Here is a 139,744-nt window from a genome sequence, read left to right as displayed (position 1 = left end):
TGCTTCGGGTCTTTTCCTTTGTTCTTTGGGGTCAGCTTCTCAATTGCCTTATAATAAGTTCTGTGAAAAATCCAGCTGGGATTGTGGTTGGAGTTGCACTCAGTCTATTATGCCCATTGGAGACAACGGACTCCTTTGCCGTTATTCGTGTTATTTGTGAATGCCTGAAGCCCCTCCGTTCAGCTCGTCTGTACTCTCTCATTGAAGTTTTAGTATTTTCCCCCCAAAAGATCTTGTTTTTGTTGTTGTTAGGTATGTTACTAGGTTCCTGGTGTTTATTTTTATTCTTTCTTTTTTTTTTTTTTTTTTTAGTTTTTTCCCTTGTATTTTTCTTAAGTTTTATTTATTGTGAGAGAGAGAGAGAGAGAGAAAGAATGAGTTGGGGGGGGACGGGAGCAGAGAGAGCGAGAGAGATGCAGAGAACAATGCAGGGCTCGAACCCATGAACTGTGAGATTGTGACCTGAGCTGAAATCAAGAGTCAGATGCTTAACCGACTGAGCCACCCAGGGGCACCTCTTTCGTTGTATTTTTTTTAAATCATTATTACCAGCGGTGCCTTTTGTTAACATGCTTCTTCTGTCTGTTGCCGATGTATGCTAGGGGCTGCGGGGCAGGAAACACTCCTCTCCAGGCACTTTATCTCTCGCAGGGGCTCAGTTATGTGACATCCCTCTCTGCCCCCAGGCATCCCCTCCAGGGGGCCCACCAGGGACATATCTTGTCATTGGAGAGTTTGGGAGTAGGGTTGGACAACTACAGTCCTTATCTGTCCGTCCTCCTCCCCTGGGGCAGCTGGTCACCCACAGGGGACAGGTTCCTTCACTGCGGTCAGGTAGGGGACTTCCTGTCCTAGAGTCAGTACTAGGAACCCCTCTTGTGCACGATAATCCTCAGCTATCATTATGTAATAAAAACAGTTTACCCTCACCTGACTTCCTCTTTTGTTTTATTTTCTCTGTTAAGATCCACGACAGGGAAGAAAAATAGTAGTTGATAGGCTCCCTTAAAACCCTTTTGAGGGGCACCTGGGTGGCTCAGTTGGTTAAGCGTCTGACTTGGGCTCAGGTCATGATCTCGCGGTCCGTGAGTTCGAGCCCCACGTCGGGCTCTGTGCTGACAGCTCAGAGCCTGGAGCCTGTTTCAGATTCTGTGTCTCCCTCTCTCTCTGACCCTCCCCCATTCATGCTCTGTCTCTCTCTGTCTCAAAAATAAATAAACGTTAAAAAAATTAAAAAAAAAAACCCTTTTGGAAAGCGTACAAAAATACAGTTGTATTTCATTTACTGATATTTCCACCTAAAAACCTTGCTCACATTCTCATTAATGCTAATAACATTGCTAATAATTGTCTGATGATTCTCAGATCTCCTGAAAAGATAATCCTATCATCTATGAGTAATAAGAATGTTTTGTCTCCTTTCAAATCTTTACGGCTAATTTTTCTCTTGTCTTATTGTGCTGGCTGAAATAAAAGTGGCGATAGCAGGTATCCTTGGTTCATGATTTTAAAGAGAATGCTTATTAACTTTTCACATTGAGTCTAACGTTTGTTAAAGGTTTTGTTTATCAGTACCCTTTATGAAGTTAAAGAAGTTTCCCGTATTTCCAATTGATGAGATATTTCTAACAAGGAAAGATGTTGAATTTTTATAGAATGCTATTCTGGTGTCTGTTGAGATGATTATGTGATTTTTCCTCCTTTAACCTGCTAATACGGCAAATTATGTGATTTTCTATTGTTGGATCAATCGTGATCTGAGAATAAACCTAACTTAGTCGTGAACCTTTATATACATTGCTGGATTCTGGATTTAGTATGCTAGTTGTTTAGGATTTTTGAATCTTTGTTCATGAGTGAAACTGGCCTATGTAATTTTACTTTTTCAGACTGTCTGGTTTTGATATAAGCTATGACGTATTCCCTCCGTTTTTATTTTCTCAGAGCGTTTGTGTAATATTGGAATTATCCGTTCCTTGAATGTTGAGTAGAGAATACCAGTGAGGCCATCTGGGCCTCAAGTGGTCTTTGTGGGGGGAGATTTTTGTCTACTGACTGAAGTTCTTTAATAGGGATAGGACTATTCAGGTTTTCTATCACTTTTTAGTCAGTTTTAGCAAATTCTAGTTTTTCTAAGAAATTTGTCCACCTCCCCAGAGTTTCCAAATGACTTGGAATAACATTCATAAAACCATCTTCTAATCTCTGCTGTGTTTATAATTCTGTTCTTTTTCCATTCTTCATGTCGGTTATCAGTGCTTTCTCCTTTTTTTCTTGATAGATGTAACGGTTTAATAGTCTCTTCAAAGAACCAACTTTTGGCTGTCTGTATTCTATCTTTGTTTTCTCTTTTATTAATTTATGCTCTTGTATTGTTGCCTGTCTTCTACTTTTTATTTATTTTATTTTTAATGTTTATCTATTTTGAGAGAGAGTGTGTGCACGAGTGGGGGAGGGTCAGAGAGAGAGAGAGAATCCTAAGCAGGCTCCACACTGTCAGCACAGAGCCCGATGCAGGGCTCAATCTCACAAACTGTGAGATCGTGACCTGAGCCAAAATCAAGAGCCAGACTCAACTGGCTGGGCCACCCAGGCATCCCTGTCTTCTAGTTTTTAAAGGGGTTTTGTTGTGGATGTCATTTCTTTTCCAGCATCTTGCCCTGACCCTTAATTTTCAACCCGTCTTCTCTTTTTTAATATAAATATACAAGGTCATAAAATTCCCTCTAAGTACCATTGTAGATGCAACTCACATATTTTGATAAATTATATTTTCGTTAGCATTGGGTTCCAAATATCTTCTAATTTTCATTGTGATTTCTCCTTAGAGTCTTGAATTATTTAGAAAACATAGATTTTTTTTTTTTATGTTTATTTTCGAGAGAGAGACAGACAGACAGAGTGTGAGTGGAGGAGGGGTAGAGAGAGAGAGGGAGACACAGAATCCGAAGCAGGCTCCAGGCTCTGAGCTGTCAGTCAGCACAGAGCCCAACGTGGAGCCCAAACCCACAAACTGTGAGATCATGATCTGAGCCAAAGTCGATCGCTTAACCTACTGAGTCCCCCAGGCGCCCCAGATATTTTTAAATTTTAGTAGGTATGGGGAGTTTGGGGGGGTATATGTTATTGATTTCTAACTTAATGTTATAGTTACAAAATCAGTGTTTAAAAGATTAGTATTTTAAAATTGACTAAAGTTTTCTTTATGGTCTAGAAAGTGTTCATTTTTCCTTATTGCTCTGGGTGGCTTAAAAAACTTGTGTTTTCCTTGTCTTTAGATTCTACATGTCCATTTGATCAGGTTTGTTAATAGTGTATTCGAATCCTATGACCTTGAGTCAGCTAGATTTATCAGTTATAGAAACAGGTATGTTGAAATACTCCACTGAGAAGTTGGGAGTTATTTCTTCTGGAGTTTTGCTGTATTATTTTAAAGCTAAGTTATTAGATTAAAAATGTAGAATTAGTTTTTCTTTCTGGCCAATATAACTTGGCACAGTGGTCTTTTTTTTTTTTATTTCTGTGAATATTTCTCTTTTTAAATTCTATTTCGATGGGGCACCTGGGTGGCTCAGTTGGTTAAGCTTCCAACTTCGGCTCAGGTCATGATGTCACAGTTTGTGAGTTCGAGCCCCATGTCGGGCTCTATGCTGACAGCTCAGAGTCTGGAGCCTGCTTCAGTTTCTACATCTCCCTCTCTCTCTCTGACCCTCCCCTGCTTGTGCTCTGTCTCTGTGTCTCTCTCTCAAAAATAAATAAACATTTAAAAAAAGTAAAAAAAAAAAAAAATTCTATTTTGGGACGTCTGGGTGGCTCGGTCGGTTAAGCCTCTGACTTTGGTGCAGGTCATGATCTCGTGGTTTGTGAGTTCAAGCGCCACGTCGGGCTCTGTGCTGACAGCTCAGAGCCTGGAGCCTGCTTTGGATTCTGTGTCTCCTTCTCTCTCTGCCCTCCCCTTCTTGTTCTGTCTGTCTCTCTCTCTCTCTTAAAAATAAACATTGAAAAAAAACTTTATTTTATTTCATCAGATATGGGATAACTGCATCTTTTTAAAAATTTTCTTTATTCTGGCTTTGATTCTTTTACACTGCTTTTGCAGCCTTCAGTTGTAGGCGTGTCTTTTGCAAACAGCATATAGTTAGGTTTCTTGTTCATTTTTAGTCCGATCATCTTTACCTTTTAAATGTCCAGCATGGTGAGCACTAGCCACATGTGGCTGTTGGTGACTTAAAAAGTACTATAAAGATGAGATACATAAATGCTGAACATTTTGGATATATTGGGTTAAGTGAAATATATTGTTAAAATTAATTCCACCTGTTTCTTTTTATTTTACTATTTTTTTAACATTTGTTTATTTTATTTTTGAGAGAGAGAGAGAGAGAGAGAGAGAGAGAGAAAGCATGAACTGGGGAGGCGCAGAGAGGGAAAGAGAGGTAGAATCCCAGGCAGGCTCCACACCACCAGCACAGAGCCTGACGCGGGGCTTGAACCCAGAAACCGTGAGATCATGACCTGAGCTGAAGTCAGACACCCAACCGACTGAGCCACCCAGGCGCCCCTCCTGTAATCAGTTTTGATACTCTCATCAGATGCTCCCCTTTTTATTTTTCCGAATATATTAAGGTCCATATTCTGTATATGGTAATTCCAGTATCCTAACATCTCTGCAGGGCAGATCCTACAGTGTGTGGTCTGCTGACCCACTGAGGCAGCTGCTTTTCTGGTTAAGGTGGTGATTTGTAGTTGTGAGCTCAGTAATGTCTGAGAACTGTGTTTATTTTTTTTTGTCATGTTTAATTTTATTTATTTATTTTGAGAGAGACGGAGAGTGAGCTCGCACGCGTGGGCACAAGCCAGGGAGGAGCAGAGAGAGAGGGAGAGAGAGAGGATCCCAAGCAGGCTCCGCGCTGTCAGCACAGAGCCCAACGGGGGCTCGATCTCAGAAACCGTGAGATCATGACCTGAGCTGAAACCAAGAGTCAGACGCTTAACTGACTGAGCCACCCAGGCATCCCCTGAAAGATTTAAGATGTTTAAGATGCTGTCATCCTGAGACCCTCTGTCCACCTCTGCTGGTCCTTGGGGCCACCAAGACCTTGGCCTGGAGGTTTCCGGGCCACTCCGTGGTGTGACCTGGCACCAGTGACCCTCGGGCACAGGCTGTGCTGTGTCAACTCCCACGCTGATACTTTAGACACCATATCCTTCAGCTTCTTTTTTTCCGTAGTTCTTGGGAGTGAGTTCGGCCATGACTCTCGTGTTGTTTGGCCACTCTCCTGGTTTGTAAGTTTATTTTCATAGGACCTCCTGTGGCCTGAGTTTATTTTCATAGGACCTCCTGTGGCCTGAGTTGTGGGGGGGTGTCCCCATGGGCAGGTTTGCATTGCCTGTGCTGGGCGGGGGGGCCGCCTGGGCGCCGTGGTGGTCAGCCAGCGTTTCTGTGAATTTCTCAGCTTAGGGTCTCTGCACCACGTGGGTAGTATGAATTCGGTGTGGACATGGGGAAATTCCCGTTTCTTAGGGTGGCTGTCCCACCCGTGGCTCTAGACAGGTGGTGGCTTCCCTGTAGTGCCCTCAGGTGGATGGAGTTATTTCCAGCTCCCAGCTCACCGAAGGGACAGAGCTTCCTGGCTCCTGGCTTCACGCAGGCAGCTCAGCACTGTCTCGCCACACCTAGACATCAAAGCCCAGCCTCCAAGGCCTGTGTCCTGTTCCAACAACTCCCTGGGTCACCTGGCCTCTGTTCCAACTCTTGATTTGACTTTGCATTTGCTCTTTGATTCTTACATCTGGAATCTTTGTTTTATGCTCACTCATATACATGTGCGGGGGGGGGGGGGGGGCGGAGGGGTAAGGTTTGGGGGGATACTCGGGCTTACATTTTATGTAACATTTCTGTGTTAAGAGTGAGGGCAGGACCTCCCCAGAGCAGCGTGGCCTTCCCCAGGGACCAAAGATCCAGCCCTAAGAACTCACAGTCATATTCCTCACCCCTTCCCACCCTCCCCTATGCTCACTACCGTGTGACTTCACGCTTTGCCCAGAAGGCCCCGCTGCCCCTGCTTGCTCTGGCCTTCCGTTCCCACCAGGCTCTTTTACCATCTGAGCCTTGTAAGCGCCCGTGTCCATTTCCTTGGCTGGATGTGTGTCCCCCACCGGGGCCGAGGGGCCCTGATGCTGTGTGTTCATGCACTTTCCCTTTCTCAGGCTCGGGGCCCCCGGTTCCTGCCCCTGACCTCTTAATGCAGATCAAGCAGGAGGGTGAGCTCCAGCTCCAGGAGCAGCAGGCTCTGGGGGTAGAGGCCTGGGCAGCCGGACAGCCGGATATCGGGGAGGAGCCATGGGGCCTCAGCCAGCTGGACTCCGGAGCAGGAGACGTCTCTACAGATGCCGCCTCTGGTGAGTGGCCGCGGCTAAAGCAGACACAGGGACAAGTGTGGGGGCTGATGGCAGGGTGTGGGAAAGGACCTGGAAGCACTGTGGAGCTGTGGCCTCCCAGATCTCGGACATCTGGCCTGACCCACTGGGGAGTTTTCCCCCCTGAAGGGAGGGGGCTGTGCCTAATGATACCTTGTGCCCTGCCCCCCCCCCCCCCCCCGGGTTTGGTGGTGCTTACGTCTCAGAGCCTCTCTGCGTGACCTCGGTCCACTGCACTCCTGTTCGCCTTGCCCTCGCCCCGGGGCAAATTGCCAGCTGCCACGCATTACAGAGGCCTGCACGAAATAAGCAGTGATGTCGAGCTTCCTGGTGCCTCAGAGAAGGGGGCCACAGAAAACCGGGTGCGGGAGAGGAGAGGTGGTTACGCTCCCGCAAAAAAGGCCCAGGTGGGATCTTAGGGTCTCACCTGCCCTTCCTTCCCCTAACCCCCAGGCTCTGATCTGTCCTCACTGCAGGCGTCCACTCCAACTTTTCCACCACGATCCCACCCACTTCCTGGCAGGCGGACCTCCCTCCCCACCACCCTTCTTCAGCATGCTCGGATGGGACACTGAAGCTCAACACAGCAGCCTCCACGGAAGGTATGGTGCGGCTGAGAGGGGGCGGGAAAGGCTCGCGTCTGCCTGCAAGGCTGCCTCGGCCCAGGGCCCTCGTTTTTACTGCCGAACTGCCCTGACCTCTCAGCCAACAGGCCTTTAGGTGTCTGTGGCGTTAGGACTCTATAGTCTGTCCTTGATCTCCTTCCAAACTCTTAAGCTCGAACAGCCTTTCTCGAGAGTGTATGTGTTTCCGACTGTCCCTTTCACATATGGTCCTAACCAGTCAACCCTGTTAAAGCTGATCCCTTGAGAAGGATGTATCGCCTGCCCAGGCTCAGCCATCCTGGCTCTCTGCTGGCGTGGGAAAAACCAAACCAGACCGGAGCCGCTTGTGAACTATCAACACTACCAAAGACAGGCGTCCGAAGGCCAGGATCAGGAAGAACAACTACCAAACTTATGGATTAGTTTTCCATTTACTTCTGTTTTGAAGGCCAGTTATCTGTTACTTTCCTCATTCCTGTCATATTTGTGCTAAAAGCCCAGGTCCCTGATATAAAACTTCAGGATGTGAGAATCAAGTACATTTATATAAAATCAAACACAGTTTTACTGTTTGGCTAATATTTTTCTCACTAGCCGGCTGGCCACATAGAATGCTTGCTGCATTCCAAACGTGCCCACCAGTGGTCAGCCTTAGGATGAACTCAGGAGTAGCCTTAATAACCAAAGAGAAAATGAAAATGGACCCGGGTGAGCAAATGCCATGGTTGCTTTACCTGTGAAGGTCCTCGCCCAGGGTTTGGCCCGCATGACTGCGTGGGGGGAGGGGGGGTGCTCTGCCCAACGGGATCCTGAGGCTTGGGAGAGTAGGGCTCACGGCCATGGTGGAGCGGAGTAGCTGCCGAACAGCCAGATGGAAGGATCTGAACAGCCAGATGGAAGGATCGGCTCCTCCCTTAAGCAGGTACGGGGACGCGACGATACCGGGTCCTTCTGCCTTTCTCAGCAGATGTCAAAATTGTGATAAAAACAGAAGTCCAGGAAGAGGAGGTGGTGGCCACGCCAGTGCATCCTACCGACCTGGAGGCTCACGGGACCCTGTTTGGACCAGGCCAAGCCACAAGGTTTTTCCCTAGTCCCGTCCAGGAAGGAGCCTGGGAGAACCAGGGCGGCTCCTTCCCCAGCCAGGACCCTGTGCTGGGGCTGAGAGAGCCCGCCCGGCCTGAGCGGGACATGGGCGAGCTCAGCCCCGCGGTGGCCCAGGAGGAGACCCCGCCGGGGGACTGGCTCTTTGGGGGGGTCCGGTGGGGCTGGAATTTCCGGTGTAAGCCCCCCGTGGGCCTGAACCCGAGGACTGGGCCCGAGGGGGTGCCCTACACCTCCCCCGACAGCGGGGAGGCCGTGCTGGACCCCAGCCAGGCCCCGAGACCCTTCGGCGACCCCTGTAAATACCCCGGCCGGACCAAGGGCTTCGGCCACAAGCCGGGCCTGAAGAAGCACCCCGCCGCCCCGCCGGGAGGGCGGCCCTTCACCTGCGCCACGTGCGGGAAGAGCTTCCAGCTGCAGGTGAGCCTGAGCGCGCACCAGCGCAGCTGCGGGCCGCCCGAGGGGGCGCCGGGGGCGGCGGGCGGCGGCGCGCGGGACGGCAGCGCGCTGCGGTGCGGGGAGTGCGGCCGCTGCTTCACGCGCCCCGCGCACCTCATCCGCCACCGCATGCTGCACACGGGCGAGCGGCCGTTCCCCTGCACCGAGTGCGAGAAGCGCTTCACCGAGCGCTCCAAGCTCATCGACCACTACCGAACGCACACGGGCGTGCGGCCCTTCACCTGCACGGTCTGCGGCAAGAGCTTCATCCGCAAGGACCACCTGCGCAAGCACCAGCGCAACCACGCGGCGGGGGCCAAGGGCCCGGCCCGCGGCCAGCCCCTCCCGCCCCTCCCGGCCGGGCCCCCGGACCCCTTCAAGAGCCCGGCCTCCAAAGGACCCTTGGCCTCCACAGACCTAGTGACCGACTGGACTTGTGGCCTGAGCGTCCTGGGACCCAGCGACGGCGCGGACCTGTGACGCCCCCCGCCCTCCCCCGCCCGAGCTGGCGAGGGTGGGGGGGGCGCCCCGGTGTCCTGGCCCGGCTGCAGGCCGCGCGCCTAAGGAGAGCCGCACTCGGAGGCGGCAGGGCGGTGGTGGGAACGGAGCCCGGGGAAGCCGGTTTCCCAGCCGCTGAACTGATCGCTGGAGGGAGAGAAACTATCAAACGATCCGGCCTCCACCTCTAAACAAAGTAGAATTCTCTGATTGTGAAACTGAGCAGCATAGAATTTTAAGTAATTTAATTATGGAAACTTTTTTTTTTTTTTTTTTTTTTTTTTTTAATTCTTGACGAAAACGCTGGAAAATAGTCGTAGCACCAGTTTAAACTTTATAGTGTACTTTCGGTTTCCGGAGCGTGCGTTTGTGTGGGCTGTGACCGTACCAAGTCCGACAGTGAGTTGGCCGGCTGGGGACGCAGGTGAGGAGGGTCCCGGACCTGCCCTGGCCCCGCTGACTCCTAGGGAGGGGCCGGTGGGGGGTGCCGGCGCGGCAGAGTTGAGAAACCCCCGCCCCACCTGGCCACCAAGCTGGCCTGGGGATGGGGCAGGTCTGGGCCTGGGGCTCCAAGCTCCTCCCATCACCCCTCCCCTCCAGGGTGTGGAACCCCCACCACGGGTCAGAGTCAGCAGGGAGAAGGACGCTCCCACCGGCAGCCAGTCCCGTTCCCCAGCTTGCCCCTCCATCTGAAAAGTCCCCCCACCCAAAGTGCTGGCCCATTATGGGCCATCTGCCGCCCCTAATGGCAAGGGATCTGGGTGGTGTCACCCTGTTATGGGACTCAGGGCCTCATAAAGGAGAGCCACCTGAAAACACAGTGTTAGGGCTGCGCAGGAGAGGAGGCAGAGGTGGGCAGGCCCAACCTTTCACCCTCAGTTACCGGCGGAGCCAGGAACAAAGCCTGGCCTGCCGAACCCCACGAACCCCATGTGGGGCCGCTTTCCTCTCCAGCCAAATGCTTCTCTTTCCTTTGCTCTGTGTAGTGAGTGTTTCTTCGTTGTCAGAACGCTTTCACATCGCGTCTCATTTGATTACTGTGACCTTGTAAAGCACGCGGGACGAGTGTTGTTAGAGATGAGGAAGTAAACTCCTCCAAGGGCACCCCTCCCAGCCTCACGCGGGAGTGCGCGGCCTCATGCCAGCAGTCGAGGAAGGCCACGGATTAGACAGGCTGGTCGTCCCGGAACACCACCGGCTTGGGGGAGGGAAGGTACTCGCGGCTGCCCTCTTAAGATTTGTACCACCGCTGGCTGAGCAAAATCATCAGGCGTCAAGGTTCTGCTGGCCTGTCTGGAGTGTGCACCCATTCTCCCCACCGGGCGGGTGGGGGGGGGTGCTGGGTGGCAGGTCTGAGGCTGCCTGAGGGGCAAGTGCTTGTTCATTCCCCCTCTGACATCTTAGAGGTAGAATTAGAAACGGCCCAGGTTTCTTGATTCTGCCGCAATGCTGTCCCTACCACACAAGTGTCCATTCCTGTTTCGTTGGCACAGCCACTGGTCCCCTTGCCCCCAACGGGTAACCTGTTCCCCCCTGAGGAACCAGAGACCGTGGCTTCCTTTCAGTCCGCTTCCTCATGCGTCCTTTTATTAGGCAATAGTCTAGTTCGGAAAATTGTTTCTATGTACTGTATATTTTGTACCCGTTTACACTTCTAATATTGATATAACTGATATTTTGAAAAACGGATGAAGAGGAAACATCCTGTTAAAATAAAACCTAACCAGCACCAAGACGGCTTGGCGGGTTCCATTCTTAGACCTGTGTCTTGGGCACTGATGCCTCTAGACCTTCCTCCCACGGGAGCCGTGTGGCCAGCTTCCTGGGCGCCCTCCTCCTACACGTGGTCACCTCGGACCCAGGGAGGCCTCCGGCCCTCAGAGCCAGGAGTGGAAGAACCCAGAGAAGTCTGACTCCATGGAGGGAAAACCATAACGCGCCCAGTCACTTTGCTTCAGAGTAGAGTCCTGCTTTGTGTCGTCCGGCTTGATGTAATGCGATGCGAGGTGCGTGAGACCGGGTCTGGGAGAACTGCAGAGCATCCGAGAAAAGCGGATGCCGGCTGTTCTCTCCTCGGCTCATGCCTCTGCTGGGCCCGCGGTTGCTGTGTTCCTGGTCCGGGGGTGGAGGCCGCCCGACAACCAGAGCCAACGGTTGTGAATGTTTTATCTCGTGTGTTCGGTCTTTTTCATCTTGATCTTTGTCTTTTTAAGAAAATGAAAACGTACAATAAAATCTGCGGAAACTTGCCACGAGGGCCTGGGAGTGGGACGGGGCGAAAGTGAGAGTGGGTGTCCCGTGGCATCGAGGTGACGGTAGCAGCGCGCTCCTCACCGGCAGCCCTGCCCTCCCCTGCTGAGTGTGGCCCCAAGCAGGGACGCTTCCGGTGACTGCCATGCTCACCGTGCCACCGCCCCGCCGCCGCACGGGGACATCCCCACCCTCTTGCCACACGCCCTGTGCGCACAAATCCCGAGGACCCTGCCAAAGTCCCCAACCATTTAGTGGTTCAGGGCCAACTCCTGAGGCTCTCCGGGCAGAGCGTGGGGGGAGGGGGGTGAAGGTCAGTATCCAAAGGGGCGCCCTCATCAGTAGTTAGGGAGACCAGGCCAGCCCCGTGGGCGGAGGGCCCCACCACTGCTCGGAAGCATCAGCCTTAGGCCAGAGCACTGTGGTCCCTGTTCGCTGAGTGTCCTTTTGCTGCTGTAACAAATGAGCACAAACTTTGTGGCTTCAACCAGTACAGACCTATTTTATGCCTCTGGAGGTCAGAAGTCCAGAACGAGCCTTAGGGAGCTAAACTCGGTGTCAGCAGAGCTGCGTTCCTTCTGGAGTCCAGGGGAGAACCCACTGCCTCGCCTTTTCCAACTTCTAGAAGCCCCCTGCCTTTCTTGGTTCGTGGCCCCTTCCTTCATCTTCAGTGGGGGTCACTCCAACCTCTGCTTCTATCATCCCGTCTTTTTCTGGCTTTGACTCTCTTGCCTCCCTCTCAGAATCTTTTCTCTCTCTCTCTTTTTTTTTTTTTTTAAGTTTATCCATTTATTTTGAGAGAGAGAAAGAGCACAGGCCGGGGAGGAGCAGAGAGAGAGAATCCCAAGCAGGCTCTGTGCTGTCAGCGCAGAGCCCCACGCAGGGCTCGAACCCACAAACCAAATCGTGAGATGGCGACCTGAGGTGAAACCAAGAGTCTGACACGCTACTGACGGAGCCACCCAGGCGCCCGCCCCTCCCTCTCAGAATCTTGCAATTCCATCAGGCCCACCCAGCTAATCCAGAATAATCCCTTCGTCTGAAGATCCTGATTTAATCATGCCCGCAAAAGTCCCTTCTGCCACGTAAGGTAACATATCCACAGGTTCTAGGGATTAGGATGTGGACATCTTGGCGAGGGGAGCATTTTTGGCTTTACTACACTTGCCAAATCCCAGGGCAGTTCTCATCTCCTACCTGAGGTCAGGCCACATCCTCCACGGATGGTCCCGTGTTCTGGCACCGAAATAACGTGCTTCAGTGACATTTGAGGCTCGTTGTGCCCAGCCACCCCTTCATCTCAGCCACCCACTGTTGCCCACAGAAGGGTACCCGTCTGCTGCCTGCCTCCTCCCGGCATCTTTCTTTACCCTCATCTTTCTACAACTTTGTTCTATTCCTGATGTGTCCAAAGATGGCCCCCATCCCTTCCGACTTCCCGTTGTTAAGTAGCAGTGCCACGTCTCTGTCGTGTTCCCGGGCAGACTGAAGTCAAGAAGGGTCAACTGTGCCTTAACCGGTCCAGCAGCATCAAGATCTTTGAAGATCGTGCTGGGCCCTGTAGCTGTTCTTTTATGCCTCCATTCTTGGGAAGATACCCACGCTCCTCCGAGGTTCCTGTCTCCTTCTCTCTTTCCTTTTCTCTGTCGTTTATCCGACTTCATTCCACACCATTGAAGGCTTGGCAGAGCCCCGGGCTCCCGGGGTGTAACTCCCACCCCATCCCGCCCCGCTCCATCCCTCATTCTGGCCCAGGGTGACCTTTCTAACTAGGAAATCTGAGCATCCTCGCTCCCTGACTTAAAGGCCTCCTATGACTCCTATCACCTACTGCTGAAAATCCACATTGCAGCCCCACATGGCTGACCCTCCCCCCGCCCCCCAGGAGGCGGCTCCTCCCCGTCCTCATCTCCTGTAACTGCTCTTGTGTCATCCTGCAGATGAACTGAACTGCCCGTCTTCCCTGGGCACCACGCTGTCCCCACCGCATGCAATGTCCTCTTCTCCTTGCCCCTGCCCCCCCAACACCTGGTACACTCCTTACCCCTCAGGTCATGGCTCAGCATCACCCAGCTGTCCCCGGTCTCTGCAGGTGGCACCGATGCCTCCCCTGTTTCCCACAGATGCTTGCTCAGTCTCCTTCTTTCCTCTTCTTAGACTGTCCCCTACTTCATACATAATGTGTGGCTGGAAATGTGTATAAGAGTGTATGTATAAAGATAAGGCGGTGCACTCACAAGTCATAAAGAAGGCTTTATTCCCTGACAGCTATAAGGAAAGTTCCTGATCTGACATAATTGTCAAGTTCCTTTTAGCCCCGAGTATTGTACAATTTACACATGATTATTTAAAAACGTTAAAAGCACATGGGGCGCCTGGGTGGCTCAGTCAGTTAAGCGTCCGACTTCGGCTCAGGTTGTGATCTTGCGGTTTGTGAGTTCGAGCCCCGCGTCGGGCTCTGTGCTGACAGCTCAGAGCCCAGATCCTGCTTCCGATTCTGGGTCTCCCTCTCTCTCTGCCCCTCCCCTGTTCACGCTCTGTCTCTCAATAATAAATAAACGTTAAAAGCATTTTTTAAAAAAGAAAACGTTAAAAACACAATTTGGACACTAAATATATACACTGAAATAATTGGGCAAAAATTATTTTAACAATTGGGCAAAAAAGTAACAAATGCAAATATTTGGGGTTGTGTTACCTGGTATAAGGGGGCACCTGGGTGGCTCAGTTGGTTAAGCGTCCCAACTCTTGATTGCAGCTCAGGTCATGATCTCACGGTTCGTGAGTTCGAGCCCCATGTTGGGCTCTGCACTGACAACACGGAGCCTGCTTGGGTTTCTCTCTCTCTCTGCCCCTCCCCTGCTCGTGCTCGCTCTCTTGCAAAATAAATAAACATTTTTTTAAAAACCTGATATAAACATCTGGAAACTCCAGATGGGATATAATAAACATAATTTTAAATACAGAGCCTTGAAAGGAATAAAGGGAAATCCTAGTGTACCAGAAATGAAGACAAAACAACCCCGGCATTGTAAGCATGTGAATAGATGCTGCACCGAACAGGTGGGGGCAAGAAGGGTGTACGGGCCTTGGGCCCAGGAAGGTCACGGTTGGAACCGACACCTCCTCCAGAGAAAGTCCCTTAAAGGCCCCATCTTCAGAAAATACATGGTTCAGAAAAAATGCAACCCAGCGCTAAAAGATGATATGTTAGGTGGGTCCTCGGGAAGTAGATGTTGAGACACAGTTTGAAGTGCAGGAGGTTTACTGGGGAATAGTGCCTATAAAAGGTAAAGGCAGGAGGGAGCAGGATTTTGCAGGCAAAGTCTCAGACCAGGACACAGACCCAACATCCATGAAAGGAAAGAGACGGGCAAGCAGGTTTGAGCAGCAGGAGCAGAACATACTGTGGTTCTGACAGAGTTTCAGCCAAGCAGTCAAAGGCTTCTAGAGCAGATAGATCCTGTTAGAGGAGGCCTGCGTTGAGCAGAAATGCCCAGGCCCTAAGACCCCCACCTGCTCACTCATTGGCTGGGGCTGCCCAAGGACGGTGTGGCCCTAGCTTGAAAGCCTGAAGGTGCTAATAACTGGAGGTGACAGCTAACTGCACTTCTTGTAGCCGATGGTAAATTCTTAAAGATCCGAGTGGCATAATTCCACGGCTGCCGCAGTGACAAAAAACTTAGGCTGGGCTCTGGAAGATGGTAGTGGATGGGGTGATATCTTCCTTGAGAATCCAAAACGACAGCCAGTACCTCATGGAGGTTGGGATTCAATTTTACATTACCCATACAGCTGATCAATTGACATAAACGCCGGACCTAGGCCAATGATAGCGCTTGACAGTTTTGGCTGAAGGAAACCCCAAAAGAGGAGGAACTAGCTCACAATCCAGACCACAAGCCTGGCTCAATATAAGCTCACAATCGAAAATTGCAAACCCAGAAGGAAGAAGTCCACCATTAGTGAGACTGTAACAAGCAGCAGGATCAAAGTCCAAGAGCTTGAATTCATGTAAAGATCATCCAAAATAGAATGTCATAGCAATAGTTTTATAAGGCATAAAACTAACAGAGGGAAGAAAGTGGAAGAAGCAGCCTGGGGAAAGCATGATAAATGGGGGGGGGAAGAACCATAAGAAAAATCAAGATACTATTAAAAGGAAAGTGACATTTGAAAAACAACAAAATGTCTGGAAGTAAAATAGCCACTGAAATTTTAAAAACTCAGTGGACAGGTTAAACAGCAGATCTAGATACAGCTGGAAAGAATTAGTGAAATGAAATATAGATGAGAAAAATACTCAGAATGAAGGACAGAGAGAGAAAATGATGCACGGAAATAATATGTTTAAGAGCATAGACTAGAAACACCTACCATAATCTATCTAATCAGATATTCTCATCTACAAAGAGATAATTAAGAAATTAGGAGGAAGGACTCCTGGGTGGCTCAGTCGGTTGAGTGTTGGACTCTTGGCTTCAACTCAGGTCATGATCCCAAGGTCATGGGATTGAGCCCAGCATCAGGCTCTGCACTGAGTATGGAGCCTGCTTGGGATCGTCTCTCTCTCCCTCTCTGTCACTCTCTCTCTCCCTCCCTCCCTCCCTCCATCCTCCCCCTCTCCCTCTCTTTCTGTCCCTCTCCCCAACTCTCACTTTCTCATTCTCAAATTAAAAAAAAAAAAACACAAAAATAATGAAATTAAGAGGAAATAAATATTTTAAAAGAATGACAATCTTCAAGAATTGATGAAAGACAAATCCTCAAATTCAAGAGGCCCAAAGGTAAATCCACACATAGAAATATTGTGGTGAAACTAGAATCACCAAAACCAAAGGGAAAATCCTAAAAGCAGCCAGAGAAAAAGACAGATTGGCATCAAAGGAAAAGGGTGTTCAACTAACCATAGACTCTTCTATGATAAAAATAGAGATCAGAAGACAATGAGTGAACACCTGCAATGTGGTGACAGGAAATAACCGCCAACCTAGATTTTTGTACCCTGCTCAATTATCACACACCAGCAATGCCAAATAAAGACTTTTTCAGAAAATAAAAACCCTCACTTAAAAACTGCTGAAGACTGCTGTCCTTTGGGAAGAAGAAACTCGAACACAGGATGGAGGAGAAGGACATAAGGGGAATAATGAGAAAAAAAAAACTAGTAAATATGGGTAAATAGTAACATGTGGACTTTATAAAACAATAATAAAGATAAATTTGGGAGATACAAAACAAAGTGGGATTAAAATACTAGACAGCGTGTAGAAGGGTGGAGTATGACGTCAGTGAAAGCATCCTGTGGTCCTTGTGATTTCAAGAGAAGGGCAATTACATTTAGACTTTGTAAGTCAATCATACACATTTAAATGTTCATCATAGCCCCTAAAAGAATAGAAGTAGAGTGGATCCTAGCAGAGGGAGGAAGAGTGTATTAGGAAAACTCGATTCATCTATTAGAAGGTAGGAAAAGGGGGAAAGAAGCAAAGCTATGGTAAACCGAGATCACAAAATAAGATGCTAGAAAAAAACCAAATATATCTATATTCACTGTGAATAGAAAACAAGCTCTTCAGTCTAAAGACACATTGTCAGATTGTACAACTATACAGAAATCCAGCTCTATGCTTTGAAGTTTTAGTGAGCAACATTCCTTGGGGCATGCACTTTCCTTCCTCCAACTATGGCCCCATAGTGGTGTTATGTCAGCCCTTCTCTTCCTGGCTGTTCGGTACCATAATGACCTCTGCCAAAATTCCAAAATGTTTCATCACTTTCCATCATCAGAAAGGTCTCATTCCAGCCTCAGTCTGAACCATATTTGAACTTGAGTGGCAAACGTGGTCTGAGTGTCCCCTCCACTCTGGTTTGGGCTGGATCTGTCTGGGGCACCGGGAGTTTGCGTGGAGAGAGCACAGAGTCTCTTCCTCAAATCCTTCCTCCTTTCTCTCTCCGATCCTCCCAGACTCCAGCTTAGGCCTTCGCAAAGCCTCACTTTGGCCAAAGCATGGAGTGAAAGATGTGGAGGAGGATGTGCTCATGTGAGTTGCCTTAGAAACTTCGTTCAGCTTGTTTTAACCTGGGACTGTAGGGCTTTACTGGTATGGTGGTTTCCAGGCGGGTGGGATGTGAGGTTGTCTTGGGGTGGTACTCAGCTTTACCCTGACTTCCTCTGACATGGAGAAGAATTCCTTGAGGGGTGGCAAGAAATATCTGCCCCTCTTTCCAGGCGTAACCACCCATTATGTGGCCTGTGGAAATGTGGGTGCATCACAGGTCCCCCCCCAAAATGCTGTGCTCCTTTACAAGAAGGCCAGGAAGCAGCTTGGGTCTTAGATCGCACCCTTGGGGTGCGAAGGGAACTGGAACAAGGTGGGAGTAGCCCCACCTTTCCCTTGTGATGTCTTTAAGCCTCCAGAAATCTCTGCATTAAAAGCCATCTGCTGCCATGTTCCCTGTGCTCACAAACTTCAGGGGACACGTATCATGTACACTCCTCTTCTTCCCTGTGGTGGAAGAGGGAGGCTGGAAAGGGCAGCGAGCACAGTGCTGGGCTCCACAGAGACACTTTGAGCTCTCTCACAGGGAGAGGGAAGGATGGCCGAGAACTCCCTTCTCTCTAGGCCTCTTTTCATGTGTGTGTGGTGGGGGGTAGGCTCTGAGCTGGGGGTTCCCAGCAAGGCTCCGTAGGTGAGTGATTGTCCCACTGGCCACACAAAAGTAAATGGTGGGGTAGCTTATGCCTTTTGTCCTTGGCTCTGGGCCTTCGCCTCGATCCCCAGACAAGGACAAAATGACACTTGACATCTTGTCACATGATGTTTACAAAAGACGTACCTAAAAGTTAACAGCACAACACAGCGCAAAGTAAAGAATTGGGGGCAGAAAATATATACTGGCAAACACTCACTGAAAGAAAATGGACCAGGAATACCTTTAGACGAAACAGATTTTAATGCCAAAAGCATTTCTAGGTAAAAAGGGTCACACATTATGAACAAAATAAAGTACAATGTACCTAATGGCATGGACTCAAAAATATAAAGCAAAAAGTGGCAGAATTCTGAGGACAAATTTGAAAAGAATCACAATGGGAGATTTCTATATAGCTCTCCATATTTGGTAAAACAAACAAAAATTAGTGAGAATATAGAATAGTTGAAAAGCATATTTAACTAATTCTATCAAACAATTAGAGGTTTTATGTGCTTTTCAAGAACATGAAGTATTTACAAAAACTGGCTACAAAACAAATTGCAACAAATTCCAAATAACCAATTTTATTCAGACTCCTTTTTATAATCACAGTGTAATAAATTGGAAATAATAAAATGACATACAAAACATTTGTAAAAGAACTAAGAAAAAAAATAGCTTTGCTCACATTTTACGATCTTTAAAATTTTTTTTAATGTTTACCTATTTTTGAGAGTGGGGAGGGGCAGAGAGAGGGGGAGACACGGAATCCGAGGCAGGCTCCAGGCTCTCAGCTGTCAGCACAGAGCCCCACGTGGGGCTTGAACTTACAGTGAGATCATGACCTGAGCTGAAGTAGGGCACTTAACCAACTGAGCCACCCAAGCACCCCTTTAAGATTTTTTTTTTAATTTTTTAAATGTTTATTTATTTTTGGGAAAGAGAGAGAGAGAGAGACAGAGCACGACTGGGGGAGGGGTAGAGAGAGAGGGACAGACAGAATCAGAAGCAGGATCCAAGCTGTCAGCACAGAGCCCGACACGGGGCTCGAACTCACAAACAGTGAGATCATGACCTGAGCCGAAGTCGGGCGCTTAACCGACTGAGCCACCCAGGCACCCCTTAAGAGTTTATTTTTAATGACATGGGGCTCAAACTCACAACTGCAAGATCAAGAGTTGCACACTCTACTGACTGAGCCAGCCAGATGCCCCGTCTCACATTTTAAAACTGTTTTACATGTTTGTTTTTTCGAACAATTCCTATTGTAAAAAGTTTATAACAAAAAATCGCAGCTGATTACAGAATATTTATTTAATATTAATGTATCAAATATACAACTAGTAATCTTGAGGAGGAAAATATACCAAGACTGGGTACAGTTGTAAAAGTAGATTCATATAAAACATGTCAAATGGAAAGTATATTTTTATTTTTCCACTTTTCATATACACTGGAAGACAAAGAAAAATCCAATCAGTTAACTATTTGGGTGGCTGAAGTCTTTTATTTTGGTAACAAGAAAATCCAAATTTAATGCTTAATATCTCATCTTTCAGTCATCTGAAAAAGAAAGATAATACATTCATTAATCTAGGTGTTTCTTAGTGGGATATTAGCTGACTAGTTGACCTCTTGGCCCCATCAAAATTCTAGCTGGCTTAGTTGCAGAAATTCACAAGCTGATCTTAAAATTCAAATGGAGGGGTGCCTGAGTGGCTCCGTCGGTTGAGGGTCCGACTTCCGCTCAGGTCATGATCTCTCAGTTTGTGAGTTCAAGCCCCGCGTCGGGCTCTGTGCTGACAGCTCGGAGCCTGGAGCCTGCTTCGGATTCAGTGTCTCCTTCTCTCTCTGCCCCTCCCCCACTTGTGCAATGTCTTTCTCTACCTATCAAAAATAAATAAAATATAAAATAAATAAATAAATAAAATAAAATTCAAATGGAAGTTCAAGGCATCCCAAATGGCCCAAAACCATCTTGAAAAAGAAGAGCAAAGTGAGAGGGACTCATACTTCCTGATTATAACATGTGGAAACATAAAAAGTATGCTAACAATAGCACAAAGGATGCACAGGTAACCTGTTGTAAGATTAACGAACCATAATAAAGGGGTATAACTCATGTGAAGTGAGTTGTTAAAAATTAAAAGTGTATATTTTATTTTTTTATTTTGAGAGAGAGAGAGCGCGCATGAGCAAACGGGGGAGGGGCAGAGAGAGAGGGAGAGAGAGAATCCCAAGCAGATTTTGCCCTGTCAGTGCGAAGCCGGACTTGGGGCTTGATCTCTCAAACCGTGAGATCATGACCTGAGCCAAAATCAAGGGCTGGCCGCTTAACCAACTGAGACACCCAGGCGCCCCAATGCTGTAGATTTTAAAACTTAGGGCAACCTTTAAAAATGAGGTATAAATAACAAGTGTACAGTGAAAAATAGAATTACTTAAAAAATACTCTATCCAAAAGCAGGCAAAGAAAGAAAGAAAGAAAGAAAGAAAGAAAGAAAGAAAGAAAGAAAGAGGGAGAGAAAGTATTGAAAACCTGGAACACAAAGAAAACAACTAGCAAGGTGGTAGATTAAAATGCAGTCCTATCCGTCCGACTCTTGATCTCAGCTCAGGTCCCGATCTCACTGTTCGTGAGTCCAGCATCGGGCTCAATATTGACAGTGCAGGGCCTGCTTGGATTCCCTTTCTCTCTCTCTCTCTCTCTGCCCCTCCCCTGGTCAGTCTCTCCCTCAAAATAAATAAATAAACTTAAAAAAAAAAAACAAAAAACCTCAAACCCAGACATTTAAAAAAAACCAAAAACTGTAAAAAATTGCAATCCTATCAGTAAGCACATTAAGTTCTGGTGACAAAGTTTATAGCCACAATATGTGTTCTAAAAACACCTATAAACCAATAAGAAAAAGACTTCGCAACAGAAACACTGGCAAAGGACAGGAAGAGGAAATTTGAAGTGCAAGAAACCAAATGTCTAGATGTTCAACCCTCTTAATAACCAGGGAAATGCAAACATCAATACAAGGTAAAATAATGACTACTAGTTTCAAACTCATCCTGCTGACGAAGTTCAAGGTCCATTATCAGTAAGTGTCGGCAAGGCTCTGAAAACAGGACCCCGTGCACTGCTGGTGGCAGTGTCGCTGGGCACCATCTCACTGGGAGCAATGTGGTGAACTTAGGGAAGAGGAAGGGCTCCTGTCACCCACTCTTCAGTGTCCCGGGGTCTCTCCGAGAGAAACTCCGACGGACACAGCAAGAGGTGAGAGCAGATGTTCCCAGCAGCAAGTTTGTTTTCATTGCTCGCGGGGGGAGGGAAAGTACACTGGAGTGTATTTATTCAATGAAATACTATATAGTGGTTAAAAGGAATGGACCAGATATTCTCGTTTCAACACAACTATATCTCAAAAACAATGATGCACTAAAAAAAAAAAAAAAAAAGCAAGTTGCAACCTGATATGGACTGAATTACATTCACATACACATTTAAAATACCAAAAAGCAGGGGTATGCGCTGTTTGCTGATGCATGGTAGGAAATGCATCAAGACATGTAGGTGGGAGGTCCAACCTCTGGGAAGGGAAGGAAATAGATTCCGACAGAGGCACTGGCCTCCTCCACATCCATAACTTTCCATTTTTACAGAGACATAGGAGCGGACAGCGCACTGAGTCCTGATCCTGTCGCCTTCCAAGGCAGCTCCACCCCTTGGCCTCCCAGGGATCCCATTAGGTGAACAAAGATATTCTACTTTTCTTCCCCGCTTAAGTTCCAGTTGGGTTTTCGTCACTTGTAACCAGGAGGCCTATACTTTCTTGCTTTCTCCCCACCCCCCCACCCCCAGTTCTTGCCACCTGGTAGGTATTCCATAAATATGCGTATAAGTGAACCTGTCCAGCAAAGGGAGCCGCCAACTCGCAGCTCTACCATTTCTTTTGGGGGAGCCCTGAAGGTTAAGAAAGAGCATTCCGACAAGGGGCTGGCACAGCAACTTAGGGTAAACAAGTCCCTTCCCGCTCGGCCTCAGTTTCCTCCCAAACGACGGGTCCGGCCCCTTCCAGCCCCAGCACTCTATGATTCTCGGAATTGTGTCCTTTCATGTCGAAAACAACACTCGGGCATTTCACAAAAGCACCCAGCCCCCTTGTTACCCTTGGAACCACGCAGCCCGCTTCCCTGGAACCCGGGCTGCACAGAGCCGGTCACATGAACTCGGGCTTTCTTTGCCGTGCCGGGTTTCTTAGATCCCTTTGTGAGCGCAGGTTTTGAAAGGGAACGACCCGGGTTCTGGGTTTGAGAGGAGCAGGGGGATCCGGCGGGAGGAAGGCTGTCGGAGCCAATCAAGCCGCCTCCAGACCCCAGCACGTCGCCTTGGCTGCGCGCGGCTGTTTGTGCTCGGCTCTCCCGCCTCCGGGTCTCGCCCCAGGCTGCCCGGGGAGGCGAGGACCCCAGGTGAGAGGCCAGGGAGGGGGGGACCCCGGGGGGGAGGCCGAGCGGTTCGGCCCGGGCTCCACGACGGGCTGGCCCGGGGCTCAGGGCGTGTCCGTCGCCGCCTGGCTGCTCGCTCGACACTGTTCGCTCCTACCGGCTGTAGATGGAGCTGTCTGGGTTCCTGCAGCCTCCGACGAGCCTCGGAGTGTTTCTCTTTAAACGGCCTGAGAGGGACATGCCTCCCAGGATGCAGTTTGTATCAACATGGCAGCTGCTGTGCAGCTCCCCTGCTGAAGAGGCGCCGGGACGGCAGCGCAGCTCGCAGCCGGGGCCGGGGCCGGAGCCGGGGTCGCAGCCGCGGCCGCAGAGGGGCCGCGCGCGGGCCGGGGGCCGGTGCTGAGGGCCGGGGCCCAGCTCGCGGCCGGGGCGCAGCCCGCCCGGCCGCCCGCACCGCCGCGCGCCCCGCTCCGACGCCGCCGCCCGGCTCGGCCGCTCCGTCCCCGCCCGCCCTGAGCAGGCCGGGCCCGACGGCCGCGCGAGCCCGGGCGGGGAAGGCAGGGCCGGGCGGGCGCCGCCTGCGGAGAGGCCGGGAGGGGGGGCGGCCTGCGTGGGGCCGCGCGGCGGCGGCGGCGGCGGCGACTCCGGCCCGGGCCGGACAGCGCAGGGCCATGGCCGAGGCGGCCCCGGCTCCGGTGAGGGCGGCCCGCGCGCGCACGGACGCGCGGACTCGGGGCCCGGGGGACGGCCTGCGCGTCCCCGGCTCGGCGGCCCGGCCTGGGGTCTCGGTAAGGGACACAAACGCCGCGACGTGGGGGGCGGGGGGTGGGGGGGCCGGAGGGCTCGCGCGCCCCTTAACGGGAGTGGGGGTGGGGGGGGGGAGGGCTGCGGGATGGCAGCGGGGCCGAGGAGCCGGCCGCCGTCCGGGCGAGGCTGCGGGGACGCCGGGGCCTGGCCCGCTCGCGGGCCCGGAGGTGGGCGCCCCGGGCGGCGCGCCTCGCTCCCTGCGGAGCCGGCGCTGCGTCCGTCGGGGTTGCCGCCGCACGTTTTCCGCAGAGCTCGCCCCCGCCGAGCCTCCCGCGGCCGGAGCGCGGCGCTGACGCGGCTCTCCCCATTTCGCAGAGCGGAGACACTGAGGCACAGACACCTGGCGGCGACCCGGCCGGCCTGCCCCAAGGTCACGTAGCGAGTCATCCGTGGCCCGCTGCCCGCGTCCCCAGAAATGCCAGCCTCCCGGGCGGCGGGCCTGGACGGGGAGGGGGGCGGCTCTGGCGGCGGCCTGCCCTGGATTAGGGGCCTGGCCCGGCTCGCGGTGGACGCGGCCCGTCGGGGGGGAGGTGACGGCAGGGTGAGAGGCCGGGCAGCGCCCGGCCGAGCGGTTGCGTGGTGGGGAGCAGGTGGCCCTCGGGCTCCGGCGCCTGGGCCTCCAGCCCCTGCCTCCGGAGGGCCCCCTGCCAAATTCTGGGTGTCCAGACGGATGGGGTCGGGGGAGCGAGCTCCTAGGGGTTTGGTGGCTGATGTTCCTCTTTAATGGGCCATTCTCAAAAATCGGTCCCCAAATCTCCCCTCAGACCTGCTCTTTGAGATGCGGTGGCTGTGCCTGGGAGCAGGATTGCTGCATGAGGGTCAGTGCCTCTGAGCCTCAGTTTACTGGTGTGTACAGGAAGGGGTCGGGATAAACGCTTCCTAAAGAGCCTCCCGGTTCAATACAACTCCTCATCATCTCTTGGAAAAACAAAATACAGTGGAGATTTCAAAATGCCCACCTCTGGGTTGAGGTCTCCAGGGCCCTTGAATGGTATATAATTCTGAGTGAACCACACCGGGTCATACAAGAAACTGGCACAGCTTTCTTTTTCTCTTTTCTTTTCTTTTCTTTTCTTTTCTTTTCTTTTCTTTTCTTTTCTTTATAAATTGATAGGAATGGTTCTGTATTATTCTGCTAAGATAAATGAAGCCTGGAGACCCCCATCCACTCGGGATACAGGAGGCAGGGAGAGTCGGTTAAACCTGTGATAAAGGTCCAGAATCCTCTCTGCCCCCCCCCACCCCCCATGGTTTGAGAATGCAAGCTTGTTCATCTTAGATATTATATTTACAGCTCCATCCCTCTCCTTGGCCATTTCTTTATGCTTAGGGTAAAATCAAGCCACAGGTTTATTGGTACTGACGACATTATAGCAAGGGGCTTTAATTTGGGGGTAGAGGAGGGGGTGTGCTCCTGTGGCCCCCTCATCCCTCAGCAGTCCTCCAAATCTGGAAATGGGAAGAGCCAGGCTAATAATAGAGAGCAAAGAAATGGTAGTTTCCTTGAGCTCTGATGAGACTGGTTGGGAAAGATATCTTAGCCTGCTGGCTCTCTGTACTGTACTGGATGGGGCTTTTTGTCATGGTTTTAGTTAAACCCCTGTATCACTCAGGGATACTAACTTGGCCCCTGGGGATTTTCCCTTCTTCCTAGTAGTTGTAGACAAATACCCTAATCTCCCTCCCAGCACAGGGCCCTGATGGGCTTATTGTGTTGCATTATGCTAGTCACTTGCCCTGTGTCTGAGGCTCCCGTCCCACAGGCCTGGCCTCTGTCTGCCTTCACCGGTGAGGAGCTGAGAGGTGGCTTACTTGTTGGTGAATCTTCAGGTCTAGGGGTCTGCAAAGCCCTTGAAAGCGTTTGCGGACTTTTGTGTGGGGGCCGGTGTGTGTTTTTTCGGGGGGGGGGGTGGAGCATCCATAACTTTCATTAGGGTTTCAAAGGCGTCCCTGACCCCTGGCTTTCAGCGGCTCTGTCTTTATGGGCAGGGCCTTCCCTAACATAGAACCTACCCCCAGGTCTTTGGGAAGTCTCCATGCCTCTGGATGTTAGAGGTGGAGAGGATTCAGAACACTTACCGACCAGCTGCCCGGAGGCCCAGGTTCTGCGGCCAGCCCGCTGTGTGACCTTGGCCGAGTGAGTTGGCCTCTCCACGCCTCAGCGTCTTCATATGCTAAATGTGGGGAATGGTTCTCAGAGTCCCTATTTCATAGGGTTTCCTGGGGATTAAATGAGATAACCCTTTAACATGCTTAACACCGTTCATGGCACACAGCAAGTGCTGAGTAATTGTTAGCTGTTATCTGACTAATAGGCTCTCACATCTGGCTAGCTGCAGAGCTCTCGGATCGTACTTACCTCGGAAAACATTCTGCCTGAACAGGCCTTACGTTTTCAGTTCTTGGCTTGAGAGTGTGGTGCTGTCTCAGCTAAGGCTCTCGTGAGTGAATGAATGAGCAAATAAAGGAAAGAGAGCGGGAGGAAACGTAAATAGGTTTAGGCTCTGACAGGTGACCGAAGGAGCGTCATTTTTGTTTTTGTTGTGACCCAATCACGTATACCCAATAAATGTCCAGCAGACATTTATTGAGCACGTACTACATGTCAGACTGGACACCAGGGATATACTCCTTTTCAAACAAAGGGAAGGGGCATTTCAGTTGTATTAAAGATCGCTTGTGTGTGGCACAGTGACAGGCCATTCAGCAGATTCTCTGAAGGAAGATTATGAGGAAATGGACAAACATGTTATAGAAGGAATTCTGTTCAGCTCCAATAAAGCTATTGATTGTCTGGATAAGTAAATACAGAGCTAGTCATTCAGAAGACCTTGGCTTCACCTCCCCGGTGACACAAGAATTCTCTCAATGTGAATGTAGCAAGGTGGGTAACAGGAAGAGAGTGAATAAAGAAAGTCTCAAAGGAATCGATCTTTCTTTTGGTTCTAGTCCCCACCAGCCTTGAGGCGAGTCACAGAACTGAATGACTTCGGCTCTGTTTCCAGTCTGTCCAGGCCTTCGCTCCTCAGTTCCCATCTCATAAACCACAGGGAGGAACCCAGACCAGCAGGAGTGCACCTGCCTCAGTGGACCATCTGTCCCGGGGACTTTGCCTCCCGTACAAGTGGCTGAATTGCCATATCCCTGGCCTGGCTGAGGGTCTCTCTTCTCTCTTTGCTTATAGCCTGGACTGCCCAGAAGCCCACTCAGCCTCTCCAGGAGGGGCTGGGTCCATATAACATGTCTCAAAGTCAAACCTATACCATATAAATCCTTTGAAAAATGCTATTGCTAAGTCAGTAAGCTTTTTTCAAAGAGCCTGGGAAACAAGGTAATTGTGTGTCCTCACTACTAGAGTAAGTGAGGGAAAGAATTAAGAGGGCTGGGACTACCTGACCATTCACGTAAGAAGCATTGGGGCCAGATGGCACGTTCATCTTCCAGGTAAGTCCTCGAACAGCACTGGCCCCACCGCTGTCTCCTCCCACCTTGCTGGGAGTCTTGGGGTAGTAACAGTGCCCGGCACTGATAAAACTCTGCTCTGTCATTTTACCAAGTTTTATTTCATTTAATGTTCAGTGCTCAAACTCAGCGAGGTGGTCTTTGTTTCACGTGTGAGGACACTGCGAACAGGTCGAGTAACCGGGCAGCGGTCCGTGTGGACAGGACCGAAAGCCAAGGCCAGCGTCCGTCTCATACGCTGCTGGTCATGGGTGATCCTGTGAGGTGTCTGTTGTGAAGAAAGAGACGCCTCCATCAAAGCAGAAGGTGGCATGGCCGCCCTTTCTTGGTTGTTAGTTGTGCTTTTGTAACTGATCTCTGAATCAGCGCGAGGTTCTCAAGAAGAGAGTCGTGTCCGTGGAACAGATCTTGATTGCCAATAAACCGGAAACCCTTTTTTATGTGGGTGCCTAACTTTGGCGTTTATTTTGCCAGCTGGAGACTGTGGCCTTCAATCCTGCCCTTTCTTTCCTTGACCACAGGTCCAGCAGCTGGACATGGAGACCCAACGCTCCTCACCTCTGTCCTTCCCCAGTGTTCTGCAAGAAGAGACCCCACGTCAGGCCCCTGCTGGACCCCCCCGAGAAACTCTGTTCCAATCGCGTGTTCTTCCCCCCAAAGAAATTCCTTCTTCGTCTCCCCCCATTCCCCGACAAGCCTCCCTGCCCCAAACTCCCAAGCTAGAGACCTCTGGCCGAATGCCACACGTTCTCCAGAAGGGACCCTCACTCCTGTATCCTGCCGCTTCTGAGCAAGAGACTCGTCTCCAGGGTCGCCCGGCTTCTCAAGAAGAGACCCAGTATCCGCCCCCAGCTGCTGCTGAACAAGAAATATCACTTCTGTCCCACTCCACCCCCCACCAAGAAGGCCTCCTCCACTCGCCTGAAGTTCCTGAGAAAGACCCCCTGACCCTGTCCCCCACAGTTCCCGAGACCGACATGGACCCCCTGCTTCAGAGCCCAGTTTCCCAAAAAGACACCCCCTTCCAGATCTCTTCGGCAGCCCAGAAGGACACACCGCTCCCGACAGCGGAGATCACCCGCTTGGCCGTGTGGGCTGCCGTCCAGGCCGTGGAGAGGAAACTGGAGGCCCAGGCCATGCGGCTCCTGACCCTGGAGGGGCGGACGGGGACGGCCGAGAAGAAGCTGGCGGACTGCGAGAAGACGGCCGTGGAGTTTGCGAACCATCTGGAGAGCAAGTGGGTCGTGCTGGGGACCCTGCTGCAGGAGTACGGGCTGCTGCAGAGGCGGCTGGAGAACATGGAGAACCTGCTGAAAAACCGAAATTTCTGGATCCTGCGGCTGCCACCAGGCAGCAACGGAGAAGTTCCCAAGGTAAGAGCTATCCCAACTGGGGCTTCCCAAGGAGCGATCTGAACTGGGACGTGTTCTAGGAATTTCATATAAAAGAAGGGAAAAGAGATGTTTAAGAAGGAAACAAATACTGGGGGCGTCTGGGTGGCTCAGTTGGTTAAGCGCCAGACTTCAGCTCAAGGCATGACCTCACGGTTTGTGGGTTCGAGCCCCGCATCAGGCTCTGTGCTGACAGCTAGAGCCTGGAGCCTGCTTCAGATTCTGTGTCTCCTTCTCTCTCTCTGCCCCTTCTTGGCTCACACACACTCTCTCTCTCTCTCTCTCTCTCTCAAAAAATAAATAAACATTAAAAAAAATTTTAAAAAAAAAGGAAACAAATACAATGATACCTAGTTGCAAACATTGCTGCACTAAACCCAAGATGGCCCAAATTCAGATGATTTGTCCCGTTAATAAAACCCTACGTGAATAGAAGAGAACGTCCGACGACATCCTAGTGACCAGGGACCGTCGATTTGGAAGGGTGTTCAATTCACAACAGGTGTGAACCCGTGGTTCACTGTTGAGGTGGACGGAGAACTTGGTGAAATGTTCCAGGGCTCTGTCGGGCCCGACGTTTTTATCAGTTGGCTTATAAATCATGTCGATGCCAGTAAAAAAATGTGATTTCAAGAGGTATCCTAAAAGGCTAGGGAGTGGTTGGGTTTTAATATTATGTCCCAGAAGATCCTGATAGAACTTGAACGTGGACTGGTTTTCTTCCTGTTCTTTTGTGTGTTGTCCCTGTTCACAGCCTTACGTAGGGAAGAGACTTGGACAACATTCTGTAGGCCAGCGCTTCTCAGATGTTCTTGTGTACTTGAATCCCCTGGGGACCTTACTAAACGCAGAATCCGATTTAGTGGGCCTACAGCGGGCCTGAGGGGCTGCATTTCTAGCAGGTTCCCTGGTACCATGGTGCTGGTCTGCAGACCATGCTTTTAGAGCCGCAAGGATTATCCTAGACAGAAAACGGACCAGATAAAATGAGGCCCTTACTCTGTGGGGCCAGGACAGTGGCTAAAGTCAGGCCAGGTTTCTAGAGAGATCTGTGGTGAATACCTACAGCTGTGCCTTTGGGCCTAGCCCACTCCAGTCCTAAGAAGAGGTGTTTGAGCCAGGGCAGTGGGAGGGGAGGTGGAGGGGGGAAAGGTGGAGCCTTTCACCGCCTTGTGATTTGGCAGCTGAGGGCCTGTGACTGCCTTCCGGTCGGTCCAAGCTGAGCTTGTGTGGTTTCAGGTCCCTGTCACCTTCGATGATGTCGCCGTCCATTTCTCAGAGCAGGAGTGGGGGAACCTGTCGGAGTGGCAGAAGGAGCTCTACAAGAACGTGATGAGGGGCAACTATGAGTCTCTGGTTTCTATGGGTAAGGAGAAGGTTCGCTTATGGGGGGCTTCCTCAACACCGGCCTGGGGTTTGGAAACTCCTAGGGTTGGGAGTTCTGTGCTCCAATGCTCCCCATAGTCAAAAACAAGGGGCACTGGGGCAAGGAGGGGGAAGACAGACATCAGGGTCTCACCTTTATATGAGTTTCCCCATGGTGTGTGTGTGTAATGAATTTGTCCAGCAAACTATTATTAAAAAGAGTGCGAGGTGCTTCACTGAGAAGCACATTACTTAATCCCCCGACTCTCCCCTGAGGGAGACAGGACAGGTGTTAGTGCTCCCGTTGGACCATCCAGCTGACTGAACATTGTCCCTGATGGAGGGCATATGTCCCCCGGGTTCTGGTCTCCACTGTGCATAGAGAAGGCTGTGACCCAGGAATTTAATACTCATGCTAGATCCCTACCAAAAAGTCACAATTTCACTGAGAACTCTAATACCCCAAAGTTTGTGGATTCTTGCTGTTTTCATTTTAATAAGGGTATTTAAGGAGGCAAACCTGGGAAAATATACTTTAGTTTTATAGGTATCCTTTTCTCTGTGATGGGAAACTCTTTGGACACACACAAAAAGTTAGAAAAACATTATATATGCTGTTGCATAGAAACTTTGATTCTTGTCAGAACCGTTAATTTTCTGCACACATACCTCCCCGATAGGACTTTTTTCTTTTTCATTTTTTTCTTTTCTTTTGAAAGTATATACATAATTGTGAAAATTCAGCAATCTAGATTTATATAGTAAGGAGCAATCCCTGCCCTCCCCCCAGTACTTCTCCCCAGAGGAAACCACCACAGACCCTTTGGCAGGTATTAATACACACACACACACACACACACACACACACACACACACGAGGCAGGTACTCGTGCATATGCAGTCTGTGGTGTGCACGAATGGGATTGTTCACCTATTTTACCGACCAGTAGGCCGTAGACAGCTTTCCATGTCAGCTCAGAAAGACGGGGCAGCATTCCAGGTGAACCTCTGGGCATTTGACCTTTCTGCTGTCGGCGAGCGGCAGGCCGATTGCGTCTTCTCGCTGCCACCAAACGTAATCAACATCTCTGTGTATTTATGTGTGCTTCCGTGAGTATGTCCATGGGACACATTCCAAGGAGGAGGTTTGCCGAGTAAGGAGAGTGCAGGTTTACAATACCATGGCCACCTGCCTCCAGGTGTAAACTCTGTGTTTACACCACAGAGTGTGACAATGTCGTCTCACCGTGCCCTGGCCCGAACCGATGTCCTTCTATTTTAAATACTTGTCTTTTCTGTCAGGTGGAAAATAATTATTTTCTTTATTTACTTCATTAGTTACTTTATTTATTTTTTATATTTATATTTATATTTATATATTTATATTTATTATTTATTTACTATATGTATTAAAGTATATTATATATATTAAATATAAAAAATATATATATTTATATTTATTATTTATTTACTATATGTATTAAAATATACATATTACTTTATTTACTTCATTATTTAAGTATGTCTGTCTTTGATGACTGGTGAACTGGTGTATCTTTTCCTGCGTGTGCTGGCCACTTGCATTTCCTCTGTGAATTACGTACTTAAATTTCCTTTTTTATTTTTCACTTATTGTAGAGGCTCTTTATATATAATGATGGACGTTAACTATTTAGTATAGAAGCCTCACCTATGACAAATACGTGCACATGTATTTCCTCCAGGTTTATCTCATAACTCTGTCTCCAAAGAGCTTTAAACTTTTTTTAATGTGAGGCACACTATTACTATCTAGTTTGATGGCTTCTAGGTTTCATCAGGATTAGTTTTTCACTCTAGGAGATTTCAAATCTCTTGGGTCTTTGTCATGAAAACCTGAGCAGGCATTGGCGGCAACGGGAGCCACAGACGACAGAGGGCCAGTTTCCACCGGTGGAAGGCGGTGCCTGCTGCGGCTCCCTCTTGGGAGGCCCTGGTTAACGCACACGCGTGCAGGCCCACATGCACATATGCACGCACACGCGTGCAGGCCCACACACACCAGGGCCCCTAAGGAGAAGGGCTGGGAAGTTGGCCCGTTTCTCTTCCGACACGGCCCCTGGTAGGGTGGCTGCTCCTAGGGTCCCGGTCACCCAGGTGACACCTCACCACACAGGATGCCTTCTTTCCTTCCTTCTGCCCAGACTATGCAATTTCCAAACCAGACCTCATGTCGCAGATGGAGCGTGGGGAGAGGCCGACCATGCAGGAACAAGAGGACTCCGAGGAAGGCGAGACGCCCGCGGATCCCAGTGCTGGTGAGTGGCTACTGGGTGGCTCGGAGCTCTGCCTTCTAGATCTTTCAGCACTCAGGGGGCCCAGCATGGAGCGTTGCAATCCACGGTAGACCCCGGAGGGATGGTTCAGCAAGTTGTGTGCGGGAAGGAGGCCTGCAGGTACTGGGGCCTGCTGGAGGCCTCCTCAATCCCCAGTGGCCCAAGTGGCCAACAAATAAAAATGCCACTGGGTTCATCGTCTTAGGGAGTGTTCCGCCCTTGTCTCACTCTTGCAGGAAACAAAACCAGAACCGAAAGAAAAGTGGTCACTTGGCGGGATGCTAGTGATCATGCATTCTGGAGCCCCCCAGAGAAGGGCCACACCCTGGGTCCTACAGCCGGTCAGTGGAAGGATAGGGACAGGCAGACTTGACCGGGAATGTTGTGCAACATGCAGGACAATGTCTAGGTGGGACAGTTTGAGGGGCACCCAGGTGGCTCGGTCGGTTGAGTGTCCAGCTTCGGCTCAGGTTACTATCTCGCGGTTTGTGAGTTCGAGCCCCGCGTCAGGCTCCGTGCTGACAGCTCAGAGCCTGAAGCCTGCTCGGATTCGGTGTCTCCCTGTCTCTCTTCTGCTCTCTCTCTCTCTCAAAAGTAAATAAAGATTAAAAAAAATTTCTTAGATGCGATGGTTTGATGGAGGCAGCAGAAAGGTGCCAAGCAGGACTGGCCATATTCTCAAGCACAGACTCCAGTGTCAGGTGCCTGCCCTAGAATCCCAGCTTCTCTGCTCACTCGTGGTTTGATGTTAGTTACTCAGCCTTTTTGGAAACTTGTTTTCGCCATCTACAAAATAGGACTGGGAATAATACCTAGGGCCTGATGGGGTGACTGGCGTGTACCAGTGGCCCGGTAAACACCAGCTGTTCTCATTCTGCGTGGGGTCTTGTCCCTCCCCAGCCGCCCTATCCGTGGCCCACATGCTTGCCCTGCGGGTTCTTTCGTGGTGCACAGTCTGTTTTTGGAGTTCCTGCTCTGGAATCGCCTTTGGGCTTGTATCATCTACCTTGAAGGTCTGCAGCGAAGCTGATGCTTGTCCTTCGCAGCCAGACATCATTGGTGATCATATCTTTTGAAAAAGGATGACAGTCTCGCGGGAGAACTCATTGGAGCCTACAGCCAGGTCTTGTTATGAAGTAATGTCGCCGATTCCGGGACCTGTCAGCCGGCTTCCGGCAGGAGGCCCAGAGATACCGAGCAACGTCAACCCCGTGGACCGAAAGCAACGGCAACTGACAGAAGAGACAGAAGCCTGTGGAAAATGGGTGCTGGCATCCTTCAGAGAAAGCCAGTGGCCTTACTTCCTAGAGACTCACACTGAGAGTAGAGGCTCCTCTGAATTCATTCTGGCAGACAAAAAAGACGATTTAAAAGTAGGCGAGAACGGGGGCTTGGGGACAAAGTATAGTATCTGGCAGAGGGTCCTTTGGTTTGGAAGAAAATAAGCGTATCCAAAAGGCTCGTGTGGCCACAGCCAAAAACGAAGGTCAGGTGAGAAGAAGAAACATATCTGAAGCAGAAGAAATGAGAAAGAAGGCCTCGGAGGCTGAGAATGAGAAGACGGGAGAGCGGTTTATGGTAAATACGCTAAGGTCCGGTCTGACGTCCCAGGAGGATTTTGTGGTCCACGCACTGCTTCTCTAGCATCTTCTTAGAAGCACTGGGATGACAGCATCGATCCCTGAACCCCGTCGATGTGTTCACACCCTCATCACAGATGGGCCTCCCACAGGGGAGGGCCAGAATTGAAAGCAAATCACCTCAACCCACTCTGCCTCAGGCTGGGTTTGTTCTGGCACACGCACATCTGTGGCCCGAGCTTCCGTGGGAAGCGGCCGCCTCACAGAGGCTGCCTTGTGTGGCTGGAATGTGCCATTTGTTCCACTGACCATCTCTGGCGTCTCAGAGCCTGGACTGGAGGGAGGACAGGGGAGGACGTGGGAACCAACGTCACACAGGGCTGGCTGTGAACTCGCACCCCGGTGCGAGACCAGAGGCCCTGGCCTCTGGGCAGTGGGATTGTTCTGTGAATCTGCGGTTATCTGAGCCCCAGACGTGCTAGTGGTAACCTGCCTGTTCTTGTGTCTTCTCCCTGAGAAGGGTGGCTGCAAAACCAGCTCTGGTGTGACACCTGTGAGGAAAAGCCTAGAACGTTGAGAACTTTCACAGTTCCAAATGCATTGAACATGACAATTTTATGAACTGGCTAAGGAAAATTTATTCAGTAAACTGTTATTTATGGTTTGGATCCCTGAGGGCAAGGAGATCCAAAAATGATTCAGATATCGACTCTGCTCTCCAAATACTCAGAGCCCGGGCTCCCATTCGCGGCCCTATGAGGGGGCAATAGAGGCCCGGCGAAGCCAGGTGCCGTTTTCACCTAACAGATGAGCAGAGAGTAAAACAGACCAGAAGGCATGGCTGAAATCCAAGGTCTCAGGCTTTTTAAAAAGCAATTTGATATTTTTTTAGTCTGTAAATACGTTTTAAATATTTCAAGTGTTCATATACTTGACCTAATAATTTCCTTCCCTTTCTGAGAGTCTATAGCACGGAAGAGAATCCAAACGACGGATTAAGACGTACAAATGTTTTGTTGCATGACAATAGTCTCTTAGCCACTAAAATTATAAGTGAAGTTTGTATACCATATGTTTCATTTGTATGTTTATTACTTAGTTCATCAATTTGCATATGTCAAGAGGCTTATAGTAATAACCAGCCCCCCTCTACCCCCCGCATATAAAATTACAGTAAGGAACGGTGGGAGAGCTGTGGAGGCAAGCATCCAAGCCCAATCGACTCTGCTGAGATAGGAGAGCAGAAAAGGCCTCTTTGGCAAGTGGAATGTCTAGTGGGAACTTAAAGAGCAAGTAGGAGTTCCACTTGCCCCAGGGAGAACTTACTGGAAGGAAGTCTGGAAGCTAGGAGACCAGGCGGAGACTTTTTGTAGTCCCAAGCAGGCGACCGTGGCGTAGCCCAGGAGAGAAGCGGGTATTTCCGAGATCTGTTTTGGCAGTAGAGACTTCGAGACAACCTGCAGTTGGCGGGTGTTGACCGAGGGAGATTGTCCCCCCGCCCCGCCCCCCCCCCCCCCCCCGGCCTGTGACTGCAGTAGGACACTAGATGGAGGACAATAGGAGGTGCAGACCTAGACATACGACAAGAACATGTCAGGTTTGAGATCCCTGCAGGGGTTCCAGGAGAGAGTGTTGGTGTTGAGAAAGCAGCTGAATAAAGGGTTAAAAACAGAAATGTGAGCTAGAGACAGACATCTGGGCATTGGTAGCATAGGCCCAGTCTGGAGAGGGAGAGGAGAAAGAGCAGAGGCCATGCCCTTGGGAGCCCTGGATTTTAGAGTAAATTTGGCGATTTGGAATATATCAGTCTGGGTGGGGCCTAGGCGTTAATATTCTTTAAAAGGCTTCCAAGATGATTCTCATGCACAGCCAGGATTTGAAAAAGGAAGGATGAAGCAGAGGAACCGAAGGAAACGGAAGGAGTGGTCAGAAAGGTAGCAAAAAATTAGGATAGTTGGGGCCCAGCAGGCGGCTGGCTCAGTCGGTAGAGGATGCAAAATTCGGATAGCGCATCGTGGGGTATTTCAAGAGGAGGGCGCTTCCAGAAGCAGGGAGCGTGGTCAACCGTGTTGGATCCTGCCGTGCAGCTTAGTGAGGCAGAAACTGCCGTGTCCACCAGTGACCTCGGCAGGAGGAGCGTTGGCGGTGTGATGGAGTGGATGGAGGGGAGAATGGGGGGGGGAGGGAGGCAGCGCCCACCATCAGTGAGTGGGGAGTGGAAATAAGGGGGCAGTGGCTGGGGGAACGGACCCTGTCTACTTAAGATGGGGATCGCTAACGCCGATGAGGGATACTGATGGCAGTGATCCAGTTGATAGGGGAAGTTAATGATGCAGAAGTGGAAAATGTAAATGTAACACGAAGTCCATGATGTAAACAAAGGATAGGAAAAAAAATTCAATGAAGAAATGCGATTTCATTATGTTTCCACTTGACTTTTTTTCCTATTTTCTGTATGCTTTGTAGAATGTTCTGAAGTAAGTATACATTACTTCTTATTCAGTAAAAATAATTTTTGACAAAAACAATGCATGAAGAAAGACTTCGAGTTAAAGATGGCAGGTTGAACATGTGTTTACTCCTACCTCCCAGAATCCTTCTAAAGCAAGAGCGAAGGGACTTTTAAAAGGAATGGACAAGGAGACAACAGCAACCAAATCTTGGAAGTCTGAAAGCAGATGGCTGGGTGATTACTGATTTAGAAAGCTAAATCCAAAATTGGTATTGGGGAAAGCAGAAAAGAAACTCGATTTGCACTCCACCCCCCATCCCTACTCAAGACTTGGGAATCAGCAGTACCAGAGACTCTAGGTATCTTTGGAAATGGGGGCAAAAGTGGTGTTAAAAACAGAAGATTGGTCAAACATCTTTTTTTTTTTTTTAATATTTATTTTTGAGAGAGAGAGCACGAATGAGGAAGGGGCAGAGATGGGGGTGGGCAGAGAATCCGAAGCAGGCTCCCACTGATATCCTGATTCGGGTCCAAACTCACGAATCATGAGATCATGACCTGAATTGAAGTCAGATGCTCAGCCAACTGAGCCACCCAGGCGCCCCAAAGTCAGAGATCTTTTAAAGAGGCATTTAAACACTACCATATCCCCTCTGCTGCCCCCTTCAATCCCTACAACTGGCATCTGCCTCTGCCAACCCTGGTGGACAACCAAGGCTTACTCCCTGGAGAAGATGAACACGAGGATGTCTGAACGTGGACGCCAGGCACAATGGAGGGTGGGCACCATGCTGAAAACAAGGGAATCACTGAAACTTGACCTGCAGATGTTGAGATCTCCAGCCTTCCTCCCTAACCGGACTCCAAAATGATGCTGACATCCAGGACGAGACCTCAGGGCAGTGTATTCGAAGAGTCTTGTCCGGAGACTTTTGGGACCAGCCCAAGGTATTTCCCAGTGAAATGACTCCGTGAAGTCATCCTGTTGGGAAACCCATCACTAGCAAGCCCTACCTAAATACACCAAACTTTAAATCTCTTTTGAGTATTCTACTTATAAATAGAAAACCAAGAACCACAGACATTTGGGGAAAGCCTCTAATATACAGAGGCCAAAGGAAAAGAAAGCAGAAAAAATAGATTCCAAAGAAACATGGACCATGCAGAGAAATTTAAAAAACTATGTTTTGGGGCACCTGGGTGGCTCAGTCGGTTGAGCGTCCGGCTTTGGCTCAGGTCATGATCTCGCGGTTTATGAGTTCAAGCCCCGCGTCAGGCTCTGTGCTGACAGCTCAGAGCCTGGAGCCTGCTTCAGATTCTGTGTCTCCCTCTCTCTCTGCTCCTCCCCTGCTCACACTCTGTCTCTCTCTCAAAAATAAATAGACATTTTTTTTAAAACTGGAAAATATTTTCCAACGATTCTAGGGTTTTATATCAGCCAGACCCTTCTAATTAATGTGAGAAATGAAATCGAGACGTTTTCAAGGTCTCCTGTGCGCACCCTCTCTCAAAGTGGGGGAGGCGCTTTGCTGAAATGAGGACGTAAGCCAAGCAAGAGGTGTTAGGAGCTCCAACATGAGCGAGGCGAGGCAAATCCCTGGGGTGCTGCCGAAGGGGGATCCCAAGAAGACAGCTGTGCACCTGGAGGCAACCAGTCCAGACTGGAGCACATCAGAAGGTTCTAGAAAATTTTTCTTCAAGTAGATGAAAGTAAGAAATGCCCATTATATCTGAATGTTTTGAAGAGACCGTTACAGAGGAGGTTGGGGAGTTTAGAGCCCACTTCATGAAAACAGTAAGCTAAGCCAAGGGAAAAAAAATGATCAACTCCAGGGAAAGCAAAAACGTTCGCAGACAAGTAACTGTGGTATATACTACACATTCGATTTTACGTAACATTTATGTCGTCTAGTCATGTGAACACCTGAAATTAATCCAGCCAGAGTTGCAACCTAAATTGGAAGGATGAGGGATTTGGAAAAGATTTGCCTGGATGCGGAGGGATGGTCTTCATGTTCAGCTCTTGGAAGTCAATAGGTGATGTTTAAATTGAAAACTCAAGGAGTATCAATAGAAGTCTGTTCCTTAGAGTTAGGAAGGAGAATGACAAAGGAATCAGTTGGAGTTGCCTCTGGGGAACAGGAAATAGTGGTTGGGAGTGGGGGAGAGCTCTTTAAAAACACATTTTGAAAAACTAACCCTTGGCCTGGGTACATATATAAATTTTTTTTTTTAATTTTTTTTTTAACCTTTTATTTATCTTAGAGAGAGAGCGCACTAGCAAAGGAGGGGCAGAGAGAGAGGGAGACACAGAATCCGAAGCAGCTCCAGGTTCCAAGCTGTCAGCACAGAGCCGGACATGGGGCTTGAACCCACGAAGTGTGAGATCATGAACTGAGCCAAAGTCAGACGCTCAACTGACTGAGCCACCGAGGCGCCCCTAAGATTTTAAAAATTAATATGCCAAAAACTTTTAAAGTCTAACAGAAAGTGCAGCCTTAAGAAGGTTGGAAAGCTAGTGTTAACCATCATTGCTTTGCTTTGAGCTGATAGGGAAGGTTAACGTGGCAACACTCGTTTTTACTTTCCAGTAAAACTCTGAAGTTTCATCAGCACAATTCAAAAAACGAATGCAGAGAAAGCGAAAGTCCCACGCAGTTCTCTCTCGCAAGACAACAGTTTATTCCTTCTAATTTATGTGCACATAACACACACACAACTTTAACTATATAAGACATAAATACCTTCTCATTGTAAAAAAATATGTATATATAGCAGTACGTACATTGGGAACTCGCTTTTTTCAATTGCGTCTCTTTGACTTCTTTGCATGTAAGAACGTACAAATCTTTTTTTTAGTAGCAGACTATAGTATTCTATGTATTGATCTCATAACTTATTTAAATGAACTCCCACTGATGTACATTTAGAGTGTTTACAAGTTTCAGTGCTTCACTAAAGATCCTTTGCAAGTAAATCTTATGCACTTGTCAGAAAGTTGTTTAGAAGTAGACTTTGTGGATAGAAGGGTAGACCCATTAAAAAATTTGATACACACCGGGGCGCCTGGGTGGCTCAGTCGGTTGAGCATCTGACTTCAGCTCAGGTCATGATCTCAGAGTCTGTGAGTTTGAGCCCCGCATCGGGCTCTGTGCTGACAGCTCGGAGCTCTGTCTCTGTCTCAAAAATAAATAAAAACATTAAAAAAAATAAATTAAAAAAAATTGATACATACTTTAAAAATGTCCCTTAAAACTGGGGTGCCTGTGTGGCCCCGTCAGTTGAGCGTCCAACTTCAGCTCAGGTCATGATCTCACAGTTTGGGGGTTCAAGCCCCGCATCTGGCTCTGTGCTGACAGCTCGGAGCCTGGAGCCTGCTTTGGATTCTGTGTCTCCCTCTCTCTCTGCCCCTTCCCCACTCGCACTCTGTCTCTTGTGCACGCGCTCTCAAAAATAAATATTAAAAAAAAAAAAAGTTCCTCAAAACAATTGTGCCAATTTATACACCTTCGGTTTTAATTTTTTTTTTTTAAACGTTTTTATTTATTTTTGAGACAGAGAGAGACAGAGCATGAACGGGGGAGGGTCACAGAGAGAGGGAGACACAGAATCGGAAGCAGGCTCCAGGCTCTGAGCTGTCAGCACAGAGCCTGACGCGGGGCTCGAACTCACGGACTGTGAGATCATGACCTGAGCCGAAGTCAGACACTCAACCGACCAAGCCACCCAGGCGCCCCCACCTTCGGTTTTATACACAACCATGTGACTACCTGTTTTCCCCACACTGAAGCCGATATTAGGTATTATTTATCTTTTTATTATTTGCCCAAAGTGATGGCTAGAAAAGACAATATTTTGGTGCTTTCATTTGACTTCTGTAAGAGCAATGTTGAGCCTATTTTCGTACCTTTATTGATCACCAGGATGTCTTGTCTTATGAATTATCTTCTGCTTATTGTCCTTTGGGATTATTCATCTTTTTATTGATTTGTGAAAGCTTTTTAAATGTTAAGGGTATTAGGTCTTATTATGTATATAAATATATGGTTTACCTTTGTATATAGTATTTGTGTGGGGGTGGGTATGGCTGTTTTAAATTGTTGTGTGTTCAAATTTATCATTTTTTTTAATGTTTATTTATTTTTGAGACAGAGAGAGACAGAGCATGAATGGGGGAGGGTCACAGAGAGAGGGAGACACAGAATCTGAAACAGGCTCCAGGCTCTGAGCTGTCGGCACAGAGCCTGACGCGGGGCTCGAACCCACGGACCGTGAGATCATGACCTGAGCCGAAGTCGGGCGCTTAACCGACCGAGCCACCCAGGCGCCCCCAAATTTATCAGTTTTAAGTTTCTGCGTATTCAGATTTACCCATTATTTTCTTTATGGTGACTGGGTTTCACATTATGTGTAGAAATACTTACTCAGCCCCTTTTATTTAGTAAACATGATCACAGGTCTTGGGCCTGTGAGCTTTCAAAAGCCTCTAAAACTATTTGAAATCTGAAATAAACTATATTTTTTTGCTCCAGAAAACAAAAAATCGCAGAATATACATAATGACACATTTTAACTAAGTGTCTGCAAATATAACATTATTTCAGCTTCACTAACTATTAAATGTGGTGCTCACAGACCCACCATACATTTGGAAACCATTTGTAGGATAGTATTTTTTTTCCCATCTTGCAGGGGTTCTTAGGAAGAATTGTACTTACAGAGATCACAAACCAAGCACAAATTAAAGAAGTCCCTCATCACCAAACAATGTCCAGGCAAAACTAGAGAAATTCTTTCCAAAACAAGTTACAGCTAAAAATGAGAGTGCGTATGTGTTGGGCACATTTCACGTTTGGTGTGGCTGGCCAGACGGCCTCCAGAAGGAGTATCTGAAGTCCCAGAGGGCGTGGGGTAGAGCCTCTTCCGCACCTCACACTTGTATAAAGAAAGAAAAAAGGAAAGGGAAGAAGCTGTGCTTTCTTCTTCTAATACTAGTGTGATTTCATTGTGTCTAAAGTCTTGTTTCATCAGTGATTTATTTTGATGTCGAGGTGCTTGTCTTGTTGGGAAGCCAGTTGTCTGCACTCCATTCATTCATTCATTCATTCATTCATTTGTTCCCACTCCATTTATTTAAAACTTTTCCTTACTGTTCTGCCATTGGTCATAAACTATAGTCCTACAAGGGATGTGTCTTTATTTATTTTTTTTAATGGGAGAACAAATTACTGCCTATAATGTATATTTATTTTTGAGAGAGACAGAGTGCGAGTGAGGGACGGGCAGAGAGAGAGGGAGACGCAGAATCCGAAGCAGGCTCCAGGCTCTGAGCTGTCAGCACAGAGCCCGACGCGGCACTTGAACTCACGAACCGCGAGATCATGACCTGAGCCGAAGTCGGATGCTTAACCTACTGAGCCACCCAGGCACCCCACAAATTACTTCTTATAAATGCAATTTGGTTGTCAATACTGTTTCAAAAGTTGTTTGGGGTGGGGAAGTCTTTTTGATGGGAGACAGCTGGCTTCCCTACTGTCTAACAAATGGAAGGGAAGCATGAAAATGTATAAACATGGCACATTTTGAGGGAAAAAGAAAGAAACGCCATAGAGAGGAGTACAGTTACATTCAGCTGAGAGCATGGTAGGAGGCTTGGCAGAGTGAGGTCTCAAATCCCACAAACCGCCCCCCCATCCCCATCTTAGGAGGGAGCATTTCTCTGAGGTATAAAAAGCCCTGTGGGTCACAGAGACAATCCAGAACGCAAGGATACATGGCCGCAAGTGCATCGCGTCGGGACCCATATGGCAAATTCTTTCGCAAGTTAGATCGTTTGCAATACTTTGCTTTCAACAAAATTGAAAGAGAACCTAATTAAGTTGTCAGCTAATAGGTCATTAGAAACAGTTTTTGATGGTATGTTAACCATGTGTGCTTTCATAGCATTATAATTCAGACAAATTCAAAGAATCAAGTGATGATTCCGTAACAAAGCTCCCGCCAGCCCATCCATGTATCTTTGTAAATGAGCTTTCCCAATGCTTGTATTTATGAAAATGAAAATTAGGAATATATTTGATTCTGAACTGTGTCTCAATCAAGCAATAAGAATATTCATTCTCAGGGGGCACCTGGGTGGCTCAGTTGGTTAAGTGACCGACTTCGGCTCAGGTCATGATCTCGCAGTTTGTGGGTTCGAGCCCCGCATCGGGCTCTGTGCTGACATCTCGGAGCCTGGAGCCTACTTCAGATTCTGTCTCCCCCTCTCTCTACCCCTCCCCTGCTCACACTCTGTGTCTCTCTGTCTCTCAATAATAAATAAATGTTTAAAAAAATTATATAAAAAAAAGAATATTCATTCTCAGATAAGCAAACTAATAAAAAATTCCTCCCATCCTTCTAAGAGACATTTCTAATACATTTTTTGTTTTCTGTCTTGAATAACCACTGTGTATCATTCTATAGTAATAATAACTAAGGATAACTTAAGCCAGGAAGACAACAAGTAGAGAGCCCTGTGGTTAGTAGAAATGAAAGCAAGATTAATCTTTCAATTTACATACACATTTCTGTGGCAGAATGGTAGACGAGGAGACCCGTGAAAGTCTTCTAAGCATAAAAATATATTCTATGAGGATAAAATTCTGTGGGTAAAGTGGGAATGGAAATAGAAGTTCAGGGTGCAAAGGGATGATACAAAAATTGCAAGTATCGAAGAAGAACTTGTTTGTGTATTTTTTAAGTGAATAATAGCGGGTTTAAAATTGTTGCGGTCCTTAGATGCCACTGGTGACATTAAAAAGTGATAGAAAAGTTTATTTTAAAACATCAATATTTACAGTACTCCAGAAATGACATCTTTTGCAGTTATTGAAGCATTTGATATGTTTATTCAAAAAAAAGTGCAAAGGGGTACCTAGTTTTTAAAGACTACTTTAAGGGGGCGCCTGGGTGGCTCAGTCGTCTAGGTGTGTGACTTCTGCTCAGGTCATGATCTCGCGGTTTGTGAGTTCGAGCCCCGTGTCGGGCTCTGTGCTGACAGCTCGGAGCCTGGAGCCCGCTTTGGATTCTGGGTCTCCCTCTCTCTCTGCCCCTCCCCCGCCCGCACTCTGTGTGTGTGTGTGTGTCTCTCTCTCTCTCTCAAAAATAAATAAACATTAAAAAAAAATTTTTTTAAAGACTACTTTAGGGAGGAGGCAAGCAAAATGTTTTCAGGTGTTTGTGAAGTCAGGGAAGATCTTCTCCTGGTGCCAGAGTCACGGTCGTGCCTGTGACCCTAGCACAGAGACCAGGATTGCAGAGAGAAGCAGGCCCTGCTGGTGGAGCGCGGTGGCCAATGGCCCCGTGAACACTGGAAACTGGCAGGGTTAAGGGAAAGAGCAGAGGGGCCACTGTCCCCCCCCCCCGCCCCCAGTGGGAGAGGAAAGGGGAGGAAGCAGGATGACTGAGCTAGAGCAGGAGCAAGGCACCGACGTGAGCGTGTGTGACTCCATCTTCTTTGTGAGACAGAGAATGGGATGAAAGTGTTCTGGAGACTTGGTTGTTGGGGGGGGAGGTAGGCACGTCCGTGTTTAAGGCTGCGGACAGGGCGTCGGGGACCATCAGAGCTGCCTTATATTGCCGCTACTCCCCACGGCTGGCAGGAGACAGATTGGCTGCGTGGAAGAGGATTAAAGGGTTGCCGGGCATCGGGAAGAACGCAGCTTTGGGTCCCGTGGCATCAGCTGCTAGTAAGTGCACTTGGTGGCTCTGCTTTCTCGGCTTTGAGCTTGGGGATCACCAGTGCCCACGGTCAACAGCCAGGAGGCTTCACAGGGGCAGGGACTGTTGGCTTTGTTTACGAGTTTCCTGGTTTCTTTTCTCTTCCCACAACACTTATCACCCTCTAGCATACCATATAATTTATTAATTATGTTTATTGCCTGAGGTGAGATGTGTGAGGGAGGGGAGAAGCTCTGCTATGCTCACTGATGTGTCCCAAGCCATTCGAACACCCCATCGCCCATAGTTGATGCTCAGTAAATATGCACTGAATGAATGAATGAATGAATGAATGAATATGTTTAGGCATTATACATTTATAAGTTCCTTAGTTAACAAAATGATTTTCAACCGTGAGGGCGTTGATGCCGGCACAGCTCTCTCCATATGGAAGAAAGTAAGACTGAATCCCTACCTCACACTCTACACAAAATAAATTTCAGATGGAGCAAAGACCTAAATGTAAACAATAAAACCATAAAAACCTTGAGATAAAATCCAGGAGACCAGATGAACCATCCAGGGGCGGAGGAGACCCTCTTAACTAAGACAGAAAACCCAGAAGCCATGAAAGAAAGAGGGACATGGGTGACCACGTGAAAACGTGAAGAAAGCAGTCTGATAAGAGGTGGCACAGAGTCAACAGACAAACGTTAGATTTGGGAGTGTCTGAAATGCTGCTAAGGGAAGACGGGTTATCTTTAGCACAGGAACCAAAGGACCCTTACCGATCGACAAAAACAGAACACGGTTCATGCAGAATCAACTAGAAAAGGCCAATAAGTAAAAGAAATACTCAGATCACCCGAGTCAGGAAAGTATCAGTAAATTGTCAATTTACCCCCATCTGAGTGAGGAAAATTTTAGGTGTCTGTCACTGGCAGGGGTGTGGGGAAGAGGATGTTCTCATGCAGGTAGAAATATGAATTGTCACAGCCTGGCTCAAAAGGAGCCTGATGACTTCTACCAGATTAAAAATAACGACACCTTTGACTCCGCGGCCCCCGCTCCCGGGGCTCTCACGGAAATAATATCCCTATTTGATAGGCGGCCATGTAAATCAACATGTGATTGCAGCACAGTTGATCACGCAAAAAGACCAGAAACAAAAAAGTGAATGTTCCTGCGGGAAGGGAGTGGTTGGACACACACGCAGCACTTAGGAGCAGTGCATTAGCTGTGCAGAAATTGCCGCGCAGGAATTTCTACAGGATACCTGAGAGGGAAGAGGAGGTATATGGCAATTTTCTTTTTTTTTTTTAAACCAATAATGGCCAGAAAATAAAAACAGATACGCATCAACTTGTTGCAATAAATAACCACAGAAGCATAGAGAAAAATACTAGGTTAACTACAGGAGTTGCCGGGGAGGCCATAAGCGGCGACAGGGGAATTGAGGGAAAGGGAAGGGCAAATCAAAAGAGAAAAATCTGTGTGCTAAAAGAGTATGTGCGAGATCCCACTTATGCAACATGATGGCCGTGTGTGTGTGTGTGTGTGTGTGTGTGTGTGTGTGTGTGTGTGTGTGTTGACGTTTGAAATCACCTGCAGGCCTACCGGCAAGTTGAAAAAAAGGGCAGTGTGTGTAATCAGATGCTGTTTAACTAAAAACAAACCCAAGAGCTCCGAGTGTACGTGTGCTCATGCTTGTTAACTGTGGGCCGGGGTGGTGGGGGGACTCGGGGGGCTCTGGTCTGTCCGTGCCGGACCCCTGGGGCATGGGCTGGAAGGGTGTGCAGGGTGAGATGGTTGGCCTTTTCGTTATTCAACTTGACTGTAAGGGAGAGAAACTGTCGACTTTGGCTGGCCTGACCCGGGAAAGGGAATTAAGATCTCTTTTTAAACCCCGGCAATACTATTTTAAAAACTGTAGGGGTTGTGGAACACAAACTCTGCATCTATTTAACTTTACTCCAGTTCGTACAAAATGTCCAGAAAATTCTGTCTACTCACTCAACATTGTATTTCCTCACGGTCTCTAAAATCAGAATTCTTGAAATGTAAAATCTAGGCTGCAGAAACCTTGGCCGTGCAATGACCATGTTCTGGGTTCTTTTGTTTCCCTCCCCCACCCCCACCCCCTACCCCTCCCTGCCCTCCCAGCACACGACGGGATCGTGATTAAGATCGAGGTGCAGACCAACGACGAGGGCTCAGAAAGTTTGGAGACGCCGGAGCCCCTGATGGGACAGGTGGAGGAGCATGGCTTTCAGGACTCCGAGCTGGGCGACCCGTGTGCGGAGCAGCCAGATTTGGACATGCAAGAACAGGACAACACGCTGGAAGAGTCCACCGAAGGCTCCAGCGAGTTCAGCGAGCTCAAACAGATGCTGGTGCAGCAGAGAAACTGCGCAGGTCAGTTGGAGAGGGTCCAGGCGTGGGGAGCTGCTGCCATCAGGCCCACGGGCAGGCCCCTGCCTCGTGGGAAAGTTGGAGTTTCTCTCTGAACGGTCATGTGGCAGTGATCAGTGGATAGGTGTGACGTCCCCCGGCGTGGTCTCAGGTGCTGGTGTCCTGCCTCAGGATTTTTAAGAATCGGTCTCTGGCCTGGGCAGAAGGTATTAACAGCCAAAGACTAGGTCAGATGAGGACCCAGAGGGACCTCAGAGATTATCTCTCTCCAGCTCCCCTCCTTCTACAGGCAGAGAAGGTCAGATCAATTGCCCAAGGTCACGACATTGGGGCCAAGCTAGAATTTCTGTCTCCCGGTGTGTCCTTGATGGTTCTTAGGTCACTCTGGAAGCCTCAGTGACCCGGAGATCTCAACCCCCACAATGCATGCTTTTTAAAATACCGGACTGTACGGTCCCTTCCCAGTAGAATCGAGCCATCACTTGTGTTTGATCGTGAAACCTCTGGGTCACCCTTCTGCACACTTGGGAGTTCTTGATCCTCAGGAGTTCAAGAACAGTGAGGAAGTGTCGCCCTCAGCAGCCTGAGCTCAGGACATCTTTTGTGGCTGATTGATGCTGAACGGTCCGGGCAGTCCTGAGAAAATCCCCATCTTGTCATCATGGTGTATTTCTAAAATGCACCATTAGGCTTAGTTAGCTACTGTTTTGTTCAGGAGTTCTCGGCTCTATTCATAAAGCAAATCAGCCTGAACCTTTCTTCAGCCACCCTCATCTAGTTTGGGAAATAAAATGATCTTCTACTTACCAACTGAGCTGGGAAGCTTCTGCTCTTTTTTCCCACATTCTGTATCTACTGTGGGAGGTAGGAATTAAGTGAGTTCTACCAAATTTTTAAGGAATACACTTAGGTTCTGGTTTTTGTTTAGATGTTTTGTTTACGTGCAAAAGAGTCATTAACTATCCTATCAGTTTATATGCTGTTTGTACTGAGAAATGTGTCCACATCCATTTTTTATTTAATAGGTTTTTTTAAAGTATTATGCTGATGCTTTAAAAAAAATTGTTCACTTTGTAGATGATTCCTTTGCAGTTTGCCTTTTTTGCACGTCATAAAATAGCACGGACATCTTTCTTAGGCAAAAGATGTGGATCTAACTCCTTGCTTTTATTTATTTATTTTTTTTTTTAAATTTTTTTTTTTTAACATTTATTTATTTTTGAGACAGAGAGAGACAGAGCATGAATGGGGGAGGGTCAGAGAAAGAGAGAGACACAGAATCCGAAACAGGCTCCAGGCTCTGAGCGGTCAGCACAGAGCCTGACGCGGGGCTTGAACTCAAGGACGGGACCGTGAGATCATGACCTGAGCTGAAGTCGGACACTCAACCGACTGAGCCACCCAGGCGCCCCAACTCCTTGCTTTTAAAGAACTGCATGATATTCCAGAAATCCTTCTAATATACCATATGCTGTCTCTGGAAAACAGTGAAAGACACAGGGCAACCTCTGAGGATGTGCCACAGCAAAGCCTCACAATAGAAAGGCCAGAGTCCCCTCTGGGCACTCCCGTTAATTCTACTGGGAATCTTAGGAAATTACTGAATGGCACTTGGTGGGATTTGGAGTCCTGGGTTTTAGGGCTACCTGTTTCACTCTCATTTCACTGAAAAAAACAAAAACAAAAACTTTGATGCTCAAGGAGAGTTGTTTTTTTTTTCTTTAACGTTTATTCATTGTTGAGAGAGAGACAGAGCACAAGCAGGGGAGGGGCACAGAGAGAGAGGGAGACACAGAATCCGAAGCAGGCTCCAGGCCCTGAGCTGTCACCACAGAGCCCGAGGTGGGGCTCGAACCCACAAACCGTGAGATCATGACCTGAGCCGAAGTCAGACGCTTAACCGACTGAGCCACCCAGGGGCCCCTCAAGGAGAGCTTAAATGTCCCAAGGCCCATAGTTCCCCTGGGTCTTTCAGAAACAACCCTCATTTTCAGGATAAGCACAGAGACAGCTAATTACCAACCTCTGAAGCTGCCTCCTCCTTCCTGATCTTTGAAGCATCCTGTTCCAAGGATGTTCTGGGTCCCTTGCTACTGAGAATCTGTTGTCCGGCCTGAGCGGGGACTGGCACGCTTATGTCCTGCCATGTCCTGGGTTCAGAGGAGTAGAACGGGCCGTGGCCCGGCGGTCACTAACGAATTTGTGGCCAAGACCTTGGCCAGCTCGCGCACGCTGCCGGCTCGTTTCCCCGTCAGCTGAGGAGACAGACTAGGTGGTCCCTAAGTTGCAAGCTCTGAAAAGGTCTGACTTCATTTACTTTATTTGGAACTGTCACTTGGTATCTCTGGGGTGGATGCCCCACGTCTGTGTTGCTCGACTTACCCTCTAAGAGATAGTGAATAAAAAGACACCAGTTGTCAGGCGAGAACTTGAAAAAGTTCTCGTTTGTTTGCTTTTAAGAATTCTGCAAATGCCAACTATTGCCGCGTCCGCCTCACAGGTGGGCCTAGAAAGGTGAGTGCCTTTCTCATGTCACACAGTGTGTGACACCAATTATCAGTGTTTAGGGGGTTGCCAAGTAAGTACTAGGCATCTGAGAAAATGCAAACAGGAGTCAGAGGCCACTCCTTTCCTCTAGGACTTAGGTGCTCGGGGAACACTATAGAACACCACGCAGAACAGCTGACAAGTTGGGCCCTAAAGGGCCAGCCTAGAGGGTGGAGGGCGGGGTGGAGGAGCACATCGTCCAGTCCGGGAGTTCGCAGAACACCCCCCACGGCAGAGCGTGGGGGAGAGGCAGAGGAGACCCCCCCCCCCCCCGACCCCAGCTTCAGGGTCGGTAGAGCCACCGCAGGTGAGTCCCCCACCTGTGCGTGCATGGTGCCACGTGAGGAGCCTGAGGTCCCCAAGTCCTGGGGAGGCGCACCAGCTTGTGCTGTGCGCTCAGGGGCGCTTGAGGGCTGCAGCTTGGGCAGGTCGAGGAAGGTTTTAGGGCAAAGACAGGATTGGAGGTGGGTGTTGTGTGACCCGGGTGATTTGGAGGCATGGAGAGGAGGGAGCAGTTGCTGGAGGAAGGCGAGTAAAGGCGCTTGAGGGAGGCCCAGAGGTGCGCTCACGAAAGGAGGAGACCTGGGAGACCTGGGAGCCAGAAAACAGTGACAGCCTGATGAGTCAGGGCCCTTTTCATACAGATGGTAGAAACCCACCTCCCCAAGCAGCCTAAGTGAAAACCGGAAGGCGTGCTTATTGGCCCACGATAGGAATCCATAGGTCCACCAGCATGCCAGCTTCAGGCACCCTGGACCCTAGTGGTTCCCCGGGGGGCTCCGCATGCTGGGTTCCTTCGTTCCTGCTGAGTACTGCCCGCTAGCAGCTTGGGGAGATGGGCGCCGGGCCGCCCCTTTCCTGCTCCCTCTGCATAGAATTCCCAGAGAGGGCTCCCACGGGCCACTGGGGGCCTGGGCTCCTTCCTGACCCAACCCCGAGGCCCGCCTGGGTCAGACACCCAACCCCGTGGAGGTGGGGGCCGCGGGGCGGCAGGGAGTGGAAAGGAGCGTTTTCCCCAAAGAAGGCACCGGGGCCGGTGAGACACAGGCAGTGTGTGTGGGCGAGGGTGAAGCCACCTCACCCGCCGGCGCCCAGGGCGGAGGCCCCGGGCGACAGCTGACCTCTCTCCGTCTCTCTCCCTGTCCCTGGAGCAGAGGGGATCGTGATCAAAACCGAGGAGCAGGAGGAGGAGGAGGAAGAGGAGGAGGAGGACGAGCTGCCGCAGCACCTGCAGGCTCTCGGGCAGCTGTCGGGGCGCTACGAGGCCGGCATGTACCAGACCCCGCTGCCCGGGGAGCTGTCCCCCGAGGGCGAGGAGAGCCCCCCGCCGCTGCAGCTGGGCAAGCCGGCCGTGAAGAGGCTGGCGCCGCCGACGCACGGGGAGCGGCACCCGGGCGACAGCCGCGGCTCCTCGAGCCAGCAGCAGCGGAACCGGCGCGGCGAGCGGCCCTTCACCTGCATGGAGTGCGGCAAGAGCTTCCGGCTGAAGATCAACCTCATCATCCACCAGCGCAACCACATCAAGGAGGGGCCGTACGAGTGCGCCGAGTGCGAGATCAGCTTCCGCCACAAGCAGCAGCTCACGCTGCACCAGCGCATCCACCGCGTCCGCGGCGGCTACGCGTCCCCCGAGCGCGGGCCCGGCTTCGCCCCCAAGCACACGCTCAAGCCGCGCCCCAAGTCGCCCAGCTCGGGCAGCGGCGGCGGCGGCCCCAAGCCCTACAAGTGCCCCGAGTGCGACAGCAGCTTCAGCCACAAGTCGAGCCTGACCAAGCACCAGATCACGCACACGGGCGAGCGGCCCTACACGTGCCCCGAGTGCAAGAAGAGCTTCCGCCTGCACATCAGCCTGGTGATCCACCAGCGCGTGCACGCGGGCAAGCACGAGGTCTCCTTCATCTGCAGCCTGTGCGGCAAGAGCTTCAGCCGCCCGTCGCACCTGCTGCGCCACCAGCGGACTCACACGGGCGAGCGGCCCTTCAAGTGCCCCGAGTGCGAGAAGAGCTTCAGCGAGAAGTCCAAGCTCACCAACCACTGCCGCGTGCACTCGCGCGAGCGCCCGCACGCCTGCCCCGAGTGCGGCAAGAGCTTCATCCGCAAGCACCACCTGCTCGAGCACCGGCGCATCCACACGGGCGAGCGGCCCTACCACTGCGCCGAGTGCGGCAAGCGCTTCACGCAGAAGCACCACCTGCTGGAGCACCAGCGCGCGCACACGGGCGAGCGGCCCTACCCCTGCACGCACTGCGCCAAGTGCTTCCGCTACAAGCAGTCGCTCAAGTACCACCTGCGGACCCACACGGGCGAGTGAGCGCGCCCGCCGCCGCGCCGCCCGGCCAGGTGCGCCGCCAGCTGCGCGGCCCGGCCCGCCGCGGACACCTGCCCGGCCGCCGCCGCCGCTGCCGCGAGGCCCGAGCCGGGCGGGCGGGGGCGGGGCGCCCCCAGCCCCCTTGCCGTGAGCCCCCCTCCCTCCCTTCGTCCCTCCTCCCAAGGACACGGGGGTAGTGAGACCAGGTCGCTTGCTGCCGTGTTTACCGTGTTTACCGGGGGCCCCGGGGGGGCGGGTGGGGAGTGCGGGGACCTGGGGAACCCCCTTCGGGCTGTTAATTTCCTTGACAATAAAATGGATGAAACCAATCAGCACGGGGGGAGTGATTTGGCCGCCGGCCACTCGGAGGGACGGTGTAGGGCCACTTAGTTGGGGAATAGAACTTTATAATTACCTTTTGGATACTGTGGTTCTATTTGATAATAATAGAGTAATTTTTAAAAGACGAGCGTTTCCTGTTTGCCGTTTTTGTTTGGTTTTGAAGGGGAGGGTTGAGAAGGTGGCCGAGGGGCGTGTGCCTAGCGTCAGTTGACAGGTTCTCTGGAGCCCCTCTTCTGTGCCCACTCCCTGTGTTGGGTGGTGGAGGGGGCGCGGAGCCCGCGGATTAGAACATGGAAAAGGAGGCGAGCTTGTAGTGAATCCCTGGATGGCAGGGCAGACGCTCCTGGCTGCGGACCCTGGCGCGCGCCGTGGTGTGGGGAGGACAGTGGGAGCCGAGGGAGCGGTAGGGCCCGGTTGACCAGAATGGTCAGGGAGGGTAACAGGTTTGGAATGGGCTGGAGAGACAGTTCTGCGGCAAAAGCTGGGCGCTTCCCTCGGGACCGGTCCAGATCTCCCGCCCAGCTTGAAATGCAGCTGGTGGGGGGTAGCGGGCCAGGGGTGCAGGGAGGGGGTAGGGAAGGGGTGCAGAGGCTCCTGGTGCCCGTGGTCGGAAGAACCACAAAAGGCTCCGGTCAGACTTTTTTTATGTGTATGTTGCGCCAAAGCTACTCTCTGGGTTTGTGAAATGCACGAACGCACCCTGGTTGTAGGTGTTGGTTCATCTCTGATGACCCCCCAGTGAGGCGCCCAGAGAGAAACTGCAGGTGCATTACTTTGCCCACTGGAGCGGCTTATTCTCAACTGCTCCTGGGCTTGGCAGTGACCCAGAGAGAATTCGGACAATTTGAAGGGACAATTCATGGAGGCTAGCAGAGGGCCGAGCTCAGCCTGGTAAACGGGGGAGGCCAGGCTTCTGCTGAAAAACGGGGAGAACAGCCCACGAGACAAGAAGTGCTCAGGGGAGGCAGGTTAAGCCGTGAGTCAGGGTAGAGAGGAGCGGATGGCGGACAAGAGGATCGGAAAAGGGAATCTGAGGGAGAAGGTGCCTTGTCATCGACTCTGCAGAGACCCAGAGGTCGTCAACTGCCTCCTTTATCAGGATGCATAAACTGAGGCACAGAGAGGGGAGGTGTTGCTCAAGGTCTCACATTTGAAAGGATCTGACTTTTCTGGAAAGTTTCTGCAAGGCTGGTAGGACATTAGAACAAGCAGCTGGAGGCCAGGAGGAGGCCGGGGCTAGTGCGAGGGGCTTGCAAGGCCAGCCTTGGTCCTGGGCTGCGGAACCAGCTGAAGAGCAGTCAGATCCAGGAGCAGGCAGTGAGGCAGACCACAGGGGGAGGAGCCTGGAGGAGTCAGAAGAGCTTCTCCACGAGGGTGGTGACGGAGCCCATCCCGGGCTGCAGAGGATTCCACGGAGGAGAGAAATGGGCCAGGCCTTCTCGGCAGGGGGATCCTTAAAGGGGGAGGTATGGCAAATGAGCTCCAATGTTAAGAAGCAGTGACTGATGAAACCCACTGAGCTGGAGAAAGGGCTTGGGTAGGAAACCAAGGTCAAAAAGGTTGGCTTGAAGCAGATTCTGCGTGCAGAGGGGGTTTTGGACCTAAGACTTTGTGACGGTGGGGTTTGATTTGCTCTCGTGTGGGAAACCCTTGCCAAGCAGGACAGGCTTGATACGGACAGATAGCAGGAGACCGAAGCGGACCGGGAGGGAAACGTGCCGTGGTCAGACATCTGGGGGAAGCAGCCGTGTGCAGCAGACGGGCCACGGATGATGGGTCTGGTGGCTAGCGGCTGAAGGAATGCCGGAGGACCCGGTGCTCTGGAACACCAGGATATTTGAGGCCTGGAAGGGATGTTAGAGGCGTTGTGGAGATACTTGGTGGAGGGCCATTGGTGCCCAATTTACCGGTCCCGGAACTGGAGGACCAAGAGTGCCGGAGATGTTCAGACTTGAGAAGGAGACCACGGTGGTTTGGGGAGGCTCAGAGTGACTTCATTTGTTATACACAGTTACCAGGGCATCCTCGGGGCATTGGGGGCCACGTGGCGATGGTGAGCCTTTCTTTTCCTAGGAAATCTGGCTATAACGGATTAAATATAGCCAGGGACCCGTACTTCTTGCGTGGGGCTCGGCTGGGCTTTCGGGGGTTCTCTGTGCCTCTCCCTTCCCTTCCTTGGCTCTAACCCCCTCTCCAAGCGTCTTGGGGGGTGGCGGGGGGGAGGCTGTGCTCCACGGTATCTCTTCGCTCACACCATGGTGACTCTCACTTTCCATCCACCACGATCTCCATGGTGTCAGAGGCCAACAGCTCTCGAGGATGGTCACGGAAGTTCAGACAGACTCTGGAGTGGACCAGATGTGGCTTTAAACTTGACAGCGGTATGGCCTTGAACCAGCTAATTAGCAGAACATCAACTTCCTCACCCGTTCAATGGGGATAAATAAGGCTCCACTGTTCGGAGGCTTAAATCACGTAAAGAATAAATAAGTAGCAAAGAGGCTGGCACATACTAAGGTCTCGGTAAAAGTTTGCTTTTTTCATTATTAGCTCATAATTAAAGACGGTTTAATTTACATAAAAACAGAAGTTCAGGTAGGTAGCCGGCTCGTGTTGTATTCTGAAAGAATGAATCTCCGAGAAGGAGATTTTCCCCCACAGGCAGAAGCAGAAAGTTATTTTGGTGTGAAGAAGTTCAAAAGCACACAAGCAACTCTTGGTCTCGATGTCCGAGTGGACAGGGATTGAAACACGCCTGTCTGCCGCAAGCCAGAATTTGCAGTGGGCTGTACCCCACCTTTCTGGGTATCTGGTCGTCATCCACAGTGCTCTCCCCGGGAGCCCTTAATTTAATTAGAAGGGCAGACTTGGAAACCAGTTGCCATGGGCCCCATGGAGTTGTGTACCAGGAAGAGCAATTGCCATTAATTGAATGCTAATTACTGTTGAAGACCTTAGTTATACTCTTTTTTATAGATGAAGAGGTTGAGGCTCAGAGAGGTTAACTAGGCCCAAAGTCACCCAGCAACCTAATGGTACAGTCAAAATTTGAACTCAAGTCTTTTTTTTTTTTTTTTTAACATTTATTTATTTTTGAGAGAGAGAGAGAGAGACAGAGCATGAGCAGGGAAGGGGCAGAGAGAGAGGGAGACACAGAATCTGGAATCAGGCTCCAGGCTCCGAGCTGTTAGCACCGAGCCCGACGCGGGGCTTGAACTCACGAATCGCGAGATCATGACCGAGTTGGACACTCGACCGACTGAGCCACCCAAGCGCGCCTGACCTCAAGCCTTTTTGACTCCCAAACCCATGTGCTTGACCACAGAGTCCTTTCCCTGGGATCTGAATGGTTGTTGGAAAAGGAAAGCCAGCCCCTCTTTCAAATTATTCCATTGTATCCTCAGATGTAAGACAAAATTTGAGGAAACAGAATATAGTAAGAACGTGCCCTAAGCCATATGTTTGCCAAAATTATGAACGTCGTCAGAGAAGAGAAGACTGTTGCAGAGGCAAAAAAGGTCTCTGTGTGGACTCTATGCCATTGCAGCTGGAGAAATTAATGCAACTTCCTCAGGTTGGGGGTGGGGGGCAGCCAGCGGAGCAGGACCTGAGTCTGGTCCCTTGGGGACCGCCCCAGGTACTTATTAAGCACCACTCGTGGGCAAAGCGGTTGTGTTGGGCCCCATGGAGAAACACAGAAGGATGGTAAGCCATCTGCTTCCTCGACATGCCAGAGACTCGGAGGCCTAGTCCTCTAGACCAAGCCTTCGGGGGTCTGGAAAACTGAGACCCTCACGGACACATTTAGGCAGCTGTGTTCCAGGAAAGAGCCCCGCCTCCATCTCCTCTCGGTGCTTTAACCAGCCAGGTGTCGGGGGAGACCTTTCCCGAGGCACAGTGGTGGAGGCTCCTCAGATTAAGGGATCAGGGCCGGAGGCCTCCAGGCCCTCCTGTTGCCAGGGCAACGGTGAGTCAGGCCAAGGCCTCTCCTCCAGCTCTGGAAAGCTGTTTGGCTACTGAAGCCTCTCACTGCTTCCCAGGCATAGCGGGAACTTCTAGATTTAAATTAAAAAAAAAAAAAAAAAAAAAAAAAAAAAATCTTCATGGACCTCCTCTAGTTGGGTTCCTTAAAACGAGTATTTTTATTAAAATACAATAGAATCTAACCCTTTTATTTCTATTTTCTACAAGAGGTAACTCCAGGCTAACACCCTTTTTAAAAAAGAAAGAAAGGGAGAGAGAGGAAGAAAGGAGGGAAGGAAGAGGGAAGAAAGAACGAGAAAAGGAAAAATGAAATCGAGTACTGCGGACGCTGGCCTTACCGGAGGACTGACTTCCGGTCAGCGCTCAGCCCAGCCTTGAGTTTTAGGGACGGTAACAATCATCACCACGATTCAGCGGATCTTCCTATGTTCCAGGCACTGTGCTAACGAAATGCTTTCATTTCATTTTCTCTTGTGCCCACCTGTGAAATCGGTATTCGTCCCTGCCTTTTCCAGATAAAATCCAGAGAGGTCAAGCAGTTAGTCCAAGGTCACGTGACCAGAATGGAACCTTAAGCGTGTGGGACCCAAAGCGTGTGCTGTTAACTGCTGTTCCATACTGCCTCCCAATTTCCTCAGAGTGGATCCTTAATAAAAAAGGCAAAGAGCACTATTTCTCTCTGATTCGCAGCCCTGACCGTCCTGTGGACAACGCACCTAAGCTCTGCATCTGGCTGAAGGCAGAGGGCTCAGTGGCCCGCCAGCTTAGCTCAGCCAGGCCTGGCCTGGCCTGCAACCCTGGGACCCGGCCACCCTGGGACCCGGCCCCCCTGGGAGGCCCAGCTCACCTGCAGACGCCTCAGTGGCTGAACTGCCCAGCTAGGAATCCCTCCGCCCCCACCCGTTTAAAACTGAGTCTCTCTCTTGCTTAAGGCGTTTGGGAAGACAACTGTGTGTTAAGGCCAGGGGCTCCCCTTCTGTTTGTTGAAGTCAGGACCTAACAAGCCATTTGTTTAACAGAGGAGCTGGGCGAGGGAGATGACAAAGAAAATGCACCTGCTCCCTAATAAAATACCACTCTCCTCTTCCAGGTGACACGGCCTGTGGTCGTCACTGTTCCTTCTCGCCATTCCTGCCAGCCGCATGAATGAAACTCACGGCTTCTCTTTGTAAATAATACCCCGGTTCCCAATTAACTCGAGTGTAAGATAGGAAGGAGCCAACTACTGTCTATCAACCAGAGAAAGGGAAAGTTGAATTTTAATGACGAAATATACCGGTGAAAACTTGTATCACTTAAATAATGAATATCAGGATAACAAACTGTTTCCTTTTAGAATCAGAAGAGTCTATACCTTTTTAAGCAGGGTATTCCATCAGTTCTTTATCTACAGGATACAGAAACACTAAGGTGGTGCCCTCAAAGGATTGAGATTGATTGGATTTAACCTAAATTCAGCAGAAAGTTAAACAGGTTATGAAACCTGACTTTTGCCATTCTTCCACTGAGGGGATGATCCAAGAGCCACATGGCTCCATGATCGAATTTTCTGCAGGCAAATTATTGATGTAAATTCTAAAATGTAAGATAAAATGTTTATGTATGTATTGTCCTTTTTTAAGTGTTTTTTTAAATGTTAATTTATTTTTGAGAGAGAGAGAGCATGGGGGAAGGGCAGAGGGGGAGGGGGAGAGAGAGAATCCCAAGCAGGCTCCATGCTGTCAGCGCAGAGCCTGACCCGGGGCTCGAACTCACAAACCATGAGATCATGATCTGAGCTGAAACCAAGAGTCAGATGCTTAACCAACGGAGCCACCCAGTTTGTGTTGCCTACTTGGCAACTTAATCATCATCGTTGAAAGTCACATTAATTTTGTCCTAAAGTAAAAGTACTACATTGATTTTGCATAGTTACCCTCTGCACAATTTAATAACGTATCCAACTAAAATTACTATTATTCCCTTCCCACTTTAAGGCAGTGGTTTCCTTAGCTTATCTTGAATTAACTGATTTACCAAGTCAAAGGTTTATAATACATTTTGAAATAAGTTTGAAAAAAAAAAAATTAAACCTCAAACATTTCAGAGCACTGCTTAAAAAAACAAGTCAATATCCAGACCAAATTACACCAGTCTCCAGTATATTTAATTCAAACAGTAGACATATTGAGAGGAAATAGACACATTTTTCTTGCCCGAATCTGTGCCAGCTTTTTAGAGTCTTGGAACGGGCATAAACTGCATACAAACATGCTTGGGTGTTCATTTTACCAAAAAGATGAACTCACATTAGTATGTAATAAGCACATAATAGGATTTTAGAATTTAATTTAAAACCCTTTCCCCCCCAACTGAAAATAGCATTGTTATTTTTCCTGTGAAAGGAATTTTTGAGTTCCAAACAATAAAAGTTTATCTCAAAATTGAATGAGCCCTTTATTTCTTCAGAAGAAGGCATCAAGTCTCCTCAGTAAATGTAACAGAAGAAATCATTTTATTTACCACCCAGTATGAGGACTTCTAACCACCTCCACACCTGTGAAATTAAGCGGATTACTTGGAAGAAACTGAATCGGCAGAAACTAAATCTATAATATTTTAGAATGTCTTTCAGACTAAGGACACAAAATCTTCATCAAGTATACAATGATCAGCCAAATGTTCTGGGCTTCATCTGTCAGTGTTTTCAGGCTTTTGTTTTTAGCCCAGGATCCTGTTTAAATAAAGCCATTTTCAGAAAGTAAACAAGTAAAATAACTGGGGGCAGGGTGCCAGGGAGGTACTAAGCCCACCTGATCAGCCCTCCCCTGGCCCTCGGGATGCCCTCCGGTTCTCTGATGACCCTTCTCACTTCACCTTTCCCAGTTCAATCCAAACTCTGTGTGTTTGATTTACCCAGAGACCCATTCCATGCTTACTTCATTCTCTGATAGGACACACGGTTTCTTATTTCTTCCTTTCGGGCTATAAACATTTCCATTCTCTATAACCTCTACAATACTGGGCAGATGTTCTCATCAGACAGTGGCGAGTCCCAGTGAAATCTAGCAGAGGTGACACTCTCCAGGAATCCCTGGAAGGCAGGGGGAAATAGCAGCACAGATGTCCCAGAAAAGCCCCGTCAGAAGCTACAAGAATCCCCAAAGAAATTTTTACAGCAAATGCGTACACTGTGAAGGCAAGGGAAGATCCAGGTGCACGTTACGCCTGCAGGACACTGGGCCACACAACGCCGCTCCGGGCTTCCCTGGGCTCTGTGTGCAGGGCTGGCACTGAGGGCGCGGGGCGGGGGGGGGGGGGGGGGGGGGGGGGGGGGGAGTTGTCCTCAGTCTTCCCAGGGGCGGGTTGTTTGCTCCCGCATCTGGCCCCCCGGGGCTGACCCACGCGAGGGGCGCGGTAAATGTGAAAATGATTGCGTGAGTGGGCCACAGGTGACCCTGTGCAGGAAGAGACACAGGTGACACCCCCAAATCTCTGCCCCGTTGGTGGGGCTGCCGACGATTTTCTCCAGTCAAGCTAATCCAAATTCTTTAAAAGATATCATTAAAAATCACATTTTATCTTTCCCTCCGATATTTCAGCCCCAATATTAGGTAGAGCCCCCTAGTCACTGCCAAATCCTCTTACCACGGTCACAGGGTGCCTACGGGCGACGGCAGGAATCCTCTGGGCTGCCCTGCCTTTGAAGGAGGGTCACCCAGCCGCCTCCTGAGTCCAAGGGTCCGCGGGCAGCAGAGCTGCACCGAGGGGAGATGGAGCCGTTGGGATTCCCCCGGCACCCGGGGGCCCCTCCCACCCTTCCCCCGCCGGCTGCGCGCTGTCACCGTCGTCCGTCTGTTTGCACAGGCCGGCGGCGACGCCGAGGCTCCCCGGCTTCCAGCGGCCCGGCTCCGCGTCCTCCTGCTCTCCGCTCCGCCTAGGACCCGGCGGCGGCGGCGGCGGCGGCCCCGGGACACGTCCCCCACGCCGTGCAGCCTCGGCCCCCCCCCCCCCCCGAGGACCGCCCCGCCGCGGCCCCCGCTCCCTCCCTTCCCGCCCGAGTCCTCCGCGACCCCGCGGCAGTCCGGGCCCCGGGCGCGCCCCTGGGAAACGGGGACAGGCGCTGAAAGCGGTGCGGCGGAGCTGATGGAGCCAGGGCCGGAGGGGAGCCACTCTGCAGCGTTTCCTTTCAAAACTTTACTTCTCTGGGCTTGTTTTAAATGAGTGCGCGTGCGTTTTGTCAATGTAATCCCTAATGACTTGAACCGAGCCGCCGCCCGCCCGGCCGCGGAAGGCGTCCGGCGCCCCCAGGCCGGCCGCGGCCCTCGGCCTCGCCGCCCGCTCCCCCGCCACGTGGGGCGGCCGCCGCCGTGCTGCCCCCTGCCGGCCGGAGCCCGGAGGCCGCCGCGCGCACCTGGCCGCCCGCGGCCGCTCTAGGAACGCCGGCCTCTCGGTGGTGGCGCGGGCGGCCGCCGCGCGCCTACCGGGGGGCCGTCCCCGGGGTCCCGGGGTGCGTGGGGGGAGGGGGGGCTCTCCCTCCGAGGCCGCCCCGCCCGGGACCAGCCCTTCCCGGTGTTCTCGTTGCTTCGCGCGCCCCGCCTGCCCGGCCCCGTTCCCGAGCTTCGCGGGGCCCGTGCTTTGTGCAGATCCGGGTGCGAACACAAAGGGCAGGCCCCGGGTTCGCCGCGCGGTGGAGCGCGGGGACGGGCGCCACCCCGGAGGCCCGCCGCCGCCGCCGCCGCCGGGGAGAGCGGGGAGCGAAGCCCGGGCGCCCGGGAGCCCGGGAGCCGCGGGCCGCACCAGCCCTTTCGCGGGCAGCGTTGCCTTTTGGCCACTCGCCTCAAGCTCCAGTCGGTTAAGCTGGAGGCCGATGGATCTGCACCACGCGGAGGTGGACCTTGAGAAGCACCGGGACGAGCGGCTGGACTTTCTGTCTGTTCTTTACACATTTTCAAATATTTGGTTATTTCCAAGAGGTGGATTTGCCCTGTCAAAGGGTATGGACTTTTTTTTTTTTTTTTTTTTTTTTTTAAGGCTTTTGATGCATCTTGTCAAACCTTTTCCCAGAATGTCCACCTCGTTCGTTATCTGCAGGAAGTAGATAGGGTACCTGCGGGCCCGGCTCAGACGGGGAAGGTCGGCTCTTGCCGGGGAGGGGAGGGAGGTTAACAATCACCTGGCATTTGAGGAACTACCAACGGTGTGTGGGTCCGTGTGACCAGGCAAGGCACTGGAGCCGGGACTGGGTCATATTGTGGGGCCCCACCCTCGATGGACTGAATGCTTTTGAGACATTGAGCCGCCAGAGGGATCCTCTGAAAATGCAGATTTGATCACTGCCTTCTTTTGTGGGTCACCCTAAGAGCAGCGGTTCCCCCATTGCTCTTAGGGTAAAAATCCAGAATCCCATCAGGGCCCACTAGGCTCCGCCCAGCTCTCCAGCCCGAACTGAGGCCACGTATCCGTTTGCTAGGGCTTCCACCGCAAAGTTCCACAAACCGGTGGCTTTGCCCAACAGAAACTGAGGGGGAAATCTGTTCCTCGCTTCTAGCTTCTGGCGGTTGCCAGAAATCCTTGGCATGCCTTGGCTTAGAAACACATCACTCCAATGTCTGCCTCTGTCATTACGTGGCATTTTCCGTGCATGTGTGTGTCTTCACATGGTGTTCTCCTCATGTGTCTCTCCTTTTATAAAGACAAGAGTCCTGGGGCACCTGGGTGGCTCAGTCCGTTACACGTCCGACTCTGGCTCGGGTCATGATCTCACGGTTTGTGAGTTCGAGCCCAGCATCCAGCTCTCTACTGTTAACGCAGAGCCCGCTTGGGACCCTCTTTCTCTGTTCCCCCACTTTCTCTGCTCTTCCCCTGCTCATGCAGGCTCTCTCTCTCAAAAATAAACATAAACAAACAAAAAAAAATACAGACAAGAGTCCAATTAAAGACCCACCCTAATCCGGTATGACCTCATCTTAGTTTAACTAATTAAATCTACAATGACCGTATTTCTTTTTTTTTTTTTAATGTTTATTTATTTTTGAGACAGAGAGAGACAGAGCATGAGTGGGGGAGGGGCAGAGAGAGAGGGAGACACAGAATCCGAAGCAGGCTCCAGGCTGTGAGCTGTCAGCACAGAGCCTGACACGGGGCTCGAACTCACAGACCGCGAGATTGTGATCTGAGCCGAAGTCAGTCACTCAACCAACTAAGCCACCCAGGTGCCCCTGCAATGACCGTATTTCTGAATAATGCAACATGCTGAGGTTCCTGGACGAACATGAATTTGGGGGGACACTATTCAACCCACAAAAAGCTGTCTCAGGCACCCTGGCCTTCACTCACTCTTCTGGCCCAGGCCTCCAGCTGAACTGCACAGTCCTCCTGGACGGCTCATCTCCACCTAACTTCCCTTTTTCCTGCAAGGTGTTACGGAAATGTCACTGCCTCAGAGAAACCTTCTGGAGTCCCACAGACTAGGGTCATCCCGCCCCACATGGGTCCATGGCAGTCATCACGATTACCGCTGGAGACGTCCCTGATCACATGTGTGTGTCCTCCATTAGAAAGTTGTCTCCTGGGGCGCCTGGGTGGCTCAGTCAGTCGAGCGTCCAACTTCAGCTCAGGTCATGACCTCACGGCTCGTGGGTTCGAGCCCCGTATCGGGCTCTGTGTTGACAACTCAGAGCCTGGAGCCTGCTTCGGATTCTGTGTCTCCCTTTCTCTCTCTCTGCCCTCCCCCCGCTTGTGCTCTCTCTCAAAAATAAGCATTTTTTCAAAAATGTCTTTAAAAAAGAAAGTTGTCTCCATGAGGACAGGGACCAGGTGGACTGAATGAACAATAACAAACCTAAATTTGTAGCCAAAGGGACTGACAGATTGACACGGGAAGCCCGTTGCAATCGTGCCAGAGACGACAGGTCCCGTGTTGAGACCACCCGGGGGGGCCCTTTAGGAAGTTCTGAGTGGCCCCGTCCCCGGTCCCCGGGAGGAGACAATCTGTATTCAGTCCAGGCTCCACCCTTCCCTTGGTGGCACATGAAATAACGCCCACCATCTGACTCTCCCCCACCTCGCTGACCTCTACTTGAACCCCTGTCCTGCTCTGTCCCTTTGCCGCAGCCACACTGGCACTGTTCACACCCCTCCATCCTGCCAAGCTAGTTTCTGCCTTCACGCCTTGGCAGTCACCGTACCACAGCCTGGAATGCTCTGCATCCGCATTTTACCCGCTGGCTGATCATTCAGACTTCCACTCAAACGGTCACTTCCCTGACCCCTCCCTCCCACCCCCCATCATCTTCCATCACGTCACCCTGCTTTGTGTTCCTATTGTAATGTCAGTATCTGCAACGATCTGGTTCCTTTATTTGTTTTCTTGTCTGTTCCCCCCACACCTCTCGGAAATTACAGGGGCCCGGAGGGCAGAGACCTTGTTAGTTTACCTCGTTCACTGCTGAGCCCTCAGTGCTAGACTAGAACCTGGAACGGAGTGGGTACTTACTAAGTATTCATTAAATGAATGAAAGTATCTAAGCCCTCTGGTTTCGAGTTTCTTCATCTGCAAAATGGGGGCAATCCTGGCTGCTTCACAGGAGATGGTAAGTGTACCTACCTCAAAGAGTCCTTGGGAGAATAAATGAGAAGAGGTACGTGAGTGCCTCCAACGTAGCCAACACTCAACATATCGGCGCCATTGTTAGTATTTTGGATTGGCACACATCCTAACACGGATGGGGGCAAGACGGCAGATGAGGCGGTAACTCATTCCACCCTCCTGCGATTCCGCCTTCCTGTTCTTCCAGTTACCCACCGCTCCCCACAGAAGGACGGGAGAAGTGTGGTATGGTGGGAACAGCCATGGACTTGGACCAGAAGGTCTTGAAACTGAGTCTTTTGGCAACTTTCTGAGGCTGTGTCATCTTCAGGATGGAGATAACGATTCCTACGAAAGCTGAAATGAGCTATATGTGAACTGTAAGGCAGATTTCCCAAATTAGCATTCCACTGATGCTTTTCATCTTAAAGCAATTACTTATTAGTTATGGCAATCAGAGACGGTGTTGCTTACAGTTACTAGAAGGGAATAGTCTTAAGTTTGTAATGTTTCTTGGTTTTTCTGATTTTGAAAGCAACACATTTTATTGCAGAAAAATATTTTTCTAATTTGATGGATGAAAAATATTATCATGCTGTTTTAATTTGCATTTCTTTGCTTTTACTAAGATGTATTCTGATTTACTGAGATTGAACACATCCTTGATGGCCTTTTCATTATATGTGGGCTCTTTACATGTGAAGGATATTAATTTGTAATATTTTGCCTATCGTAAATGATGAGAATATTTTCCCAACTTGCTATTAACCTTTTGATTTTGTTCATATACCTAAACTTTTAATGCTTATATCGCCAAATCTACCGGCATTTTCTGTTGGGACTTATCCAGTGAAATGCTTTCCTTGCTGTTCAGAAATCAGTTTCATATTCATAGTATAAATATCCATTTATACCCTTGTCCTTTCATTTATTTATACATAATGCTTAATCCACTTGGACTTTATTTTGTTATACAAAGAGAAGTTTAGTTGCTACTTTAATTATTTTTCCCAAATGGCCAACTGAATTCTCCCAGTATAATTTACACAAATGACCTTTCCTTTCCCCTATGCGTTTATGACTGCCATAGCTATCACGCAAGTAAAACACTGTGGCGAAGCGTGTGGGCAAGCCAGACTGCTTAAGTTTGCAACCCTACTTACTAGTCATTTCACGTTGGGCTATTTATGTAACATCTGGGTGCCTGGTTTCCTCATCTGTAAAATGGGGATAAGAATCATAGGCCCTAACCTTACGGGGCTGTCGTGAACATAATGGCTGCTCGGTAAACATCTGCGGTTATTTTGTGACATTTGTGTCTATACCATGTGGATTCCCAGGTCCGGGTTTCAGGTGTTTCTGTCCTTAGGCTGTTTTCAGTGGTGTGTTTCAGTAGATGTTCTAGTATTTACCAGGACAAGTCCTCCCGTGGTGCACCTGTTACTTTCACAGTTCTCGTAGCTTCCAACCTGTTCCCGTTGTATTTACTGGGCCTGGTCTGCCATTTACATACAGCCCAGGTAAGGCGTTAGTTTGGGGAAGGCAATACCTGATTTGGTAAGGGGCTCACGAGGTCTCGGTGACTAGGAGAGGAGAGTGGTGCGCAGGGCCGTGGGTGACATCAGAGAGCAGTGGGAAGAGGAGGGACAGGCGGCGAAGAGGAGAGAAGCAGGGCAAAGGGGAGAAAGGGCGGAAAGGGGCAGACGAGAGAAGCTGCTAGGCGAAAACCCAGGTGACCCGCGCTCTCAGACCCGGCGCTGGGCGTGGCGAGGGGCTCCAGGAGGCCTGGGTTTCGGGGTCTAGGTAAGGAGAGGGTCCCGAACCTCTGCTGCCTCCGACTGTGGCGCAAGATCAGGGGAGCCACCTAACTCGGGCAAGAGAGCGAGCGGGGGTTCGGGGAAGAAAGGCCAGTTGGGCGCGAAGCGGGAGGCGCGGAGGGCGCCGAGGCCGGCGGGGCCGGGTGTGGCTGCGTGCGCAGAAGAGCGTGCGTGAGACGCGGCACGCAGGCCCGGGGGTATAGCTCAGGGGTAGAGCATTTGACTGCAGATCAAGAGGTCCCCGGTTCAAATCCGGGTGCCCCCTGTGTGTGCCGTGTGTTTTATCCCGCGTCCTGGCTGCAACGTGGAGCTGAAAGCAACCACCGGCGTCCTTTCTTGCCCAGCTCCCAGAGCTCCGGACCAGAGAGAAACACGGAGCCAATGCTTTGGGGGAGGGGGCCGGGCTCTGGGGTCACAGGCAACGCCCACCAGCGAGGTCGGCCTTGCGGAGGCCAAGGTCTACCCCAGCCCGGAAGTAGAACGCAAACTATGTTTCTAAGTTTATGTTTTCTAGTAGGCACTTTAAATAAAGCAAAAAAGGGCCCGATGGGGGGAAGGGGGTCACAAGGAAGTCCCGGGGTCGCCAGGTGGTTGTAGATAACTGTACTGTGTTGTATATTTGGGAGTTGCTGAGAGAGTAGATCTTAAAAGTTGCCATCACAAGGAAAAATATATATAACTGATGGATGTGAACTAGACTTACGAGGGTGGTCATTTCTCAATTCCAACATATAATGTGGTGTGTCAATTATATCTCAACAAAAGTGAGAACTTTTTAAAAATATAAAGTGAAAATCAGCGACACTAAGTGCCATATGTTTAATGCAATATATCCAAAACGTTATCATTTCAACATGTAATCAATGTATAGGGGTGCCTGGGTGGCTCAGGCAGTGGAGCGTGGGACTTCAGGTCATGATCTCTCAGCCCATGAGTTCGAGCCCCGCGTCGGGCTCTGTGCTGACGGTTCAGAGCCTGGAGCCTGCTTCCGATTCTCTCTCTTTCTCTCTCTCTCTGCCTCTCCCCCTCTCATGCTCTGTTCTCTCAAAAATGAATAAACGTTAAAAAAAAATTTTTTTTTTTTTAAATTATAAATGAGATACTTCATGTTTTGTGGGATTTGGGGACTCTTTGAAATCTGGTGTGCAGTTTCCTCCAAGGCACCCTTTGATCAGAACCAGCCACCTGTATGTAGATGGTGGGCAGCTCCTGAGCGGGGGAAGCCTCCAGCTGCTTCTAGCAGTTTGGAGGGGATAGGTGGGTGTGCTGGTCAGGGTACAGAGAGGCTCCTCTGCTCCCCACAGTGCGATGGGCTGCTCCCCCAATTACAGAGAAGAGACCCCGGTAGTAGGCAGGCGGCTCTGGGAAGGTGGAGGAAACCCACGGATTTCCAGGTCCCTGGACAGCCACCTTCAATTTTCTCTGCAGACCCTCGTACATTTAATGAAAATGCTTTAATAAGGGTGCTAAGGCAACTGGGAAGCTCGGGGCAAAATACGCTAATTAGAGTATTCTTGGTGCTAATTTCTTTGTGTGTGTGTGTGTGTGTGTGTGTGTGTGTGTGTATTGCCATATGTAAATGTTTTAGTCACAAAATTTTCATAGTGCCTGTCTTTTTGCGTCCATTCAAGGTATGTTTCTTCCACACAGCATTTAGAAGACAGATATTGCCACAAAAATATTTAGAAGACAAAGCTCTTCAGATGAGTGTGAGGTAGGGGTCTGAGTAAAGTGGGGGTTAACTCTCGTTGTGTCATTTACTCTGTCAGGTGGGGCAAGTTGCCTTGATCTCCTGTGTCATCGTCATCCGTGACGAGGATGCTGATGGGGGTGGGGGGGGCGACAGCACGGGCACAAACGGTTTTTAAATGGTATAGACCTATCTAGATCCCTATCTACCTCTGTGTATATAAAGCTCTTAGAATAGTTTATCTGGCACACTAGAAGTGTTCAGTAAACATTAGGTCCGGTTCCACAGGGGTCTTGGGTGTGGTACCCAAGTGAAAAGTCCTGAGCAAGGTAGCTTATTCTAGCAGGGAGTATAGCTCAGGGGCAAGTTGCCTGACTGCAGATTGTAAGGTCCCTGGTTCAAGTCCAGGTGTCCCTGGTCCCTTACAATTATCCCAAAAATTCCTTCTACTCACTGCTGTCACACCATGACATTCCTGAGAGCTTTGAGGCTCTGTCCCATTTGGGGGGACAAGTTCACCTCTCCTATGGAGAGGAATGGTTGCCGGCAAGGAATGCCATTATTTATATAAAACTAAATTACGTGAGAAAAGTAGGGCGATACAGTGCGTCGGTCACACCACCATTTGTGTTTATCAAGGTCACACCACCATTTGTGTTTATCAAAAAAATCCGAGAGAGCCTATGGGTTAATTACATGTACAGACCAGGGAAGACTGTAAAAGAAACTGCTAGCATGGCTTTCCTCCAAGCACCAGGAGCGGGAGGCTTGTCAGATGAGTACGAGGGAGAATTTTCACCGCGTGCCTTTTTTCTCATTTTATTCTTTAAATCTATTTATTTTTAAGATCTTATTTTTTTTTTTTTTTAGTTTCAGGATCACAGCAAAATTGAGAGGAAGGGGCAGAAATTTCCCATATACCCCCGCCTCCCCACCCCCCACCAGCACACAGCCTCCCCGCTGTCAACATCCCGCACCGGAGTGGGGCATCTGGTACCGGGATGAGCACACAGGGACACAACACAATCACCCAAGGGCACGGTGGCCCCGAGGGTTCAGTCTGGCTGTCGTCCACGGGTTTGGACAAATGTACGACGACATGTATCCATTACTACAAGATCACACGGAGTACTTTCACACACACCCCCGCCCACCCCCGGAAAAAATCCTCTGTGCTCTGCCTGATTAATCTCTCTCCTCATCCCTGACCCCCCTGGCAACCGCTGAACTTTTTACCATCTCCATAGCTTTGCCTTTTCTGGAAAGCCGTACGGGATGTACCCTTTCCAGATTGGCTTCTTCGGTTAGTACTAGGCGTCGAAGCTTTCTCCACGTCTTTCCGTGGCTTGTTAGCTCATTTCGTCTCGGCACTGACATTTCGTGACCTGGGCACGTGGGACAGTGCCTTTCCACGCATACTTTTTTGTGCCTTTTGTACATCGTGTCATGTGAATCCTGTGACTTCAGTATTTACCTTTCAAAAGTACAATCTACAGGGGCGCCTGGGTGGCTCAGTCGGTCGAGCGTCCGACTTCAGCTCAGGTCACGATCTCACGGTTCGTGGGTTCGAGCCCCGCCTCAGACTCTGGGCTGATGGCTCAGAGCCTGGAGCCTGCTTCCGATTCTGTGTCTCCCTCTCTCTCTGCCCCTCCCCCATTCATGCTCTGTCTCTCTCTGTCTCAAAAATAAATAAACATTAAAAAAAAAAATTTGTTTTTTAAAAAAAGTACAATCTACAGTTTTATTTTTTTACTGTTTATTTATTTTGAGAGAGAGAGCTAGCGGGTGAGGGGCAGAGAGAAAGGGAGGGAGGGAGAATCCCGAACAGGCCCTCCGCCGGCAGCGCAGAGCCTGACTCGGGGCTCGATCTCACGAGCTGCGAGATCATGACCTGAGCTGAAATCAAGATTCGGCCGCTTAGCCACCTGAGCCACACAGGTGCCCCCACTATAATTTACAGTTTTCAAACAAATGAGGTCTCACCCACCAAGATTGGAGGGGAACCCAGCATGGGTCCGTTTGAATGTCCTGCTCTGTTCCGTGTTTTGCCAGAATCTCCAGCGTGGAAAGTCTGTACTGAGGCCCACTCCTCAGCCATTTCCAGGCAAGAAGCTTCTGTGGGACTCCCCTCCATAGGGCCTGAGCCCTGGTCCTTCGAGGGTCTCCAGGAGTCCTCTCCAAAGACTCCGTGTTCTCTTGGGAGTCAAGCTCCTCCACAACCCGAACCTGTCCTTCCCAGCCTGGCAAGTTCCAGCCGACACTTGTCCAGTGGGGGCCACCCCCCTCCACCTTGCAGGCAAACACAAGTCAGCCTCTGTGATGGGGCTCGATGCCTCCTTAAAGGCGGCCCGCCCAGCCTGGCAGTCTCGGTTTGCTCGCGCAGACGCACGCACACACCCTCACACTCACCCCCACGGGAAACAAGGAAATTCCCCAAGACTGATAGAAGCGTGTCACGTGGACAGAGCCAAAGGTGGGACAATTGGAGGACCCAAAAGAAAAACGAGCGTAACTGATTGAAACACATAAAATGTGCATTTAAGAATCCATTCATTCTCGTTTCTGTTTCTGTCTCTGTGGAGAACCCTGGCCCAGACACGGGATGATGGATGCCACTACGTTTGTATATACTTGAGATGTTCCAGAATAAAAATTTAAAAATTCCTTTCCCATGGATAAGCGTTTTTGAATATAACAGAAGGAAATGATGCCCCCCCAATGAAAAAAACAATACGATTTTTCATTTTCTGGTTCCGGTTAGGGTTTGTATCTGACATTAATAAGCCGTGCGTTGGCGTGTGAGGGGGACAATGTTCTTTATTCCTCTTAGCGCCAGGGAGATAGGCCGACTTCTCAAAAGGAACTTCGCTGACAAGCAGGGAGAAACAAAGACGCCCGCTCATAGAACCAGTCGCTATGGTTTTGGGCTCCTTTAACATCAGGAGCATCGCTAGCAACAGAGGGCGAGGTGACAAGTGTACAGGGCACGTTCATGAGCCTTGGCTACTCTGTGCCCCCCGCCCCAGCTGGGGCCCCGCCTCGGGGATTGGGTAAATGACTCATCTCGCCCAGAGATTAGGGGAAAGTGCTTCCCTCCAACTCCCGGGACCCCCTCCCCCTTTTGTTTATATTTGGGATGGTGATACCCCTGAAACTTGAAGATAATATTGGCCCGTGGGAGTAAAACTAGAATCGGCAAAAAAATGGATAGGACTGGCCATCAGCGGAAATGACCCAGAGAGTCGTGTTTATGGGAAGATCATTCAAAGTGACTTCTCCAGGCAGCGGCACTTAAGTGCAGCACAGGGGAAGTTGTGCGGGGCCCCAGTGTTGGGTGACTAAATTTCTGTCATTCAACAGGACGGGACACAAAAGAGAGATCGAGTTGCTTCACGGAAAAATGAAGTCATGGATCCTCTAGCCCTCGATTTGTGGACCCAGGTTGATACACAGAGGTCACAAGATTGATTCAGAAGCAGGTCACAGAGACTAGATGGAGAAGGGGGGGGGGGTGTGTGTGGTCAGGAGAGGGGGTGACAGGACGCAGCGACCTAGTACAAGTCACTGAGGATGCACCGAGATTCCCACTTTGGAGGATGTGGCCTCTAGAGAAGGGACAGTACTTTGGAACCGGAATAAGTCGTGAAAATGTTCCATGGCCTGAGGGAAAAAAACCCTCAGGAACATTCGATTCCACTTGCTCTGACTGCATATCTTCACTGAGCAACCTTCTGAGAGCTAATCTGGTTTCCCGGGTAACCTGGAGGGCATTCTGGCTCATCCGGTGTCTGTCTTGGAGAGTCTAATTAGGGGGGTCTTGAGGGCCAGGTCAAATCAGGTCTCATCTATAAATTCAGGGGTCTGGTATGCACGTCTGGGAGCCAAGCGCCATACCACACTGAAGTTCTGCCAGTTCAGGATTTCTGGACACCTGTTTCGGGGCCGACGGCGGACCCTCTGGAAGGGGCAGAGTCGACGTGGAAACCCGGCAGGACCACAGGGGAGGGACGAGAAGCGGAGAGCACAGGACAGCCACCGGCCACGCTTGCTGAGAAGCGCTGCCGTGAGCCACGTCCTTGGAGCCTGACGTGCCCCTTTTAGGAATCAGTCCTCGGGAAACCTCGAGAAGCGGGCAACGGGTTGTGTTCACGTTCATCAAAGCCTTGTTGATAACCGTGGGAAAGAAGTCACCCACTTACCAACACTCTTGACTCTTCTTTTTTTTTTTTTGAATAAAGGGAAAGTGCCACATATACACCTCATTTGGATATGTCTGGCGTCTTGGGAGCTTGACTAGCCTCCATCCTCCTACACGGGGACCTTGAGAGCTTGTGGGGAGGTTCTAGTATGGACCGCAGCTACTCGGACGCTGTTGAGCAACGAACTGTCCTTCTGGACCGGGGAAGGCCAATCTCACTTCAGAGACATTTAAATACAATAACAGAAAAATCCCGGGGTGCCCGGGTGGCTCAGTCGATTGAGCACCTGACTCCTGGTTTTGGCTCAGGTCATGATTTCATGGTTCGTGAGTTCAAGCCCCACGTCGGGTTCTGTGCTGATGGTGCAGAGCCTGCTTGGGATTCTCTCTTTCTCCCCCTCTCTCTGCCCCCCCGTGCTCTCTCTCTTTCTCTCAAAGTAAATAAATAAACTTAGAAAAAATAATAGAAAATCCTGTCCAATAGTATAGGACAACATAACCAGGAAAGAGTCAAACAGAAACACGATGATGGCTCAGTACTAGAAAAATATATTGCCGTCCAGCTGGGGCTATTTGAGAGCAAGCATCCCGTGCCCAGTCCCGGGCCCTCCCACTGCGCCCACCCCTGGGCTTTTCCTTGCTGCAGACCAACAGGTGCTTGGTTCAAATCCAAGTGACTCTGTATCACGGGCCTTTCACTCCAGGGGAAGGGCAGCTCCTTGCTCCCCGGTAGGCCCAGCCTCCTGGAACCTAGATTTCCAACACGTAGTAAAAGACTCGAATGTTCCCCCTGTGGCATTTCTCTTGTGTTTCATGTTTACATCCTCAGCCACGCTCATTTCCCAAAGGGATAGAGGAAGTCTGCCCCAGGCTTTCTGGGTGTTTCCCTCGTGCCTAATTATTACCATCCAGATTTTATTTGTTTAGCCCAAGCTTGCTTCAAAAAAAAAATCGAATCCGAGGCAGCTTGCAATAAAAGATATGATAAAAATCCAGCCACTCAAACGAGTATGAAAAGGGCTGACTTACACGAGGCGGTGAAAATCATGGCGACAAAGTGGAAGGGTAGCTGTCGGGGACTGGGGGTGAGGGGCGGGGAGTTATTGCTGAATGGGGACAGGCTTTCAGTTGGGGAAGATGGAGAAGTTCAGGAAATGGATGGGATGCTGTGTACACGACAGTGTGCATGTACTTAATGCCCCTGAACCGTGCGCTTAAGCGTGGTTAAGGTAACTCATTCTATCTCCGGGGTCTTTTACCACAATTTAAAAAAAAATGTAAAGTTTATTTATTTTTAAGAGAGAGAGACAGAGTGTGAGCAGGGAGGGGCAGAGAGAGAGGGAGACACAGAATCCGAAGCGGGCTCCGGGCTCCGAACTGGTTACGGATAGGGCAGCCACGTAGAGATACACAGGGTGTGCATTATACGATTCCACCAATTACATAGCACCCTGCGGTCATGCAACGGGGTGACCCTAGATACTGGCTACATTTTACCCCCTTTGCCAAAAAAAAAAAAAAAAAAAAGTAGAAACTGTGCTACATGCACGTGTGTGTGTGTGCACACAGATACGTGTGTGTGTGGAAGGGGCAAAGCTCGTCAGTTAACTACCTAATATACATTCTCCCCTCTTCCTTAGTAACAGACCCCTGATTTTTTTACCCAGCAGTTATGTCCCTCCTACAGGACCACATTTCCTGGCCTCTCTTTGGCTACGGGAGGTAATAAGGGAGAAGAAGCAATCATTGGACAAGACTTCTGGGAAAGCTTAAGAGATAGACAAACACAACATGTCCCTTTTTTTGGCCTTTACTCCTGCTTCCCACTTGGAGCATAGATGTGACGGCTGGAGCACCAGCTGCCAACTTGCACCATGGGTCAACCTTGAGGATGGGATCCACATTTCAAGAAAGGCTGCCCAGAGAGCTAAAAGGAGCCTGTGTCCCTAAAGACACCCCAGAGTGGCCATGCCAGTCCTGGTCTGCTCACCCCACACACGTCGGGTTTCCAAAAGAGAGATGTATATGTCTAGCTTGTTTACACCACAAATCAAGATGACTCTGAAGGCTCGTGCCCTTTCCCCATCAACAACATATCAAGCCCCTAGCTCAGTTGGTCCGAATTAGTCATGAGAAGGAGGCTTTTCTAACATGGTCACTTTCTTGACCAGGAAACTCCCATCGTTATGGGCAAGCAGGTGTTCCCGAGGCCTTCCTAGCTCCCCCATGACAATATAGAGCATCCCAAGGAAAGGTCCTTCTACGCGTGCACGTTCCCAGGTGCACCCAACTCTACCTGGTCCACACCCACCCCTCTGTGGAATAAAGAGAGCTCAGGGGCCATGTGCATTTGGCAGCTTCCTTGCCTATAAGTCCCCCCAGGAACTTCCTTTCTTTCGCGCTAGGAATGCACGGTACCGTAGTGAGTGTGCACCCCTTAGCACAACAGCACTCTCATTTCTAGTCAGTTACCAGCAGCTGAATGCAGTTCCTAACCGGTGGAGTGTGAATCTTCGACCCGTTGGAAAAGGTGGTTCTACAGAGGGGTCCCATAACTATCCTAACAGAGCAGTGAAGCCATCCCTCTGTTCCGGAGAAGTTCACGGTCAACATGTCCTTGGGACTGGTGCCACTCAACGTGTTGTCCGTGAACTCGGTGTCAATGCTTATAAATTCTACAATGATCCGATGGCAGCCAGCTCTGGCGTCGTGTGGGGCTGGAGGGAGGGTCTCAAAGCCAAGTCTGTTGCACTGGTATTGAGCCATGACAGATTTTAAGAAAATAAAAATAAAGCTGAGCCTTCACTGCAGAAAGTTGGGAAGGCTTTGCTTCACTTCCTCCCCCTTGGAGACGCGTTTGTTGGCCGTGTGGAACAGAAGGCACTTGGGGATTTAGCTCGCCGTGGCAGTCAGGGCCCTCAGGTACCGGCAACAGAGGCTAGGTTGTCTTTAAAGTTCATTACGAATATATATCTCACTAGGGAAGAGTGGTGGAAACTGAGTCTCCGAGTTAAACTTCTAGGAGCAGTGCCCCAAAGCAAGCTGCAGAACCGGCATGAGGAAGAAACCGTCGCACCCACTGGCACGAGCCAGCAGTGGGCGTCAGCCTCTGTTTCCACCAGAAATCAGCAGGTGCGTCACAGCTGTATTGAACACGCAAGCCCGAAAGGAGGACAGGGATGCCATCCTGACCCAAGGAAGGATATTTTCTTTTTTTTTAAAAAGTCAATATTTCTTTCTGAGAGACAGAGCACCAGCAGGGGAGGGGCAGACAGAGAAGGGGGACACAGAATCCGAAGCAGGCTCCAGGCCCCGAACTGTCAGCATAGAGCCCAACGTGGGGCTCAAACCCACGGACCATGAGACCATGATCTGGGCCAAAGTCAGACGCTCAAACAACTGAGCCATCCGGGCACTCAAATGCAGCCCCCAAATGAAAAACTATAAAGGATCAACTTGACCATATCGAAATTTAAACCTTCATATGACAAAAATTGAAAAGCTGGCAATGAACATTCTAGTCACTGTTCAATAAACAGCAGCTTACCTCTGGGCTTCACCTTCTGCCCAAATACCAAGCCAGGCACAGACTCCGTTGCCTCAGATGGAACCTTCAGTGATCTTCCAAGCTGATGCCAAGAAGGGATGGTGTCTTTCGTGAAAAGGAGGAAGTTATGGCACGAGACAGTGCATTTATCGTCGCACAGAACTAGCAATTCTCTGAGTCTGAATGAGCAGCTTGCGTGTGGAAGCGTAAGAAGTTTATTAATTACACAGCTCCTCTAGCAGGTGGGGGTATAGCTCAGTGGTAGAGCATTTGACTGCAGATCAAGAGGTCCCTGGTTCAAATCCAGGTGCCCCCTTTGAGAGCATGCTTTTTTCCTCCTTGAACTGAAAGGACGAAACCAAGTTGTATGGACACCAAACTCTAGTTCCCTTCACAGGACGAGGCTGGTAGAGTCTACGAGCCAGCACATTTATGGCCACGTCATAGATGCAGGGGCCAGTCAGGCTCTCAGCACCACCTTGAAGACCAAGGACAAGACCGAATCTATCCCCAGTGCCCTCTCTGAGGGTCTGTTTCCCCCAGGACCACAATGGTACCAATTTCAGTAGCATCCAGGGTCCAGTCCAGAAACAAAAGCTGCCTCCATTATTTGAGCAGAGTAGTTAATAGAAATAATCATAGGAATGTAAGCTGGTGCGGCCACTCTAGAAAACAGTATGGAGGTTCCTCAAAAAACTAAACATAGAACTACCTACGACCCAGCAATTGCACTACTAGGCATTTATCCACGGGATACAGGTGTGCTGTTTCGAAGGGACACATGCACCCCCATGTTTCTAGCAGCACTATCGACAAGAGCCAAAGGATGGAAAGAGCCCAAATGTCCACTGATGGATGGATGGATAAAGGAGGTGTGGTCTATACATACGATGGAGTATCACTCGGCAATCAAAAAGAATGAAATCTTGCCATTTGCAACTACGAGGATGGCACTGGAGGGGATGATGCTAAGTGAAATTAGTCACTCAGAGAAAGACAGATATCGTACGACTTCACTCATATGAGGACTTTAAGAGACAAAACAGATCAATTTAAGGGAAGAGAAACCAAAATAATACAAAAACAGGGAGGGGGACAAAACATAAGAGACTCTTAAATATGAAGAACAAACAGAGGGTTTACTAGAAGGGGCAATGGGCTAAGTGGGTAAGGGGCATTAAGGAATCTACTGCTGAAATCATTGTTGCACTAGATGCTAACTAATTTGGATGTAAATTTAAAAATAAATAAATAAAATTTAAAAAATTTTAAAAATAATAATAATCGTTAACCAGTGCGTCAGGATCCAAAAGCTGCTGCAGCCAAAGACCACGAGCTGGGAAGCTTAGAACAACAGAAATGTATTGTCTCACAGCCCTGGGGGCCCGGAGTCTGAAATCAAGGTGTGGGCAGGGCTGTGTCCTCTCTGAAGAGGACGGTCCTCCCTCGTGTCTTCTAGCTTTCCGTGTCCAGTGGCAGTTCTTCGAGTTCCTTGGCTTGGGGACACACCGCCGCGGTGACATGTCTCCTCGGGAGGACACAATTCAACCCACAACCACCAGAACTCCGAGAACTCGAAGACAAGAGGCCGCTATCACTCTAGGGCTGGGGGAGCAAACAGAAAAGGAGGAACTTGTTAAATCTCACAGGCTTGGGGAGGATCTCAGTGGGCCCCCGACTCAGATCTCTAAGGAGGCACTGGTGGCCCTGAAGAGTCGGGGCAAGGCTGGTCCCGTGAACGCCAAACCGCAGGTGGCAATCCCAGACGCTCCTGGGACGGACTGTCGCTGCCCGGTGACACCGACAGGAGCCCCAGCGGGCAGAACACGGGCTTCTTCCTTCTCCCACCCTCCGGGCTCCCCCGAAGAGCCCTTCAGGGGAACAATCAGGAAGCCCCCTGGCAAAGGATAAGCGTGGTTTACAGAGTCCCGGAGCCAGCATCGCAGAGCGGGGCGCAGAAAGGGGGACTTGGAACTGAGGGGCCAGCATTTCCCCAATCATTTCTTCAGGCGGTTAAAAGGGTTGAATACGTGGAGATCCGAGGCCAGCAGAGGGGCCTGAGCCTGCGTCCGAGGGTAGAGCTCTGACCCCTTCTCCAGTCAGCGTGTCTTCTCCCTTTTTCAGGGTGTTCGTGCTTGGCCAGCCACTCGGCATTTTGATTCTCGGTTTGCAGGTGCTCAGCACAAAACCCACAAGACGGATGTTCTGAGAGATCCTCCCGGCTGTCGGGGAATGCTGCCCAAGTTGCTGCCCTCGCCCGGGACTGAGTTGTGAGTGAAAGCTGCTGCTTCGCAGGCAGGGAGAGGACTGAGCGGTAAAGCAGGTCTGGCCACTCAGCCAACCGTGCTGAAGAGGCACCCGGAGCCTAAGCCCTGGGTGTGGCTGTGGAGGCAAAGGGTGTTAATTGGGCCTCACTGGTATAGTGGGGGGTATAGCTCAGGGGTAGAGCATTTGACTGCAGATCAAGAGGTCCCCAGTTCAAATCTGGGTGCCCCCTAGCGTTTTGGTCACCAGGGGTGGTAAAGAAGTTCCAATTTCCTCTCCTCTTGCCGAATCTGGTTTCTGAGTTTTCCTGCAAAGGGTGCAGAAGCAGAGATCACACACACCCAAGCGCGCAGTTCTGCTCAGGTGATGTGTTTGTCCCCTCCTCCCATCTTCCCACACGCCCCTCGGCTGGTCCCCGCACTCTCCAGGGTGCACTTGGTCTCCTGGCTGAGGGCGAGGACTCTGCCCTTTGCAGGTAGCCAGAGGGAAATGTGAGATCACCCCTAAAAGGACAATATTTTGACTGTTGTGTGATTTCTCAGCAGTTGCAGAGGAAGCCAGAAGACAGCACAATAACACGTTCCGTATGTTGAGAGGGAATCACAGTCAGCTTTGAATTCTATTCCCAGCCAAACTATTCTTCAAGAACATACAAAAGCTGAGAGAGTTTCCTGCCAACAGACCCTCGCTAAGGCAAATTTTAAATATCTACTTTAGAGAAAAGAAAAATGATCCCAGAATGGGAGGTCTAAGATACAAGAAGGAATGTTAAACAAAGAAATGATAAGATATGTAAATAAATCTAAAAATCATTGACCATTTAAAGCAACACTAAGATCTAATTTATAGTTTTTTTTAAAAATATAAAACAAAAATACTGGTTAATAATAACATATAAAGAATGGAGTCATAAGAGTTACAGTGTCTTTATGTAATTTGGGAGGAAGATAAAGATGTTGACTAACTTTAGAATTTTAAGATTTGAATACAGAAATTTCTAGTATATCATTTCAAAAGTTGTGATTTGGGGGCGCCTGGGTGGCTCAGTCGGTTAAGCTTCCGGCCTCAGCTCAGGTCATGATCTCGCAGTTTGTGGGTTTGAAGACCACCTCGGGCTCTGTGCTGACGGCCTGGAGCCTGCTTCGGATTCTGCGTCTCCCTCTCTCTCTGCCCCTCCCCCGCTTGTGCTCTGTCCCTCTCTGTCTCTCAGAAATGAATACATGTTAAAAAAAAAAATTGTTTTTAAGAGTGATTTTGCCAAGCAAAAGGGGATAAAAGAATGGAGGGTACATGCTACTCGTGTTGCTAACCACGCATTAATTCTAATAATTCATTTGTTGATTCTTTTAATTTCCTATGTATATACTCGTATCATCTAAGTAGTTTGGAAGTTTTATTTCCCTTGTTCCAATCCTTACTTTTTGTTTTTTTACCTTTTCATACTGACTAGGATCTCCAGTATAATGTCGAATAGGATGTTGATAGCAGATATCTTGACTCATTCTGATTTCAAATGAAAAGTTCTCAACATTTCACCATTAAGTACCTATTGTGAACTATACTTTTAATAAATGGTCTTTATCAAATTAAGGAATTTTCTATTTCTAGTTTAAAAGAATTTTTTTTTATCATGGATTGATGTGAAATTGTATCAACCCTCCCCTTTGATCCATTGAGATAATCATACGATTTTCCTCTTTTAGTCTATTTACATAGTGAATTTCACTTATTGCTTTTTCTAAAATTAAACATACTTTGCATTTCCGGTATAAATCCAACTTGGTCATGAAGTCCTACCCTTTTTATATATTTGTGAATTGGGTTAGGTAATAATTTATTTAATTTCTTATACCTATATTTTATGAGATTGGTCTATGCATTTTTTACACCATCCTCGTTGGGTTTTGGTATTAAGATTGTGCTAGTCTCACAAAAGGAGTTGTAGAATGTATCCACCTTTTCTATTCTCAGATTTTTACGTAAAAATAGTTATTGCTTATTTAAGTATGAGACAAAACTCGCCAGTAAGACCATCTCGTCTGAATTTTTTTATCAAAGGTTTCAAATAACAGTTTGAATAAAAGAACTATTTAAAAACTTAGATGACTGACTATTCAGTTTTTCTATTTTGTCTTGTGTCAGCTTTGTTAAGTTGTAGTATTTTTAAGTCCTTGATCAATTTCAGCATAGCATAGTGGCAAAGTCCTTGGACTCTTAAGGCATAATGCATGGGTTCAAATTCTGGGTTCTAACAAGAGGGGCCTTGGCGAAATTGATAAACTCTCTCAGCCTCAGTTTTGCCATATATAAAACGGGCATGATAATAGAAATGAGTACAATGATAGTGCCTAGTTTGTGGAGAGGTTACAAAAGTTAGATAAATTAATAATCTTTAAAGTACATAAAATCATGCCTGCCTCACAGTAAGTTCTTTGTTTATGCTTATTAGATTTAAAAATTTTGTATATATTAATTTTTCATAGTGCTCAATAATCATTATTTTAAAGTCTAAAGAATCTTCAGTTTTTCTTTTTTGATTTATAATATTGCTTTATCTTTTTCTGCTATCTTCTTTTTCTTAACAGTTTCACCAGAGGTTAATCCATCTTTTCTTTTCAAAAACCAACTTTGGCCTTGTTAATCCTGTTCACTGTGTGTTCGCTTTCTATTTCATTAATTTCTGTTCTTTTATTTCTTTCTCCTCTCATAGTGCTCTTTCATCCAGTTTTTTTTTTTAACTTCTTGAGATGGATTCTTAGTTTATTTTTAATCTTCTTTTCCAGCATATTGCTCAAAGCTATACATATTTCTCTAAATGCCAATATAGTGTCCATCAATGGATGAATCAAGAAAATGTTACACATACACAGTGGAATACTATTCAGCCATTAGAAAGAAGGAAATCCTGCCATCTGGTGAAACTGGAGGGAATCGTACTAAACAAAATAAGCCAGACCAAAAAAAAAAAAAAAAGGTAAGTACCATATGGTATCACTTATATGTGGAATTTTTTAAAAAGTCAAACTCATAGAAACAGAGAATAGATTGGTGGTTGCCAGGGGCTGAGGGGTGGAGGAAATGGGGGGATGTTGGTCAAAGGGTAGAAACTCTCAGTTATAAGATAAATAAGTTTCAGAGATCTAATGTACAGCATGGTGAATATAGTTAATAATACTGTACTGTATTCTTGAAAGTTGCTGAGAGTAGATCTTAAGCATCCTCTCTCTCTCTCTCTCTCTCACACACACACACACACACACACACACACACACAAAGGTAACTATCTGAGGTGATGGGTGTGTTAATTCACTTGATTGTGGTAACCATTTCACAATCTATACGTAAATCGTATCATTACTTTGTACACTTTAAATATATTATGATTCTATTTGTCAATTGTACCTCAATAAAGCTATGGGGGAAAGAAACTAAACAAAATTTTTAATTATTCATGTTTCTGCTCCCTTCTGTTCATTAATGAGAAAGGTATGTAAAAATTTTCCACTCTAATTCTAAATTTGTTTATTTCTCTTTGTTATTCTGTCAAGTTTTTGCCTTACATATTTTGAAGCTGTGTTACTAGCAGCATAAAGATTAGGAATTCTTACATCTTCCTGATAAATTCAGCCTTTGATTATTAATAACTGATCTTGTTGTCTCTAGTAACATTTTGTGTCTTTTTTTTTTTTTTTTTTTTTTTTGGTGCAAAAAGGTGATTTTATTAAAGCATGAAGACAGGACCCGTGGGCCAGAAAAGCTGCACTGGGGTTGTGCAGAGTGACTGCTTAGACACTGTGGAGTTGGGGGAGGTAAAGTCAAGAGAAAGTTTCTAAAAGGGATTTCCATATGCTAAAGAGGATTTGCAGATTACTGGAGGCCTAGCTATTGCCAAGCTAAGGTTGTTTTTCCCTCTAGCAAAGCATTATCATTAAGATAGTAGGGGGTTCCTGGAGATTAGGCTACTGATGAGCTATTTGTAACCTGATGGAGACTATAAGTTTAACCACTTGTTTTCTGTCCTTTCCTTTGTCCTTGGGCAGCCAGGAGTGCCTGAGGAATATCACATATATCCTACCTGAGGGTGGGGGGGGGGGGTCATGCTAGCTTGTGATTGGCCCTCAGCTTCCCTTATGGTTCCTCATTATATTCCCCCTGAAAAATTTTGACCCTTAAATCTTTAAGGTTGTTGAAGGTGAAAGGTCCCATCTTCTGTCGCTTCTTCCTGCTGAGTAGGGGCATAGAGATGTCCCTACCTATGGATCCACATTGGTCAGTCAGGAAATGTACAGGGGAGTTACAAAAGGCAGAGGAAGCTGAATCCAACATGGACAGTAAAGTGGTACCTCTATGGAGAAAGGTCGTCTGTCACTGAGAAGTCACTGTAGTGATGGAGTCTGGGACACCGGTGGGGAAATCTGAAGTGGGTGGTCCAAGCGGGTGCTCTTTGATCCTCGAAATCCAGGGTGGGAGCAATATTTCGTGTCTTAAAGTCTATTTTGTCTGCTTTCTTTTTGTTAATATTCTGCAGTCATATATTTTTCATCCTTTTAGGTTTTAATCTTTCTGTAACCTTAGGTTGTAGTTGGTATCTTTTGTAAATAGAATATAGTTCGTCGGTTGCTTTAACCCCAATATGATAATCTTTGTCTTTTAACCTGGGGCACTAAACTTATTTACTTTTTTTTTTTTTTTTTTAATTTTTTTTTTTCAACGGTTTTTTTTTTGTTTTTTTTTTTTTAATTTATTTTTGGGACAGAGAGAGACAGAGCATGAACGGGGGAGGGGCAGAGAGAGAGGGAGACACAGAATCGGAAACAGGCTCCAGGCTCCGAGCCATCAGCCCAGAGCCTGACGCGGGGCTCGAACTCACGGACCGCGAGATCGTGACCTGGCTGAAGTCGGACGCTTAACCGACTGCGCCACCCAGGCGCCCCTAAACTTATTTACTTTTAATGTAATTGCTGATGTATTTGTATTCAAATCTACCTCCTTATTTTATGCTTTCAATTTATAGTGTTTATGTTTTTCTCCCTTTCTTTCTCTGTTTGACTGAGATTTTTATAATGCTATTATTTCCCCCTGATAGTTTGAAAAATATAAATGATGTTTCTTCTCCATATGCATAGCTATTTCTCAAAGTATATGGCTAACCAATGGCTTTACCCTCTACACAAGTAATACAAGCATCTTACAATACTTTTAATTCCATTTACTTTCCTCCCAACCTATATGCAGCTTTTGCCTTTTTCATTATTCCATAAGTTGTGTCAACCTCATTATTGTTTTTTTTAATACAGTCAACGCTCACTTAGATGTATTCAGATATTTACTGTTTCTCTGCCTCTGTCTTCCTTCCTACATCCGTTCTTCCGTCCAAATCATCTCCCTGCTGCTTAGAATATACCGCTTAGAATTTCCTTTAGCACATGCAGACTGTGGATGAGTTCTTTCCGTTTTTATTTGTCTGAAATTGTCTTTACTTTACCTTCGACTCATGAAGGATATTTTACCTGAATACAGAATTTTATGTTAACAGTTATGGTATTTCAGTAGATGCAATTCCACTGTTTTCTGGTTTCCATTGTTGCTCTTGAAAACTCACTGTTGTGTCTCATTGGAACTCATTGAAAGTAATGGGTCTTCTTTTCATGATGTTTGTGAGTTTCTTGTCTCTGATTTTCTGCAATTTTACTACAGTAACTCCTAAGCTGCAAAACTGTCTTAGCCTCTGTCTCCTCAAATATTCCATCTACTTCATTTTCTCTTCCAGGAGTCCATTTCAATGTACATGAGACTTTCTCATTGTATCCTCTAAATTTGTTACTCTCTATTCTGTGTTTGCTATGCTTTTCTCTCTGCATGCTTTCTAATGGACAGTTTTTCATTCTAATGTTCTAATTCACGATTTTCTCTTTGGCTGAAACTATTCACTGACAGTAACATGGACGTATTCATTGAGGTTTTTGTTTTTAAGTTTATTTATTTATTTTGAGAGACAGAGAGAACCAGTGGGGAAGGGGCAGAGAGAGAGGGGGGACAGAGGATCCAAAGCCAGCTCTGTGCTGACAGCAGAAAGCCCACTGAAGGGCTCAAATTCACAAACCATGAGATCATGACCCGAGCTGAAGTCTAACTCTTAAGCGACTGGGCCACCTAGGCACCCCCATTGAGATTTTAATTTTAGTTATTGATTTGTAGATATAAAATTTCTATGTTCTCATTTCATATCCTCTTAGTTATTGCTTATGCTTTCCAGCTTCCTACTGAAATTTTCAAGCTTGTCTCTTACCTTCTTGAAAACAGTAAGCATTATCTTTGTATAGTGTGTTTTTGCATGTTCTAATACAAAAGTTCCTGTGTTTAGTTCTGCGGCCTGTTCTTTCTATTGATTTTTATTGGTGGTTTTTGCCTCCTTGTGTACATAGTTATTCTTGACTGCCTACTGAACAATGTATTCAAAAATGTATTTGTAGGACTAATTTGAAGCCAGGTGGAGATGATAATATCCTTCCTTTGTTTTTTGCAGGTATTTGAGGGGCTCTAGCAGTCAGGATACCTTAAGATAATTTCAAGGCTTGAGTTTTCTGGGCCATTCGAATGACACAAAGACCAGCTACAAATTCTTGCAGGAGCTATTTTCATTCAGTTTACCTTCTAGGTGGGCCCAGACTTCTAGCCCCTGGTCCTGAGAGACTTCCAGAAGTTCACTTAGGCTCTCCCCTGCCTCTTCTGGACTGAGGCCCAAAGCAGCTTCTCATGTAGAGCTTCTCTTCCTGTTTCCCACTTGTTCTTTAAATTTTTTTTTTTAACATTTATTTATTTTTGACAGACAGAGCGAGACAGAGCAGGAGTGGGGGAGGGGCAGAGAGAAAGGAGGGACACAGAATCCAAAGCAGGCTCCAGGCTCCGAGCTGTCAGCACAGAGCCCGACGCGGGGCTCGAACTCACAAACGGCAAGACCGCGACCTGAGACGAAGTCCCACGCTTAATCAACCGAGCCACCCAGCTGCCCCATGTTTCGCATTTGTTCTGAATCTCCACCCTTCTAACTAGTTAGCTATCTAACTAGTTAGTTCCTATCTAACCAGTGAGCTCTTTGAGGCTTTTTAAGTTTTTTAATTTATTTTGACAGAGGGAGAGAGAGAGCATGCACGCATGTGTAGGGGAGGGGCGGGGGGGAGAGAGAGAATCCCAAGCAGGCTCTGCACTGTCAGCACAGAGCCCGACGTGGGGCTCAGGCTCACAGACTGCACGATCATGACCTGAGCCGAAACCAAGAGTCAGACACTTAACCAGTTGAGCCACCCTGGCGTCCCAAAGCCCTTTGAGGCTTTTAATGAGCTGTTTGGCAATATTTCCCAGCTTCTTTATTTGTCCTCCTAGGAAAGATCATTTCAAATTACTTTTCTCTTTAAGGAACGTGGAGATTGCTCTGCAAGATTCTTTTTTTAATTAATGTTTTTATTTTTTTATTTTTGAGAGAGAGAGAGACAGAGTGTGAGCTGGGGGAGGGGCAGAGAGTGTGGGAGACACAGAATCCGAAGCAGACTCCAGGCTCCGAGCTAGCAGCCCAGAGCCCAACGCGGCGCTCGAACTCACGAACGGCGAGATCATGACCTGAGCCGAAGTCGGAGGCCTAACCGACAGAGCCACCAGGCGCCCCTCTGCAGGATTCTTCATACCCATCCTGCGTTTTAAGGAGGGAGCAGGGAGGATGCAGTGGGTCTAAGGCTGTGGTGGAGACAGCACCTCTGAGAAATCCCCAGGGAGAGAACAGAGGCTCTGCTTTTGATATGTTCTCTCATCCGCACAGTCCCTCCCGGGGAGTAGGAAGATGTATGTCCATACTGAACACGTGGAGGCAGTAAGAACAAAGAGATCGCCTTCTCTCTGGAGATTATAACAAGGTCGAGAAAAATGAGACATTAAGAGAAGGAAAGTGATGTCCCCCCGCAGGCCACGAAGGTCAAGAGTCCCCAGGTAGGTGGGAGCGGACGGGGCCAATTTCGTCAGCCTCTTCAGTCCAATGTGATCCCAGGAGCTATTGTCTGGATGATGCTCGGGGACGGATTCTTGGGGCTGGTCTGGGTGCAGATCCTAAATTATCATCCCAAGACAGAGCATTAACTTAATGGAGGCAGTAATTCCAATACCTGCTTCAGTAATTTAAAAGGGAGGAGAGGGGGCACCCGGATTTGAACCGGGGACCTCTTGATCTGCAGTCAAATGCTCTACCCCTGAGCTATGCCCCCACCTGCCTATGGCTTCCCATCATCGCCTTTTCACCCAGGCACCGCACTCAGGATCTCTGCGCGCCTGTGTTTTGCTCTCATCAGGATGAGTGTGGTTGTTTCTGGGAACCTCACACTCATCCCAGGGAGAGCCTCCTACCGACTCCAAGCCTCGGGGAAGGTGCTCACTGTGTCACTCATTCATTCATGGACAAAGAACTTTCTGGAGGACGTGGACAAGGAGGAGCCCGCTACATGAAGAAGTAGAGGAGGCCAAGGAGGAATAAGGCCAAGGGAGGAGTACGAACAAAGATTTTTGTTTTGTTTTTTAATTTTTGTTTAGTGTTCATTCATTTTTTTTGAGAGAGAGACAGAGCCTGAGCAGGGGAGGGGCGGAGAGAGGGAGACAGCAGAATCGGAAGCAGGCTCCAGGCTCCGAGCTGTAAGTAGGTATAGAGCCCAACGCGGGGCTCGAACTCACAAACCGTGAGATCATGACCCAAGGCAAAGTTGGACGCTTCACTGACTGAGACACCCAGGTGCCCCAAGAACAAAGAATGTTTTTAATAATTTTTTGTTTTTAGAAAGTGGGGGAGGGGCAGAGAAAGAGAGAGAGAGAGACAGACAGACAATCTTAGGCTCCATGCTGAGTGCAGAGCCTGATGCAGGGGTCCATCCCACAACCATGGGATCATGACCTGAGCCAAAATCAACAGTCGGACACTTAGGGCGCCTAGGTGGCTCAGTCGGTTAAGAATCAGACTCCTGATATCGCCTCAGGTCATGATCTCACAGTTCGTTGGTTCGAGCCCTGCATCGGGCTCTGTGCTGACAGCACGGAGCCTGCTTGGGATTCTCTCCCTCTCTCTCTCTCTCTGCCCTTCCCCCACTTGCTGTCTGTCTCTCCCTCTTTCCCTCTCTCTCAAAATAAACAAACATTAAAAAGAAAAAAGAGTGGGACACTCAACTGAGCCACCCAGCACCCCCAAAAATGTTTTTAAAGAATGGGTCAGGTGTATCTGCACATCAGGGAGGCTGGAGAACGAGGTCACAAGGAAGGTGTGCCAAGAAACGTTCTGGAAGTCTAGATTCCTGCTAATGCAGTGAGGGTGCTCCCGGACACTGTCTGTGGGGGACAGCCTGTGGCACAGCATGACCAGCCGTGCCCTCATGGAACCCTCACCGCCACCCTAGAGATGAGGACAGAACAGGACCCAGACACCCGGCCGCATGAGAACTGCTGGCCTCTTCTTGAGGACTTCATGGCCAAAAGTGACCTCGGCAAGGGGGCACCCGGATTTGAACCGGGGACCTCTTGATCTGCAGTCAAATGCTCTGCCCCTGAGCTATACCCCCAGGCCTGCCTCTGAGCCTTAACTGCACCTCTTGGACTGTGCAGTTGACTTGTCCCTGGACCGTGACGGCCAAGTTCCTGGAGGCGGGCAGCCTGCCCGCTGACAGCCCGGCTCTCCCTCTCGTCGCTCACTCCTGCGTTCACATCTCCACACCTACTAACCAGCTCCCGCGTGCCAGGCTGGTCCTCCCTTCGCCTCCCCACTTCCTCTTCCTCCCTGAGCTGGGGCGCTGAGGCGAGGGGTCTCTGTCCGGGTAGAAGAGCAGCTCCGGGACAGGAAGCTGGTCCCGACGCCACCCCCCGAGACGCAGAGGACCCCTTTCTCCCTTTCCACCATACGCTCACCCGCTCAGCCCCCGAAATACCGTGCGGGAATCTGGGGCACAGCTCCAGCTTCCCGCTCGAGGAGGGGTGTCCGCCGGGATCGCTTGTGAGCCCCCAGGGCATGGAAAGCCACGGCTCCCAAGACCGGAGCAAAGGCAGGTCGCTCCGTGTGGGCAGCGAGAACGGGGAGGCGGCCAGGGGAGGGGAGGGACGGTCCCCTGATCTGAAAGGCTGGGGACTGGCGGGAGACCCAGCCAAAGAAGGCTCTTCCCACCCTGCCCCCACCCACCCGAGTCCCTATCAACCCCTCCCGGTGCCTTTCCCCCCCGGAGAAGGAGTCTTCCATAGTCTATGCCGCTCGCAGGGCTTTGGGGAAGTAGCCCTTTGGGGCAGAAATACTGAGGCAGGCCCCAGAGCCCCCGGGCTGCGGTGCGAAGTGACCGAGCACCCGAAGTGAGTCCACACGTTTGGTGCTCTCCCCCTGAGGCCGCGGGGACACCCCAAAATTGACCGCAGACCCCTCCCATCGGGTCCACCGGCCCGTTGACCCCAGGGGGTGATATTTTTAGTTCCAACTGACTGTAGGGGAAGGAGGTGGCAACCTGAGGCGGACCAAGGGGGACCTGGCCCCTGGCTAGGCGTCCTGGGGCCTGCCCCCCCCTTCTACGGAACCTCCGTGACCCCAGGCGAGCCCAGCCGGATGGGCACCTTCCCCGGCCAGAAGGCCGGCAGTGAGGCTGCTGGCTGGCTCCCGCTCCGCGTGGGTCTTCCGTCCCTCGGACTCCCTTCCCACCCCGGTGACATCGGGTGACATCGGGTGTCACGCCAGCGCCCTCTGGGAAGAAGGCTTGTTCGGACAGTTGCCCCAGAAGTGGCTCCAAGGGCCTAAAGAGCCAACGGTGTGCCCCTGGGGCTGGCAGGACAGGGAGGCGGAAGGAGCTGGCGTGGGTGCAGGGGAGAGAGGCCTCTGGTTAGGCCTGGCCCCTCGGGAGGTGGCCAGAAAGACAGACGCTATGAGGACAGTCGCGGCGGAGGCACTGGGGAGAGGGAAGGGGCGGTTGACACTGTTTGAGTTAACTGTGCTCACTGAGAACGAAACCCCACGTAAACATGGCCAAAATGTCCAATTACTCAGGAGAGCAGGGCAGGTGGGTTCTAAGCAGTGCAGGGCCGTGCCGTTTCCAACCCGGTGACGCGAATTCTAACAGAACGGGGTCACGGCAGCCGCGGGGAGAGATGACAGGACGGGGAGGCTCCCCGACCGGTTTGTGACACAAAACGTTCAAGAGGTGGTGCTCCTGCTGCATCGTGTTGAGGAAGAAACGGGCACTTTTTACACCATCATACTGTAAAACAGAAATATTCGGGTTCTTACGTGGAAAATTTCATAAAGCGTTTCCTGATATGTGGTATTTCCAACCATTAAAGAAAACTGGCTTCTCTCTGAGATTGAGAGCCAGGGGTGTGGCTTTGAATTAGGCAAAACCTTTCTTTCTTTTTCTTTCTTTCTTTCTTTCTTTCTTTCTTTCTTTCTTTCCTTCCTTCCTTCCTTCTTTCCTTCCTTCCTTCCTTCCTTCCTTCCTTCCTTCCTTCCTTCTTTCTTTCTTTCTCTTTCTTTCTTTCTTTCTTTTCTTTTCTTTTCTTTCTTTTTCTTTTAAAGATTTTATTTTTAAGGAATCTCTCCACCCAATACGGGGCTCGAACTCACAGCCCCGAGATCAAGAGTCGCACCCTCCACCGACTGAGCAAGTCAGGTGCCCCAAGTTAGGCAAAATTTTCTTAGACACGACACCAAAAGCTCACTTGATAAACTGGAATTCATCAAAATTAAGCACTTTCGGTCTTTGAAAGACACTGTTAAGAGAGTGAAACGACAAGTCACAGACCGGGAGGAAGTGTCTGCAAGCCGCGTATCTGACACAGAACTTGCACCATTAAATACAGAGAACTTTCAAAACGGAGTCAGAAGAAAACAACCCAAATGAAAAAAAAAAACAAAAAAACGGACAGAAGACCTGCACAGACACCTCACCAAAGAAGACGTATGATGGCAGCAAGCACAGAAGGGTATCTTCCACATCATTGGTAATGAGGGAAATAAAAATTAAAACCACAATGAGATCGGGACGCGTGGGCGGCTGGGTCGGGGAAGCGGCCAACTCTCGATTTCGGCGCCGGTTATGACCTCACGGTTGGGAGACGGAGCCTCAAGTGAGGCTCTGCGCGGGGCGTGGGATTCTCTCTCTCCCTCCCCCTGCGCCCCCACCCCCACTCCCACGCCAGCTCGTGCTAAGAAACGACACCGACGACAACACAAGCCACGATGAGATACGACTGCGTCACATGAGAACGCACATCAGGAAGACTGAAGACTGGCCATACAGAGTGTGGGTAGAGCCTGGGCCAGCCACCAACAGCAGTGGCTCAGTCGGTTGAGCGTCCGACTCTTGATTGGGCTTGGGTCACCATCCCAGGGTGGCCCGATCGAGCCCCGCCGCAGGCTCTGTGGCGAGCGTGGGGTCTGGGTGGGATCCTGCCTGCGCGGCCTCCAGGATGCTTCCTCGCCGGCCCGATGGCCCAGGCCTCGGCTCCTCTGCTCTCTGCTTGTGCATCCGTGGTGATGAGCCTCCCCCATCCCCGGTCCCGCAGTGCCTTGACCTCGGCTCCCCCGCGGCCGGAGGACACACAGCTGGGACCCACACGCAGAAGCTGGAACTCTGGAGGCCCCGTCCTCACTCACCGGCATCTCTAACCCTCCCCTGCACGGCGTCCGCCCTCCTCCCTGCGCCCTTCTCCTTCCCTCTCCCCCCACTGTTCAGCTCTTCTCACCTCCCTCCGGCCTCCTACCCAACACAGAGGCCATGCTTCGCCACCGGTCGGCTTCCCTGGTCTGCTGGGGTCCCAGGGAGGGTGGGACCCTGGGGACCAAGGCCGCTGTGAGCTCCAGGTTCTGGGGGAGCCTGTACCAGCCGTGCTTTTTATTCTCCGTACAGGCCGATCTCATTGTCTTGCGCTCTGCTTTCTTGTGCTTCACCGATCCTGTCTTTTACAAATGGAAGGTTCAGGACCTCCGCGGAGGACGTCACTGCGGACGCGGTGGAAACGGCAAGAGAACTGGGATCAGAAGTGGAGCCTGAAGAGGGGACGGGGTCGCCGCCATCTCAGGATGAAACCTGGACGGACGAGGAGGAGCAAAGAGAGCGGCTTCCTGAGGTGGCATCTCCTCCCGGTGGAGATGTGGCACGTGGCCACCTAAAGACCCTGTTTCCGGGCCTCCCCTGCAAGCAGATGCGGTGTGTGGCTGGTCATCAGTGCGATGTGACAGGCTCTGCGTCCACAGCTACGTGACACGGGGCAATGCACTGCCCAGCGCCTTGGTCTCTTTATCTATAATGTGAGTAAACAAAAGGTTGTAATGAGGCTTCACCTGGTCGGTACCGATAAAATACATTGTAAGTACTAAATATGTGCTTATTAAATAAGAAGTAAATAGGGGCACCTGGCTGGCTCAGTCGGTTGAGCATCTGACTTCGGCTCAGGTCATGATCTCATGGTTCATGGGTTTGAGCCCAGTATCTGGCTCTGTGCTGACAGCTCGGAGCCTGGAGCCCGCTTCGGATTCTGTCTTCCTCTCTGTCTGCCCCTCCCTGCTCACACTCTGTCTCTCTCTCTCTCTCTCAAAAATAAATAAACATTAAAAAAATTGGGGGGGAATGCAAGCTAGTGCAGCTACTCTGGAAAACAGTATGGAGGTTCCTCAAAAAAACTAAAACTAGAACTACCCTGGGGCGCCTGGCTGGCTCAGTCGGTTGAGCATCCAACTTTGGCTCAGGTCATGATCTCACGGTTCGTGAGTTCAAGCCCTGCGTTGGGCTCTGTGCTGACAGCTCAGAGCCTGGAGCCTGCTTCCGATTCTGTGTCTCCCTCTCTCTCTGCCCCTCTCCCCCTCACGCTCTCTTTCTCTCAAAAATAAATAAACGTTAAAAAAAATTAAAAAAAAAAAAGAACTACCCTACAACCCAACTACCCTACGACCCAGCAATTGCAGTACCAGGCATTTATCCATGGGATACAGGTGTGCTGTTTCGAAGGGACACATGCACCCCCATGTTTCTAGCAGCACTATCGACAAGAGCCAAAGTATGGAAAGAGACCAAATGTCCACTGATGGATGGATGGATAAAGGAGGTGTGGTCTATACATACGATGGAGTATTATTCGGCAATCAAAAAGAATGAAATCTTGCCATTTGCAACTACGTGGATGGCACTGGAGGGTCTTACGCTAAGTGAAATTAGTCAGAGAAAGACAAAAATCATACGACTTCAGGCATATGCGGACAAAACAGACGAACGTAAGGGAAGGGAAACAAAAATAATAGAAAAACAGGGAGGGGGACAAAACAGAAGAGACTCTTAAATATGGAGAACAAGCAGGGTTAGTGGAGGGGTTGTGGGAGGGGGGATGGGCTAAACGGGGAAGGGGCTTTAAGGAATCTAGTCCTGAAATCATTGTTTCACTGTATGCTAACTTGGATGTAAATTTTTTTAAAAAGTAAAACTAAAAGAAATTTTTTTTTTCAAGCAATAAATCAACGTTGACCTTAAAGGGCAAGAACACCGCCCGCCTTCTTGCTTCCTTCTTACTGGCTACAGACACGGGAGTGAGCCGTCTTGAACCACGGCAACAAGCCACATCTGAGGAAGGATAGAGCAACGAACTGGAAGCAGCCTGGGCCTGTGACACCAAGAGCCTGTCCGGGGACAGCACCAGTCACCACTATCTTGTCTAAGTTGCTGTTTCATTACTTTGTTTTGTTTATTCAGCCCGTCACACAGCCTGCATGCCACAGTGGTGGGGAGCAAATGTCCTCGGAGGGCTAATGACCTCACCAAGGGCACCAGTCTCTAAGATCTCTAAGACCCAAGGTGGGCACAGGGAGTCATTCCTGCCCCTCCTTCCTGCCTCAGGCATCAGGGTAGGCTCACTTTTTGTTACATAAATGAGCGAATGGAGAACATTCTAGGCCACCAGTATCTAATGGCTATCCACACCATGCAAGGCTGAGCCAGATTCTGTCCCTAGAACTACGAGGGCTCAGTGTGTCCCCTTCTGCGATGCTGCAGTCATGCTGGGGAGACGGCCAGCAGGGCCACCAGGCTGGCTACACGACGGACTGGGCCCCGGACACCAAGTTCCCACCGTGCGGCCAGCCCAGGCTCCCAGAGAGTGACGCGGATCAAAACGCGCCCCACCTTTTCCCGAAGGTTCTTAGGACATTTTGTTAAGTGAGAAGCTGCAGGTCGGTACCCACGGCACGGCCTCCCTGTCGTTTCAACTCTGCGTCTTTCCCCAGTTCCCACGTGTATGAAACTGCGTGAGAGAGGAGCCTGAAATGCCACACAGCACAGTGACAGTGTGGGGGCCCTCGGGAGGGGTGCGGTGGGGAGGGCGGCCACCACAGAGAGCCCGTCAGCTTCACCCGCACTCTTTGCATTTCTCCGTGAGAATGTTCTCTTGTGAGAAAACATCTGTGGAGTCAAAATGCAAACGCGTGCAAAGGGTAGAGGCTGGTAATCTCTGTTCGAGATGGCCGACCCTGGTTCTCAAATGTGGACCTGCCCGGGGTTCCCTGAGGAACCTGTGGGAACCCCGACCCCACCCAGACGTACTGGACGAGAACCACATCTGCACTTTTCCTAGGACTCCAGAGGAAGAACCTGCCTGTGGAAGCGTCCAGTAAATAAAGAGGTCTCCGGCGCCCCCGTGTTCACAGCAGAGGGTACAAAAACAGCCCCAGAGGGCAAAGCCTGTCCTGGGGGCCAGGGAGGAAACAGAGCTCTCTCCTGTGGAGTCTGGAAAAGCTTACAGAGAGGGTGGAATGCAAGAAAGTAACTGTCAAAACGGCAGGGAGTTCTCAGGCCGCAGGACAGACCCAAGTGCCCCCGAGGACCTCATTCTCCCACCTCCCCAGTGCTCACTTGAGCCCAACTCAGGAGCAAACCCCAGCACCATGGCAGAGCTGGGGCCGGGGCCTCTGGCACAGGGGTACCTCCCTGCGAGCCGCCGCCGCCTGGAACCGTGGCTGCCGAAGCCTAGAAACAGCCTAGTCTTCCCTCAACGGCACAGAGGCCCAGCCTGGCGGCCGCGGGAGCCCCACACCACCTCCCCAGGCTCCTGGGGTGGGAGCGCTCACAGAGGCCAACGGAGAGCACGGCCTACCCGCTCTCCCACTCGCTGCTTCGTCCCGCTGCAGAGGGCCCGGGTGCTAGGCTCCCCTTTCTCATCTTACAGGAGACTCAGCATCCTGCTCAGTCTCCGCCTTCTTCCAGCTCTGAGGTCAATGTGACTTCATTCGCCTCCCCAGAGAACCTGCTTTCAAAGTCAGCCTTTCTCCCCAGTAAAATATCTGAGTCTAGAAAGCAGGGAACAGGTGTCTTGGCATGCATGACCTTGGGGTTCGGAGAGAAGGGGCCTCCAGGGTACTGTGCCCTGCTTCAACCAGAGCGGTCCCGCCTTGCCCTGGGTTATATGCTCCCAGCTGTCATTCAAATCAAGGGTTCCTCACCTCACCCCTCCCAAAAAAGGCTTTCAAAACTGCATATTGATCAGATGAACTGTGGTCATCTGAGAAAGAAAAACCGAGCTACTATTGGCTCATCATTCGTTTAACTGCCCAAAGGGCCGTGTAGGGTCCCGGGGAGGGGGGCCAGGACACCCGGATGTGGCCCCACCCGTCGGCAGCTCACTGCACCCTCCCCTGTCTCTGTTTCTCCACACGGGGGGCGGGGGGGGGGGTGGAGAGGGGACTCCCGATACCAGAATGCCCGTACAGGTGAGGGTGGGGGCTGGGCCTGCACTCGTCTTGAGGGGACAGGCTGTGGGGGCTCTCACGCTGCTCTGCCTCCCCCTCCCCTGGGGTCCAGAGGCTTGGTGGTGGCACAGTCTAGGAGGGAGGAAAGGGGGCCTAGGCCGCATGAAGGCGGTGATGGGGCTCGCCTCCGCAGGCCCTGCAGGGAAAGGGTGCCCGCTGGAGGTTCGGAGTAGGGTCCACCCCCGTGAAGACGTGTGGAGGACAGCACTGAGCTTGGGGCACGGCAGAGCGCCTGTGCTCCCCAGGCAGGCAGTGCTCCTGACCAGGCCAGGAAGAAGGCTCTGGTCCTGCTGCCCCCACAGGGGACAAAGTGGAATCCAAGAAAGGCAGGGAGAACCCAAAGTCACTTGGTCCAGCCACCCAACTTGCCAGATGGGGAGACAGAGGCCCGGGACGGGGAGCGAGTCCCACGTGGAGGTCAGCTCTCAGTGCGTGTACCCTGCGGCACAGGCCTACTGAGGCCCTCCCTTCCAGGCGCTCCCCTCAGCCGGAGGCCTCGCAGCACCCCGGGTCCACCTTCTGGAAGAGGAAAACCTGTGGCCAGGCAAAGGGAAGGAAGGCTCTGGGCCCCAGCCTCCCAAGGAGGAGAGAGGACAGAAAGCTAACTGCTGAGCCGCTCAAAGCAGTGGGAGGATTCAGGTGTGCAAGCTGAGACGGGAGGGGAGTGTGGAAGAGACAAAACCGGCCCAGCCGTGTCTCACACCGACACGCGAGCGCCCACGTACTGGCTCTTCGCCCACAGCCCGAAGAACTTCATGTTCCGGGACTGAACCTCATTTTCTGGACTTGGGGCACCCCTGGAGAGCAGGCCCACAATAAACCCTTCGTGCAGCAGCTTCCTGGGAACTCAGTGTGCCGCGAGTCCTAGAGATGCAAGTACAAATCGGGGGCGGCCTCTGCCCACCAGAAACGAACAGGCTGGCAAGTAAATGTGTGGGTACGAGCTGCCCCTGGGGCCACGGGAAGGGCGGTGTGGCCAAGAGCAGTTGCCAACTCACATTTAGTCTCCGTGAGACCCTGGGCAAGTCTTTGAACCTCCCTGCATCGCACTGCATTCTATTAAACAGAAAAAAATGGGAATTAAGAATACCTTCTTCCTGCTTGAAGACAGCTGATCAGACGATCTCAAAGTGCTCTGGGTTCTCAAATCCAAGGGGCCCATTGGATTCAATAAAGGAATAAAGCCAAGGACTTGGGGCTTGGAAGCGCCCAGGCGCCAGCCTCTTCCCCAGGGAGACCAATGTCTCCTGGCTCCTTTTCGTGTGCTCGCAGGGCCCCTTCTGCTGTCTTCCAGGCTGCCTCACTCCTGCCCTGAGAGACACGCGGCCACATCTTCAGTAGTCAGGGACACCTGAAGTACAGGTCGCCCACGCCAACATGGGTTAGTGCCATTTTGGAGAACGGTTCAAACCAGCTCCAGGCTCCTCTCCCTACCCCCAGGCCAGAGGGCATCGCTGGCCAAACCACTGGGCAAATACCGTCTCATCTCCATCGCATCTGCTTCAGGTAAGAGCAGGGCCCAGCGGCTGAAAGGATCCGGGACCCGGGCTCCTGGGTGCTCGTCCCCTCTCCTAGGGCCACACGGATCTTCTGTGATTCCCCTACCCGAGCCAGCCCTCACCCTCAGAGACCCTTCTGGAGCAGCAAGCACAACCATAACCCTCCCAACAAACCCTGCACCGTCTGCCACGGCAGAGACGTCTCAGGTGTGTCACTTAACTTCTGAGGTTTTTCAAGCCCTTTCAAGTCAATTCGTGGCTGGCATTAAGAGCCAGGAGGTCAAGCATTGGCAGACATGGGGTTCCCCCCACTACGAGTCTGAGGACCCTGCTGAAGGCAAGCAAGCCCTCTCCACCGGCACCAAGCTCCTTGTCACCCAGGGGGGCAGCCTCGGCACCCAGAAGTTCCCGTTTCTCAGCAGGTTCTCCATGTTCTCCAGCCGCCTCTGCAGCAGCCCGTACTCCTGGTCCCCAGCACGGCCCACTTGCCCTCCAGCTGGTTCCCGAACTCCACGGCCGTCTTCTCGCGGTCCGCCAGCTTCTTCTCCGCCGTCTCTGTCCGCCTCTCCAAGCTTTGAAGCTGGCAGCCGTGGGACTCCATCCTCTCCACAATCTGAACGGCAGTCAAGATGGCCAGAAGGAAGATCTCTGCAGACTGGATCTGGGCCTCTGGTTGGAGGCCAGTCCCCATACGCCATTCCGGCAACTAGACACAAGGAGGTGGGTCAGCCACCACGAGAGAGGTACCAGAGCCATTCCCAGCTACAGGGATGCCAGGGTCCTTTGGAATGGGGTTAACTTGTTCTGGGCGCCAGAAGACCTCACCGGTCAGACCCCCAAACAGACCCGAGCTGGCCGACTTTCCGAGACAGCAGACACCGGACACTACAGAGCCTTCACGGGAAGAATCTTGAACCAAGACCCAGGGGCAATGGAAAATGAAATAACAAAGCACTACCATCATAAATGGACAAGAGTGTAATGGATTCGAATCACGGCTCTGCCACATTAACAGTGACATTAGCCTAGGTAATTACTTAACCAAACTTTTTTTCTTCATCTGGGAACACAGCCCAGCAGAAGCCAGGAAGTGAGTGAGGCAGTCAGATCCAGAAAGCTTCCCAGGGGACCAATGCACACTCAGAATGCTATTCAGCCATCGAGTGTTCTAGAGCACACCACCCCATACTCAGAGGTAAGACTCTGTTGTTCTGGCTTTGGTATCTTTAAGGCCCTCCCACTCTGACATTCAGTGGCTTGTGACTTACTGACCTGTCTGGGACATTAGGTCCCTGTGACCCAGGTGCCTTGGTGACCAGCCCCAGAGCACCCTCCGCACTAGGAGACCAGGTCCTGGCTGCCAGGAAATAGAGCTAGAAAATGTTGAAAGCCAGCCCTTAAGAGTAGTTAGAACAAAGACATATTTCAAAAACATATCCTGCATGGGCATGGAATATTTATCATGTATTACTAGAAGTAATAAAATAAGAAATTCAGGAATGGCTCAGTAGAGATGGCCAAGGTATAACAGAAACATTCTTGGGGCTCCTGGCGGCTCAGTCGGTTAAGCATCCGACATCGGTTCAGGTCATGATCTCACGGTTCGTGGGTTGGAGCCCCACGTCCAGCTGTGTGCTGACCGCTCAGAGCCTGGAGCCCGCTTCAGATTCTGTGTCTCCCTCTCTCTCTCTGCCCCTTCCCGACTCATGCTCTGTCTCCCTCTCTCTCTCTTTCAAAAATGAATAAACATCTAAAAAATTAAAAAAAAATTTTTTTTTAATGGAACTCTACAAACTTGACTCAGTACCTCTCCTGCCATTTGAATCCTACAAGTTTTGGGGTAGTTGTGAGGATTAAGTGCACTAAAGGTGTAGAAAATCATTCAGCGCGCGTTACTTGCCTTGGCCCGTGTTCTATTACTGAAATAGACATAAAAGGCTGTGGGCCAACAATCAGAATGTGTTAGGAACCAAAGACTGATTAGTCCAATTCTATGTGACTGAGGTTCCCCCACGACCTCCTTCAAAAAGCACTTAGCAAAATGTGCAACACATACTAGGTACTGGTCATCAGACATCAGTACTTCCTTCTCTCTTTAGAGCGTAATTGTTCTGTCTCTGAGTCTGGCCTCTGATCAATACAAGATGTAGCCTGGTGGAGGAAGATCCGGCCTTCGCAGACTAAGGATGCACATTTTATATTCCTGTAATGCCCTGTCACAAACGTGACACCCAGGAATGTACCTAAAATCATTTCCAAGCTATTTCTACCAGGGGAGGACACCCTACCGTCAGAGACAGAGAAAAATCTCATCTTGACACTTCTTGTCACACAGACCAGGGACAGACTAAGACGAATCCGAGCCAAAACACACAGAACCAAAACTCCTCTATAATGCAGACCCCCTCCCAGTAGCAGTAGGAAGGACTTCTCGCAGCATTTTGGAAAAGAGGGAGGAGGCACTCAAATGCATCCTCCTGAAGTCAGAGTTCAGGCCTAGCGTTTTATGGGATCCCGAGAGTCAGGTGCAAGACTGTGTCACAGGAAAAAAGCGAGGGCCTAGACTGGCGTGAAAATAACCTCCCAAGACAACAGCAACTGGTCTCAGCATGGAAAAGGGGGTGACGATGGGGTGATGGTCCCTCTAAGGTGTCAGTGTTGGGGACGGGGTGGGTGGGCTGAAGGACAGGTCCAAAAGGAAAGCCCTGGAGGGTGTCTCCTGTGAGGACGTTCACGGTCCAACCGCCCAACACCCTGACCCACAGAGCTGGTCCACCAAACACCAGGGCTGGCTGGAACCTCGGAAATCTTGTGGCTACGTCCGTAGACTAGTAAACTGGGGCCAAGAAAGGAGAGGGTACTTCATCCTCGACTTCAGACACCTCCCCTTGGCCGCTGCGGCCTCAAGCGTCCCGGTCGTCATCCCTCCCCTCAGGCTGAGTCTCCCCAATTCCAGGACATCCTCCGAGAGGACCGTCCTTACCGGCCCCGGCACCCCTGCCACGGGCACCGGCACCCCTGCCACGGGCACGCGCGGAGACCTTGCGGCCCAGGGCGGCGGCGTCGCGGCGGCCCTGGCAGGCGGCGCCACTAGCCCCGTACGGGACCCGCCCCGCGGCCCAGAGCCCGCTCTTCATTGGCCAGCCCAGGAAGCTCCGCCCCCGGCCCGCGCGGGCGACTAGTCCCCGCGGGCTGGGAGCCGGTCCCCCACTGGCTGGCCCAGGAGGCCCCGCCCCCCGCGGCGGAAGCCCCGTCTACGCGGGTACCGGGGTCTCGTGCGCGAATGCAGGACCAGGCTCGGCCCTTCGGGAGCTGCTCGCCAGCCGGGCGGACAGACTGCGCCGTAGGGCCGACTCCCGGAAAGCTGTAAGCAGGTCATGCGCACGCACTCATTGAGTCCAACATATTTATTGAGCACCGATGAAGGCAAAGGGCCGCCACCGTCACAGTTCTGAAGGGCCTTTAAGCGCCAGGACCCCACCCTTCCTTGTTTACAAAGGAGGAAGCCGAGACCCAGAGCTAGGAGTGAGTCTAAGAGCCAAACCAAGTGCTAGTCTCCAGGACTCTGGAGCACCCCTCTGCTGCCGCACCACGCAGCATCCGTGGATTCATTTGGTGTAAAGAATGCTCCTTGAACACCGATTGAGTGCCAGGCAAACTCCCAAGGCCTTAGCTTTGGAAGAAGGGGGAGCCTGTGCCCTGCGATCACCCCGATCACCCCGGGTTCGCGCGACCACTGGAGTCCCAGTATTTACACAGGGCATTTAGCATTAGAAAGGCCTAGGAACTCGGAGCCTTGAGGCATCCCCAGGAAACACCGGAGACCAGCTCTGAGCGCTAAGGGGCAGGCTCAGAGCAGCTACCTTTACACCATATCCTGTCAGAGCCCAGTCCTGACTGGTGAGGCCCCTGGAGAGAGGGTTGGGGATGTCAGAGCAGAGAAGCAAGAATGCACAGTAGGGAAGGGTGGCACCCCTTCTCCCAAAGCCCAGGGGAGTGTGGCTGAGCTCGCACAGACTTGTTTACTCATTCTTGCCCCAAAGGTTATGGCAATGTTCCCATCTGCCCCCAGCCCCGTTCATGATTTTGGGAGCGGCGTGAGGGCAGAGGGGGCCACAAGAAGTGGCCCAGCCAGGGACCCAGGCACCGGGAAGCAGGCCTGAATGCCGGCCATTTCACACAGTGCCAGAAAAATAAGACAACAGTCAAAACAGCTAAGGACCCATTACTCCAGTTTGAAAATCACCCAAACCAAGAGCTAGTCTCTAGGTAGCACCCACGGTGGTGTTACTTAAGAGGCACAAGATGCTAGCTGCCCTCGATGTTTCCAGGAGGGCTGACGCTGTTCCAACTTCCACGGCTTGAACCTCCTTGCTGTTGTAAGAATTTGTTCCGATGAAATACAAAGGGCTCCTAGGGGATGTAGCCGATGGGAATGTCTCACCTCACACTCTGCACCCAAAGGACCTTCCACTCACTCCAGAAAATAAAGGTCCTTTCTGAGGGATTCTGGGGGGGGGGGGGGGGGCTGGAATGGGACAGAGAGGGGGCCCTGAACTTGCAGGATCAAACCACACTCCCCATTTGCCCCACTGCCTCTAAATCTTTTATGACCCCGAAAACCCTAAGGTGAGGTAGGATGCGCTGGGGTCATTACCCCCTTTGACAAGTGAGGAACCTGAAATGGAAGTGGTTAAGAAAAATTCACCCAGCTCTGGCCTTTCTCTGCTACCGGCCCCAAGTTCTTGGAAACAGATCCCTCTTTTAAGGTGGCAAGTCAGGCCCGGCAGCCCAGAAGTCCAGGCTGACTGGCCAGCCTCACCCACACCAGGATCTTCCTGGCAGGGAAGAGCCTCCTATGGCTGGGTCTGCATCCCTCCCCTCAAAGCACCCACCCCCCTCCCAGCAAGGAGCGTGCATACCCGTTAACACTGAGACCTTGGAGGAGGCGTCATCCACTTTCGACTTGTTTCCCGCTCTCAACTAATAACCAAAATCAATCATGGACGTTGGAATACGGGGACTCACATACCTGGGAAGGCACCTGGTCTCCAGGGCAGCAGCCAAGGAATCCCTGTCAACACCCTGGCTGATGTGGAGAGCCCCCCTGCTGTCCCCACACGCAAGGTGGCAGGAGAATTCCTGCCCCTGGGGGCTCCTGGTCCCCTTTGCAACCACACACAATACTTACAAAAGCATCAGAAAAGCTCCACAAGGAGGGGGGTTGGGGAAGGTTTCAAATAACAAAAGTAGGAAATTCAAATTTCCAGTGCCCACCCTTCAAACTGTCCACTCTGCTGTGACCTCTGTGTACAATAACAAAACTGCAGGCCCTCGGTGTCTCCGTCGCTCCCTACCTGCAAGGGCCACTCTCTCCAGTCCCCCTGCCCGCCTCCCGTACCTGCCAAAGGCTCTCACCGAAACTGGGCATCCTCTAAACCTTCGAGGGTCCTTTCTAAGTCAGGAATGTAGAAAAGGCAGCAAAGAATGACAAACTTAGGAAACTTAGGAAATTCAGGCATCTGGCCACACACAGACGGTCACCAAAAAGGCCGCCGCTTCCCATCTGAATGAAAAACGAAAACAAACAAAAAACCTCTCCAAAGCTTCCCAGAATGAGGAACCGGCGTCAGGCACCAGGGGAAAGGCCTGAAGGCGGACAGAAGTCCCGCTGGGGGTGCCCAGGAGAGCAGAGGGCCCCCCCACCCCCAGGGCTCCTGCCGGGTCAGCCCTCCTCAGCGTGGCTGGGCCTGGGCCGGGGTGGACTCCCCACGACGGCAGAGGGAGCGGGAAAGTGCGGGCCCGCCTGGCCCCGGGCGTGAGTCTGCATGTGGACAGACAGGTGGTGGTTGCGGTTGAAGGCCCGGCCACACTGAGGGCACTGGTAGGGCCGCTCGCCGGTGTGGATGCGCTGGTGGCGGAAGAGGTCGGACGGCCGGCGGAAGGCCTTGCCGCAGTAGGGACAGGCGGGCCAGCCCTGACTGTCGCCCGTGTGCAGGCGCTGGTGCAGCAGCAGGCTCTTCCGCTGCTGGAAGAAGCGCAGGCACTCGCTGCAGTGATATACCTTGGTGGCCGCCGGCCTCCGTCCCATGAACGGACGGCCTGCCAGCGAGCGGCGCGCTCCGGGATCGTCGGGGAGCCAGCGGATGACGGGGCCCGGCACCACCACCTCCCCCGGCTCCAGTGTGGAGTGGTCCTCCCCCCAGCCGGTGGGCGAGCTCCCCGGGGCCTCCCGGTGCTCCTCCTCCACGTGGCTCCGCTGGTGAATGGTCAGGTTGATCTTCAGGCGGAAACTCTGCCCGCAGTCGGGGCAGGGGAAGGTCCGCTCGCGGCGTCGAGGGAGGATGCGGGGTGGCTCCCCGGCGGCCCCTCCGGCCCGCGGGTCCCCCGCCCGCACCCGCGGCACCCCGGAGGCATGAAGCCGCCCAGGGCCCCCAGTCCGGCTCCTGGGCCTTTTGGGCATTCGACACACGGTCTGGCTCCGGGACTCCCCCAGGAAGAGCTGCTCAGGCGTCATCTCGTCCTCAGACTGTGCTTCTGTCTTGATGACCACACCACCACCACCTGGACAGAGGAATCTCCACTGATTTCAAGTGGGCCACACTGGCCCCCACCCAGGCCACTCGACCCGGTGCTGGCCTCCAGGCACATCTCTGGCCACATCTGCACCCATCCTGCACCTACTTGCACAGAGTCCTTTCTCCTCCACGAGCTCACAGCACAGATCAGGGACTCTGTTCGCTTGGCCCTAGCAAGCAGGCATTGCCTCCTAACATCATCCAGTCTGTTTACTGTCACGTAGCCCAGAGGCTCCGATGGCCCATCCTGGGAGGCCAAGCTAAGGACATCAGGAGAGAGGAGACAGAGCCGCAAAACCAGGACCCGGGAGGTCAGACGGAATGAAAGACGATAGGTAGGTGGGGGCAGGGGAGACTGTGGACCCCGAGATACATTGGCCATGCAGGGTCCCCAAGAGTTCTGACAACTTTAGTTCCCGTCTACGAAGGACAGTGAACCCTGGGGCAGCCAGACTAAGTAAGAAGCCTCAGGCCTGAAAGTGGTGGATGTCGTAGCCACACCCTGAGCTACTCATCGACATAACAAATCTACACTGAGCAACCGCCTGCCGCCATGCTCTCCAGTGACAGGCAGGAGGCGCGAGGACCTGGGCTTCCTGGCTGGGCCTCAGTGTGGGTCACCCTGGACTCTGAGGCGGGACTGAGGCATAGGAACTGCCAGAACAGAGGAGAGAAGGGAGACCTGAAGCAGCACAGCGGTCGCAGCAACAGCCCTCAGGGGTCCCTGATGCTGGGAAGGAAGGTTCCGGCCACAAGCCCTGCTGGAACGCTGCATTCTTCCCAATCCTTTACCTGCCGCTCCCTTCTGAGCTTCTCTGGAATCAGCCCCAACTACTGGCTTCTCTGACCTCCCCCAGCGCCCCGGAGCTCAGCTGAGGCTCCAAAGCTGACAGCGAACCTTACCCTGGGCCCTTTAAGACGAAACCTTTAGCCCTTTCTGAGAAACGTCCAAGGTCTAGGACAAGAGGGATTTCTATTCTTGCTGAAGCATGAACTGAAACCACACCCCGGCAGGCTGCAGTGAACCCTTAACTGCAGAACCTCCTGATGTCAGGACCTTGCAGCTCCCTGCCTGATGCAGCTTCCTGGTGACCCGCACAGATAATTCCTGACAGAACTTTATTTCTGTACTAGAAATGGCCCAACTGTGGGTCTCAGGCCCTATTCCCTGTGAAGGCCAAGGGTCCCAGATCTCTTGGTTTGAAGCCCATCCCCAGCTTGGACTCCCACCATGCCACCACCCCGAGGTGGGCCCAAATCTCACCTCTGCTCCCACCAAAGCAGGTACCAGGGTGGAACCAGGTGAGAACCGGATCGCTTTCTATTAGGGCAGAAAACCACCCCAAAGCCAGAATGGGCAACAATTGCTCTCTTTTTTCCTGCTCATCAGGTCGTAAGCCTGGTTTTACGGACTCGAGGCCAGGGAACGAAATTTAAGTCACAGGCCACCACATACAAACTGGGAGACATTGGAAGCTGTGAGCCTGGACCACTTCCCAGGGCTGCTGGGAGGCCGTTCTGTCGCCAGACTGCAGACCGGGTGCACACAGCTTGTTTTCAAGCAGCACCTTTCCACCAGGTCACATGTAATGGGGGGAAACCAGGACCTACGTGGTCTGGGTTGCCAGAGCCCCAGGGCACCAGTACCCGGGGATGAGGAAGGGACCCCTCAGGAGGAAGCCCCTCACCAGGTCCCACTTCGCCACCTCCCACCCCACTCCCAAGGGCCCCCAAGATCCTCCGAGGCTCTGCTGTGGCCACGGGGCCTCTCCCTTCACTCACCTGGCCCCCTGCTGGGCAGGCTGTCCCTGGGAGGGGAGGCTGGAGATTCCCCACCTGAAGATTCTTCCTCCTGTTTAACCGACGCTGGTGGACCTGTGAGAGAGAGTCCGTGAGGGCCTTTCCCAACAGCGGGCCCTTGATGGACAGCACAGGTATCTCTAAGCAGCCCCCAGACATGTTCGAACGCCTGCCAGGAAGAGGGGGCTCCAGGGCTCTGTCCGGAGGACTGCCCGATCCACCGGAGGACTGCCCACGGCACGGCCTCTGCGTCAGAGGTGAGAGGAGGGCCGAGAAGGCCATGCCCCCGGTTCCCGTCTGGGTCAGTGCTGACAACTCCCTGTCACCCAGAGGGTGTGGGGAGGCCCCTGGAGCACAGTGCCAGGTCTGCAGGGGAACAAGGACAGTGAGAAGGTCCTCCCTCTCCTTACACACTGGCCGGGAAGGAGGGACTCGGGAGAGGGAGGGAGGGTCACCTCCAACCTCAGCGAGCTCATATTCACTGGGGGAGGGTCACAGAAATGACTGGAGAGAAGGCGACCCAGCCCGGAAGAGTCAGGCCCCTGGAGGAGGAGGAGGAACGGGGGCGGGAGCTGGCAAAGAGCAGTCTGGAGGCAGAGAACAAGGCTCTGGTATGCCACACGTTATGCTACATGCCTTCTGCGTGATACTCCATTTCTGGGAATGGATGGACAGAAATGTCCTTCAAACATAAGCAGGCAGAGATCACTGCAAGGGGGGACGGAAGGCACAGAGCCCCTCACGGGCTCCAGAAAGAGGACATCTACGGAGGAATGCCCATGCCAGGGCTGTTCCAGGCATATGACGCAGGTTGCCCAGTTCGTGTGCCCCGTGCGCGAAGCCTGAGGAGGCCCAGCGCCTGCCCTCGTGTGCCCTTCCCCTCAGCCCAGCCAGGCCTTAGGGACCCACGCCTTTGCTCAGACCATCTTCTGCTGAAAATGCCCTCGGTTCCCAGCCAAAATCTACTCTTCCTCTAAGGCCTGCCTCAGGGGTCCCCTTTCCAGGCAGCCCGGTCCCCGCCACCCCTCCCAGCCGCCAGCTTTAGCACCCGTTCTCAGCACCGCCTGTCTGGGGCCGCCGTAGAGGTGCCGTCCGCACCGCTGCCCGGCGGCCCTCTCTCACCAGCGATGGTTCCGTCCAGGCTTCCCCTTGCTTCTGGGTCTTGCTCGTGCCTGGGGGCCCGCCCTTCTTTTGGCTCATCCTGGGCAGGGCTGACGGGGCTGAGGATGTGCTCTGGATGTGGAGGGAGGCCTGGAGAATGCAAATCAGGGATGCTAAGGACAACACAGGGATCCCCCAGGTGGCAGGAGCCTCTGAGGAACGGCTACGCGCAGTCACTGGACCGGGGGGCGTCGGGTCAAACCCAGGTTATGATCATGCAGTGGGCTCCACTGACCATTAGTGGCTAAAAGAGAAGGAAAAGGGACAGCACAGTAACTCGTGCAATAGTCCCAGACAGGTCACGACACAGCAGGGCCAACGATCTGGCTTTTGGGGACTCCCAGCTCAGAACGGTACTACAGTGGCTCCCAATCACAAGTCCTACACCAGGCTGATGTATAAGGATCCCCTTGGAAGCACCCCAAGATTCTCATCACCGTGACTTCTGGGTAGGCCTAGAAAGTATGCATTTTTTAAAAAAGCTTCCGAGGGCAAAAGAGATGAACAAAGAGTTTATGGAATAAGAAATTTAAATGGCCCATGAAAACATAAAAAGATATTCGACCACACTCATAATGAGAGAGGTACCATTAAAAACACACTGTTGTACGGGGCGCCTGGGTGGCTCAGTCGGTTGAGCTTCCAACCTTGGCTCAAGTCACGATCTCATGGTTTGTGAGTTCCAGCCCCGCTGGAACTGTGCTGACAGCTCAGAGCCTGGAGGCTGCTTCAGATTCTGTGTCTCCCTCTACCCCCACTCACGCTGCGGAAAGAGGGGCACTTGGGTGGCTTAGTCAGGTGAGCATATGACTCTGGAATTCGGCTCAAGTCATGATCTCACAGTTCGTGAGTTCAGGCTCCATGTGGGGATCTGCACTGACACCATGGAGCCTGCTTGGGATTCTCTCTTTCCCTCTCTCTGCCCCTCCCAGGCTCACTTGTGCTCTCTCAAAATACATACATACATACAATAAACATTAAAAAAAAACACCGCGTTAAGAAATTAAAGGCATACGTAAATGTAAACATTTCATGTTCCTGGACGGGAAGACTTAATATTATGGCGTCAATACTACCAAACCGATCTATAGATTCAACACAATCTCTATTAAAGCCTCCATGATATTTTTTACAGAAATAGAAAACCCCATCACTTCTCAGCCTTTTGGCTAAGATCAAGTGTAGAAAGAGAAAAACCCACCCTAAAATTCATATGGAGTCTCAAGGGACCCCAAATAGCAACAATAATATTGAGAAGGAAGAACAAAGTTGAAAGACTTCTTGATTTCAAAACTTACTATGCAGCCTAAAGAAACAGAGAACCAAGACATAAACCTTTACATATCTGGTCAAAAGATATTTGAGAAGGGTCCCAAGACCACTCAACGGGGAAAGGACTTTTCAACAAATAGTGCTGGGAAATCGCACATCCATACGCAAAAGAATAAAGTTGGATCCTTACCTAACTCCATATACAAAAATAAACTCAAAATGGATCAAAGACCTAAATATAAGACCTAAAACACAAAACTCTTAGAAGAAAACCTAGGACAAAAGCTTCAGGACATTGGATTTGGCAATGATTTCTTGGACAGGACACCAAACGCACAGGTAACAAAAGAAAAAAAGAGACAAACAAGACTTCCTGAAAACTTTTTAAATATGTGCATCAAAACACACTATTGAGTTAAGAGGCAATCCCCAGAACAGGAGAAAATATTTGCAAGTCACATATCTGACAAGATATTAATACCCAGAATATGTAGAGAGCTCCTAAAACTCAATAACAGATGGGGCATCTGGGTGGCTCAGTTGGCTGGGCATCCGACTTCGGCTCAGGTCATGATCTCACAGCTTGTGAGTTCAAGCCCCACATCAGGCTCTCTGCCGTCAGCATAGAGCCCGCTTGGGATCCTCTGTCCCCTCTCTCTGTGCCCCTCACCAACTGGTGTTCTCTCTCTCTCTCTCTCAAAATAAATGAATAAACTTAAAAAAAAACTTTAAAAAAATCTCAATAACAGAAAAACAAACAACCTGACTCAAAAATGGGCAAAGGACTTGAATAGGCGTTTCCCCAAAGAAGATATACGAATGGCCAATAGGCACATGAAAAGATGCCTGGAATCGCCCATCATCAGGGAAATGATGGCCACTATCAAAAAGAAACAACAGAAAATAGTAACTGTTGGTAGGAACATGGAAAAACTGGAACCTTGGCACAATGTAGGTAAGTGTATGGTACAGTCACTATGGAAAACAGTGTGAGAGTCCTCAAAAAATTACAAATAGAATTACCATATGATCCAGCAATTCCATTTAGAAGTATACACTGAGGGGCGCCTGGGTGGCTCAGTCGGTTAAGTGTCCAGCTTCGGCTCAGGTCTGATCTCACGGTTTGTGGGTTCGAGACCCACGTCGCGCTCTGTGCGGACAGCTCAGAGCCTGGAGCCTGCTTCGGATTCTGTGTCTCCCTCTCTCTCTGACCCTTTCCCGCTCACATTTTGTGTGTCTCTCTCAAAAATAAACATTAAAAAAAATTTCTTTTAGAAGTATACACCGAAAAGAACTGAAGGCAGAGTCTCTAAGAGGTATTTGTACGTGCACGATCGTAGCAGTGTTATTCGCAATAGCTAGAACATGGAAACAACCCAAGTGTCCATCAACGGGATGAATGGCTAAGCAAAATGTGGTACACACATACAACAGAATGTTATTTAGACTTGTAAAGGAAAGAAATTCTGACACAGGCTAATACATGGGTGAACCTTAAGGACATCATGCTAAGTGAAATAAGCCAGTCACAAGAAGACAAATGCGGTATGATTCCACTGATACGAGCGACTCGGAGTAGACAAAATCATAGAGACAGAAAGTAGAACGCTGGCTGCCAGGGACTAGGGGAGGGGGACAGAAGGAGGGAGTACTGTTTAACGGGTATAGTGTTTCAGTTTTACAGTTTACAGTTTTAGAAGGTAAAGAGGGTTCTGGAGATGGGTGGAGGTGACGACTGCGTGCCATTATGAATGTATTTAATACCATCAAACAGCACACCCAAAAAAGGCAACGATGGTAAATTTTATGTTATATGTATTTGACCACAATAAGAAAAAGAGAAAAGAAAACAGAAATGAAATACTGACACACAGTACAACACGGATGAACCTTGAAAACATTATGCTAAGGGGAATAAGCCAGAGTCAAAAGACCGCAGATTCTAAGATTCCTTTTATATGAAATGTCCAGGCAGGGCAAGTGTATCGTCAGAAACATGTGTCGTTGCTCAGAGCTGGGGGAGCTGGGAAAGCGTTGGGGGTGATAGCTGCAGGGTACAGGGTTTGTGTCTGAGGTGATGAAAGTTTTATAAAATTGACTGCCGTGTTTGCTGGTTGCGCGTCTCTATGAATATTCTAGAAACCGATGGACTGGACACTTTAAATTAGTGAGTTGCATGGGGAGTTCATTATATCTAATAAAGCTGTTATTTAAAAAAACAAAAAAAAACTATACTGACATACTTCTTACCTATTAGGTAGACAAAAATTCTACAAGGTTGACCACATTCTCTGCTAGCGGGCCAGTGGGGAAGGAGGCTCTCTTTCACAACACTGAGGGAGATGCAAATGGTAAAGCCCCACGGAGGGGTATTTGGTGGTAACTTCTGGCAAATTTACATATGCCTTTACTTCCCCTGCAGCGCAGTTCCTAGGAATCTATCCCAAAGATACATTGGCAGAAATATGAACTGCCTTAGGCACAACATAGTCCCTTCGGCATGACTTCTATCAGTAAAACACTGGAAATACCCAGAGGTCCGCCAATGGGGACTGGGTAGACGGACTATGGTGTATCACACCACAGAACATTCCACATCCACAAAAGAAAGGAGAAAGATCTCTACCTACACGTGTGAAGCGATGCCCAGGGCAGACTGTGTAAGACAGGGATGTATCTCTGTGTTACTGATCTTTTCAAAAGGAAACACCAGAAGTACCAACAAGAAACTAATACAAATCGTAATCTGTAGGGACATGGAGGGGACAACGATGGAAATAAGACTTCCCTGAATGTATCCTGTTAAACCAATTTGACTTTGCAAACATAACATGCCTTACATACTCAAATGGCTAAATCGAAAAGTAAAAAGAGCCATTTCTAAAAATCTAAAAATAAATAGAAGCAAATGAACTTAACTGTATATCAAGTTGATGTCATACCACATAGAGAAAATAATTATTTCAAGGGACCTTAAAAGGCATTATTTTGTCTGTAGGTCTCGAATGGAATGCATTCAGAAGACCAAAAGAGCTATACAAAAAAAAAAAAAAAAAAAAAAATAAAAATCTCAGGCTTTAATCAAAAGTGTAATTGTTTAACATTCCCATGTAAAAGAAAAGTGACACACAAGTATAAGATCAAAGAACATTAAATTTGAGTTAGAAATATCACTATGAACTCATGATTTTTTTTCTTTACAAAAATAGCCATTTTCTCAAAAAAAAAAAACAAAAAAACCCACATATTTTCTGAAAAGGTTTAGAAGTAATACCAAAAATTAGCCACTACTGGCACTGATACTGTGGTCTCCAAATATCATTCATCACTGAAAGGAATTAAAACTCCATGGAGAAATTTGTATTCCAGGTCTGGGGTAGGAAATGATTCTAGAACATCTTGAATCTGAAAAGCCACTGAAGTCACACCAAAATGACCTACAACCCAACGTAAGGGGGCTGCCGTGAGCTAAAGATGGGACAACTTAAGCACAAAAAATAATGACTGCGAAGGATTGGCACATATAACATATTCAACAGTCTATGAAGTCACAATAACAACAGCAACAACGACAATGATAATAATAACGTAAAAAGCTCAAGTATTGGTCACCTTTGCAGGTTTCTAAGGCAATAGCTCTTCATTCTGAAAAATGACGAAGGAAAAGAATTCAGCATCTCTCCTGCCTGTTCTGTACAGACTGCATTTCCGGGGAACTAAAAGAGTTGATTCAGGAAATTACTCTTTACAAAAGAATTTCAGCTATTCGGTGCATAAGGAGGACAGGATTTCACCATTTTGCAACCCCTAATGGAATAACAAATCCGGGCAATCATGTTCAGTGACTACTGATGTCATCAGGTGAGCTGGTGACGGGGAGCTTTGGAAGAGCAGGGGAAGGAAAGCACTGGAAAGCCAGGCGAGGGGAGCCTCTGTGCCTCCTGACGGGCAGCGTGGAGCACACAGCACCACCTCTGAAGTAATCCTGCCCGTAAGAGTCTGCCGGAATCCAAACAGGCCTCCCGATCTACCAGTTTATAGGAAATGCAAAAAAACGGAAGAACAATAAATGACACCAAATCCAGAATACGGGAAATAGTGGCATTTAAAAAGGTAAATGACGTGGCGCACCTGGGTGGCTCAGTCGGTTAAGTGTTAAGTGCTCGACTCTTTTTTTTTTTTTTTTTTTTTAATGTTTATTTCTTTATGAGAAGAGAGCGCAGGAACGGGGGGAGGCTCGAACTCACAAACTGCAAGATCATGACCTGAGCCGAAGGTGGAAGCTTAACCGACTGTGCCACCCAGGTGGCCCAGTGAAGCGCCCCCGACTCTTGATTTCGGCCCAGGTCATGATTTCACGGTTCGGGAGGTCGAGCCCCGCATCAGGCACTGTGCTGACAGAGCCTGCTTGGGATTCTCTCTCCTCTCTCTGCCCCTTCCAGGCTCTCGTGCACACGCGCTCTCACTCTCAAAACAAATAACTTAAAAAAAAACACAAAACTATTCAAAAGATAAATGGCATTAGAAGGTCAAACAAATAAATGTCGTTAAAGAGGGAGAGGTGGGGGCCGGTCCATCAACTGAAGAGCGGGAGGAACAGAATGTGTAATATACACGCACCCAGCTGGGCCCAGGGACAGTGCAGAGGTGGGTGAGCCTGGAAAACAAGCTCAAAGTAAGCAGGCGGACACAGAAGGTCACACCCAGCAGGATTCCATTGACAAGAAACGTCTAGAAGAGGCAAATCTACAGAGATGGAAAGCAGGTCAGCAGCCTGGCCTCGGGCTGGGGAGCAAGCAGAGGGAACCGCTAACAACTACAGGTTCGGCTCTGGCGGACAAGAAAGTTCTAAAAACAGACGGCGGTGATGGTCACAACCGTGAATGCAGCAGAAACACGGACTGCGTCGTATACGAATGGTTTGGCAAGTTAGCTATCTCAGTAAAGCTGCTAAATGGCGGAGGAGGAGGTGTTCCCAGGCTGTTTTACGGATTTTTTTATAAACCGAATACAACACGTGGACTTTGGTGGACTAGAAATAGAACCCGATACCTATAGGAAATATTTTGGAGACAATCGGGGAAATCACAACACGGACTTGGGAGGAGATCCTAATCTGCTGGGTGTGAGACAGTGGTATTTTGGTGTTTATGTTCAGAGAAAGGAAAGAAAGAGACGGATGGAGCCAAGGTGGCAAACTCCCGATCGTTGCTGAATGTGCTTGACCGTCATTCGGGGGGTGTGCTTGCCCTTCTCTCGACTCTACTTTCTTCATTTTATTAAAAACAAAAACAAACAAACAAACAAAAACAACCCTCCCAGAAGATTCTGACCTGCTAGAACCACGGTCCTACAGCGCGACAGCTGGCCAGCTAGGGTCCCGCCCTGGCCGCCCCTCCGAGATGGGCCGTCGCCACAAAGGGAAGCCGGTGCACCACGGGCCTCGCAGCCACCGCTTAGGTCGGGGAGCAGAGGTGGGAGGCCCGTGATGCACCGGTGCCAGGAGGGTCACTGTCAGGAATAAGGCCCCACTGACACGATGCGCAGCACACGTGCGCTTTACTTTACGTCTGCCACGCAGTCCTCACAATAACCAACCACTGCCGGCCCCTGTGGCTCTAAGGCGAAAGCCCTCCCCACCCCCCAACAGCCTGTGACCAGGCCGGCCTAGGACAGAGCGGGCCCCGCTTTGGGTAAAGGGGCCTGTGCTCCCTTCCTGGCCTCACAGCACATCTGGAAAGCCCGTCCGGAGAGCAGGGCTCCAATTCGGTGTGCCCACCCCCTACCTCGCCCCCACTCACCAGGGCTTGGCCTCCTGGGACGTGCTGCCTCTCTCTTACTCCCCTCCTCATGACCCCACAGGCTTTCAGGACAAGGCTCCTCTCCCCTCTCCATCTGGGTTAGGATGTCCGGTTTGGAGATAGCATAATCTGCGCACAGAATGGAAGGAGAGCTGGGTCAAGACTGGACACCCGCCACCCGGCTGCCCACAGAGATGGAGAGGCACGGAGCAGAACAGAAGTCAAAGCGAAGACAGAGACTGCCCTGCCGGAGGCCAATCTGTGAACACAGATCCCCACCTACGCAGCCTTACCCAGGGACACCAGCATCTCGTAGTTGCCCCGCATCACGTGCTTGTAGAGCTCCTTCTGCCACTCGTCCAGCTTGCCCCACTCCGGCTCGGAAAAATACACGGCCACGTCATCAAAGGTCACGGGCACCTGGAACCACAGCACCACGTGCGCTCACCCACACGCTTACGGGCACGGCCCCGCGCGCTGTCCCACCCCCGGTGCCCGAGGGATACCTTGGGGACCTCCCCCTTGCTGCCCGGGGGCAGCCGCAGGATCCAGAAGTTTCTGTTTCTCAGCAGGTTCTCCATGTTCTCCAGCCGCCTCTGCAGCAGCCCGTACTCCTGCAGCAGGGTCCCCAGCACGGCCCACTTGCCCTCCAGCTGGTTCTCAAACTCCGCGGCCGTCTTCTCGCAGTCCGCCAGCTTCTTCTCGGCCGTCCCCGCCCGCCCCTCCAAGGTCAGCAAGCGGGCCAAGCAGGAGTCCACTTTCTTCTCCAAGGCTTGGATGGCGGCCACCACCGTCCACAGTGTGATCTCCGTGGAGTACAGGTAGGAGTTCTTCTCAGCAGCTGGCTGGGGTGACAGAGAAGGTGTCGAAGGGCTTTCGTCCCCTGTTTGCTTGTCCCTCTCTGGAGCCTGTCCACACGAGAAAGGGGAGATGGTATCACAACGACACGATCAGGGGCGCCTGGGTGGCTCAGTTGGTTGAGTGTCTAACTCTTGATTTCAGCTCAGGTCATGATCTCACAGTTCAGGGGATCCAGCCCCACATAGGGCTCTGCACTGACAGTGAGGCCCCTGCTTAGGATTCTCTCTCCCTCTCTCTCCCTCTGCCCTTCGCTCTGCACCTACAGGTGCACACATTTTCTCCCGCAAAATATATAAACATTAAAAAAATAGGGGCGCCTGGGTGGCGTAGTCGGTTAAGCGTCCGACTTCAGCCAGGTCACGATCTCGCGGTCCGTGAGTTCGAGCCCCGCGTCGGGCTCTGGGCTGATGGCTCGGAGCCTGGAGCCTGTTTCGGATTCTGTGTCTCCCTCTCTCTCTGCCCCTCCCCCGTTCATGCTCTGTCTCTCTCTGTCCCAAAAATAAATTAAAAACGTTGAAAAAAAAAAATTAAAAAAAAAAAAAATATATATATATACAATCCAATGCCTCACAATAACAGTTGCCCTGATAAAGCCCCGTCTGGGATCCTGAGGGCCAGCCAGGCAGCAGTGTGGGATGGGAGGCAGGGACATCAGTTAGGACATCAGTTAGTGTAGCCTCAGGGACACGAAACACCGGCTGGACCAAGGTGTTAGCAAGTGGGAAACAGGAGGAAAAACATGGCCAAAGGCATGGGTCTCAGGTGACTTCCACCTTGGGTCTTAGTCTCCTCTACAAATGAAGGCACAGGCTTTAAAGCACAGAGGACATGAGGTTTGCAGTGAGAGAGCCTGGGTGCAACTGGCAACTCCGCCCACTGACGTTGGGCAAGGTGTTGACACATCTTTCAACGTCACTTCCGCATCTAGACAATGGAACAATAATAGTGCTCAGGTGGTAGGATGCTGAGAATTAATGACACAATCTTTGTTGAAAGCACTTAGCACCGCATCATATACGCAATACGTGCATGCATGCGTGTGCCGCCCTATGTTGATTCAGCTAAGATGATAATGATCAGGATGCTGACAATGATAATGGTTCTGGGCTCAGGGACACAGCATGAAACAGTTCTCATGGGCTTTTTTCTCCCCCTCTTTCATTTCATCATCCTTCGACACCCTGGGAAAGAGCTTCTTTTTTATTTATTTATTTAGAAATTTGTTTTTAATGTTTCTTTATTCTTGAGAGACAGAGACAGGGCACGAGTGGGGGAGGGGCAGAGAGAGGGAGACGCAGAATCCGAAGCAGGCTCCAGGCTCCGAACTGTCAGCACAGAGCCCGACGCAGGGCTCGAAATCACAGACCGCGAGATCATGACCCGCGTCGGAGCTGGACGCTCAGCCACCCAGGCGCCCCGGTGTGGAATCCACTTCCGTTCTGTGCGCAGATTATGTTATCTCTAAACCGGACATCTTAACCCAGATGGAGAGGGGACAGGAGCCTTGTCCTGAAAGCCTGTGGCGCCTTAGCTCAGCGCCTGGTGCACAAGCCTTTCCGGAGCACGTGCAATGGCCTGGTCCCGGTACATGGTGCTAAAAGCCTTGTTGGAAGGATGAACTGACCTCTTACTCCCCCAGCTCACTCCTCCTTCACGGCCAAACCACCATCAAGTCCTATCCGTTTGACTTCCAAACTTAAACCCATCCTCTTTGCTCCCTCCCTCTCCCCTGCCATCACCCGGTCCACCCAGACAGCTGCTGCAATGCTAATTTTCCCTTCTCCTCCATACACTTTCCACAGAGTAGTCAGTAAGCATTAAAAAACAGGCTAGACCATTTTAGCCCCCTGCTCGAAACTCTTCAACAGCTTCCCAGCGTACTTAGAACAGAATCTAAGCTTCTCAGACCTCAGCCTGCCCCCCGACCTCACTTATTTACTACACTCCGGCCACCCCGGCCTCCTTGGATTCCTGGGACACATAACCCTCCTCCATGTCGGCTTTGGCTCTCCCTGCACCTCTCCGCGTCTGGCTGCCTCTCATCTTTAAGGCTCCAGCTCAAAGCCCCATGGAGACCTTCGCCGACTAACACATCTAAAATACGCCGCGGTGGGTTCCTTCTTTCACAGCACTAATAACCCGTGATGATTCTACGCATCTATCTGTGTTATGGTCTGTTTCCCCCAGAACATGAGTTCCCGAGAGTGTGTTTGTGATTCCCAGTTGTATTTCCGGCTTCTAAAAGAGCACCTCTCTCACCGCGGATGCTCAATTAATACCTAGTGAATGAATGAAGGACTACACAATGAAACAACATTAATTAACAGTTACTGAACACCTGTCGTTGCAAAGGTGCAAGGTGGGAATGCAGAAAAAATGATGTGGCTCTTCCTTCGCCGGGAGAAAAATTCCGTACAGAAACCGTCATGATAAACGACAGTATATGATGGGCTAACAAGAGTTGGGGGCAACTCTGTCCTGTTTGGGCAGTTTCTGGGGAATCTCAGGCACTGTATGATGGCAGAGGGAAAGGAGGGAGTGGGTAGGAATGGCCAGAAAAAGTTCTGAGGCAGTGGCCCTGGGCTGGGTGGGAGCTGGTGCTGTCACCAGTGTAGTCACAAAAATGCTTTGGGGGGGGGGGCGCGGGGGAGGGGGGTTGGTAACCACAGTACTGGCACCCTCATTCTCTCTCCCCTGCACTCGGGGAACCCTAAGGGAAGCACACACCAAACTCATTAAAGAAGAGGGAGAGGAAGTTTCTCCTGTAAAAGGATCCACAAAAATCAAAGTTTCAAAAAGTTCACTGAGATGCGTTAATAGAAGCTATTTATTGAGCTCTGTTTGCAAGTGGTTTTCTGGTGCGTCAAAAATAGCCAAAGGATTCTTTTCTCCGAATTGGGCATACTGCACATTATCGGCCAATATTCTAAAAGAATACAAGTAATCTAATCCAACGTGCTAATCGTAGGAAAAAAAAAAAAATCTACCTACAATTCCTCTCCTGAGCAGCATTCAACACCTGTCTCTCAGGTAAAAGTAGAACACTGGGTACCTTCGAGGGGGCGTAATTCCAAAGTCCCGGCCGCGGCCTCGACTAGGTGAGTGACCTTGGGCGGGTCCCTTCCCTCAGACTCTGTGGCTGTCAGAACCACATGGTGCTGGGGGCTGGCGACCCTGTCCTCCGTGCGCGCCCCCGGGAAGACAATGGACGGGGGAGGGGTTGGGGGGGGGGGGGGGAAACAGCCACTCTGTTCTAATGTGAGGCCTGTCATCTGAGGTGTTACTGGGTAGCCCGGCCTGTCCCCCGCCGTCGGGCCTCCCGGCCGGCGCCCGCCGCCCCGCCTGCCCGTTTGGGCCGCCCTGCCGGTCGGCCCGAAAGCCCGGCCCGGACGCCAGACGGGGTCGGCGGGGCGGACCGAGCGGGCGCGGGCGCAGGCCCGGACGGAGGCGGCGGGCCAGGAGGCCACGCCGCGGGGCCGCCCCACGCCGGCCGGGCCGAGACCCTCGCGGGCCCTCGCGGCGGCGGCGGCCCCGGCCCGTCTGGGCGTCTGCGCGCCTGGGCGCTTACCCGGGCGGGCGCCGCTTCGGCCATGGCTGCTCGCGTCCCTCTCTCGGCGGCTCTCCTCGGCCTGGCCTGTCGGGCCTGGCGCAGCGCGCAGGCGGCGGCGGAGGCGGAGCGAAGCCGCCCAGCCTCGGAGCTCCTGCCGGGCGGCCGCGAGCTGCGTTCGAGCCACGTGCCCCGCCGGCCCTTTAAACAAGAGCTGTGCTCGCGGCCGGGCCCGAGGGTGCGCACAGCGCCCCCTGCAGCCCGAAGGACCGCACGCCCGCGGCCCGCGGCCTTCCGCGCGCCCACCCGGGGGAGGGCGGCCGCCCGCCCTGGCCTGGGCCGCGGGAGTGGACGCGGGCGGCGGACCTGCCGCGGGCCCCTCCAGCCCGGCTTCGGCGGGAGGGGGAGCGACCCGCGGACCCCGTGCAGGAGCAGCTTGGTGGACCCAGCCCTGGCCCCTAACCCCTCTAGGACGCTGGGGCCCCAGCGTCCCTCTTGGGAGAATCGGATCAGGTTACTAACGAAACAAGCTTTCAGGACACTAAGAAAGTGTGGGAGTTTCCCTTTGTGTGGGGGAGGAAGGGCCGTCCTCAGCGGGGAATCTGAAGTGTATGCAGATTTACCATTTTAACACTTCTAATGGACCCAAAGTGACTATTAGTTTGGGTATACACGTTTTGCCCAGCGGTGGGGTAGGGTGGGACAGATAACTACTTGTTTAGTTTTCCAGAGCAAATAGAAGGCCCTCAGGAAAAAATTATTTCATTTAAAAGAAAGAAAAGAAAAGAAAAGAAAAGAAAAGAAAAGAAAAGAAAAGAAAAGAAAAGAAAGGCAAAAAGCTCTCCCTCCCTTCCCCAACACCCACCCCCCCACCCCCCCGGAATCCTGGGTCTCCTCCTCCTTCCCTGGGGCCTGCTTCCCCAGCAGACACTCCGTCAGTTCAGGCACGCTTTGCAGAGCTCTCTGTGTGCCACACCCAGTCTTCACTTGCCCATCAGCCACCAACTGGGGATCTTCTGTAGCTTTGGCTCCCGACTGGGTGTGCAGCAAGAGTAAATCGAACGCTAATTCAGGCCCTGACACATCTTGAGTAAACCACTCAATCTGGGACCCATTTTCCTCATCTAGTTAACCACTGAATATAAAGTAAAATGTGCTTATGCAGTTAAAGTTTTATTTTCTATCTTTTCTGCATTTCCCATTCATCCTAGTTTCTGTTCAAGTCGGAAAACAGTTCCCACTAGAAATTACTCTGCAGTTTTCTTTCTTTTTTTAGTATTTCCTGTTTTTGGAGGGAGGAAAGAAAATTATTTGCCCATATATTTGATCCAAGCAAAAGTGTGGTCAACTGACCTACAATAAAGAAACTGACTTTCTCCAAGTAAGGTGCACCCCTAGAATTTGGGGCAAGGTTAGGAAGCGTTCTTTTATTTTTACTTTTTTAGGAAGTGTTTTTTTTTAATGTTTATTTTGAGAGAGCACAAGCAGCGGAGGGAGGGAGGGAGAGAGAGAGAGAGAGAGAGAGAGAGAGAATCTGAAGCAGGCTCCAGGCTCCCATCTGTCAGTACAGAACCCAATGGGGGGCTCAAACCGGTAAACTGTGAGATCCTGACCTGAGCCGAAATCAAGAGTCGGACGCTTAATCGACTGAGCAACGCAGGTGCTGCAGGAAGTGTCATTTTAATAAAAAAAATCAAGTCAATATATGGCCTCATTTATTGTGGAGATCCTTGTTGAGATAACCCAGCCTAAGAATTTGCAAATGTGTGCTGAAAAACATTAAGAGCATCCTTAGCATCTCATCAGGGGTTGGTCAGACAAATGTATTAAGGATTATAAAATCCTGGTAGGCTGTGGTCTTATAAAATAAGAATGTCCAATGCAAACAGAAAGAGTCTGGAAGATGAGTTGGAGAAGAAAACATTAGTATTTAACAAGCTCTGTTCAGGGAAGAGTGCTCTAATTTTTGACAGCCGTCTTAGATTCTTAGAAAGTTTCTGTAAGTCTGTGGTAGCCAGCCTTCAGTGTGCATCATGTTCCTCTGGTGCGCTTGTTAAGACACAGACTGCTGGGCACCTGTCTCGGAGTGTCCAAGTCTGAGGCTGGTGGGGGTGGGGGTGACCAGAATCTGTTGTTTTTTTTTTGTTGGTTTTTTTTTAGCATTTATTTATTTTTGAGACAGAGAGAGACAGAGCATGAACGGGGGAGGGTCAGAGAGAGAGGGAGACACAGAATCTGAAACAGGCTCCAGGCTCTGAGCTGTCAGCACAGAGCCCGACGCGGGGCTCGAACTCATAGACCGCAAGATCATGACCTGAGCCGAAGTCGGCCGCTTAACCGGCTGAGCCACCCAGGCGCCCCCAGAATTTGTTTTTCTAACTAGCTCCCCGGTGATGCTGATTCTACTGATGTGGTGATCATACTGTGAGAACCACTGCCCTGTTTATCAGGTTCCCACAGCTGCCTCCCATTCCCATGCTCAGATTTTATAAATACATTAAACAAAAAACACAAAAACTTTACACCACGATGTGGTTTACTGGGCAGACCAGCCTGGTGTAGCTTTTTTGTATGTATGTATGTATGTATGTATGTATGTATGTATGTATGTATTTACTTACTTACTTATTTATTTAGAGAAAGGAAGAGAGAGAATCCCAAGCAGGCTCCGTGCTGTCAGCATAGAGCCCAACGTGGGGCTCAAACCCATGAACCAGGAGATCATGACCTGAGCTGAAATCAAGAGTCTGACTCTTGATTAACCAACTGAGCCACCCAGGAACCCCCTTGTGCAGCTCTAATAGAAGTTACAATTACCTGCATCCTTAATTATTAATGTTTCTGGTGAGTTTGCTCTTTTTTGGATCAGATCTCCTGGGCCTGAATACCTCTCGGTGAGCTGACAACACCGGATTTCCAAAATGGCGGCGCAGACCCTGGAGGAACAGGGGTGACTCTGCCAAGGTGTAGGTCACTCTGAAACAGTGTATCCTCAGGCCTCTCCTGCAGAAGGTGGTATCGTCAGAGGTTGAGGCCCACCACACCACCACCTAGGGTCACTCAGCGTGGGGTCAAGATACTCGAGTGCGAGCGTCCTATCGGCACATTATGAGCCAAGGGATAGGCGCAGCTCGGAAAAAGAATTCCTGTGCCCCCCTCCACACACGCCCTATTTCCAAGCTTGTAACTTAGATTAGGAAATGGGCCCACGCAGAATTATAAAGCATTAGGAAGGGAAGTATTAGCAGAGGGAGACCAGAAGTATAACCACGCCCCCCTTCCCCCCGGGAGCCTAGTGTAGACAATACTGAGCTCCCTATTCCGGGAATACCCATTATACGGAATCGTTCAACAACCGTGGTGAGCATGTAAGTACAAGACCCTGGTACTCAGAGCTGTAGAGTCTGGTCCCTGTCTTCAAAACGCATCACATCCTGTTGACTCTACCTTAGCGATCTCGTCCAATATCCTTGTCCGTCACTCTCTTCCCATCACAGCTGTACCGTCAGGTCTTCATTGGCTCTTGTTGGCCTCAGAAACCTTCTAACATATCCCCTTACCCCAACCAAAAAAAGAAAGAATACAAAAAAACCCACCCCACCCCACATGATGTAACTCTCATGACATTAATATTCCCAAATCACAGCTAGAATCAGTTCACCATTTTGCTCAAACTCTGAGCTCTCCATTACTAACTCAATAAAATCCAAACTCCTGAGGCTGACTGCAACCTATCTTTCCAACCACATCCCCGACTATTCCTCTTCTCACATCCCACCCTCCAGCCAAATCTTATGAATTGGTGTTTCTTTGTACATGCCCTATAATGTCTCTTTTGCTTATGTTGCTTCACTGAGAATGTCCTTCTTCCCATCCTTTTTTTTTAAGTTTACTTACTTATTTTGATAGAGCAAGCGGGGAAGGGCACAGAGAGAGAGAGAGAGAGAGAGAGAGAAATTCCAAGCAGGCTCCATACTGTCAGCGCGGAGCCTGACACAGGGCTCGAACTCATGAACTGTGAGAGATGACCTGAGCTGAAACCAAGAGTTGGATGCTCAACCAACTAAGCCACCCAGGCACCCCATCCTTCTTCCCATCCTTAAAGGTCCAGTCCAAAAGTCCCGTCTTATGGCACCTGGGTGGCTCAGTCGGCTAAGTGTCTGACTTTGGCTCAGGTCATGATCTTGTGGTTCGTGAGTTCGAGTCCCACGCTGGGTTCTGTGCTGATAGTGTGGAGCCTGGAACCTCCTTCAGATTGTCTCCCTCTCTCTCTGCCCCTTCTCCGCTTGCACTCTTGTCTCTCTCTCAAAAACAAACACACATTAAAAAAAAAATTCACCTCTCATAAAGCCTTCCCCAACCCCCACAACTAAATGTAATTGTTCTCTGAATTCTTTTTTAAGTAGGCTTCGCACCCAGTGCAGGGCCCAATTCGGGACCTGAACTCACAACCCGGAGATCAAGCCCTGAGCCAAGACCAAGAATTGGATGCTTAACCGACTTAAGAATTCTCTGAATTCATTTAAAAAAAAAAAAAAAAAAAAAAGGGGCGCCTGGGTGGCGCAGTCGGTTGAGCGTCCGACTTCAGCCAGGTCATGATCTCGCGGTCCGTGAGTTCTAGCCCCGCGTCAGGCTCTGGGCTGATGGCTCGGAGCCTGGAGCCTGTTTCCGATTCTGTGTCTCCCTCTCTCTCTGCCCCTCCCGCGTTCATGCTCTGTCTCTCTGTGTCCCAAAAATAAATAAAAAACGTTGAAAAAAAAATTTAAAAAAAAAAAAAAAAAAAAAAAAGAATTCTCTGAATTCTAACAGACCTTCAGCCTCACTTGGGACATATAATTTTACCTTGTATTAGATTCCCTTAACAGCCTGTAAACCCCAAGAGCAAGATCTCTGTCTGATTTAGCCGTCCACATCCTCTGCAGACCTTGCACCCGGAGGCCACTCAGATCCTTGTGAGCGGACACACTCTCAGGTGGAATGGAATCTTGCACCAGTCTGGGAAAGGGTTATGCAAACACGCAGCACAAGGAGGAGACAGATTTTGATAGAATATAAACTCGACTAGGGCAAAGATCTGTTTTGTACACTTAAATATCCCAAGTGTTTAAAAGTGCCTCGGGGCGCCTGGATGGCTCAGTGGGTTGAGCGTTTGACTTCCAGCTGTTCGTCGGGCTCTGTGCTGACAGCTCGGAGCCTGGAGCCTGCTTCGGATTCTCTGCCTCCCTCTCTCTCTGCCCCTTGTCCGCTCACATCATCTCTCTCTCTGTCTCAAAGATAAACATCAAAAAAAATAATAAATTTAAAAAAATAAATAAAAATAAAAGTGCCTAGATGACAGGTGTGATATATAGATTTGTTGAATAAGAAACACATGAGGGAAGTGTTCACACAAGGGGGCTTATAAACTGAGCAGCGAGGGACGCCTGGGTGGCTCAGTCGGTTGAGCGTCCGACTTCGGCTCAGGTCATGTTCTCCCGGTTCGTGGTTCCAGCCCCACGTCGGGCTCTGTGCTGACCGCTCGGGGCCTGGAGCCTGCTTTGGATTCTGTGTCTCCCTCTCCCTGGCCCTCCCCTGCTCGCACTGTCTCACTCTTTCTCAAAAATAAACATTAAAAAAAAAAAATTTAAACTGAGCAGCGAAAAATAAATAGTATTTGGTTCACAAAGAAGGGAATTCCTGGAAAATGGAAGGCACAGCTTATTCACTAAGTGGCAGGCAGCCCAATGTGGCAGCAGCAAGGATACTTTAGAGAGTGAAAGGGGAAGAAACTCGGAGCAGGTTAGGTTTTGGGCGGCCAAAGTGTAAGTTCTATACTAAAATGCCGGCTCTTTGTCTTAGAGGAAAGCCCTTCTCCAATTCGTGTGCCAGGACAATGACTCTGGTAGCATAAAGGATGTGGTGAAGGGCAGGAGAGCAGTTAGGCTACCGGACAGTTTAGGTGGGCAACAATCGGGACCCTAATCTGTAGGAAAGGAAGGAGAGAAGATAGGACAGAGGAGAGTCACTAATGTTCGGCATTTAATTCTTCCTTATTGTCGATTTAAAATTTTCTAACTTGATCATCCTTGTCCTTCCGACAGCTCCATTTCCCGTTTCCCTCCCGGCACCTAGCAGAGCCGGCAAAAGGTTGGTATTTTGTATCACACTCAAGAAGGCACCGCAGACACAGATGCAGACACAGACCCGGAGATCTTGTTAAAACCTGCAGACTCGGCTTCGGTGGGTCTGAGTCTGCATTTCTACAAAGCTCCCCAGCCATGCCGATGCCGCTGGTGCAGAACCCACGCTTCGGGTAACAAGGACTCAGAACCCAGCCTGGACCCGAGGTGCTTGGTTACGGTCAACCAGAAGCACCCATGGTCAAGTGTATGGGCTCTGAGGCAAGATGGCCTGGGTTGCCAGCAACCTCCGCCGGTCACTTCATCTCGCAGAATGCGAGATGTGAAACGGGGTATAATCGTACCCCCCAAGAGGCTGGTGTGAGGGCTGAGTTCACTTTTAAAAGAGTGCCTCACACATGAGGGCTCAGCAATTATCAGCCATTATTACAGTAGTCCAAAGGCCTGATAAATTGTTCTCCTGCCTCTGGGAAAACTTAAACACTGCCAGAGAACCAGAATCCTATCCTGTCCTTTTTTTTCCCCACGATGCCAAAGACTGGTCACATTAAGACACTCAACTGGCAGGTAAGGATATTCAAGGATGGGATTTAGGGGAATCCAGGATGCAAAAAAGCTTGGGGGCAGGAGCCTATAGAAGGAACCTGGAGTAGCTCCAGAGGTTTTCCTACATATAACGAAGCCCGACACCTCAGCTGAACACGGCACCTGCGTTCCCTTCATGTTCAATTTCTACACCAAGCCAGTCCCATACCTTACAGCGACCTGCGTTTATTTTTATCTATTTATTTATTCCTTTTTATCCCCACGTCCCTCTCACCGCTCCCACAGGCAACCGTAATGCCTTTAAGGTGTCACTTTTGGTTTCCAAGTGTTCTTACAAAATGTTTTGTGTGGGGCGCCTGGGTGGCGCAGTCGGTTAAGCGTCCGACTTCAGCCAGGTCACGATCTCACGGTCCGTGAGTTCGAGCCCCGCATCAGGCTCTGGGCTGATGGCTCAGAGCCTGGAGCCTGTTTCAGATTCTGTGTCTCCCTCTCTCTCTGCCCCTCCCCCGTTCATGCTCTGTCTCTCTCTGTCCCAAAAATAAATAAACGTTGAAAAAAAAAAAAAAATGTTTTGTGTACGTGCATTTCATATAAATGGTATTGTCATAGATCTCGTCCAGTTCCTTACATTTTCCCACTCGGCACTGCATGTTTAAGATCAACCACCAATGTGGCCACATGCATATCCAAGCCGACATTCCTGCTACCCAGTACCCCCTGAGATCACACCCTACCTGCCCTCTCTTCCTTCCATCTCCCAAAAACCAACACCCAGACTGTGTGCGGCCCTCGATCACAAACAAGGTCCCACGAACATCCTCGTACGTGCCCTCTTCTCGTCTGTCCTAAACTGAAGTAAAAATGCAGGTCAGGCTGTGACTTTATGCCTCTGTCACTGCTCCAGGTCAGCCACCTCTTCCATATTATTTGTTTGTCTGGAGAGAGAGAGAGAGAGAGAGAGAGAGAGAGACAAAGAGAGCAGGGGAAGGGCAGAGAGAAGAGAGAGGGAGGCAGAATCTCAAGTGAGGCTTGAACTCACAATCCATGAGACCACGACCTGAGATGAAGAGTTGGACGCTTGGCTGAGCCACCCAGGCGCCCCTCCATCTCGGTATTCTTGACAAAGGGAGAAAAATATCCAACGTGAGCATTTTTTTTTTTTTTTTTTTTTTTGCTAGTAGCAAGTTTTATTCTAGGCAACTGCAAATCATCAAAGGGGACACTCACATAGGACCCAGAAGCCCACTCCCATCTCCCCAGACAACAGTGAGGCAAGCATTCAACACTCCTGAGAAATAAGCATTTCTGCGCTTTTTCTCCACCGTCTCTGGAACAGTCAACCCCAGAACTAATTTGGAACATGTGTAATCTGCACAATCTCAACAACTGGTGTAGTAAGAACAAACTCCAACACCCACCGGAACGAGTCAGACAACCATAAGGAACGAAGTAGTCTTCTACCCTGGGCGGCTGCAGAACCCAGCGAGGACCAGGTGGGAAGAGGAAGATCACGGTGAGAGACCGGGATTCCCGAGCAGTGAGCTCTTGGCTCCATGAGGGACTCTGTTCTCAGCAGGGGCTTTGGGGGTCTACTCCTACCGCTCTCCTCCTCTGGCTCCTCTGGCTTCAGGTAGCCCCTTGTGAGACTGCCAAGGACCCCCACGACAGGGAGCCCAGCACTCTGCCCCCTGATCTCTGGCCTAACTAAGTGTGGGTGGGCTAGAAGAGCCCCATAAACAAATCCCTCCTAGAGGGTAGGCCCAGTCCCCATGTTAGGAACAACCTCTACAATGCTGGAAATTTAGAAAACAAGGTCAGACTGTATTTTTTTTAAATCAACTAAAATCTAATTCCAAAACAGTTTCTTCAGAACAGGGTAAGCAGTCATTTAAATTATGTCCTCTACTTGTTATTAACAAAGAGACTACAAAAGAAGAGGAAAGAGAGGGTTATATGCTTCCCAGAACACTTCCGCCCACCTGCTCGCTCCACTGACCTGACCCAACCTCCCGGGAAGACCTGAGATGCTGGGACAGGCCCTAGAAGCAGCCACCGGTCCCTGCAGGGTCAGAGGGCCAACCCCAGCCCACGAGTATCAGCCCGGAGGAGAAAACCAGAGACGTGAAGGTGCCCGAGACAGCAAGCTCCACAGCAGGGTAGAGACGGCAGGGAGAGGCGCGGCCCCCGACTCCTCCTCCTCCACAGTTTTCAGCACAGTGTCTGGGCTCGGCCTGGTGCTTGGCCAAGGGAAGGCAAATCAACGCGACTCCCCTCAGGAAGAAGTCAGTCCCTGACTCTGCACAGCGTCTCTTCAGGGGGACCGATGCCAGCCCCTTCGCCCCCCAGACAGACGAGGGGCCGGCACCCTTAAAGCAGGCCGTTGGGCCTTCCCGGCTGCAGGGTCAGCCCGCCCCGCTCCCGCTGGTGGATCTTCTGGTGCTGCAGAAGGTGCTGCTTCTGGACAAAGCTCTTCTCACACTCTGAGCAGCTGTAGGGCCGCTCGCCCGTGTGGATGCGCTGGTGCCGCACCAGATCAGATGGGTGGCTGAAGCTCTTGCCGCAGTAACCACAGAGGAGGGAACTCCGGCTTTTCCTCCAAGGGATGTGGCCGGGCAGGGCGACCAGGCTGTTGGGCGAGAACCTCTCCTGGACAGAGTGGCCAGCACTGGGCCCGTCCTGCAGGTGGCAGCGCTGGTGGATTACCAGGCTCACTCTGCAGCTGAAGCTCCGCATGCACACGTCACACTGATGCAGCTTTGCCCTCTTGGACTGGGGCTTGAGTCGTGGCCTGGGTCTAAGGCTCTCCTCTGGCTCCGAGGCCACGCCCGACTCCGAGTGGGTGTGCAGATGTGCGGCTAGCTGCTGCTTATAGCGGAAGCTAACCTCGCACTCGGAGCACTCATAAGGGCCAGAAGCGTCCCTTTTCAGCTTTACGCCCTGGCCACACTGCTGTTCCAGCTGTGCCTGCCTACCAGGCTCCTGCTTCGGGGGGCAGCCCAGAGTGCCGCCACTGCCAGAGTCTCTACTGCCCTCGATGGGATCCTCCGGATTAGTGTCTCCAGGGCCTGGATCCAAGAAGACAGAACTACCCTGACCACCCCAGAGTTCAGTGTGTTCTGGGCTCAGGAAAGCGTGCTCTTCTGCAATGCCTGAGAATTCTCCAGGAAGATCCGCAGAGCCTTCCTGAGTATACTGTATCTCCTGCTTGATCATAACCCCTTCTGCTGCCAAGAGAAAGAAGATCGACAAAAAAGATCACATCCTAGCACGTTCGGTTTCTTCAGAACTAAACAAACATCCGTGAGTTTCAAAAGGGCTCGAATCAAAGCATCCCAGGATCAAGGGAATTAAGACAATTTGGAGGAGAAGGAGACTGGGTTCTAAGACCTGAAAAACTAAACCTATATTCATGAAGAAAAATCTGAATACTATTTTTCTAGAACAATGTTATAAATGATAGTTCTCTAAGGCTGTCCACAAATTTGTATTCAATTTCTATGAAAAATGGCAAAATACACTGTAAAAACTGTACTAATTCAAGAGTGTTAAAATAATGTGAATGATTAAAAAAACAACCCTTAAACCTAAAGCTTCAATATTCACGTATCCAGCCCCAATCTTCCTGCACATTCCCCCCGAATTACCTGGCTTATAAATGCTCTGCCTGCCTCTCACCCAGATCTGACCAACTCCTAAGATCTGACCAACCCTATCTACAATCTTCAGTGGGTTTTAACTAGAACTATTACGTACACTACTCTTACAGTAGAGCAGGCATGAGGTAGGATATGGTCACGAAACTCAAGACCTTCACAGCGGTAAGGAGTTAAGACTCCTTAGCAGGTGAACTAATGAAAATCATCAAGGAATCTGAAAGAAGTAATACCAGATGAGGTTGCTGACAATGTTTGGCAGTTTAGCAGTAGGAAAGCTCATTACAGGCTGCAGGGAGTAGGGAGAGGGATGGAATATTCTGGTTCCACTCACCTGGGTGGACATCACCAGGGCCTTCCTCCTCCAAGTCACCCAGCATCCCTGTACCCAACTCCGCTTCTTCTTCTGGCGGGCCAAGAACCTCTGGGTTGGAATAGGCACAGTGTGAGCCCAGGAGAGAGTAAAAGCTCACCGGGCACTGGTCAGTGGCCAATGAACAAGGTGACCACTGCCAGAGGGTTGATACTAAAAGCTGAAAAGATTAAAGGGCTACCGTTCTTGCCACTTTCCCCTGGCAGTTTGGGACAACTGGAAAATTAGAGACGATTAGAAAGATCTCTTCAGTTTGCTGCTGCCTTCCACGCTCCTTCATGCGTTACCATGGCTCAAGTATTCAGCCTCTGGAGCCCGCTCCCCTTCCCCCAGCACCACCCTGCCCTCACTTGTACAGGGTTTCAAGTGCTGCCTCCTTTCAGGGTATCTAATTTCAACCATGCTGACATACTGCAAGTAAGGCAGGCACCATTATCCCCAGCTAGGACAGCCGAGGAACCTGCCACTAGAACACATAACAGCCGAGGTCAAGCAGTCCCTTCTCTGGCCCATTTGCTACTTCCCTCTCTGCTCCAGTCATGCTGGCTTTTTTTTTTTTTAATGTTTATTTTTGAGAGAGAGAGAGAGAGTGCAAGTGGGGGAGGGATAGAGAGGGAGAAAGACAGGATCTGAAGCGGGCCCTGGGAGGAAAGCAGAGAGTCTGATGCGAGGCTAAAACTCACGAACCATGAGATCATGACTCGAGCCGAAGTTGGATACTTACAGACTAAACCACCAAAGGCGCCCCACACACTGGTCTTTCTGACATTCCTCCATGAAACTCAGTTGTTTTTTTTTTAAATGTTTATTTATTTTTGAGAGAGAGAGAGAGAAAGAGCCCTAGTGGGGGAGGGGCAGAGAAAGAGGGAGACACTCATACAACATTCTTTTCTTTTTTTTTTTTTAAATGTTTATTTTTGAGAGAGAGGGCTGGGGGTGGGGGCGGGTAGAGCAGAGAGAGGGAGGAAGACAGAGGATCCAAAGCGGGCTCTGGGCTGACAGCAGAGAGCCGGATGTGGGGTTCCAACTCCCCAGCTGTGAGATCATGACCTGAGGCGAAGTTGGACGCTTAACAGACTGAGCCACCCAGGGGCCCCCATGGACTTCAGTTTTAAAAGATTTTGTTTACCAAAATCTACTTACTAAGTAAAAGCTAGTCTTTTATATATAAAGATATACATCTATTAAGCAGCACTTGTAATTAACACAAAATAGACACGGAACTCACAGTGATTGGATGTAAGTCCAGCCAAATGCCAAGAAAATGTTTTGGTTAGCCTGTGCTGCCTGCCTCATCTTAGGTAACAAAGGATTTCTTGTCAAACAGTTTAAGTATTAAAAACAGCATATATATGACATCTTATCTACTAGTAAATACTGTCAGGAACGGACTATGTGACCGCAGAGAAGAAATACACAATATGCAACACCAAGACCTTTCTAAAAGTCTTCGAGAACTGAGGACCTGGAGATTCCCATTTCTCGACCCGGCCCAGATCCACAGAGGAGCCAAAGCCGACTAGAATCACAGGTGTGGTCTGAGTCACAAGCTACTTGGCCAGGGATGTAAGATGCTGAAAGAGAATTCCAGGGAGAAGAAACTGCTACTTACTCAGGGAGACCAGGGCCTCGTAGTTGCTCTTCATCACATTTCTGTAAAGCTCCTTCTGCCAGTCCTCCAGATTCTCCCACTCCTGCTCCGAAAAGCACCCTCCATCGTTTTCAAGTGACCTGGGCACCTGAAATCACAAACACTGCGCAGTGAGCGCCTCCAGCCACGGCTACGAAGGAAAAGCCAGCAAGTCAGAACCTTAAAGAATAAAAGGCAGGACTCCCCATCTAGCCTAATTCTTAATCCCCAAGGGGACTACCTTGGGGGCCTCGCCCTTGCTGTCCGGAGGCAGCCTCAGCACCCAGAAGTTCCTGTTTCTCAGCAGGTTCTCCATGTTCTCCAGCCGCCTCTGCAGCAGCCCGTACTCCTGCAGCAGGGTCCCCAGCACGGCCCACTTGCCCTCCAGCTGGTTCCCGAACTCCACGGCCGTCTTCTCGCAGTCCGCCAGCTTCTTCTCGGCGGTGCCCGTCCGCCCCTCCAGGCTCTGTATCCGGGCGGCCTGGGCATCCACCTTCTTCTCCACGGCCTGAAGGGCGGCCACCACGGTCCACAGTGAGATCTCTGTGGTTTGCAAATAGGAGCTTTTCTCTGTCTCTTGTGGGGGCAACATGGAAGGACTCAAAGGTGTGGAGCGGCGTTTCCTCCTGTGCTGAAGAATCAGACACAGGGTCAGTGTCGTTTCCAAACATCACGTAAAGGAAACAATGGGTCCAGTGGGTCCAAGAGTGTTTAGAGCTACCTAGTTTCTACTTTTGTTTTTTTAAAGCATGCTCTTTTACATTCTGATACTGCAAATGATACATGTACGTTGTAGTGAGGAAATACTGAAAAGTAGAAGGAAAAAATTATGTAAAATACCACCATCCAGAAGTAAGCTGTTAGAATTTTGGTGTATTTCTGTAAGGTTTTTTTTTTTAATGTTTATTTATTTTTGAGAGAGAGACAGAGAGGGAGAGAGACAGCATGAGCAGGGGAGGGTAGAGAGGAAGACACAGAATCCGAAGCAGGGGGGGTGAGATCATGACCTGAGCCAAAGTCAGATGCTCAACCGACTGAGCCACCCAGGCGCCCCTGTAAGGTTTTCGTTAATCTTTTAACTTATCTATTTTTCCACAAAGTTGAAATTATATTGTACATAATATTTTGTTACCTGTTTTTCACTCTTAGCATATTCTCTAAGACCAACAAAGACACAAATCCTCAGTAGGACCTACAGGACTCAACTCCTTTATCTTTGTGCCCAAGCAGTTAGCACAGTAACACCTCCTAAATCCTTCATATACGTTCACTGACATGATGTGATGAAGTCTACTGACATTTGCCTTACACTTCTCGTTTTTATGATCTGTCCCCAACAGCAGGAAAATCACTACAGCTGAAGCTCGACATGACTGAAACCAACATCTGGGAAGTCTTCCCACCACTCCCTCTTACCCCCCCGTTGGACCACTGCAAGTTGATCTCAGTCCTAAACCCCAGAAGTTCATGTTCTTTTATATGGCATAGACTTTGTTCAAGGCTGCTTCTCCATCCACTGAGACCAAGACACTGAGAGGAAGTATCTTTGGAAGAACAGCTGGGGCCAGGACTTAGGGTCTGGAGAAACAGGGGCCAAAATGCAACCGACGGGCCCCAAACTCAAAACATACGCTTGGCCGTGACCTACTCCAGTTACTCAACTCAGTTCATTATGGAACATGTGGGTTAAAAGCTGAACTATCGCCCCTAAAAAAGATTTAAATGAAAGTTTAACCTAAAAGATCGATGCAAATGAAACAAAACAAAATCCTAGGCTTTTGGACAGCCTCATTTCATCACATGTTCTGCTTTTCACTTTCACTCGCTCCTCTCCAGCTTCGTGGAGCCCCCTCTTGCCTTTCTGCCGCCAGCTTTCTGCAGCTTGCTGAGCACTTCAGGCAGACGGGCAGGTGGGTCAGGATCTGAGCAAAGGAGTAATTCCTCTCCTCTTGTACATAATAAAAGGCTGAAAAGAGTGGTTAAATCAAGCTGCTACTTCTGTTTGGAACGATCTATTGAGATGGAAACAACTCAAATGTCTACGGACCGGGTGAATCAATAAACAAACTAGGGTTCCATTCTTATGTTACGGGTTGAATTTTGTTTCCTCAAACAGATATGTTGAAGTCCCAACCACCAGTATCTCAGAATCTGATCTTATCTGTGTAACTATTTTTTTTTAAAGATTTTATTATTTTAAGTAATCTATATACCTAACATGGGGCTCAAACTCAAACAGCGAGATCAGGAGTCTCATGCTCCATCAACCGAGTCATCCAGGTGCCCCGGAATGTGATCTTATCTTGAGATAAGAATATTTACAGAGATAATCAAGTTACATGAGGTCATTGGGTGGGCTCTAATCAAATATGATTTGGCGTCCTTATGAAAGGGGAAATTTGGGCAGAGACAGACGTGCACTTAGGGGAGACGACGTGAAGACACACACAGGGAGAAGACAACCACAAGACGGTGGAGGCAGAGGTCAGAGTTCTATTGCCACAAGCCAAGAAAATGCCTGGGGCACCAGAAGCAATGAGAGAAGCCTGGAATATCCGATTCTCCAATTCGGTGGACACCCTGATTTCAGACTTCCAGCCTCCAGAACCGTGAAGACGATACACCTCTGGTGTTTAAGCCCCCCAATTTGCAGTACTTTGTTACGGCAGCCCTAGGGAACTAATATACCATACGAGAGAATACTAATACATTATTACTATATTAATAATTAACGTATTAATCATACATTAGCAATAAAAAGGAACAAACTATTGACATATGTAACAACATGGATGGATCTCAAAATCATTATGCAAAGTGAAAAAGGCCAGACACAAAATGCCACCCACTCTATTCCATTTACATGACATTCAGGAAAGGCAAAATGACAGAGACAGAAAACAGATGAGTGGTAGCCAGGGGCGGGGGTGGGGGGTAAGGGGGTTGGAGGGGAGAAGGAGAGTGAATGCAAAGGAACACTTTCTGGGATGATGGAAATATTCTATATTTTGGTAACATGATGATAGCTACACATTTGTCAAAACTCACTGAACTGTATGCCTGAAGAGCGAATTTTACCAGATGTAAATTGTATCTCAGTAAGCACGACTAAGAACGCCAAGAGAGAAGAAAATGTTAGCTGCCATGAAAGACGCCATAAACAAAGTCTAAAAAAACAGACAGGGAGAGAATATATGTAAACAGGGTATGAACTGGAAGGAAAAGATAACAACCCCAAAATAAAACTGCAAAGTAAGCAATTGTGAGCGCAGAAGCGCAAGTGGTCAAGAAGCAGTCAGGAGTGCAAATATAACCAAGTAAAACTGCTTTTCACCCACCAGGCTGACAAACTTGAAAAAGAGGGATAAGGAGCTACATTCAGAGCTGACTAGGATATAAAACTGGCACTTTCATAACACTCCCAGAAGGAACGAAAACTACCACAAACTTCAGGGAAGAATATCTCATAAAAGTCATTAAAAACCCTCTCACCTGGCAATCCCATTTACCAGAATCCATCTTACAAAACTAAATGGCATTATTTACTGACATCCACACAGAGATTACTGGTAACATCCTTTGGAACAGTCAGAGCCTGGAAATAATCCAGATGTCTGTTCGTGGTTAAATAAATTATGGCACAACCAAACAGGACCTTTAAAAATAATGAGTTAGGGACGCCTGGGTGGCTCAGTCGGTTGAGCTTCCGACTTCGGCTCAGATCATAATCTCGCGGTTGACGGGTTCAAGCCCCAAGTCAGGCTCTGTTGGACAGCTCGGAGCCTGAAGCCTGCTTCAGATTCTGTCTTCCTCTCTCTCTGCCCCTCCCCCACTCATGCTCTGTACCAAAAATAAACATTAAAAAAAATTTTTTTTAAATAATGAGTTAGATCTATGTGTATGGTTCAGTAGAGTTTTCACCATACACTGCTGGTTAAAAATCCAACTTTTAGGGAAAGAGACTTATTTTAATGTTTATTTTTGAAAGAGAGTGCAAGCAGGGGAGGGGCAGAGAGAGGAGGGACAGAGGATCTGAAGTGGGCTCTGTGCTGAGAGCTGAGAGTTCAATGCAGGGCTCAAACCCAGGAACCACAAGATCATGACCTGAACCTGAGTCAGAAGCTCAACCCACTGAGCCACACAGGCTCCCCAGGAAATATATCTATTATGATCCCACTCTCCTAAAGAAGAGAAGATATACAAGTATATGTTTGTTTCAGCACACAGGGAGGTCTGAAAGGGACTCAATAAACTGTTAACACCACTTACCTTCAAGGAGATGAGTGGGAGGGATTTTAACCTTTCCTTGTCAACTATCGTTTGACTTCGACAATAAACATGTATTTTTTTGTAATTTATTTTTTACAGAACTTCCATATTTAAGAGTATTCCTGATGGCAGTGAAAAATACAGTAAGTACACTCATTGGGGCGCCTGGGTGGCTGTCAGTTAGGCATCTGACTTCGGCTCAGGTCATGATCTTGTGGTTCATGAGTTCCAGCCCCATGTCAAGGCTGTGCTGACAGCTCAGACCCTGGAACCACTTCGGATTCTGTGTCTCCCTCTCTGTCCGTCTCTTCCCCCTCTCGCACTCTCTCTCTCTCTCTCTCAAAAATATGCATTAAAAACCAACCAACCAACCAGTACTCGTATGTTGCCCATACTTCTGGATATTCCAGGGCAGTCCTGCTTGAGTGTTCTATTATACTGAGATCAAGTCTCATACAATGGGACTGCAGCTATGGTCTGAAACCCGTCACCATTAAGCATAAGACACAGTCCTTGCTAAGGAACCTGCAATCTGCTTGACGGAAGTACAAAATAATGAAATAACATCCTAAAGTGGTATTTGATTAAGGTGGACTAAATAATATTTAAGGTCACTTCCAACTCTGAGATACCATGATTTTTAAATACTGAATAGTTTAAATGAACTACTTAATGCATAAGATCTTATACATCTTATGTAGTGGCAACAAATCACGTAACTACCACTCAGTTACAGATATATAGCCTCTGAAGTCCTCGGTATGACTCTCTGAAGTACTATCCTGAATTTGATTTTTCACTATTTTCTGTTTCATCTTTTCACCAAATGTTTGTTTCCAAAACAATGTATGCTCTTTAGTTTTACATATTTTAGGACTTTACACAAATAGAATCCTTATTTCACAACTCCTAAGAATATCCTGTTGTTGCAGATGGCTGTAATTAATTCATTTTCACTTCTATATAACAATGTGCCGATACCACGATTTACTTTTCCGTCCCATTACTGACGTGTCCTCCACCTCTGTCATCACAAACAGTGCTGCAATGAACCAGACCGTGCATGGCTCCTAACAGACACAGCCCAGTTTCCTGAGGGTATAGTCCTAGAAAGGGAATTGTCGGCTAACAGGGTAAGCATCTTGAACTTCAGTAAATATGCCAAATGTTTTCTAAAGTGGTTGTATCAATTGCACTCCTATCAATAGTATGTGCATATTCTAGATGTTCCCCAATTATGTGTTACTGTCAGACTAGTATTTTGTCCTAGTAGGTCTGAATTGACATGTCCTCATGGTTTCCATCTCCATTTTCCTTGATTACTAAGGGTAAGCATATTTTAAATGTTTATTGGCCATTCAAATTTCTTCAGTGAACTACTTGTTCAGTCTTTTATCCATTTATCTTTTGGGTTATCTGACTTCCTCACCATCTCAGAATTTCTCTGAAAATTCTGGAAACTAATCTTTATCCATGCTATATGTGTTGCAAATATTGCCTCCTTATTTGTGCATTTAAAAAGTTTCCTTTACTGGGGCGCCTGGGTGGCTCAGTTGGTTAAGCGTCCAACTTTGGCTCAGGTCGTGATCTCACGGTTCACGAGTTTGAGCCCCACATCAGGCTCACTGCTGTCAGCACAGAGCCTGCTTCGAATCCTCTGTCCTCATCTCTCTGCCCCTCTCTTGCTTGCGCTCTCTCAAAAATAATATTAAAAAAAAAAATACTGTATTGCAAAAAACAATGCTAACCATCACCTGAACTTTTAGCAAGTCATAATTACCAGTCACAGAACTTCACAACAAACATAATAATAATGAAAAACTTCAAAATATTGTGAGAATTACCAAATTGTGACCCAGAGACACGAAGTCAGGAAATGGTATTGGAAAAATGGCACTGGGAGACTTGACATAGGGTTGCCACAAACCTTCAATTTGTAAAAAAACAAAGTATCTGCAAAGTGCAACAAAACAAAGCTCAATTAATTGAGGTATGCCTGTATGTTGATATTATATATTGACAGATACATGGCTAAAAAAATCTCTATCTGTGCTGTCTGACAGCCACTAGAGGCACATAGCTATCTAAATCTAAATTAACAGAAACTCAATTAAAAATTCAGTTCCTCAGCCATACTAGTTACATTTCAAGTGCTTAATAGCCATATATATATGTATGACTACATGAACAGTGACTATATTTAACAGTGCAAAACAGAGTATTTCCATAATCTCAGAAAGTTCTATTTGATGTGCCACACCTTACTAATTTTTTCTCTGCTTGATAAAAACTAAAGTTTTGTTAGTCTTCTACTATGCTAGTGAATTTTCCTTGTAGTTCTGTCAGCTTTTGTTTTATATATTTTGAGGCTATGTAATTAGATACAAAATATTAGAGGGGCGCCTGGGTGGCTCAGTCGGTTAAGCGTCCGACTTCAGCTCAGGTCACGATCTCGCGGTCCGTGAGTTTGAGCCCCACGTCGGGCTCTGGGCTGATGGCTCAGAGCCTGGAGCCTGCTTCTGATTCTGCGTCTCCCTCTCTCTCTGCCCCTCCCCCGTTCATGCTCTCTCTCTGTCTCAAAAATAAATAAACTCAAAATATTAGAAATGTCATATCAAGCTGGTAAATTGAGTCTTAACCATTATAAAAGTAGTAGTACCTCTCTAGCTCTAGGAATATTAATATAGTTGAGCTAATTTTCTTTTGATTAATATTAGCTTGGTATGTTTTCATTTTTTTTTTTATGTTTATTTACTCTTGAGAGAGAGAGAGAGACAGAGCATGAGTGAGGTAGGGGCAGAGGGAGAGGGAGACACAGAATCTGAAGCAGGCTCCAGGCTCTGAGCTGAAGATCCATGAGATCATGACCCAAGCCAAAGTCAGATGCTTAACTGACTAAGCCACCCAGGCATCCCTCAAGTTCTTTTATGTTCAACCATTCCTGTAATTTTATCTTTTAGTTGTATCTCTTATAAACTACATAATGGGATTTTTTTTCTCATCCTGACAAATATTGCCTTTTAACTAGAACATTTTGTCCATTTACATTTATTGTAACTGTTGATCTATTTTTATTGATTTTTACCTTGTACTGTTTCTCTTCTCTTTTCATTGTCTTTGTTTTCTTGTAGATGATTTTTTTTTCCTTATCCTATTATTCTCCCTTCTAACTTGCAGGTTTTACAGGCAAGTTCTAGTCTTTTAGCAAGTATCTTAGATATTACAGGAAGCATACGTATAAAGGCTTTTGACTACCTGAATTCTGATCTCTTTCTAAGTTTACATCAATGCTTCCATGTATTTTAATTTGCCTTTGTTTTTAACCTCACAAAAGATTGTTTTATTTAGTCAATATTTGTTTAGATTTACCCATTTACATGGATCATCATACTTTCTTACATTTTCAGACTTTCCATTTGGGAAGATTTTCCTTTTACCTGAAGTATACCCTTTATAATTTCCTTTACTGAGAATGTATTGGTAGTAACATGGCAGTTTTGTCTGAAAATACTTTTTTAATTTTAAGAGAGAGAGAGAGAGAGAGAGAGAGAGAGAGAGAGAGAGAGAATATTCCAAGCAGGCTCCATGCTCAGTGTGAAGTCCAATGCATGGCTCAATCCCACCTTGAGATCATGACCTGAGGCAAAATCAAGAGTTGGACGCTCAACTGACTGAGCCACCCAGGCGCCCCCATCTGAAAATATTTTTTTTACCCTTGTCTTTAAAAGATCTTTTACGGACTATAAAAATCTGGGATCACAGCTATTTTCTTCCAGTTTACTAACATCATTCTAGTTTGTCTGGCTTCCACTGTTGCTGTTGAGAAGCTGGGCCCCATTAATCTAGTGACACTTCATTTGAAGGTAATCTCTTTTCTCTAGCTGCTTTTAAGAATTCTGTCTAGTATTCTCTACTTTCACTATTATGTGTCTAGGTAGAGATTTTTTTCCGTTTATCCTGATTGGGATCCACTAGGTTTCTAACGTATTTATTAATGTTTGCATTGGTCCTAAATAGCCTCAGTCATTAGCTATTTATCAACTATAGCTTCCAGTGCAGAGTGTTAAGTGTGCATGTGCCTTCCTTCTGGAATTTCAGTTTTTGTGTTTTTTTTTTTAACGTACTTTGAGAAAGCACAAAAGATATAAAATATGTGCAAGAGAGCGGGGGGGGGGGGGGGGGCAAAGAGAGGGGAGGGACACAGAATCCTAAGCTGGCTCTGAGCTGATGGCAGAGAGCCTGATGTGGGGCTAGAACTCACAAACCCTGAGATCATGACCTGAACTGAAGTCAGACGCTTAACTGACTAAGCTACCCAGGCACCCCTTAATATGTTTTTCTTATGTAATTTCAATATCCAGAATCTTTGAAGGTCTACTTTTGTCCATTATTTTTACTGCCTTTTCCTTGTAGTTTCATTGCTTGTTTGGTAGCAGGTTGTGTTTTTTTTTTTTTAACTCAACTTTCCTATAATTTTATATAGGGGAATTATTTGAAGTCTGAGTCAAATGCAGATTCCTCCAAAGAAGATCTGTGTTTATTTCTGATGCACAGCAGTACTTTAAACTACATTCTTGCGAGGTGGGGTGGGGTGGAATGCCTGGTTGGCTCAGTCAGTAGAGCATGCAACTCCTGATCTCAGGGTAGCTGAGTTCAAGCCCCACATTGGGCACGGAGTCTACTTAAAATAATAACTAAGTAAATATAAACTACATTCTTGGCTTGAGGTTTCTTAGACCATCCAGGTAGCATGAATTCAGGCAATAAACCCATATCAGAGTCACCATAAATTCTCAAGGGACACCTTGCATCTATCTCCCAGCACCAAGGTTTCACACAATTTTCTGTGTAATACTGGGAGTTAAGAGCTTACGTTCAGTTCATGCTGAATGCTGCCCTTTGAAGTCTCCACTTTAAGGATTTGGGGCAGGAAGCTTCTTAGACACACACACACACCCACCCCTTAAGTTTGGTCTCCTGGTTTTCAGGTCCTTTGGGACCATAAACACCAAAGATGAATGTTTAGCAAACGCCCTCCAAGCTGGCCTCAGAACTCATCTTTGGGCTCCAAGTATTCTTTATTAACTTACATTTCAGATATATTTAAGTGGTGTTCCCCCCCAACACCACCCCCCGCATTGTTTCTAGCTGTCTTCATGAGGGTGCCTACTTGGTCAGTGTCAAAGGAAAGGTACGGAATCCTCATCTGAAGCGGTAATATCTGAGAACAGAAATAGGCTGCGAAACGATTTAAATACATTCTACAATGACAGATCTTTAAGTTATTTAAAGGGCGGTATGGGATTTGGGTGGATCTTTTAAGGCTCTTTTGACAAGGTCTGTTGGTGACACGCACGGAACGGGGCACTGACACTGACGAGTCAGAAAGGAGTACTCTGGAGGTTCGTAACTTGTCGTCCTGCCCTACTTTAGTACCAATTTGGTCTTGAGGAAAAGCCAAGTCTTGGACTACAACAGCTGAGATGAAAAGGGTCACAGGAGGCAAATATTATAAACATTTGTGTCTCTGCAATTCCACTGTAACTTCTTGAAAGCAAACACTGCCTTCTCCGAGTCTTCCAGTCCTTTCCCTCTTCCAATCCTTTCCCTCCTGTTCTTACCCACCTTCTACAAGAATCAAAAAGGAGCAAGTTTAACCTGCTCATGGTAAACTTTTCACCACAGGCTCTCCTTAGCTCCCAATTCTCACAAAGATCTCACATCATTCCGAAAGTGTTTCTAGACCCAGAAATGCTTCGTCAAAAACTAATTTAATTCCCTCTGTCCTTTCCAGAGCAAACCTCCTTGTGTTACCAAATTAACCGCTAGTAAGAAAATGTCAGAGCTAGAAGGATCCTCTGAGATCATCTAGTAAACCAGTCCTAAACTCTCCATCTCTACCCAAAGAAAGGGAGGCCCAGGGTGTAAACACAGTTGCCTAAAATCAGTCAAATGGGTATTTGAGAGCTGAGTTCCCCAGTTTCCTGACTCCGTAACCGGGATTTTCTTCACCCCCAAGCTCCGTGTCCTGACATCCCCTGAACGGGGACGAATGGGGGCGAATGGGGGCGAATGGGGACCGGGGAAAGGGAGAGAGATCCGAGAGCTTCACAGGCAAAAGCAGCAACTACACTGTGGGGTAACACCTGTCCCCAAAGGGAGGAAGCCCGGCCTGATTTCACCCTGTGGCTGCGACCCAAGTACAGAAGTCTGCAGCAGGAGAGAGTGACAGAAAGAACGAGCAAAACACACCCAGCTGAGAACATGCGGCGAGGCCGTGAGTCCTGGGGTCCCGGGGCACCACGCGCGCTCGCTGGCAGAGATGGCGACCCGGGGTTTCCAAAGCGCGCCACCTCTCCAGCCTGGAAGCGCATGACGAAAAAGTGTGGGGACGGTCGCAAATCCAAGAACACGAAACAAGCCTCGGAGAAGTTTCTCGGCGACGGTGCGTGGCGCTGGGGCTCCGGCCCGACGCGGAAGGAGCCGGAGAGGGGGAGGGCAGAGCCCGGGGGTCGCCGCGGGAGGAGGTCGGCGTTCGCCAGCAGCAGCCCGGGAGCCCCCCGGACCCCCAGCCCCACCGGAGTCCGGACCTCGAAGCCCCGCCCCGGCCAGGAGCTCCGCCATCCCGAACGCGCCCGCCAGTCGGTGCCAGGAGGACCCTTACCCGAGTAGGCTCCGACTCCGCCATGGCTGCCAGTCGCCCCTCAACACCCGGGCCCCGCCTGATAACCCTCGGGCTGCGTGCCGGTCCCCTGGGCGCTCCCTGCCCCTCCTCGAAGCCGCCACCAGTGCCGTGTTGATACAAGGTGCATTGTGGGAGTTCGGCCCTCCGGCGCCAAGAGCTGCTCCCGCCGCTCGTCCTCGCCGCGCGGGGTTTCTAGGGCGCCTCCGTGCGGCCGGAGGGTGAACAGCAGCTCGGCCCTTGGGCCCAGGCTGTGCGACCTTAGAAGGGCTCTGTCCCTCCAAGTCAGGGGTAGGTTCAGAATTTAAGGCGAACGCGGGCCTCTTCTACGTGCCGAGCGCTGGGCTTTGAGGGATATAAAAATGTATACAAGTCAGACTTTGCTCTGAGGGAAGAGTATGTAATTTCGTCGGGGAAAAGAGATACGGTCCCAAATGGCAAGTGGTTTTATTCCATTAGTTCATCTGTCATTTGATTTTCTAGAAACGAGAAATACACTCTCCACATCAACAGTGTGGGGTCAAGGTGCCCAGGCCAACTCACTGTATCCTATTAACTATGGTAATCACATGCCATGGAAAATCCAAGATGGCCCTGATTTCAAGTGTTTAATCCAGTCCACATGTTACTGTTAGTTGAGGTCTTTGGAATTTTGATTTGGAAAGCACGGCTGCGTTTCCATTTGATCACCCAATACAAAACACTAGTGCAGCCATACTTGCCTAATTTGTACCACATTGTCTCTATAGAGACAGGCGATGGACTTCCACTTTGAATTACAGGCCTGAGGCTCTTCCCCAGAAAACTAAACTCTTAAAGATCAACAGAAAATTATGTTCACACGTAACTGACTCCTTCTTAGCATGCAGGGCTCAGTTCAGGCGTTACCTCCTTAGAGAGACATTCTCGGGCCACCCTGCCCATAGCCTATCCCAACGCACAATCTTGATACTCTGACCAAATTTTTTC

The 139,744-nt window shown here is 49.9% G+C and overlaps 4 protein-coding genes, 2 long non-coding RNA genes and 5 other non-coding genes across 23 annotated transcripts in view; 6 read left to right on the top strand and 5 right to left on the bottom strand.

Annotated features, from left to right (window-relative positions):
- The window catches only part of ZNF746 (zinc finger protein 746), a 24,165-nt gene extending 13,365 nt beyond the window's left edge, over positions 1-10,800 (top strand). For 5 of the 8 annotated variants that reach the window (XM_078438067.2, XM_078438083.2, XM_078438080.2 and 2 more), the window contains exons 5-7: positions 6,211-6,402; positions 6,897-7,022; positions 7,990-10,800. In XM_078438067.2, coding sequence (XP_078294193.2) covers positions 6,211-6,402; positions 6,897-7,022; positions 7,990-9,047 — 1,376 coding nt within the window. In that variant the 3' untranslated portion in view covers positions 9,048-10,800. The remainder of the gene's footprint in view (positions 1-6,210; positions 6,403-6,896; positions 7,023-7,989) is intronic. The other 3 variants (XM_078438068.2, XM_078438091.2, XM_078438061.2) reach the window with 1 other exon arrangement.
- Positions 10,801-22,248: 11,448 nt separating this feature from the next.
- ZNF777 (zinc finger protein 777) lies at positions 22,249-51,255 on the top strand. 3 transcript variants are annotated; one of them, XM_060625655.3, is made up of 6 exons: positions 22,249-22,472; positions 27,239-28,090; positions 29,348-29,474; positions 31,657-31,770; positions 45,685-45,936; positions 49,635-51,255. In XM_060625655.3, the coding sequence occupies exons 2-6, from the start codon at positions 27,254-27,256 to the stop codon at positions 50,789-50,791; spliced, it is 2,487 nt and encodes an 828-aa protein (XP_060481638.1). In that variant the 5' UTR covers positions 22,249-22,472; positions 27,239-27,253; the 3' UTR covers positions 50,792-51,255. The 3 variants fall into 3 exon arrangements, with proteins under 3 accessions (XP_060481638.1, XP_060481631.1, XP_060481619.2); XM_060625648.3 differs by lacking the exon at positions 22,249-22,472 and adding an exon at positions 22,627-23,236; XM_060625636.2 differs by lacking the exon at positions 22,249-22,472 and adding an exon at positions 23,432-23,625.
- Positions 23,633-27,232, top strand: LOC145715313 (uncharacterized). The gene is made up of 3 exons (XR_014137346.1): positions 23,633-24,073; positions 25,275-25,392; positions 26,205-27,232. It is a non-coding gene; the product is annotated as an uncharacterized LOC145715313 (long non-coding RNA).
- Positions 51,256-57,238: 5,983 nt separating the features above from the next.
- On the bottom strand, positions 57,239-59,082 carry LOC132673463 (uncharacterized). Its single transcript, XR_009608068.3, has 3 exons — positions 58,742-59,082; positions 58,033-58,187; positions 57,239-57,827 (listed from the first exon to the last, which is right to left on the bottom strand). It is a non-coding gene; the product is annotated as an uncharacterized LOC132673463 (long non-coding RNA).
- A 5,612-nt stretch (positions 59,083-64,694) lies between these two features.
- Positions 64,695-64,766, top strand: TRNAC-GCA (transfer RNA cysteine (anticodon GCA)). Its single transcript has one exon. It is a non-coding gene; the product is annotated as a tRNA-Cys (tRNA).
- A 9,414-nt stretch (positions 64,767-74,180) lies between these two features.
- On the top strand, positions 74,181-74,252 carry TRNAC-GCA (transfer RNA cysteine (anticodon GCA)). Its single transcript has one exon. It is a non-coding gene; the product is annotated as a tRNA-Cys (tRNA).
- Positions 74,253-76,361: 2,109 nt separating this feature from the next.
- TRNAC-GCA (transfer RNA cysteine (anticodon GCA)) lies at positions 76,362-76,433 on the top strand. Its single transcript has one exon. It is a non-coding gene; the product is annotated as a tRNA-Cys (tRNA).
- A 7,948-nt stretch (positions 76,434-84,381) lies between these two features.
- On the bottom strand, positions 84,382-84,453 carry TRNAC-GCA (transfer RNA cysteine (anticodon GCA)). Its single transcript has one exon. It is a non-coding gene; the product is annotated as a tRNA-Cys (tRNA).
- A 1,263-nt stretch (positions 84,454-85,716) lies between these two features.
- TRNAC-GCA (transfer RNA cysteine (anticodon GCA)) lies at positions 85,717-85,788 on the bottom strand. The gene has a single exon. It is a non-coding gene; the product is annotated as a tRNA-Cys (tRNA).
- Positions 85,789-97,875: 12,087 nt separating this feature from the next.
- ZNF783 (zinc finger protein 783) lies at positions 97,876-119,439 on the bottom strand. 2 transcript variants are annotated; one of them, XM_078438142.2, is made up of 8 exons: positions 118,951-119,439; positions 118,321-118,506; positions 111,602-112,003; positions 111,389-111,515; positions 111,096-111,224; positions 103,984-104,112; positions 102,844-102,936; positions 97,876-101,047 (listed from the first exon to the last, which is right to left on the bottom strand). In XM_078438142.2, exons 2-8 carry the CDS (start codon positions 118,324-118,326, stop codon positions 100,209-100,211), a joined length of 1,725 nt encoding a protein of 574 aa, XP_078294268.1. In that variant the 5' UTR covers positions 118,327-118,506; positions 118,951-119,439; the 3' UTR covers positions 97,876-100,208. The 2 variants fall into 2 exon arrangements, with proteins under 2 accessions (XP_078294268.1, XP_078294267.1); XM_078438141.2 differs by lacking the exons at positions 118,321-118,506; positions 118,951-119,439 and adding an exon at positions 115,525-115,752.
- A 3,298-nt stretch (positions 119,440-122,737) lies between these two features.
- On the bottom strand, positions 122,738-138,893 carry ZNF212 (zinc finger protein 212). Of its 3 annotated transcripts, none has more exons than XM_060625923.3 (5): positions 138,758-138,893; positions 128,066-128,455; positions 127,807-127,933; positions 126,156-126,245; positions 122,738-125,392 (listed from the first exon to the last, which is right to left on the bottom strand). In XM_060625923.3, the coding sequence occupies exons 1-5, from the start codon at positions 138,779-138,781 to the stop codon at positions 124,536-124,538; spliced, it is 1,488 nt and encodes a 495-aa protein (XP_060481906.1). In that variant the 5' UTR covers positions 138,782-138,893; the 3' UTR covers positions 122,738-124,535. The 3 variants fall into 3 exon arrangements, with proteins under 3 accessions (XP_060481906.1, XP_078294272.1, XP_060481892.1); XM_078438146.2 differs by having other exon boundaries at positions 122,738-125,389; XM_060625909.3 differs by lacking the exon at positions 138,758-138,893 and adding an exon at positions 138,346-138,735 and having other exon boundaries at positions 128,066-128,450.
- Between the last annotated feature and the right edge of the window lie 851 nt (positions 138,894-139,744).

Source organism: Panthera onca, chromosome A2 (genome assembly GCF_046562875.1).
Source record: "Panthera onca isolate mPanOnc1 chromosome A2, mPanOnc1 haplotype 2, whole genome shotgun sequence".
Classification (NCBI taxonomy): domain Eukaryota; kingdom Metazoa; phylum Chordata; class Mammalia; order Carnivora; family Felidae; genus Panthera; species Panthera onca.
The sequence above is the reverse complement of the archived record's forward strand: the minus strand, read 5'-3'. Positions and strand labels throughout refer to the sequence as shown.

What these genes read in the sequence shown, in the direction of transcription:
- ZNF777 (XM_060625648.3), top strand. Translation starts at nt 23,120, where the DNA reads ATGGCCGAGGCGGCCCCGGCTCCGGTGAGGGCGGCCCGCGCGCGCACG. An exon ending in CGGCCCGGCCTGGGGTCTCG is followed by an intron (nt 23,237 to 27,238) that starts GTAAGGGACACA and finishes CCTTGACCACAG; the next exon opens with GTCCAGCAGCTGGACATGGA. An exon ending in TGAGTCTCTGGTTTCTATGG is followed by an intron (nt 29,475 to 31,656) that starts GTAAGGAGAAGG and finishes CCTTCTGCCCAG; the next exon opens with ACTATGCAATTTCCAAACCA.
- ZNF783 (XM_078438141.2), bottom strand. Translation starts at nt 115,548, where the DNA reads ATGGCCGAAGCGGCGCCCGCCCGG. An exon ending in CCGAAGCGGCGCCCGCCCGG is followed by an intron (nt 112,004 to 115,524) that starts GTAAGCGCCCAG and finishes TCGTGTGGACAG; the next exon opens with GCTCCAGAGAGGGACAAGCA. An exon ending in CGAGATGCTGGTGTCCCTGG is followed by an intron (nt 111,225 to 111,388) that starts GTAAGGCTGCGT and finishes TTCTGTGCGCAG; the next exon opens with ATTATGCTATCTCCAAACCG.
- ZNF212 (XM_060625909.3), bottom strand. Translation starts at nt 138,467, where the DNA reads ATGCGCTTCCAGGCTGGAGAGGTGGCGCGCTTTGGAAACCCCGGGTCG. An exon ending in CGAGGCCCTGGTCTCCCTGA is followed by an intron (nt 126,246 to 127,806) that starts GTAAGTAGCAGT and finishes ATTCCAACCCAG; the next exon opens with AGGTTCTTGGCCCGCCAGAA. An exon ending in CCCTGGTGATGTCCACCCAG is followed by an intron (nt 125,393 to 126,155) that starts GTGAGTGGAACC and finishes TTCTCTTGGCAG; the next exon opens with CAGAAGGGGTTATGATCAAG.